Below are 144,179 nucleotides of genomic sequence, written 5' to 3'. Positions count from 1 at the left end.
ATTCAGCCAGTTGGATTCTTAGCCTATCCTATCCCTGAAAAAATAACTGTCAGTGACATCAGCTCATTGTTTGTTGTTATTTTATTAATTTTATTGTTTTTGTTAACAAGTGCAAAATAACAGGAAGTAGAAATTACAGTGTTAATTTTTAATTTTATGTATAATTCATTAAAATGTTCAAATTGTAATGACTTTTATATACTCATTTATGAAAGTAGAACAAACATTGACTTATTGACTTATTGCCAGATCATATTTATGTAGGATAAAAAAATTCTAGATGTCAATTAATAAATAAATACAACTAAAAATCACTTGACCAAATGTGTATATATCAGTACTCCTATTACTCTCTACTACAGACTTTGTTGTAGGGATGAACTAAAAGACTTTCTGTGCAGTACATTTGCATTGCAAGCAATAATACTATGGCAGCAGAGATGCTGTTTTCCTATAGATGTCTTCATGAGAAGACATCCAAGTATTGCCTTATTTTCCTGTTCATAGATAGCTAGAAATTTGCTTTACAAGATTCAGTACTTTAAGAAATGTTAAAAATCATTGCTAAATGATTGGACATTAAAAACATTGCTAAAAACCAGAATGATACTTAACCCCTTATTTCTAGAATGTAAATATATCAATAGCTGGTATTAGAGAAATGTATGCGGATATAACTAAAAGTACATAAACTTGTGAATATATTTACTCTCAGCCTTATAAAAAATGAGCATAGTGGTGTGGTTCCCTATATATATTAGCTAGTATGGAAGCTTCAGGCTATACCTGGAGTTCAGTTCAGAAGAATTTATAAGCTGAAAATTTAGACCTTAGTTCTTTAATTATGCCATTGTTTAAGCATGAATAAGATGCCTAAAAAAATTCATAGAAGAGGGAATGCTCAAGAGTTCACAGTACATAAATGAGGGTCAGGGCTGCTGTGTGCCAGCCTTGTCCTGCCGCTGTGGCTCTCTCCACTTTCATCCATAACACTCATAAACAAAACTTAATCAGTGCTTGCATGTAGAACATGCAGCATCTCTGGATAAGAGTTGCCAGTAACATCCCCTCAGCTAAGTACAATACATTACCAATTATTATTTTTTAAATAATAATAACAAAATGGCTACTCCAGATGCAGTAGAAATCAATTCCTAAAATACTATCTTGGAGAATGTTTAACCTGAAATACAAGGCTCATATAAAATAATTTCATTGCTAGTCAGTGTACGAGATAACACAGTCATTATTAACTACACTGAATAGGAATGTATTTATGTAATTCTTTGTAGTTTCCAACATCTCTTCATTTACATCAACTCTGTCACATCTCTCAGCATCACATATATTATCCCTTAGAACTTACCCATCTGGGCAGCCTAAATCGCCTCCCTTGTTTCCTCAGCTTCTGAAACTGATTCCACAAGCCACAAACGAAAATCCATCTCATAACTTTCCAGGCTCAACTCATATGTACATTTCGAGTGGGGATTTACTTCTGAGGAAATGTATTTTCCTTCCAGGTAGGTGGAAGGCAGCCATCCACCGGACACAGGGCTCACCTAACAAGTTCAGTGGACCCTGGTTAGTACTAGGCACAGGGCCATGAAAGAGCTCTGTCTCTCGAAAGTTAGCCACATGGTTGTAAAGCTAACGACTTTTGCAATGAATCAATCATGCTTGTTTGTCATCTAAATAGTTCCCCCTTTTAGCCTTTACCATAAAGATAGAACAAAAACTTGCACCCAAAATTACATCATCTGTGGCACCCAGAAGGAGGACTCACACCATCTCCTTCCAAGTTGGTCTCAGTCATCTGCATCTGGCGGGACAGCCAAAGATCCCTGTGGAAATGAGTACTTGCTTGTTAAGTGAGTTCTGTCTGTTTGCTTGTTTATTTTCATCCTTACATTAAAGTGAAAGTTGATGACCTATTCCATCCAGTGCCCCTCCTGCTGAATAAAGCATGTCAAATGGAGAAATTAACCAGGACACACCAAATAACCCATCTTTTTCTTTTCTTTTCCCATAATTTCCTTTTTTTCTTTTTTTTTTTTTAAGCCAAGCATGGTAGCAGCTTGGAAGGCTGAGGCAGGAAGATCATAAGTTCAAAGCCAGCCTCAGCAACTTAGTGAGGCCCAAAGCAATTCAGTGAGACCCTGTCTCTAAATAAAACATAAAAGTGGGCTGGGGATATGGCTCAGTGGTTCAATCCCCAGTGCCAATAAATAAACAAATAGCCTGCTTTCCCTTCTAGTTTTTATAATTTGTGCTATTTTATAATAATGGTACCTACATCATAAAGTTTCCCTGAGGATGAAATCATTTAATATACATAAATCACTTAGTACAGTGGCTAGCATGTAGTGAATGCTCAAAAATATTAAGTAATATCATTATAATATTATTATATAGTGATGCTTTAGGAAAGTATACAAACTAGGTAACTTAAAATGACAGAATTTAATTATCTTATATCTAAATCAAGGGGTTGGGAGGACCATGCTTCCTCCTCATCCTCTAGGGAAGCATACTTCCTGTTCTTAGTTTCTGGTAGCCTGCAACATTTCATAGCTTGTAGATGCATCAATCCAAACCTCTGTCTTCTCATGGTGTTCCTGTCTCTGTCTTCACATTGCCCTCTTCTTATAAGAACACTTGTCATATGGGATTAGAGGACCACCTACTCTAGTATGACTTCAGTTAAACTCTAATTGCATCTTTAATTATTCCATTTTCAAATAAGTCACATTCTAAGATACTGGGGTTTAGGTTCAACAGTTCGTTCCTGGGAGTACACAACTAAGTGTACAACAATATTGCACATGCAAACTAACAATCCAAAGCAGAACTTGTCTTTTTGCTATATACAGTCTGACCCTTATCAGCCACTCTCATCTCAGAGGATAGCAGCACCCTCCAATCCAATGCCTGTGTCAGAAATCAAAGTCTCCTCTTTCTATATTTCCTCCTTTGATGCCACCTTCTTCTTATCAATCACCATGTACTTTGGGGACTTCCTTATTCACATCTTTTAGTTCTCATCTCTGCATGTTCATTGAGAATACCTGTTTCTGAACCACTCAGGCTTCTTAACTAATCATCTAGCTGTGCCCTTCTCACATACTCTCCAGAATGCAGTCAGTGATAACACTAAAGATCAAGTCAGTTCACGTCAAGGACCTAATAGCAGTATTTACTAGCTTCTAATGGTCCTCAAGACTAAATACCAAATATATATCCATTTCATCATCTGGAATCTGCTCATCCTTCTAGCTTGCTCTCTCTCCACTGTGTCCACTCCAGTTTTCCAGTTGAAATTTACGACTTGGATTTCCTCTACCATTAGCTCCTTTCTCTCTCTTCCTGGACTTTGCCTAGCTCTTCACTTTTGGTGTCATACTTTTTGCTCTTTCCTTTTTTCTGGCCAATTTTTATGCCTTCCAAGATAAGGTTAGAGATCAGATCCTCACCTGTATGTTCCTTAACTAACCTCCCTTAATCCCCAGCAAGGCTGATCAATGCTTATTCCAGGGCATTAACTGCTTATACTTGGGGAATACAATGATGAACAAGAAAGATGTTTTTCTTTTACTACAAACTTTGGATCCAGAGAGTAAGTTGTTCTATTAAGTAAGCAGTCAAAATACAGTCCAATAATGGCCTTGATAAGGTTGACGAAGGTTCTGTGATCACAGAGAGTCAGGTGTGAATATCTGGAGAGGTGAAGGATGAACTGAATTGTCAAGGTAAAGAGTATCGAGTATCAGGTGCAGAGTTCCATGAAAGGGACACAACATGTTTGGTCACCCCACTGAGAATTCTGCACAACAAAGGGAAAGAGGCAGGTAGAAGAAAGTGAAATAGTTTTAAAGGCATTTAATTTATGTTAAAAAGTTTTTAATTTTCAGAAAAATCAGAAAATATCATTCAATAACAGAATGACTTGTGGATCTATATTTTAGAAATGTCAGTGGGGCAATTAATGTAGAAAATGGATTGAATCAGGACAGTTTTGCAGCAAGGATGCCAGTTACTATTCAGTGAAAGGAAAAGAAGGCCTGGCCTAACACAGTGACAATGTGACAGTGGAGAGGGTGGGCAGCTTGGATGAATAATTAGGAGGTAGAACAAGAAAATTTGGTGATTGTGGTAGGAAAGGCTCAAGACTGATGTTGAGTTTTCTGCATCAGCGGCACTTTGGTGACATTCCCCAAAAGAAAGAAATTTCTACAAAATTTAAATTTGGTATGTGGAAAGAAGAGGTGATGCACTTTTAAATATGAGGTGAGTACCTGTCATGTGTCCAGAAAAGTGTATGCAGAAGAGTGTTTACAGAAGGCAGCTGGTTTGTGAGCCTATTGCTCAAGGAAATTTTGACTGAAGATACTAATATTTCTTGTTATTTGTTCTACCATATAGGTTCCCATCATGAGTTTCATACTAAAAACTACCTAGGGATGGTAAAAAAAAAAAAAAAGAGAGAGAGAGAGAGAGAGAGAGAGAGAGAGAGAAAGAAAACTATGCATGGTCCTCATTCCCAAAACTTCTGATTTAATTAGTCCTGGGTATAATTGTTTTTAAAAATATCTTCTGGGAATCTAATATGGAGCCAGACTTTGAAACAACTACTAGTAAAACAAACAAATACAATAAATTTCAATATCCTTAGTATCAGGATACAATAGTTTGAGACAATCTGGTGCAAAGCTTCTGTAATCATTAATTTTATGTGTTAACTTGACTGGGCTAAAAGATGCCCAGATAGCTGATAAAACATTCTTTCTGTGTGTGTCTGTGAAGATGTTTCTAGAAGAGATGAGCTTCTGAATTGAAATTGATAGTCTGAGTAAATATTATCCTTACCAATGTTTGAGGGCATCATCCAATGCACTACAGGCCTGAATTGGTTGAGAAGAGAAAGGAAAAAGTTTGCTCCCAAAATGAAGGCTCTCTCTTCACCTCAGATTATTTCTTTTTCTAAGAAGAAGATTTTCAGTTTGAATCCATCCCATTTATTGATTCTTAATTTTACTTCTTGCACTTTAGGAGTCTTGTTAAGGAATTCAGGGTCTAATCCAATGTAATGAAGATTTGGGCCTACTTTTTCCTGTATTAGGTACAGGGTCTCTGGTCTAATTCCTAGGTCCTTGATTGACTTTGAGTTGAGTTTTGTGCATGGTGAAATATAGGGGTTTAGTTTCATTTTGCTGCATATGGATAAAATTATGGCATTTGCAGGCAAATGGATGGATTTGGAAAATATCATGCTAAGCAAACTAAGCCAATCCCAAAAACCAAAGACCAAATGTTTTCTCTGATAAGTGGATGTTGATCCATAATGGAGGGGCATGGAAAAAATGGAGAAACTATAATTGGGCAAAGGGGAGGGTGAGGAGAAGAAGGGGTTATGGGGGCAGGAAAGATTGTAGAATGAGATAAACATCATTACCTTAGGTACATGTATGACTGCACATATGGTATGACTCTGTGTACAACCAGAGAAATGAAAAGTTGTGCTGCTTTGTGTACAAGGAATCAAAATGCATTCTGCTATGATATATACGTAATGAGAATAATTGAACTAATTAATTAAACTTTAAAAATAATAATAAATTTAAAAAGAAGGGAGAGGAAGTGTGAATTTGCTCTCTGCTTGAGCTGGGACATCTGCCTTTTCCCACCTTTGGACTTTGGCATTCCTGGTTCTCAGGATTTCTGACTCAGACCAGAATTTATCAGCCCATTCTCAGACCATCCAGCTAGGACAGGCTCATATATCATCAGCTTTCTTGAACCTCTAGCCTGTAATAGTGGAATTTCTCAGCCTCCATAACTATGAGTCAATTTAAACGTTTATGTGTTTTTAAATCTGTACCTGTATATTCCTGTTTATGCAGCCTCATCTCCTACCATTTCACACACCTGTGTATCCTATGTGCTAGTAGTCCTGGTCTTCTGTCTCAAGTAAACCAATGACTCACATACTTCCATTCTTTGCCTTCCCCTGCTGAAATCCTCTTTCTGGCCACTGCTGCTGAATTCCTATTCATGCTTCAAGGTCCAATTCATATGTCACCTCCTCTCTGAGGCCTTACCCTACCCAACCTCTAATCTGGATGCAAAATTAATTTCCCACACTTATCACATCATATCATAATTATTTGATTGCATTTTAACTGGATCATTAGAAAGACAGTATTGTGCATTCTTGGAAATGTCAATGAAAGAAGAAAAAATGAAGAGCATAATTACAGGGTTGTTTTCTTCACTTAAAAAAATAGCAATTTACATTTGCATCGTATTTTCATAGACATTTTATTTAAGCCCACGGCAACCTTGTGGATTAGGTAGGCATGTATTATTTTTCCCAGCAATATTAGTGATTTTAAGTGTTCTCACTGAAAATAAATGTTAAAGATATGGGGTAATGCATATGTTAGTCAGCTTGACTTAGCCATTCCACAATGCTTTAATATTTTTAAATATCATATTATACTCCATAATATATAATTTTAATTTTTCAATTAAAAATAAATACTAATGCAAAATAACTACTTTGATAAATAAATAAATATATAAATAAGAGAAACTCCTTTAAAATTATTCTTTGCTTTACATTTCTAAAATATCAATTTTTTAAAAAGCTTCTTAAGTAGTTTTACTATGCTTATTTTACATTTATTTTTATATAAGTACTTAATAATAAATTATATTTTGATGGTTGGGGTTGTGGCTCAGTGATAGAACGCTTGCTAGCATGTGTGAGACCCTGGGTTCGATCCTCAGCACAACATACATATAAATAAAGATATTGTATCCATCTATAACTAAAAATTCTTTTTAAAAAATTATATTTTGAGTAGACTTTATAAAGGCCTTTGGGGATAAGGGGGGTGGGGAGTACCAGGGATTGAACTCAGGGGCACTCAACCACTGAGCCACATCCCCAGCACTATTTGTATTTTATTTAGAGACAGGGTCTCACCAGTCTACTCTCAACCACCTAACACATCCTCTCTCCTTGAAGTAGAAGCCATCCTCCTATATTCACAATAGCAAGGATCACTCTCGCCCATTTGCTTAGGTATAAAGGGAGCACATGTGGATGATCAAAGGGATGCAAGAGTCAGAAGTGCTACATGGTTTATAAGGGTGACTGCATCCCATGACTACAGGTCATTGACCTCCTTCAGTACAGCCCCCAACACACCACCCTGTCTATAGCTTTTACCTCTTAGCCCCTCCAGATTTGGGCTATATTTAAAGTGTTTATACTAGTTATTACTAGTAAAGTATACAAGTTTCTGTACTAAGACATTGTATTAGTTTTTGTGGTTCCCCTAAATCCCAACCATCTTTCTAAATAGTACATTTATAAAATCTCTTGAAGTGACCCTTGTTTGAGTGTATCATTTGCCATGTGCTAGCCCCTGCCCAAGTTTATACTCAGTTTAAATTTTTAAAAAATTTAAGCTAGAAAGCATGACTTTCCATTTCAAACAGATGTGTGACTTTAATACACCATGAACATTTACTAATCTTTAATTTTATAAATTATGATGACTCTCAGTAACAAGTGGTATTGAGTTGTCACTGGATAATTTTGTGAAATAAAATTTTAGATGATTCATAAAATCCTCTGACTTCTTCATTCTATTGGTATTTATTAAACCCCTAGTCTTGGTTTCAGTGGAACTAAACCTTCAGATCCATTATCCTGTCTGATGTTATCACATAAGCTTTGTAATATTTTAGAAATTTTTTTCTTCTTTCCTTCTTTCTTTCTGTGCTGGGGAGTGAACCCAGGGTTTCTCACAAGCTAAACAAGCAGCTCTACCACTGAGCTTGACCCACAGCCCTTGGATCTTTCTTAACAAATTTAAAAACACTAAATAAAGTATATCAAATGGCACTTTTTAAAAATCGATGCTGTTTCAAAATAACTTCTCTTACCTCATATATGTGACACAAGACCCAAGTAGCAGTATATCATATTGAAAAAAGTTCATTCAGCTTGGCACAATGTTGCATGTCTGTAATCCCTGCAACTCTGAAGGCTGAGGGAGAAGGATCTCAAATTTAGTGGGGGGAACCCCAGTAACTTGCAGTTAGTGAGTATTTGTAGTACTAGGGTACTATTGGGTTCAATTGCTAGTACCAAAAAAAAAAAAATCATTCATTCTTTCACTGATTCATTTGTTCTTTAGTAAATTCTTATTGTGTCATCCACTATGCTAGGAATAAGAAAATACAGCTGTCAATTAAAGTATCTGAACTTCTAGACTGGATTATATTATAAATGATATATATTTTGTCCAAATCTTAAGAATTATCAAAATAATTTCATGACAGAGAAATGCTATTTCTTGTTTAAATGCTATAAATGACAACTTGTCAAGAGGATAATCAAAAGCCTATCAAAGATTAAATAATTGACCTAACAAGTAATTTCTTCAATTTATAGCATCTTTTTCTATATTATATTTTGAGGGCTGAGTGGAAACACATGACATATATGAGTCAATACATGAGAAGTCAGAACTAAGTTAACAAATATAACCAAAACATATAGCTAACGTTTAAGAGTATAGGCTTTGGAATTAGAAGCATTTGATTTCAAATATAGGTTCTCACACTGTTACCATAAACAGAATACTTGGTCAACATCTCAAAGGTGTTTTCCCCTCAGTAAAATGGGAATTCTAATATTCCTCCTTCTAGAATGTTTAGAGTGTTGGCCGAGTTAATGCATATATAATACTTGGCCTGGACACTGAGTGTATTTAAAGTGTTTTACATAAACATGAGCTATTTATTGTTATTGTTATCCTGCATTCTGCAGTTGGTTTACAAGTTCTCACTTGAACTTAAAGAAACTAAACTGATAATTGTTTGCCTTATGGATGTGATTTTTTTATATAGAAAACAATGCAACTATATAAAGACATTGAAAAGGAAGGTTATAGATATTACATTGAAGGTTGACAAAAAAATTATATTTTTAAGTTAAAATAAGCTCTTTGTATTTGCATACTTTTTACAAAATCTTATCTTTAAACTATCTTTTCAGTTAATGTCCCTGTAGTATGCTGTTTCTAAGTCTTTTGGGTATAGACTGAGGAGTAGGATAGCTGTGTCAAAGGGTGGTTCCAGTCCAAGTTTTCTAAGGAATCTCCATGCTGCTTTCCAGATTTGTTGCACCAATTTGAGTCCCACCAGGAATGTAAGAATGTGGCCCCCCCACATCCTCGCCAACACTTATTGTTGCTTGTATTCTTGATAACTGCCATTTTGACTGAAGTGAGACGAAATCTTATAGTAATTTTGATTTTCATTTATCTTAAAAACAGCATACTACAGTGACACAGCCACCTCAATGTTTATAGTAACACAATTCACAATAGCTAAACTATGGAACCACCTAGATGCCCTTCAATGGATAAATGAAAAATAAATTGTGTTATATATACACAAATGCAATATTACTCAGCATTAAGAGAGAATAAAATTATGGCATTTGCAAGTAAATGGATTGAGTCAGAGAATATCATTCTAAGTGAAGTAAGCCAATCCCCAAAAAGCCAAAGGCCAAATGTTTTCTCTGATAAGTGAATGCTAATCCATAATTGGGGAGGGGGACATGGGATGAATGGAGGAAATTTGGGTTGGGCAACAGGGACAGAGAACAGAGGGGAAGGGAGTGGGGTATGGGGTTAGGAAAGATGGTGGAATGAGATGGCCATCATTACCCTAGGTTCATGTATGATTGCACAAATGGTGTGACTCTAACCTCATGTACAGCTAGAGAATTGAAGAATTGTGCTCCATTTGTGTACAATGAATTGAAGTGCATTCTATTATCATGCATAACTAATTAGAATGAGTGAATAAATAAATAAATAAATAAATAAATAAATAAAATTAATGTTTTAACTACCACTCTTAATTTCATTGGAATAGAAAATGGCCATAGTATCATGTACTATACTTTATACTCCCATTACATTCTGTCATCTAATCTACTTCTTTCTTTTCCCAGGCACACAGATGCACTCTATTTTCCAGCCTCTTTTGCCCTTGGTGAAGTCACGGCACTCGATCTTACTTGACTTCTAAGAGCTAGGATGCCAATTCAGGCTTCTTTCCCTATCATCAGCTAAATGCAGATGACAATGTGATCTGAGGAAACAGTAGAGTCACAAGATGGAAGAAACATCAATCACTATGAGAACAAAAGCTAAAGTTAGTCTGAAATACACTTGTTTGTTTTATCCACTCATTAAGCAAATATTTATTGAGAGCCCACCAGATGCCAGACACTTTTCCCAGGGATGTATCAATAAGTAGAATAAGTCCTTACTCCAGAAGCCAGCTGTACAGGCCTCCATAGCCATATTGCCATAAACTCCCATTTCTATCCAAGTGTCCCAGAGCTATTGCTAAGAGTTCCTCAAGCATTGCTTTTCAAACATCTGTGGCCATAACCACTAGTCATAAATTCATTATATATCACAATACAGTGTGCCCTTGTGAAAGTTTTCAGAAATATCTTTAGCCTTAACATGTATGATGGGCACTGGTATTTTCTATTCTGGTCTAGTTCATTCTAAAGTATTGTATTTTATTATATCAGTGGGGATTTTCCCAAGGAAACTGATTTTACTGTCTGCTAATGGATAACAGCTTATGTTTTGAAAAGTACTGTGAAAGAAGTTTACCCTCCTGGGCCTAGGCTCTGGCTTTCCCCTCACGCCCTCATACTTGGCTTGCTGAAGAAGTCCTTCCCTCCTAAGATTCTCTCCCTGCAATGCACAAATTTCTGCTCTAGGTAATTGCCCTAATAATCCCACTCCAATCTTGAAAAGGATAGAGTTTCCCCTTAGCTACTCTTCATGAACACAGATAAGTATTTCATAATTTTACTGAGTACATTGCACACCAGAGTCTCACTTTTCACAAATTTTTACTGAAGTCTTGAGGATAAAGTAAGGAAAGTAAAACTATTAGAACTTATAACTGTACTGAAATATTTAGAATGGAATAATATTAAATGTTGGTCACTTCTATATTAATCATGGGGCAGGGTACATGACTGAGACAAATATGAAATAATAATGGCCACCACATGAAATTGCTGATGTTTAGTGACAGGTATAAAGGGATCTCATTGTGCTATTACTCTATTTTTACTTGTGTTAGAAAGCTAGAGCTATAGCTCAGTCATAGAGTGCTTGTTTTGCATGTGTGAAGTCCTGAGTTTGATCCCTGCACTGCAAAAATAAATTATGTGTGTTAGAAATGACTCATAATAAATGGTGATCAGAGAGCTGAACGAGTGATCAAAGGATTGTGTGATCGGGTTTGAACCCAGGATGCCTACATTTTGCTATGAGAAGAAAGTGTCTCTGGTAGCCACTGGCCCAAGGAGAATGGAAGACATAAGGAACAAATCTGGATCTAACTTACAGTTTAAGGTTAAGCCAAGCATAGATCCATCAACCCATCCCTACCTTCAGACACACACACATACACACACACACACACACACACACACACACACACTCTCACACACACATAAACATAGTTACAGAAATGTAAATATGAAATAAATTAGTATTGATATAGATTACTGAATTTTGAGGATATTTCTTTCATATGCTCCTGGATGCTCCTAATCAACTAATACAGAAATTAGCACTGGAAGGAGGAGTTACCATTATATGTGGTAGTGGCTTTGGCCTTGGGTACCAGACACAGAAAAAGCTGGAAAAACATGATAAGAAAACTCTTAAAGTCACTGAAAACATAGTGACCAATCCTATGTAATGACAATCATCTGATAAAACTGCAGTAAAATGGAAAGCAAAAATAAACTTAATAAATTTATCAAATAGTGTGAGAAGATTTTGAGGCAAGATGTTCAAAGCATGAGCTGACTACTCCTAGATATATATTTAGCAAGGTGATACAAGACACACATAAACTCTTAAAATAATTGGCTGGTTTACAAGGAAAGTTTAAAGAGAAGATAGAGAACCCAGATATTTCAGGGTTGGAAAATAGACTTGTTTCTTATAAGTGCCAGGAAAAATTTAGATATTGACAACTGAGTATGATGTCAGTGCAAAGACCATGTCAAGGGTATGGCTGTGGGCTTATTGATTAAGATATTAGTAGTCTTTAATGTTTTCTAATAGTTGTTTCAACTGGATCTCAGGGATGTGTGAAAGTTCCAGGGGTGGTCCCACCAAAACTCAACTCATCCAATGTACCATTTTAAAGACTAAAGAGATGAGTCTTCAAAAGAATTGTGGGGGTAGTTTTTCACATTTGAATTTGACTAGAATTAAATGTATAGAAAATCAGTGAGATTTTTGAGATAACTCTTGGCAATAACACCACCCATCATGGACCAGATAAAAAGAGATTGAATTAGCTTGAGAAATAAAGTTTTCTGCAAACTGAAAGTAGGAGAAGTCAGTTATTCAGTGACCAAGAGAAGAGACTCCAAAGTCACCTTCTGAAGTGGTTGGGTAAATGAAGGGTGGATTTAGATGCCATAGAGTATAATGAATTGTTTAGAAAGGAGATTTGGAACCTAATCAAGAAATATTCCCTACCCTAGAGGGATCAGGCAACATTAGGCCAGGAGGATTTTAAAATTGTGGACTATAGACTGCTATATGCCTCCATTCTTCTCCTGTTGCACAATTTTATTGCAGCTATTTGTCCCTATCCCTTATTATTTTGAGTTTGCACGTGTTAAGTTGGAGACTAGGTTGTGGAAAACATGTCTTTTTAAAACTCTACACCAAAAACAACTCTATCTCTATGGATGATAAGATTTAGATTCAAGCCTAATAGCATGACTACATAGTGCCAGTCATCAATTTAGAATGAGGTTCTGGAAGTGCAGCTTAGTATATTTTGTTCATGATTCAGGGGCATGCATATATATAAACAAAAGGTGAAAAAAGGGCAGATGTTGTTCAACAAGTATTTGCTTTCTCTCCACTATTCCATGTCCATGGGGAGAGTATGTCTCCATACCATTCGCATTGGACTTAGCCAGGTGACTGTTTGGGCCAATAGACTATTACTTGATATTCAGCAAAAACTGTGTGGCAGAGTTAAGCTGGCCCTCTTGTGCTCCACCTATTAACATGAGAAGACTATGTATACATCAGGTATTTGCTGTTCCTAGGAAGAGACTTGTGAAATAAACTTGAACCCAATCAAGAGCTTTTCAAATGCATCTGAAATCTGCCAAGATCAGTTGAACTCAAGCTACCATGAACATGAGTGAAAAATAATTGCTAATTTTTAAGACATTGTTTTAGGAGGTGACACATTACATGGAATTATTATCCCACACAAATGAAAAATGTGCTACCCTGGCCCTTACCTCCACTTTCAGCACACTGACAGCTAAGTTTCTGACCTTGGAACATCCTGGCTGCATGACTCTTTCATATCCATTCTAAGTAAATGGAGTCTGCTTAATTTAGCATTGGACACAAAAGGCTTTGAGCCTCAACTTTGTCTTTTTCTAATTGTATGCTTTCAAAAATGACATTTCTTTCTTGGCTTTTAGTACTCTTATCTATAAAATAAGGAATCTTACACCCAATTCATAAAAATGTTGTGAGAATTAAATATAATATACACAGTCATTAAAAATAATTATTGTACCTATACTATAAACATTGTTTCATGTGAGGATTTCAGCTGTAAACATATCCAAAGACCAGTTAAGAGACTTATATTAGTTCCCATGAAATCCAGCAAGGAAGGCAGGTTTGAAATCTTGTGCAAAAAAGAGAGAACAAATGGCCAACAAACTTGGATTGGACCGTTTCAGATCATGCCAGTCCCACCAGAGTGACAGCCACGGAGAAAACTCAGAGACAAGGTCAATGGCAGATATATGGGCCCATTTCCCATCGATTCTGTGGCAACACACATAGATATTGTTCAGTCAGACAACAGACTCCTGAAGGGCAAATCCTCAGGAGACTTTGAGCTGCATGATTAAAGAAGAACCAGTTTCTCCAACACTTTGATCAGAAGGGTCTGCTGTTGGATGAAGCAAGCTGAAAGAATGATTCATCACATTAATATTCATAGTTGAGACTGGGATTTAAGCCATGAATTTGACCAATATTGATTGTCTTGAGCAGAGAGCTTCGGTGGGTTCTAAGGAGATTTGCAGGAGGCCTATTCTTTTTCTTAGATGACAGCTTGCAAGGGATTAGTCTTGCACAAGTTATTGCTTACCTCTAGTCCAAGCTTTTGATCCTAAAGGTGACCTCTAAGCATCAAGCCACTCTGTCAGCAACCCACACCATTTCAACCTGAAATGTCTCAGGAGCTGGCCCCTGCTGTTCCTAGCGGTCACATTAGAATTCCAGGTGACCACATCCAGTATATAAATCATGTACCTATGAAGCAGATGGAGGAAGGGCATTTGTGATATTAGTCTCAGATACACACATTGTTCAGGCCATAAAAATTAACAAGGCTAGTATGTAAGCACTGAAATATCAACTAGGACCTATGGCATTACTTCTAAGCCTATCCCAATCATTGGAAAAATTTTGTTTTCCTGAAGTAAGGAAAATTCATACCATATGGCTTGCTCAACTATATTAGTATAGTTAATACTATAAAGTCAATGTCTATAGTCTATCACTGTGGATAGTCTCATTGGTTGGCTTTAGAAGGCATAAATTCTTGTGTGTGTATATGTGTGTGTGTCTCACTGGGGACTGAACTCAGGAGCACTCTACCAATAAGCTGAACTCCCAGCCCTTTTGATTTTTTATTTTGAGACAGGTCACATTAAGTTGCTGGGGCTGGTCTTGAACTTGTAATTTGCAGGTGTAACTTAATGAAATTTTCCAGAAAACTAGGAGAGCAGGAATGTGGAAAATCACAGTAACCAGGCTAAGATGGAGAGACCAAAATATTTCCTGAAATTCACATTAAATTAGTTACATAGCTTCCCTAGTTGCAAACATGAGAATGTTTACTGTTAGTTTGACTTCATAGTTTTCAACCAATTAGGCTACAGTAACAGATTATAAAATATAAGCATTAAATTCCTTTTTTTCTTTCCCCCTTTCCTTCCCTCTCCCTTATTCATTTCTTCCTTCCTATTTATCTTCTTTACCCTTCCTTCATTTCTTCCTTCTTTACTTCCTTACTACCAACTCTTATATTTGCCTGAAACTGAGTCTGACTTGAGTCCCCATTTTGATAACTTGCTCTAGTACAGGATTGAAGTTGTGTATATTCAATGTCCATTCCATTCTTCCCTCTGACTGAGAATAACATCTTGATTTATAGCAATGTGTTTATTTAAAACACATTTCTTAGTCTCTCTTTTAGCTGGGTTTAACCATGTGGTCAAAGAGATATTATGGTAAAACTGTTAGGTAGTTATTCTGGGGAAGGCTCCTTTTAAAGAGGAACTAGAGTGTGCCCTTTTGCTTTTTCCTCTTTCTGCCATCTGTAATGCAGATGAAAATGCTGGACCATGAGCAACCAAACACAAAACTTCTTAGCCTTTTAAAGAATAACCATACTAATTTATTATTCTCCCTCTACCAGCCTAGCCTACCATCTCTGGTCTGTGGTCCTAGCCTTTCTTTGTGTTCCAAAATGTAAGCTTGAACTTCCTCAAGTAAGATTGAACTTCCTCTGGTGATTTGAAGTTTCACCAACACAAGTTAAATCAGCATCCTCATTTCTCTGAGTCTGCCTGGACCCATGGCACTGAACTTAGAATTTATTCAGATAGACTTAGAAATCATACAAATGCATTTCCAATGTCTACTAAATTCAAAATCTTCAGTTTGATACATACAATCTTGCCCCAGTTGAAACCACCATTCTGGAATTTTCTCCTACTTCTATCTTGCAATCACTATTTTTGTTTTGCTCTTCATGTCTATGTTGTTTCTTGCACTCCATTCCATCTTTCTGAGTGTTCAAATGCTCTTGCCTGTGACTTCAAAATATACACAATTAATCCACTAGTCTCTCTAGATTTCACTTAGCATCCCGGTCAAGCTATTGTCACCTAACCTACTGCAATAAGTTAATGAAAGTTCTTACTGCTTCTTTTACCCTCTTAATCTACTCATAACACAGCCACCAGAATGTTCCTTTTTGATTGTAAGGATCATGTCACTCAAACAGCTTTGTATCACCATAAAATATAGCCTGTCCAAAGTTGATGTCTGAGGATTGTACAGTCTCCACCACTGTCTCTGACCTTGTTTCCTTGTGTTCTCCTTTTGTTCACTACAATCCAGCTTACTGATTTCATTGTTATTCTTCAAACCCAAGGAGTTGGACGGTTTCTTCTCTTGGAATTCTCTTCCTTCAGATGTTCACCTGGCTCACACTTCCACTTCAATCAAGTCTTAATAAACATTATTGCTTTGGAGAGTCTGGCATTAGCCATGTCAATTCAAATAGTCCTCTGTCATTATATGCTATCTCAAGCTATTTTATCACAGTGCTCATCATTATTTGAGGGAAGAGAATTTGTCTAAGTTTTATGTTCACCAACCACTGCCTTGAATGAAGTACCAGGATAGCAGGTACTTTGTTTTTTGTTTTGAGAACAACCTCAATCCCACCTTGTGATTATTTTTTTAAGTTTATAGCTAAAGTATTTAATCATAGAAAATTCTCACTTATTATCTCTTTTCTTGTCATATCCCCAATATTCTTTCATTGTTATATCTTGTCAGACATAATATTGACTTTTCTTCATATGTTTAATCCTATCTCTTGAAGGTTTGTTCTAAACAACTTCTTCATAGTTGAGCAGTCTATTTGTCTTTCTCTTCTTTATTTATATGATTTCTACTTGAATCTTTTTTTATATGTGCTCTTTCCTGATTCCTAGCTCCAAGTTCTTTTTCATAATTCTCTATCTTGCTTTTTCAATGATATTCCAACCTATATCTATCTCTGATTTTCTTAAACATATTTATTTTACCATCCTCTCAATGTGTTCTACTGTTTTCCCTATTAGTGTTGTAGTTCTAATTCATTTTGTGCTTTGAAGTTTTCCTTAGACAACTCTTCTTGAGAGAGATTTTATTTTCCTCACTCAGTATACACTCTTACTATTTAGGACCTCAGAATATTCAATTCAGATTAAATCTTATAGGGGGCCTTCTGGACTCTACTATGTCCTAACTGGTAGGATCATTTCCAGACCAACCTGGGTGGCTAATGGCATTATTTGCAAACTGCAAGCAGGGTTTCTTGTTCTCATCTCCTGCCTCATATAGGGTAACACCTGCTAGATCACAAGAGCTGAATTCCCGGAATCTCCTTCCTGACTGGTTAACAAGCTACTTCAGCACTTACTGATAATATTTCCAGTTTTGTTGTTAACACCTGGCTGTTTTCTTTTTTGAAATATTTTATCCATCATTAATTGATGTTTGTAAGGGTGTGCACGTGAGTATCTATTTTTTAATATGTGAATTGTGAATTTATAAGCCACCTGTATTGGGAATTCTTTTGTTTTTTTTAAGGGAAAATCGTGATATGATGCTGATTTAACAATGAGTTTTTGTATATGACACCAAAAGTATAAGCAACAAAATCAAAAACATAGAACTATATCAAATATTAAAATTTCCCAAAAAATAAATTAAAAATCAACAAAGTGGAAAGACAACTTACAGAATGGAGGAAAATATCTGCAAACCATATATCTGACAGGATAGCCCTCCCCCTGTCAAATATTTAAAGAACTTCCTCAACTCAATAACTACTTTGATAAAATCCAATTAAAAAATGAGTAAAGGATTTGAATAGACATTTCTCTCAAAGAAGATAATAAATGTCCAAGAAGTGTATGGAAAGATGCAGTGTTAATCTGCTTTTCATCTTTATCACCAATGCACCTGACATAAGCAACTTAAAGGAGGAAGGTTTTATTTTGGTTCATGGTGTAAGTGAAAACACATCGCCGCCCTCTTTACTTCCAATTGCTTTCCCATTCCACATCTCTTTACATAGCTAAATGGCCCTTCCCTGTTTTGTCATCCTGTTAATTTTTCTATGCTTGGTTCTCAAGTCACTTCTTTCAGAAAGCATTTCTTGTTCTCAGCAGCAGGAAGTAATGACTTCAATGCTGACTTCCTCTCGTCCATTGTTACTCCCATCTTTGAGAAACCTTTCAATATTCTTCCCACAAGTTTTTAGAGTCCTCTGCAGTCACAATATTGTGCTTGATTCTGCAGCTAACAGAAGGTCAGCTCATCCTTTGATGTCTTGTATGTTGTACCTAATTTGTGCACATGACCTTTCCCCCATTGAAGTACAAGCTCTTTGAAGCCAAAAAGTGTGTTTCATTCCTTCTTCCCCCCCCCCCCCGTGGCTTCTTGTGCCACATTAATACTCCCTGCCTTGATACAAATGTAATAACGGAATAACTTCATGAATAAGTTAGATGATATATTCTCAGCCCACTACACTGTAATCTCTTTGAGTACTTACTAAACTTTGTATGTTTTGGGTTCTCAAAGTGTAGAAAAACAGTATGTACGATAGCTATGTTCAAAAAGCAAATGAAAAGGATGATTATGTTGATATGTTGATATCCACTTTATCAACTAAGGAGTGTAGAAAATCATAGCAGTGTAAAAATACTTTTTAAAACCATCTTATAAATATTCCATGCTCAAAATCATGGAATAAAAAGTATATTTCCACCGGTTGCTCTCATTAATCAGAAATGGAAACACTATTCTCCTTTTCTTTTTTATCTGATTTTTAAATTTTGTATGAATTCTGCCAGGATTTTAATCAATCTTTCCCCCCAATAGGCTAAATTATTTCTCTTTAATCTTTTCCTCTATGTAAAATACTCCAAAAAATTATTTGAAGACCATTGCTATTGAAACCAGAGTTTCTCCATAGGCCTGTACAGTTGAGAAAAGACTGTTTTAGTTTCATCAGATAAGCAAGGTAGGGGATGCCTGTCGGCATCTGCTCTGAAGGTCCCAGCTGGCAAAGCACTATGTACTTCTCCAGTACTATGGAGTGAGTGATGAGGGACAAGACATGTTGCAGCTCTCAATGGCAAGCTATGCCCTCCAGTGTCAGACCACATCCAATTTCTTTCTGAGTTCTTGCCTTGCAAATGCAAAGAATGAAATTCACAGACAGCGATGGAAGGCAAGAATATAAGGAGTCAAATTTATTCAAGTGTGAAGAACAGAAAGAGAACTCTTGTAGGGTGAGAGGGGACCCAACAGCAGTCTGCTGCTTGAGCGGGCTACTCTAAGTGCTCACATATTTCTTGGAACAATATTATTGGTCCAAATTTATGCTATTCATATTTTGAAAACGCACTAGTGCTATTGGTATAAATTCATGCTAATCAGTTCTTACAGAGTATCAGTAGTATTGGTTAGCCCTTGAGTCTGGGATTTCCTACAATCACATTGAAGTCTGCCCCTACTTCCATTTTCTAACCTCACACATAAGACAAGGGCAGGCTACTGTGGGCAACAGGTGTACCAACCCTGACTGACCTCTCACCAAGCTGGAGACTCATTCCTACATAGCAGAGTCCACTACAGAGAGGCCCAAGCTCCAGTCCACCCAGCCACAGCTCCACCACTTCTCTTTGGGAATTAGTGAGCTGGCTGCACAGCTATGTGGCTGGGGAGCCATAGCGACTGGGACAAGGGCTTGGATTCACCATTTTCTTTCTTCTAATCAGATTACTCCAATACTGAAGAGGCAAATTTATATATTTCCTCTAAATTCTCACATACCTTACTTTAATATTTCATGCTGCTTCCCTTCAATGCTCTAACCAGGGGGTTAAGTAGACAGATGGATGTTGAATTTTGATAATATTCATTTAAACTTCAAATAAATAGAGTTCTGTTTGAATCAGATTCCTTCAAAGACACTTAGGTAGATTTTATTGTATTACTAGTAATTTTTTTTAAAGAGGGGGGGGGATTTTTTAATATTTATTTTTTAGTTTTCAGTGGACACAACATCTTTATTTTATTTGTATGTGATGCTGAGGATCGAACCCAGCGCCCCGCGCATGCCAGACAAGCGTGTTAATGCTTGAGCCACATCCCCAGCCCTTACTAGTAATTTTTAAAAACTATTTTATATTTTAATGTTCTTGATTTCTTTATACTATCGGCAGATCTCAAAAATCACAAAAATAAGGCATCATAAAACAATCCCCCAAATTTTCAGGTTTCAAAGCTGATTAAATATTTCTCCAAAGATGGGGGTATTATAAGGTGAGGAGAATATGTGGGTTAGATAATTGAATATAGTTATCTTAATCTTTACAACGTGCTGCTTCCAACCTCATTGCCTTTTATTCTTGCAGCTTCACTGACACCAAAGGACTTACCATTTGTTCAGTCAAAATTTAATAAAAGGAGAAAACTGCTATGTTATTTTCCCAAATGTTTACTGTGTGCATTTCTCATTTGCCAATGTTTTGATTGGCAGCTTTATATGACCCTGGATTTTAATTTTATATGAAATTTGATGGGAAGTATATTTTAGAAATCATAATAAAAAATGACTGCAGATCCCTTGTAAGTGTTTTTCTAAGGAAGGTTTTGTTTCCTCAAGTTGTATTTGATAGGTCTGAGTCACAATGAACAAATACATTTGCAGACTGCAAACGCTTTGGCTATTTGTAAAAATAAATAAAGAATTATTAACCCCTTAAGATATTATTTTAGTGGAAATAATTTATAATATTTTAATATTTTTTTTGATAAAATCTCCTGAAAGAACTTTCTCCTTCCACTTCATTCCCTGCTCCTTAGAGATCAATTCGGTGTATGTTGACTAGATGGAGATTAAAGTCATGGGGCAGTGTTCATTAAATAAATGAGTTGTTTTCATTATTGAGCTTTGATTTTCATAGTTCATAATTTCAGTCCCATGTTCTCAAAATCCTTGCTACTCAAAGTGTGGTGCATTTCTCATCACCTTGATACAAATCTGAGGCTCCATCACAAATCCACAGTGCAAGAATATGCATCTTAACAGAAATAGCAGGTAATTCATATGCTTTCAAAATTTTGAAAAGTACTATTCTGGATAAATTTGTTATACATTTTAAGACCATTCCCACACTCTTTTATCAGTTAATTTTAATGCTTCTCATACATCCAACTCAGTACTCAATGCCCTGAGTACTTTATTTGCTTTATTTTTCCAACTCGAGAGATGGGAGTTATCATTAGTGTGGAAGAGAGACATGGTTTGAATACCCCTCAGGGCAGCAATGCTGAGAGATGATGGAACCTTCGGGAGGCAGAGCATAGTGAAAGGTCCTTATGGGCATGAGTTAGTGTTTGTGAAACCCCCTGCTAGTCCTCCTGGTCACTTTTATCAAAAAGAGCAAGCCTGGCCCCTAAGTCTCTCTGCTTCCTGGGGATGTGGCCACTTGCTCTGACACTTACTTCAGCCATTGCCATCCACCTTTCACCATGGACTCTCACCAGAGCTAGACCAATGCAGGCACATGTCCTTGAATCATCACATGTTTGAGCTAAATAAAACTCTTGTCTTTATAAAGTTACTTGCTTTAGGTATATTGTTATAGTGACAAAATGACTAATGTGACAAATGTACTGAAATCCTAGCTAATGTAAAAGTACACTTTTTGTATCGTTGCTTCTTGTTTTAAAACTATTTTGCTTGAATTATTTTCCAAAATATATCACCCATTTCCTATTTTTTGAAAATTAGTGCATGCTGAACTTATTTTAACCTTTTCTTGATAAATACTGGTTGTTAATATAAATCTTGATAATAACACTACTGGAAACACAAATAAGCTTAAAAGTTAGTGAGTTACTCATATCTTAGTAAACCCTATGTCTTTTCACGAACTACTATGTTATTTTAGTTCATGTCTTTCTTAATTTAATTAATTGACTTACTCATTCTTTATAGTAATGCTACGTTATCATCAAGTTTCTGTACTGAGTATGATTCCTTCTTCTCATACTTGTTACTGCTTCTGCTATAGTTTAATTATGCTTTTCACAACTCTGCTATATTGAGATTTTCCTTTTTGTAGTATTTATCTATTTACTTACTTATTTATTGAGGTGGGGTCTCACTGTGTTACCCAGGCTGGACTCCAACTCAACCCCCGCCTCAGCCTCCAAGTAGCTGGGATTACAGGTGCACACCACTGAACCCACAGCTGTGTTCATTTTTGTTTTGTGTTATCTTTTTTTCCCTTTCTTGTTTCTGTTTTATTTTTCCTGTTTCATGATTCTTTTAAATTCCAGTATCTAATCCATTTATAATAAAAATAAATAGTGATACATTTGGGTTTATACTTTTTGTCCATTCCTCCCCCCCCCATGGAGCTATTTTATACTGCTTTTTTTGTTTTATCTTCTTTTGTTTCCTTATTCCCTCCATATCTTATTACTTTAAAATAATTTAGTGCTATTTTAATGGCTTACCCTAGATTATAACACATATCCTTGATTTATTGCAGTCTTGTAACAATCAACAATTTTATTACTTTCCAATAATTCTAAAATGTTAGAATAATTTTCATTTACTTCTCTCAATTTTTGTTATTGTCATACATTTTAATTTTACATATATTTAAAAGTTTCAGGCATGACTATTATTGTATTATTTAGTCAACCAGTATTTACCCTTTTTGTTGCTCTCTGTTTCTTTGTGCAGTTTTACATATTTGCCATACAAGCACCCCAGGTTGGCAGCTATTTTCTTTCAGCCCTTTATGATGTTGGTTCACTGTTCTTTACTGACATCCTTTCTGTTGACAAGTTGGCTGTCCATTTCACTATGGCTGTGTTGAAAGTAGTAGCATTTCTTTTCTCTGGCTGCTCTTAATATTTTCTCTTGTCTTTGGTTTTCAGCTGTTTTACTCTATAAGTTTACATAAGTTTTCCTTGTATTTGACCTGCTTCAGTTTTCAGAATTTATTAAATCTTCGGGTAAATGAATTTTGTCGGTTTTGGAAAATCCTTAACATTGCTTCTTCAAGTAGTACTTCTGTACATTCTTTCTTTACACTCTTTTTGGGATTCCAAGAAAACATGTCTAAAACATTCTTATTTTATTTTGTCCCACATGTCAAGAAGTTGCTTCTGGATAAGTGAGAGTACTCTATAACAGACCTACACTGCCACAAAAAAAAAAAAAAAAACAATAAGGAAAACCTGATACAACTCAAAGATCATTAATGAGCCTTTGAGACACTGAAATTCAGCCAGTATGAAGAAAACAAAACTCACGAGAAATGAGAAGAAATCTGCAGCTACTTTTTTTACCCAGAATTTTCAGTTCCTTGATGAAAATGATAGACTGAGAAATGCATGATCAAAAGTTTCCACCTTTCACATATTTTACAGGTTGAAAAATCAAAGAAAATAATTAATTTGGTTTTTAGGAACATGATCAGTTTTCAAATGCCGTTTTCTTATCTTCCGTGCATCATCATGTGGTACAATAACACTGTTTAAACTTAACTGAGTCTTCATTCGAATCCTGGATCCACTATTAATGAGTATATGACCAACATTACATTAAGTAATCTCTCTGAAAATGTTTATACACATATGAAGTATAATAATAATATTACTATGCATTTTGGGTTGTGTTGATGATTAGTGACAGATGAAATAAATGTGTTTGGTCCAAACTGGCAACTATTCTTAGAGAAGAATGCCTAAGTTATAATTGTTAACCTTTATATGATTGATGAATTAACACCTTGAGCTTTAAAAATAATACAGTTCTTTGTGCTGAATCACAGCACAAAGAATTGAATAAACCTCTGACTAAAATCCTACAGCAATGACTCAGGTGTGAACTTAAACACTGGAGTGATTTAATTCATTCTCTAGATGACTAAACTTGTTAGCTCTCTGGCCTTGTGTGATTCTGTAGGAATGCAAGTTCTTGTCTGCATTTCTCCTTTCCAGATTATGGTCTTCTGCTGTCTCACATTGGAAACCAGAACACAAAGTACCTTATTGGAAAGAGGGTGTTTTTATTTACATAGACTCACATGTTTCATATACTGGCTATAATTTGTAGTGTTTGGAATGTATTTATGCCTTAATGTTTATTAAGCATTTACTATATGCTAGACATTATTTCAATTACCTTACGTATTTTGGGACCCCATAACAATGCTATGAGGTAGGTACTATTCTTATCCTCATTTTGGAAATGAGAAAACTAAGAAATATATTTTAAATAGTTTTACCAACATTTCATAATTGGGAGGTGACTGAGCCAAAATAACAACCCTAATGGTCTAGCTCTTCTTATTCACCATCTAAAATGACTGTCACAACTGCTATTTTCATTGGGAGCATTACCTTAGAGTTTGGGATCCTGGCTGGTTCAAATCATTACTTTTTTAAGGGTAGAGAAAGGAATGTGTATGGGTTTCATTCCAACAGAACCTGAGGAATTTATTGCCTAGCTATGAATATTTAATTTAATTAAAACTTCTTGGGGAAGCCTATGCTGTTATTTAAAAGTTGTATTGCAACTAATCCCAATGTCAGATAAATACATATGCCACGAATATACATAAAAATATCCACTGGAGAGTTTCCCTCATAATCTAATATTTTTAAAATGCTCATAGAATTTCAACTTCACATTTTGTCATCTTCTATTTCTGTTATGAACTGTTTGCCTGAATCTCTTCCTTCCAATGACAAATAAAGAACACGGTTATTATAAGACTGTTGTTCGTTGAAACTGTGCAGTTCTAATTCTCTCACTTATTCTCACTAAATCATCATATTGGTAGGGAGTCTTCCTTTAGCATTGATGTTATGTCCATTGTTTAGCCAACTGAAAAATTTCTGTCATATTGAAAAAAAAAGGATTAATAGTATACTCATTTGTAATATGGGAAACTAAAGATTCTGTGAAATAAAAGCCATATAAAACAACAATTGTGAGATTTTGGCAAGTGTTCTAGATGTGTGAGTAGCATAGATTCTCTTGTCATTCATTACATATTTCCAGTTCCATCATTTTCCACCTTAACCTCCAATGGAACAGTCATCACAGCCCAGGCAAAGCTGACTTGAAATCAAAACTTGCTTGCATTTGCAAGTTTCCCTAGCATATAAAGGTTCAAAAGACAATTGTCACTTATCTGATGACCTTTCCAAAAACCCTTGCTGTTAGATGTGCTATATCCGAACAGTCAGATCTTTTTAAAAAATGTACAAATAAGATCCATGGGCCATTTCTCTCTATCTCCACATTATATTTGTAATATTCTATGCTAACTAAATGTGTTTTTTTCACAAATTCTCTCTTCTGTCACTTGCACATTTGGGCAGCAGCCATTACCATAAGCTGGTTTCAGGAAACTCAAATATGTGAAATGTAAAGAATGAAAAATCTGGCCACCTTTTCTGGGCTCAGGTTTTAAGCACATGAACTTAATCCTGGTGTTCTCTGGGTTCTCCTCCTTCTGCCAGTCACAATTTCTAATTAGCTTTCCCAATGGAGGAAGAAGATGGATTATATTTTAATATCCAGAGACTAAAATTAGTTTATATTTTAGCAAGTTAGCACTTCTTAGCAGTTGATTTACTCTTGAAGCTGCAAAATCTGTGAGCTTGCAATTAATCATACGTTGGTCATTTTCTTTCAAAAATGTTCAGTTTGGCTCTCTGTATCATAATAGGGGAAAACATGTAATTTATGCAGTTTAGAAATTATAGCCTTGTGTTTAACTATGTCATAATATATTTTCTCACCCGCTCATTGTTCTTAACACTATAAAAGAATGTCATTTCACTGGGATTTATTTAAGCAAAACCTTTAAAGTGAGATCCCAGGCAAAACAGTAACCTCTTGGAGTTGTGTTTTATTTTTTTTTCTTTAAATGAGTGCTTTTAGGATTTGTTTTGACCACTCTTGATTTTTGTGGTAACTTTTTAAAATATTTTTTAAACAGAGGAGCACATTCTTGGCTTTCTTCTTGCAATAAGAATGCTTTATCTTCATAAAATTGTCTTTAATATTCTCATGTGCATAACACATGTAAAAGTATTCTGTTAATATGCACAGAAGCCACAAAGCAATTCCCCAATGGCAGTGTGATAATTTAAAGACACTATAAATTCAAAGGAATAGATATCTTTTAATTCACTGAATTTTTAAAAAAACAGACACTTATTTGAAAATCAAAAACAGTACATATTTTAAGCAGTTTCCCCAACTAACCTCTGCCAGAAAATTAACCCAAAAACTGTTTGACATCCCTGAATAGCATCTTATGATGCTGCCAGCATACTGATCGCTCACTGTGCTCTGAAACAAATCAATTAGCCTGCCAATTGTGTTCATTAGAATTCATTCATATCTCTATAAAAAGTTAATTAAAAGTAGGAGTGAGGAGGAAATCATGTCTAACATTCTTATTAAATCCAAATCACTGAAGTAATTTCAAATCTGAATCAACAATTGTCACTGAAACTCTCCTTCCAAAAGGTGTAGTAGACCTGAAAATCAAATAAAGCAGATAGAAACCTAGAACTCTTGGATAAAGAGTCCCAAACTGAGGTACTTGTTCTATCGATATTTTTATTATTTTTAAAGTGTTATTCTATTTTCTTGCTAATTACTCTTGATGGACAAAGATGGGTCTTGTTGGCTAAGCATCTATTCACCTGTGAGCACAGGTGAGTGGTAAAACTAGCACAGCACCTTGTTTCTCAGCCAACTCCGTTTAATGTAGCATCTGAGGATGAATGACAGCACAGAACAACCAGTGGAACACAGCATTCAAAGCCAAATGAAATCATCTTACTATAAGGACCACTGCATGTAGAAACCAGCTGCCAAAACAAGAAACCAGGCGACAAGCTGCAGCTTTCTGATTCCTAACAGAGACTCTATTCCTAACAATATCTAAATGCCTCTGGTAGAGCTGTTAAAAGCAAAAAGTGTTTGAATGTGAAATGTTCAGATTATAACATGAAGCTCTCTCCCAGCCTCTCCATTCCTTCCATTTTGGGGTAAGGTATCTGTTCCTTTTGTTTCCAGAAAACCAAAAGTGAGAGCCCATGTGAGGGGAGAAGAATCTTCCTGACAAGCCACGGAAAGCCTTAGACTAATTTCATATTCAGTTCTTGGCACTGAGGTCTGGGTGGAGGTGGGCAGGTCCACCCTGCCTTTCAGTCTCATTAATCATTTGGCTTTCCCTGGCTGCTCGCAGCATCTTCTGGAGGAACCCTTCTCTTTATTCATTCAGACAACCCTTTGGATTAAACAGAGCCAGCTAAATGTCAAAGCAAATCTGAGTCTTGATGCAGATAATCATTTCAATAATATTTCTCCATTTGTGCCCAAACACCAGGGGAATAAAGCTTTTCTGCTGTCAGGTACTGTAAGACTGCAGTTGGTGTAAATGCTTGACACTGAGCCAGATGGCTTAGCCGTGCCTCAAACATATGTTCAACAAGCAGGCTTGCACACTTTGGAATTTTATTATTTTGAACTGGTGAGGCTTGCATATTTATTTACTTGACCCCCTTTGGTGTCACTTTGGTATTAAAACAATCAGTTATAAAGCTTCTCCAAGCAATAGGGTAGGGCTAGTTTATAGACTACTTGTCAGTTTCATATCACCACCTGCAGTGAAGTATTCCTCATCTCATGGCCTCCTCTTGATAATTTAAAGAAAAAAAGTGGCAAGGTGCATGTGACTGCGGGAAAAGGAAAATGGGAACTGAAGGAGAGAATGCTGGCCTTCCCTAAACATAAAGATGAATGTGCCCTTTTCTAACCAACTCTTTACATGACCTGGGGACAAGTAATTTTCTCATGTATTACCATGTATATTTCACTCAGAAAATCTTGCTGGGGCTTTAAGGAAATCAACCATTAAAATGCACAACTGCATGTACCCTTCAAAATATCACAGGCAAATCTATCTACCACATATATACATATATACACATATATTTATTATATGCAGCATATGTTAATGTATGTATATATTATTAGTTAATGCACATTTGTGCAGTACATACTTGTATACAGCATATAGGTGATTATATGTAATCTAAATATGCATGCATGCATTTATATTCACTGTCACATATATGTATGTTTATGTGTGTGCTAAAAATGGGAACCAGCGCCACTGGCTTTGTCAAGAAGAGTTTGTGATCACTATCACATTTATCATGCTGCTAATATATCCTTCAGAATAAAACTTAAATGGCTTTAGTACTCAGTGGAAAATACGTTTACAGAAAAGGAGAAAAAGTTAATTTCATATTACTTAATATGTTCAAATTAAGTGGTGAAAAAGACCAGAGAACAGCCACCAGAGACTATGAACATTGCAAATATAACAAGCAAGGTTCTGCATATAGTCTCTACTCTTTGAAAATAAATTTCCATGTATAATATCATGATGTCTTAGAAATCTTAATGTTCATCAAGTACAACACTTTCATTTAATAAAAGAAAAATCCAGGCCCAGAGAGATTTTTTGATGCATTCCAAAGCACACAACAAATAAATACACAGCAGAATGGAAAGCTAAGGCACTACCCATCTTTTCCTGTGTGATGTAGGTCTGCTCTTCTACCAAAGTAAACTTTTGGTATACAATGGATATAACAGAAGGGACCTGCTGGAACACACAAACCTGACTGAAATAAAGTTCCCTTCACAGACTTGTTCTCAACATTTTCAGACCCAACATGCTCCATATTAAAATAAATACGCTATAATGCCTCCATTACTATTCTGAACTAAAATTCACAGATAATGAAACTTACCTACCAGATAATTTAAAAACATCACTTATAACATAAAGTATAAGTAAAAGGAAAATAATTTACGGAGTACATGAGTATGCGTGTATTTCAATAGGTTAAGAATTAGAAACAACTCTACTACTTATGTAGTAGTGTTAATGAAATAATTAGATGTCTACCCCTTTAAGGAAAATTGCCATGAACATACAACTAAAAAACAGAGTATATAATCAGATACCATGAAGGATGTTGCTGATGATGGAGAGGATTTTCCAAAATGGTGAGTTAAACCTTACCAGATTACGTGCATTAAAACTTGACTATTTTGATGACTTGAATATTTTTTTACAATGTTGGAAATTTTTGCCTAGATTCAAACTATTCCAATGTACTTTGCTTTAATATGAAATTGAGAGAGACTAGAGATTCAAATATAACAAGACTTTCAACTCCCTGAATAGCTACTTGGAAAAAATTTAAATTTAAATTCAGGACAATTCATATTTAGGGACTGTCCTGTGCGGTACAAGATATCTAACATTTTATCTTCTGTCCAATAAGTTCTACCACTTTTCCTCTAGAAATGCACAGGTAGAACCATTACTGAAAAAATGTTGTATGTGGGCTCTCTTCAACATAGGAATCAAAGCAACCAATATCAAAACCATAAGAAGTTAGTTCTATGTGAAGAATACTTATTCAAAATGAATTTTTAATTTTAATCATTAAATATTTTTGAGTTTTTATTCTTTACACATCTACAGAGAAGAATTTAATTGTAAAGTGATGAGCCTTACAATGTGTCTTTGCAAACAGGTAACAACAAGTTATAAATCTAAAACTAACATGAAATATGGTTGAATTTAAGCTATAGTTCATGTTATATTTAATATTGGTTTAATTATGTTTTATTATAACTCAATACTTCAAAACAACATTAAGATATTTTGCAAAAGCAAGATGTTCCTCTTATATAGATATAGGTATTAACTAAATTCTATTTACTCGTAACACTAAGTTTATATGAGGTTTTTGTGCTGGCCTAGGGAAACAGTACAACTACCTTTGAAAATGAAAGATAAAACCTGAACAGTTGCATCTTTATGTTGGCATTTGGTCAGTCACCATCAGCTTCAATAATCCTACATCTTCTAAATTCTTAATTACCAATATATTGAGAATTTCTCTTATGTGTGGTCAATTTCTACAAGAGGCTTTTAATTATATTAATTCATCTCTGTCAGCAAACTGTCTTGTAATTCTTTAGAGAATCTCTCAGAATATATGTAATTCTGATACATCACAACCAATAATAATGTTATTTGTTCATTTAAATTTCCAGATTGTCTTTCAGTTTAAGTTCCTTTGTGTGTGAAGCACAAAGGAACTGAAACTCTTATTCTTTTTTTCTGCCTCTTATTCTTTTATCTATTCTACATTTACAAGAACTCCACCATGTCCAATAGAGAAATAAGCACAACTGAAAAACAAGAGTCCATTTCTTTATCATTATGATTCTGTACTGAAATATATCAGACATTTTTCTTCTTTGGAAGGTACTTCATGTCACTTGGCCAGTTCAAAGACTTCAGAACACAATGGAAAACTCCAAGACATTAGAGCATTCACAGCATAGCATTACACCAGTGCTTAGGCAAGCCACTTTCTAACCTTTGGATTAGATCGTTCATACCACCATTGATATATGGTAGGAACAAATTTCTGGAAATATCTTTCATTTCATATAGTAACAAAGAATAAATAACTCTTTTTTCTGAGGTTATCTGCCAATAATATGTTTAATTTGACAAATAAGACTTGTTTATCTCAATCAAAATACCTGGCTTAATGTAAGCACAACCTCTTTGTGATGGAAGAAAGGAAGAATTCAACTTAATAGACTTTGTTGCTGGGGTAGCAGTAGTTTAATAATAGTTGCATTAATAAATATGCCAGATTTGCAGATGGGTAGAAAAGGATTATTTTAAAAGAAGGGAAAGGAAAATGACAGAGATAAATATCCAGTCTATTATTTCCTAACCACAATCCCCTCCTTCCCACCTACAACCAAGTTGTCAAAACGAACAGCCACACCCAAATTGCTGAGAAAAAAAAATAGAAAAAAAAACTATGAACTCTCAGAATTCATATAGATAAATAGCTGTTACCAGGTCGGTCCAGGGCATGATGTAAGAATCCCAGGGGTAAACTGAATGTCCAGAGAGAACCTGTAGGTGAGACCTCAGAGGCTAGGTACTGATGCAGACCCTTAGAGCAGTGCTTCTCATAGATGTGCTCATTTGGAGATCTGGTAAAAATACAGATCTGGTTCAGCAAGTCTGTGGTACAGCTGAGATTCTGCTTTTCTAACAAGCTCCCAGGTGATGCTAACTCTGCTGATCTGTGGACCGTGCTGTAGGTAGCAATACTTTAAAGAGCCTTGGGTACACAAGATCTTTCTTTAAAATTGGTAAACTGATGGAGGAAATGTAACTCTGTGAAGTACATGCAAAGAGAAACTCAAGAAAGAAATACCAGTAACCACAAAGAAACAGAGACCTTATAAAGTTAACATCACACATCAAGAACAAAGTGCAACAGGTAAAGAAAAAGTCATCTTCCTCCTGCCTAGATGGCAAAACAAAAACCACTGAGCAGTTTGATGCAGGGAATAAATATACAAATGCAACAACACAGAGTATGATGAAAGATGAAAACAGGAACACAGAATGCCTTTGTCTTGTGTTTTATAAAACTGACCTTAAAAAATCCAAAGGAATGTAATGTTAGAAAAGAAGATAAGTAATATGTGCATGATAAGTGTGGAAAAAAGCCAACAAATAAACAAATAAAAAAAGAGTTTATACTGGAGGCCTTAATATCTAATAGATTTTATTAATCCCTAGAGAGGAATCATTGCCAGGTGAATTAAAAATATCCTCATAATGCTAAATATACTAGCTTTACAGATTTCTAAGATAATGACCTAACAGTCAATATAAATAAATATTTTGTTTATCTTCAAATGATAATTTTCAAAGATCTAAGTTTAAGGGATCCTTTAATAAATGCTAGAACAGAATATCCAAACAAGAGTGTACCCAACTAATTAAGGCATTTGTCAATACACAAACTATACCAAGATTTTTGAGGGATAATTTTCAAACCAAGCTTATTCATTATTCAGATTACAGAAGAGTGCACTGTTTCTATTTAAGATTTTCCTTATAGAAGGATGTCATACCAAATAATAATGGTTTAAGTAGGACTGAGATCTTGGGCATAGTTAGATACTACAAAAATTTTATTAAAATTTTCACACTGAAGACAAGTAATGAACTCTAAATGCCCCTAAAATTTTATTCATATCTTACAGAATTAGGATATGGATTCTTTAAAGTGGTAAGAAATGATTAATATTAATTTTAGGTCTACATTTTATCAAACACTGTTGTACAAAACTATTTCTAAATGAGGCAATAACATGGATAATGATAGATACATACTTTTTATGATTTATCAGCACTGATTTTGCTTTTTTAATTCTTATTTTAATATAGAAAGGCATCTCTTTTAGTCTTTGATGAATAGTGTCTTTTAACTTAAAAATATTTGACTTGAAAAATGTATATTTAGCACTTATATTGGATATTAATTTGTGATACATAAAATTATAGCACTTAACATTTATAATCAAAAACCTTATAATATGCATTTTTTCTTTAGATAGCTGCAACTTATTCAATCAGTTGGCAACTCTTGCACATACATGTTGTCTACCTATATAATTCTCAAGGGAGAATAAGATAAGTGGAAAAAAATTAAATAAAAGATCAGGGAATTCTTTCTGAGACTGAGATAAGCTGTCCCCACCCTCCAAGTGGGATGGGCCCTTCTCATTAACTCTTCCTGGCTCTAGGCAAATTATAAAATTACTTATCTTCATTATTAGATCACCTTTTCAGTTTAGTTTTCTAACTACTTTTATTGATGTTTGGAACCTATTTTTGTCTTCATTGATCATGTTTTCCTCCCATATCTTTTCTTCATTTTAACATCATTAATCCCCCACCCCACAAACACCTCTTATTTCTTTACCTATAATTCCAAATACATATTCAGTAAGTGCAATGCATCTAATTTTATTTGAACTAGCAGGACCCATGAACTTTGCTCAATGATAATTGCTCACTAAATGGTTAAACAGTAATTATCTGTAGCCTTCCAAGGTTTGCATTTGTTTTTTACTAGCCTTACTAACACCAGTCTCATAGTATTTTAAAAGCAAGAACTCATGGTTCTAGAAAAAAACAAAACAAAAAAAAACAAAAAAACCCTTTAAATCCTTCAGCCTTGACTCCCAAATCTTGTTATCATATGTAAAACATTATAGGAATCACAAGATAGATATATATGCATGTGTACATATAATACATTTTATTATTATATATATTATGGGGTATGTGTGTATACTTATTTATATAAAACCATGGTACATATATATAATATATAATAACCATAGTATATACAATTATATAATACCATAGTATGTGTTTATATATGTATATGTGTGTGTGTGTGTGTGTACACATATATATGGTAAAATATAAGTTTCTGAGATGTTAGAGACTACTGAAATATTTTATCCTAAAATAGCGTGTAGGTAAAATTGCAGAAAATACATCTCAAAACATTACATTTCAAAATCAAATAACCAAAGCTTCAGATTCCAAGATGTGTATTTCAAACACTTTGAGTCGTTATCAAGGATGTGATAGGCAAGAAGGATGGACAGTTCGGGGTGTCGTCTTTGGGAAAGAATCCTAAAAGAAGGTTGATATCTACTGGGGATATTGTCCTTCACTTCCGATACTCTTTTATGGATGTTTTCATCAGCTTTCTGTCAAGGTAACAAGCTTCTGAGAAAATCAACTCATAAAGACATAAGGTTTTGGTTCATGTTTTGGAAGTTACAGTCCATAATTGGTTGGCCCTTTTGCTTCCAGGCCTGTGGAGTGGCAACTCATCATCATACTAGCACATTTCAGGATAAAACCCACTCATGTAATGACCAGAAAACAAAGGAAAGGAAAAGGAAAGTAACCAGGGTCCCACTTGCCCCTCTTAGGGCATGTTCCCGGTGATCTATAGACCTCCCACTAGGCCTGATGGAAGTGTTCCACCACCTCCCCATAGTGCATGTAGGTGGGGGACCCCTGCCTCCAATACATTAACATTTGAGGGATGCCTAAGATCCAAACTACAGCCAGGGTATTGACATTTTTCTGTGACTAAAAATGAAAAAAAAATTTCAGTTGCAGGAAATAGTTATGATTTAAAAGAAGCAGTAATATCACAAGGAAATTCATAGTCCTGAAAAACTTGTTTACCTTTCCATTATCTGACTTTTCCAGAGGTACATGGTTTATGTAATATATAACTTTCTAAAATATATTGTTGCCATTTTACCTAAAGGGTTATCATCCCTCAAGATAATTTTTAAAATTTGATTCAATTGACAAACAACTGGCATTGTAAAGTTCCAAATTAATGGTATGCTCTTCCAATTGAATTATGAACATTAATATAACAATTTGCTCTTTTTTTAAGTGTATGTAAATGAAACTAATGTTTTTGAGACTCTCTCTCTTTCTCTCTCAAGAGAAAGCCAGCTTCTAATTAGGATTACAAATGAATATGCTGTATCACAACATTTCCCAGCAGATCATTGCGTGTTCTTTGTTCCCTCTTGTTCCTCTTATCAATTTATTCCCCTTACTCTATCAATGTGCCTTTCTCAATTTATCTGTAATCCACCCACTCTCACTCCCTATCCTCCACCTAGACCACTGCATTATTTCCTATGAGCTTCCAGTGGTAAATCCCTTTCCAAAGTTCTTTATAGTTAACTTCATCTTATAGCCACTTAATCCTATCTTTAGGATAAAGCTCAAATCTCTTATCCTAGTACTAAAGGACTAACATAGTCCACATGCTTCCAATTTACATTCTGGTATTTATTTTATTTGTTCTTGCTATATTCAATATCCCTTAAATATAACATAGGTATCCATGCCTTTATGGGTTAATAGTTTAGTTCATGGTGTGTGTGTGTGTGTGTTTAGAATTCTTTTTCTTAATAATTTGTTCTTTTGAAGTAATAAAATATTATTTTTTTGGTACTTCTATATTATTTATCTCCTTTTATGTCCTGTGCTTTCTTAATCTTATATAGGCCTATGGTATTTATTACTATAAGGCCATTCACTTGTGTCTTTTTGTCTGGAATTATTAATTATTTTACACTGAAAGTTTTTCTTCAACTAACAAAATTAGCTTGAAAACAAAGGTACTGTACCATACCTACCTTCATAAGACCTTACCTTGTTAAATACATAATAGCTTCTCAAATATATATATATATATATATATATAATATATATATATATATATATATATGAATTATTAGGCAATAATGACAGAGTAAAAGTCTTTGATAGAACTATATCAATTATACATAGATTTTTTTTGCAAAATTATAATATCAAGCATATATTTTATATCAAATTATATTTTTAAATGTTCCATGAAACATATGTTGAAGTGAGTGGTGCTTTGGCAATATGTGTAAAAGCCTACTGAATCATACATTTTAAAATTGAGATATTTGAATATTATCATTTTAATATACCTATAATTTATTTATGAGAGAAATCAGATAGGAGATAAAACTTTTATAAATCAAAGAAAATTAGACACCAAATTTATGGTATAAATATTTTGGATATTATAATAATAAGTAAAAGCTATAATAAGTAATTTATAATAAGTTAAAGAGAATTGTTTAAACCAGGATATAGCAACAGAAACTAAGTAATAATAATGTTTATGAACTTGTAACACTGTTGAACTTGTAGTGTTTTCATAAATATAACAAGGTAATGTTCTATATTTGAACAGAGACTTTCATATTCTTCATAGAAAATAACTATTCACAAATATAACCTGACTCAGTAAATACTACCTTTGTGTGTATGTGTGTGGTACTGGGGATTGAACACAGAAGTGAGCTACCAGTGAGTCACACACATCCCAGCCCTTTTTATTTTCTTTTGAGACAGGGTTGTACTAGGTTGCTGGGCTGGCTTTGAATTTGGGATCCTCCTGCCTCAGCCAACCAAGTGGATGGGAACACAAGCATGTACCACCCACATCAAAACCATTTACGGTTTTCTTGCTATTTTCTCCTTGCTCTTTCTTTTCTGCTTGCTGTTTTCAATCTTTATTATTTTACGTAAAATGTTTATTTAAAATAGTCACCATATGAAATTGACTCTAATATCTAATTAATATATGGTACAGAAATCATCAATTTATTTAATTAATATATGGTACATAAATCATCAATTTATCTAATTAATATATGGTACATAAATCATCAATTTAAATAGTAAAGGATTTTGACCCTATTCTTTTATTTCTGGCCTCTTATTCCTAAAAGATGTGTGTGATGGGGCTAGGGTTGTGGCTCAGTGGTAGAATGCATGAGGTATTGTGTTCGCTCCTCAGCACCACATAAATGTAAAATAAAGATACTGTGTCCACCTAAAACTTAAGAATAAATATTTTTTTAAATATACATTGATATGTAAGGATCAACTCATAATTTTTGCTTTGAGAAAAGTTACTCCCTTAGTAACTAGTTGGAGTTGAGGATGATTTAACTTCTTATACATTTAAGGCTTACCTAAAACCTCCAACTGGAATATCAAGGTAAATATGAATGGGTTGATTATTCCTGATATCTGCTATGGAGTGCAGAACATGAGAAGTTAAATTCACATAACAATAGTCACAATGACTTAAATGAAGAAGTGGCAGCATGATGTGGTGGACATGCCCTGACTGGGAATTAAAGAACAGTTTTTGTTTACCATTCTAGATGACCTAGGACAGTCTCTGAGACCTAGAACTTTATATTTGAAATTACCAATATATGACAAATATGAAATTACAGAGACAGGGCCCTACCTGAAGAAAAATTATCAAGAGCTATTTCAAGTCTCTTGAAAAATCCCTCACCTAATCGGGTATGGTGGAGCAAGCCTGTAATCCCAGCAACTCAGGAGACTAAGGCAGGAGGATCACAAATTCAAGGTCAGCCTCAGCAATTTAACAAGGTCCCAAGAAACTTAGTAAGTCTCTATCTCAAAGTAAGTAAATAAAAGGTTTGGGGATATCACTCAGTGGTCAAACACTCCTGGGGTCGATTCCCAGTAACCATCCCCACAACAAAAAGAAAAGAAAAAGAAAAAAAGAAATCCCTTACCCATTTTGAAGGTGTGAATGAGTTGAGAGTATACTTTGAAGGAGTCTCTCTTTGACCAGAGATGTTGCCAAACTGAATTCTGCTGTGGATGGGCTAGGGGTAGGGGGCAAGGTGCTTACTCCTGTATTTCTTCTCTCTTCTCTCTCTCTCTCTCTCTCTCTCTCTCTCTCTCTCTCTCTGTGTGTGTGTGTGTGTGTGTGTGTGTGTGTGTGTGTGTGTGTTTAGGTCTGTGAATTAAACACAGGAACTATACCCTTAGCCTTTTTTATTTTTTTAATTTTGAAACAGAGATTTGTTAATTGTTGAGATTGGTCTCAAACTTGTGATCCTCCTGTCTTAGCCTTCCACATCACTGGGATTATAAACCTGCACGACCATGCCTGGATACCGATTACTTTTTATCTAGAAAACAAAGGGGGCTTCAATGGAAACATTCAGTGACCTTAATGGGGTCTTCAACATCTTGGGACACAGCAAGCTGATTTCTAATACATCTTGAGGAATTTTGAGGAAAGAAGCTGTACTAATGGCCTAAAATGGTAGATCAGTGATTAAAAGGAGGCAATTCTGGATACAAGAGTTAATCCATGACAAGTACAGATTGTGTACTTCTCATTCACTGAACCAAAAAAGATTAGGAGCTAACGCAAGCCACTTCACATTGTGCTCATGAGTACCACTCAGAACTTTGTGGAGAGGCTCAGGAAAGACTAGGGCTTGAAAAAGTGGAGGCTGCAGCCCAATTGGAAGGCTTCACCAGAGGAGCCCCGAGGAGCCCACAGGAGTCCTCAGCCCCTAACCCTATCCAAAATAATCCTCCACTGAAGTAATGGAAGAGATGGCCACAATCAAATTGAGAATATTCTATGAGTTGGAGGGAACACAGAGCTTGTCATTGCCTAGGAATGGCTACAAAAATCACCAAGTCTCCCAACTATTCATTCTGTAGCAGAAGAAAAACTTGCCCTATAGTAAACAGTTTGAATTGAAAATGGGAAAGAAAAAAATAAAATGAATTTTTATTATGTTCTCCCGTAGTGCCAGCCCAACACCAAATGCATATTACTTAATTTTTCTCTCTTTGCTTTCTCTTATAAAAATTAAGTGTGTAGAAGCTGCTTTCAGAATTAAATATTTTATGTATCAGAAATCTGTCTTTTTAGGAGGAGGTGAGAAGGGAGGAAGAGGTATAAAATCTCATTCCATAAAACTAGCTCAATCTTGATAGCAAAACTTGATTATTATGGTTTAGATGTGGTGTCCCCTGAAAGCTCACATGTGAGGCAATGCAAGAAAGTTTGGAAGACAGATGACTAGGGTATAGCCTTAGCCCACTTAATCCCTGATGGGATTAACTGAAGTCATAGGGTATGGCTGGAGGGGATGGGAAATGGGGTGTGGCTATTGGGTATATATTTTGTGGCTGGAAAGTGGAGTCTCTCTCTCTGTTTCTTGATCACCATGATGTGAACTGCTTCCCTCCACCACACTCTCCCACCATGATGTTCAGCCTAACCTTGAGCCTGAAGAATGGAACCAGCCTTCTCTAGCCTAAGACCTCTGAAACCCTGAGCCCTCAAATAAACTCTTCCTTCTCTATAATTGTTCTTATCAGGTCCTTTAGTCACAGCAGCGAAAAAAGTGACTAAAATACTGGTCCATGAAGACTTGTGCATCCACACAACTGAAGGTTACCAATCAAACATTTAAAATGGCAAGCATAAATATCCTAAGTAAAATAACAGTAAATTGAATCCAGAAGTGTATTAAAAATAATAAATAGTGACTAAATTTTATTTTATGTGTAAAAATAGATCAATAAACACAGAACTGCTGATAAAATTTATCCTATAATCATCTTAGCTACTACACAAATTTTATTCAATCAATAAATATTTCTGATTTTAAGGCAAGTAAATAATCTAGGTGAAAAAACTGTCTTTTTAGAACAATAGAAACAATCTTAAATCTGCAGACAATATCATGCCTATGGATAAGAACTGAGTGAATCAGGAAGAGAGATTTTCCCATTATGAACTTAATTATCTACTTTGTTCTGGAAGTTCTAGATGATGCAATAAGAAAATAATGTATTAGATATAAACAGAAAAAAATTATTTATTTTAATGATTCTTTTATCTCTAATGAATGGCATAATTAAAAGGGTCTTCCTATTTAATATTATTAAGATATTGATTTGAATGTATCTTCAATTTATTTCAAAGGTAGTAGTGATCTATTTTTTTCCAAATATCTACTAATTAGAGCAAGTCATTAAATAATCATTTCCATCTGACTAATTCAAAATTACCTTATCATATATAGAATGTTACATACATATTCTTGAATCAGTTTCTACACTCTGTATTTCCTTCTAAATAATCTGTTTCTCAATAGAGTCAGCATCACCCTGTGTTAGTTATAATAATTTTGTAGTTTGAGAAGAAGATATCTCACCTTTATGAGCTCTCCTCCTACTTGACTATGTTGAAGATTCTTGAAGTTTTTGCACTTTATAAATTGTAATCAGAGACTATTTGCTCTATTTATTGTCATTAAAGTTACTCAGATAGTCCTGTTTATGTTTGGATATTTATTGAAGATATATAAATATTCCATGACACTTAAAAAAGAATTTTCCTTAAGATACAAATTTAATCAGCATTATTAATGATCTAATTTTCTATTTTCTCATTTATTTTTAAATATCTCAGTTTTTCATTTTACTTTAAATAGTGTCTCTTTTATATGTGTGTAGTTTTTTTTTTTTCACATTACAACTCAAGGGTATAAGAAATTTAGCTTTATTCTTTCCTAACTGAAACTAATGTTGCTTTCAAGTCCCCATTTCCCCTGAGTCTAAAAACTTGCCAATTTATGGGAATGTGTGCTCCTCCAGTTAAACTCAGGCTTTCTGGAATTAGTACTCAGAAAATCATTTCTCTCTCCATCTCCATGGTTTTTTTCCCTTCAGTTCTCCTTCCTGAGGAATCTAAGCTCTTAGGGACTTACATATTCCATTCTAGTAGCCGGACATCAGAATTTTGCCATTCTGTTTTCATGTCCACCACTGAGCTTGATTAGGTCTTTCTGTCAACACTGGCTCCCAGGCTAAAAGTCAGTCTCTGGCTCACAGTTCTCTCTCTCTCTCTCTCTCTCTCTCTCTCTCTCTCAATCACATGTACTCACTTTAATGTGGAAGCATAAAAAGTTGGTCTCATATAACATAAGACCAGAATAGTGGTTAGCAGAGCCTGGTAAGGATGTCAGGGAGAGAGATGGTGAAAGTATGTGCAGTTGAGTAAGAGTAATAACTTCTTTTTATTTATTTATTTCTTTGATAATAGAACTGGTTTTTTTTCATTTTTAAAATTTATTTGTTCTAATTAACTTATAAAATCTCTAAGCATCAAATCTAAACCACTTGTTCTAATTAACTTGTAAAATCTCTTAAGCATGTAAATCTAAACCAGTCCCAAGCAGTATGGAGAACTGGGAACCTTTGGAGATTCTATAAATCTTGCCCAAGCCTATTTATGTAGACTTTTACTCAGACACTACTATTGAGCTCTGATGTGGCAGTGGGCCAACAATTCGAGTCTCCCAGAAAACCCTCCTGAACAATTGCAGAGTTCTATCTACAAGGAGTGGCAACCAGTATTTGTTCTTTAGAGCTCCCAGGTGACTCAGCTATTGCCTCATTTCCTCTCAGTCTTCTCTTCCCATTTAGTAATTGAGTCCTTAACAACATTCAGATAGAAAAAAATAATTCTAAAATCATCACATATTTATCTCAATGGTTTATGAAATAAACTATGATCTTAGTTGTCCAGCCTTTTGCACTTAGTACTCAAAGTTGTATTTTAAGTAACAACTCGCTCTTTCTAGAAAAGCCCAGCCAAAGCAAATTCCAGGTCTGAGTTTCAACAATATCATCTCTTCTAATGATTTATAGTCTACCCAGCCATTTTACTATTTATAATAAGGGGGTAATTTTGTAATATATTTTAAAATCTGGTATGCTTTCTTGTTTACACCAAAAACTTAATTCTACATTGTTAAGCTTCAAATATAATTTAAACTGCTATGAATAAAAACAAGAGAAAAAAAATCCTGCAATTCTGACTTCTCCTAGTAGTTTCTCCAGAAATATCCTCCAAGATATATATTCTCTAAATTTACTAACTTAAATTTTATTTCTGCATTTACTAAATGTATTTGCTCTACTTGATTCCTTCTTTTCTAATATAGCTTCCTCAAATGAATACAAACAAATAGCCAAGGAAGAATTACGGGTGTTACAAAACACACAAAGGAAAAAAATGTTTGTTTTAACAGCTTCAAGTTTAAATCTTTTATATATTTTATGTTGCTGTTATTACATACCCACAAACATACACAAACAATTATAGCTATTGCATCTTTTGATTTTTCAGAGCATGTTTTATGACAAATTTGTTTACTCTCTTTGACCCATTTATTGTTTTCAATCACATATGTATATACACACACATACATATACATATATATGCTGTACTAGCTTTATTGCCTTCTATTTGATTCTATTTGTCTGACATACCGTTATCTTTAATTTTTAGTCTGTGTCATTTTGTGCTAGGTATTTCTCTTACATATAAGTGTTTGTTTCTGGATAGAAAATTGAATCTCATTTATCGTGTCAAATTCTACATTCTTAAATTGAAATTCTTTATTAGAAAGTACTTCCTTGATAATTTTCTTGCTTTCTACATATTGGCAAATCAGTTTTGTTTTATTTGCCTTTTTTCTTTGGAGATTTAAAAAATACAAACTTAATTCATTTAGATATTATCTTTGTAATTTTTAACATATTTATATATCTAATAATATAAAGTTTTGTTATAAAGTACTTTGAGCATCTACCACATATAAAGTACCAAGTTGTAGTAAGCTATTGAACATGGCATTTGCTTATACTGTATGTAAATGTGCCAGTGCACATTTGAGACTAGTATGCTAAGCATATTGCTTCTGCTAATTACAGTGTCATTTCTCCTAACAGTTCATGTTTTTGCATCAGAGAGGCAAAAGCCCACAATCCCGGAGGGTCACAGTCATATTCTTCTAAGGCTTTCTCCTAGACCAGGGTAGAGATGAATCAGAGTTTTGTTATCTCTATTTCCATGTAAAGGATGCATTTCAAATTTTTTTTCCAAAACAAAAACAAAGTTTTACATTGCAAGTTTTGACTGGCAAAGAAATCTGTGGTCTCATTTAGATCTATTATTATGACCATTATCAAAGTGCATTTCTTTCCATTGACCTGTGCTCCTGGAGCCAAAGCTCTGCTGTGAGCATAACCCAATCCAATGTCAGCCACTTCCCTTTGAAAAGACCCGTCACTTAGTGTCAATTGTAGGAATTTTTGTCGATTTCCAAAGTCATTTCATATTTGCTTTGCATTACATCATTTTGCTCATGTCTGAAGCAACTGAAGATGTACCTGAAAATTTATTAGGCAAGACAGTTCCCTTCCCAAGTACAGATAAGCCTGAAAGACAAAGCTGAAAAACAGTTGATGTTTTTAGGAACAACTAAAAGATCTAAACTAAAATGGCACAAAATTTTAAGGCTAAAATTTAACTTGGTATCACTACCATTGACATTAAAAATAATGTGAGCTGGAATTGCCTGAGCTTCAAATCTTTACCTTCCAAACTATTTTTTTAAATCTTAGATCTAAACTTTGTATGTCTTCAAATAGTTGTATTTTGTTTTCAATGATTAACTTTGCTGCCCTGCACACAACAGACTAAATTGGCTTGCCATTCTAATGGCAGAGAGTTTACATCATATTATGGACTTTCTTGTCACTCTCTGTGGAAGAAGTGTGGTCCCTGTAAAGTGCTATCTCTATCATCTGAGCAGACATCTTACTTGACATCATGATTTAACCAGCCAAAATGACATTCAGCTTATTTCCCAACATTAATTCTCTGCTGAAAATAAATATGCACTCAAAATAGAAGGACCCAAAATGATCTAACATATTTAAAATTCTTCAGTCTCTATAATTTAAGATTTTCTTCTCAAGTACACTTGTTTTTCTCTAAAGTAGAACCATTGAAAATTTAGTGTACCATATTGAGTTCAGTATATAAGGATTAATACTCAATATATGGAGAATATATGAAGGAATAGGTCTTTTACGACATTTCTTTTTATGAGTGAGAAGGGACCTAATAAATTACTTTATTAAATCTCTTCTCACAAGTGAAGATAAATGTCATCAAGGGCTTAAGGTCTCATGCATTACATATAATGTACAGTTCTGTCTATCTTCTATATTTCTATATTTTGTCAAAATCGTCCAATGAGTTTTACTTCATCATCAAACACTTTTTTCTTTAGAACAGAAAAAATGAAATAATGTATTGAGAAGAAAATGTCTGGTTTCATTTAGGTTCTTGCTCAACTTGGTATATCTGCTCTTGGGTTATTCTGTTGTTACACTTCCTGCAATTTCTCATCTCCAAGATGAAAGAAGTCACAGCATTCACTTTTTACACTGGTAGAAATTTAGAGATATTTTATATCCTTTCTTAATTGCTCATTTCTCATTTTCTTTGCCTCACATAATATTGCTTGAATAAACTTGAACTGTCTCCTATAGTATTTAAGTATTCTTCATCAAATACCCAATTATATATATTACACACAAAAATACTATCCTGTAATCTTGTTACCCTCATGCCACACAGTACACTAAACTCTAAATCCTGTAGGTTGTGTGTTTTCATTACCATTCCTATTTTTTCTGCTTGTTAATACTTTAGCTGAATCTTCATAGCCTTTTACCTTGACAACTTTTATCATCTATTAAAGCAATGGATTTCAAACTTTTTTCCTATCACCATGAAGAAATATATTTACATTATGACTTACTACAGATATACATAATTAAAATCAAATATATATTGGTGAAATAAAAATTTCAAAAACAACTTTTAAAGGGTCATACACACTGACACTTTCTATTCTATTCCATTATTAAAGGCAAATTGATGTTACAACCTCACTAATGCATTGCTACCTATGATTTGAAAAACAATGCCTCTTTCCAGGCATGGATCTGGCTAATGAATTTTTCCAACTGGCAGCAAAAGCTTTCATGTCTTATCTATCTAAATGCATAACTTCTCCAAGACAGCTCAATACTGCACCATGCAGACAAGGTTCTTCCTGATTATGCTTCCAGCCCACATATTTTGCTCCTCCAACTCACAGGCTGAAACCATTGCCTTGTATATCTACACAGTACTTCTGCTTGGAAAACTACCTTACTAAACTCTTCATATTCTATATCCCTCATTACTCTGCTCACACACTCCTCTGCCCTTTCTTAAAACTTTCCCTTCTCAAATCCAAACGGTCACTCTTCCTTGGTGCCACCATTATTCGTGCAAATACCCGCTTTGAACCACTAACTAAAGAGACACAGAATTCACTCCTCAAAGTTACCCCACTTTCCTTGAACAACCACTCAAGTATGGATTTATTATAAAAGATAGATTACTGCTGTCTAGTTCAATTTCATCACCTTTCCTATTTCTTCCTATGTTTGTTTTAAATTTTTGTGATTTTCTTCCTTGGACAGATTATTATAAGATTCCCCAAACCTAGGGGCAAATGTTACACTTTCATTCATGAAGCAGTAAATGACTTGAGACTAGCATTCCAAGACAAACAACAAGATGATTAGAAAACAAAATTCATGAAGTAACTCTCTTCAATCACTGGACATCAGGAAGCACAATGGAGAGATCAGTGAGGTAAGGCTGTGGTCTACTTGTCTTTCTGCCATAGTGCAATAAAAGTCAGGCTCACAGTGTTGAGGGGACAGACATAGGAATTTATGGAGGATAGGGGATCTAGCGTTTGAAAAGAAGGAAATTAAAGAAGAAGGAGAAAGATTTCTAGAAATCTATTTAAGGACAGATCCTCTGATCTGCATATGCACCAGGTGAAACTCCGAGGCCATGTAAAGATTAGCTGTAAGGGAGTCACTAGCAGAAAACTTCCCAAAGTTTACACAGGGATGGCAAACATCAAGTTTTTGTTCTTTTTTTTTTTTTTCTTGTTTGTTTGTTTTTAATCTGCTGAATATCTGAAATATTCACTAGAGAATTCAGGAGGGTCACACCTCAGAAGCAAAGTTAAACTAATTCTAGAGTAAAGGATATTTTAGACTTGATCTAGTAAAGTTTAAAATCAAAAATGCCTTGACAAAATCATGCCAATCAGAAAGTAACTTAATTCTAGGTAAAAAAATAGAATCAAAAATTTTAAAATAAACATCCAAAATATGCAGCAATATATTATTTATAATACTTTAAATACAATAAAATGGTACCATGTTGCTATAATACAAATATTACCAAACAAAGAAGTAGCATAATTTAAACCATAATTAAGAGAAAAAGCAATTAACAAAAATAGAGGTAGAAATAGCACAGGTGATAAAATTATCAGGGAAGCCTTATGATGTAAAGGGAAACATAAACAGATAAATACAGAAAGAGAAGTGGTTTTTTAAAGAATAAATGGAATTTCTAGAGCTGAAAAATACACTTGAAATAAAAAGTTAGAGACTAGCACACTAATTCCTTCAGAAGAATCAGAACCAGTGAAATATATTCAAGACAAAATACAGAGAGAAAAAAGATTGAAAAAACATTTTGGACCTAAGTCACCTGTCGAACAATATTAGGAGATCTAATATGGGATGTATATATTTAGAGTCAAAGAAGGAAGGAAAATAAAGAAAAGGCCAAAATTCAGGGAAAATTGATAGCCCAAATATTTCAAATTAGATGAAATTTATTAACAGAGATTCAAAGAAAGCTAAACGAAGAATATTATAATTAAATTGTTGTATACCAATGATGAAAATAAAAACTTTAAAGAAATAAGAAAACAAATGATTTTCTACATAAAGGAAAACAAATACAAGAATGACTGCAAACTTCTCATCAGGAAAAGCACACACCAAAGCCAAGAAATTATGCATTAAAGTGTTGAAAGAAAAAAAAAAGCCAATACAATTCCATGTTGAGTACATCTCAGTAGATTAAATAAATACTTTGAAGATAGGCAAAAGCTGAAGGAGTTCACATACAACAAACTAGCATTAAGAAGTGCTAAATGTTAAAAAGCATTACTTAAAGAAAATGGTGACAAAAGAGCACCCAAAATAATAAATATGTCGATAAATTAAAAACATTCTTTTCTCTCTTTAAAATTTTTAAAAACTACAATTGACTAAAGAAAAATTAAAACAACAAACTGCAGTTTTTATGCAGAAAGAAAAATATATGATAAAAATAGCACTGAGTTAGAAGGGAAAAATAACATTATGTTACTGTAATTCCCTGTCATAGGTGAAGTGTACAATATTCAAAACATCATGTATAACTTTCATAAGTGAAGTGTATAATATTTAAAATATCATGTATAACTATTTTCAGTAATGGTTGGCAAATGATGGCCCACAGGCTAAATTTTTCCTATGTTCTGATTTTGTAAGATTCACAAACTAAGAGTTATTTTCATATTTTTTTAAAGTTGCTTTAAGAGAGAATAAATGATGGATAATCATGTGCTCCATAAAGCCAAACTTAATTTAATATTGGTCCAACTTCTTAGCTACATGGTGATATATTAAAGATACATATTGAAAACTCTGCAGAATTTACTAGGAGGTATAACCCAAAAGCTAACAATGGATATAAAAATGAGTGAAGGAAAGAGGAAAAAATTAACAAAGTTAAGATGTAAAAATAGAGGATAGATTTGAGCTCAAGAATATAATAGCAAGAGGATAGATTTGAGCTCAAGAATATCAATAATCACATTAAATATGAATGATCTAAACACTCCAATTAAAAGGCATAGATTGTCATTGCAAGATCCTATTATGATTTGGGTACCAAAAAAACAAAAACAAACAAACAAAAGAACTATTTGAAATTTACAGACACAAATATGCTAAAAGTAAAAGTATAGAAAAATATATTATAAAAATATTAATCAGAACAAAGCAATATGGATAGTTTTTTAAGGTAGTCTATAAATTGATTTTTAAGAGAATATTGCATGAGATAAACAGGGGCATTATCATTTCATGATGACAAAACAGCAAATATGAAGAAGATTTAAAAATCCTAAATGTGTATATACTTTAAAAGAGAATTTTTAAATACATTAAGAAAAACCTTTAAAAAAACTACAAAAAGAAACAGACAAAAACTAAACTTGGCATTAAGAAAGAAAATATACTTCAAAACATTGGTGAAAGATGTAAAGACAATTATTAGAGTAGGTGTTTGAAGGACTAATGAACACATGAAAAGATCCTCAGCATCATTAGACATTAGGGAACTGCAAATTACAATTCACCTAAGTATCATTATATTCTGATTAAAATGGTTAAAATTTAAATGACTATTTCAAGTGTTAGCAAAAATATGGAGCAACTGGAACTCTCATGTAGTATTGGTAAGAAGGCAAAATGGCACAATCACTTTGGAAGTCATTTTGGCAGTTTCTTTTAAAATTAAACTTACATTTATCATAAGGCAGTAGTTTGACTCCTAAGTATTTATTCTTAACAGAAATGAAACATATGTCTACATAAAGACTGATAAAAAATATTCACAGCAGCTTTATTCAGTATAGTCTAGATCTAGAAACAATCCAAGTGTCTATCCACAGTTTATAAGTGGATACATAAACTATGTGATGGCCTTACAGTGAAATGTACTCAGCAATAGAATGGAATCAACTACTGAAACACAACAACATGATGCTGAGCAAAAGAGGTCAGGCACAAGAGTTCACATGGTGCAACTCCACAAAATACTAGCACAGGCAAATTAACTTATAGAGTCAGAACACAGAACAGAGGTTTCTGAGGCCAGAGGTACTGTAAAACTTTTTGAGGTGATGGAAATATATCATGATTGTAGTGTGGTTACATAATGTATATATTTATCAAAATTCATCTGTCTTGAACATTTAAAATAAGTGCACTTAATTGTATGTAAGTTACCTCAATAAATTTGGATTTTAAGGCATTTAATGGTAATACATTTATATTCCAGCCACCCATTTCCTAATACCCCCTCGAAAACAGTAGCCATATATTCTTACATTCTCAACTACTAATACAGTACCTGGTAGGCAGCATGCATACAATAAATATATAATGCATAAAAATTTTTAAAAATTTGAATAAAAAAGTGAATGACACTGAATATAGTCAGATATCATATAAACCATTTAAAATTAGCAGTTTTGGAGGCATTATGGAATGACTCCTTTTTTGAATGATCTTCTAAGAAGCTACCATGACATAATTCCTGAAAATCCATTATTAGAATTATATAACTTTGGATAAGAGGCATTGCTTTCCTAGATTTAATACAGACACTTATGCAGGAGATGAAATATTAAGTCTCTAATGCCAAATAAAATCTGCATGTTAAATATACTAATATTTTCAGTAAGCAGTTGTTAGAATAGAAAAAAGGTCTTAGGTTATTGTGTTTGTAAGAGAGAAAAACAGAATTCTGTGAATGGTTTTATTGGTAAAGAGCTTTAACCTGGGTAGGGGGCCAGGAGTAACTTGAAGTCCACAAAGGGGTAATCTGCATTTGAATAGTCAAAGTCAGTGATGTGTTGAAATTAAAAGAAATAGTGCAAAAGAGAAAAGGGGAAAATACTGGAAACACCTTTTGATCCTTGTCCTTTCTTTATCTTTTCTTTCTTTCTTTTTTTTTCTTTTATTCTTCTTTTTTTTTAATTTAACTTTTCCTTCCATAGCACAAGCTATAGACTGAGTCACTCTGTCTCTTGGAACATTCCAGGAGATGATTCTCTGGGATAGTGGCCAATATAAGAACCATCTGTTTGGGTAACCAGAATGTAATGCTTCTCAAACTATTAACTTTCCTTTCCCCCCAAATCCCACTTCTAAACTGACACATACTGTTGTGACACCTCCACGTGGTTCAGCTAAACAGACAATAAATTTTACATGAAGTTAATTGGCACTAGGCAAGTGAAATAAGCCTTGCGTTTTGGAAAACATTTCTTTTCTTCCAGAATGCCTATATCCAGTGGGAATCAATGTACATGGAACATATAATCTACTTAAAACTATGGATAGTATGGTTAAAAATGTGCATTAAATCACATTTCATGTTCTTTCTCCCAGGAAATAAGAAAAATTGCAATCTGCAGCAATCTTGCAGTTAGTCAGAATCCTGGGCCCATTCTAGAAAATTAACTGTGGATCCTTATTGGGCAAAGATCATGAAAAGCCCTTGCACAGTGCTTTTACATTCTTCTCTTGCTCTGCCTTGGTCATGTGAGACACTGATCTAGATGGTGGAGGGTCTATTGGCTTGGGGTTTGGGTGATTGCAGAGAAGATACCCGTCTCTAGCCAGTTCCTTGGCAGAAGAGAGTTAGAAACAACTTTTGGTGTGCAAATTCATTGTGATTTGACTTACTTTAGCCTATAGTAACTGATACAGCTATTCAATATTTTATTCAAAATGAGTACTATGTTTTCCTTTTATAAAAAATCCACATTCTAAGCATAAAAAAAGTCTTTTGACTTAAAGCAGATAATGGAAGTTGTCTTCAATGTCCTTCCCTCCCACTGACTCATTTAAATACTATTTCTTTCATGTTTTTAAACTTTTCAATGTATTCCTACTTATTTTCAACATTATAGATAATTTTCAAAAGCTTGGCAGAGTCTAACAGAATTTGAGGTGCAAAATCAACTTAATTGACAAATAGGAAGTATGCTAATAAAAATACAATACAGTTTGTTTATATATTAATTACATAAAAATATATTTAGGATTTAGCACAGTATATGGAAAGTGATAGATACACATAATTCAACTATTTTTTACCTTTCCAAATCTTTATTTTTGAGCTATTTTTATATCATAATTCTACATAAAATATTTTTAAAATATTAAATACAAACAAATGAGACTTCTCAAGAGAATTAGCTAACCAAAAGAACATACATTTTTCCTGAAATATAATATTTTTATTCTATAAAGCAGAATTTGTTATATTTCTCCTAAAGAGGGCAAAAAAATAAATATTTTAGATTTCTTGGGGCACATATAATACCTCTCACATATTCTTATTTTTTGTTGTATATAAGAAAACACTGTAAATATATAGAAGCTATTCTTAGCACCCATCATGCAAAAACAGACCATGAGTTATAATTGTCCCACAGGATATAGTTTATAAAGAGTTTACTTCATTAGAAAACCAATGTATAGCCTGTGAATTTGAACAGAGAAATTCAATTTTCAAATCAACTTAGTATTTGTGTTTTTTGTTTTAAAAGAAATGTGCTATGAGAGTGTTCATATAAGTATTGCTTGAGAATGGTATGGAACATTATGAATTTTAACATTATGAATTTTAAATCTGAAGCAACCTTGTTTGCCAATCATTCCACTGTAAGTGTTGGTCAATCATATATCTCTACTATTCCTGTCCTTAGCTATAGGATCTGGTAGTAAACATAGAGGGTGAAATACAGGGTCGTATGTCCCTGTAGACTAAGGTAGAGTTATGGGATTCCCCATTACCTTTCCAAATGGCATATTTACCATGCTGTTTTATCACATGCCTTATAATATTAAATTATCCTTTACCCTGAAATGAGCTCTGTACGTTTTCTTCTTTTCTGTTGACCATAAAGGGCTTCAAAGGGTAATTATGTTAGACAAAACCCTTGGTATTAAGCAGAGACTGACTCTAACTTGAAAAAAATGGGCCGTATTAGCAACATACAGGATAATTCATAGTTTTGAAGAAAAACTAAACAACAGAAGAAAGAAGAGGGAGAAAGCCATGGAGTTCATAGCCAGGGAACTGTTATTAGATATTAACATTCTGACCACCTTCTGTCTAGTTGTTCTCTACTACCATCTCTGGGCCCAGAAGAGAATATGATTGATCTAGACTGTGTCACTCCTTGGGTCCTTTACTGAAGACAGTAAGAAAGAAAGAAGTCTTTTCCCCTAAGGAGAAAAAAAATTTTTGAAACAATAACTATAAAAATTTACAAAAACAGATGAATAGGAGAAAAGTTATTCCCAAAAGATTGTAATAGCTATTTTATTCTATTTATCTAAGTATAAAATGAGATCTAGTAATTGCATTTAAGAAGCTAGATAGGATTCTTTCTTGCCCTAATTTCTCCTTGAAAAATCTGAAAGGGTTGATAATGATTATTTTTGTAAAGTAAAGGAGAAGTAAATTAACCTGGAAAAGAGCAATTTTGTTTATAATCTACACAGGTACACACTTGAAAACTGTTAGGATTAGTTGGGATTCCTATAGATTCCGGGCCTCATGACCATAAATAAGTCAGTTCCAGAGACTGGAAATGAATCATTAGTTTCTGCCCAATTTTGTTTTTCTTTTCTTTTTCCTTTTGTCTTGTTTTATATTGTTTTGTTTTGTTTTTGTCTTTTATATACCTCAGCATGAATAATACTGGTAGGCATTAAAATCAAAGAGGTCTTTCATTTCATCCAACTGCTTCCATTCAACATTCACTAATAAATCTTTATTTCCATGTGAAGCTATTCTTTGCCTAACGATTACCTCCGCTCCTTTAGTTACTCTAGTTCATAGTTACTCCTGAATGATCACATTCTAGGATGGATGCATTTAATATATTTATTTGGTAAGTACTTTGTGGATTAATTTTCCCTAAAGTCCTAGAAATGTCCAAGTTTCCAATTATTTTGTTTATCTAAGCCACTTTCTGATCTGTATGTTCCTTTATGGAAACATCTTATGATTTTTAGACTTCAAGAGAGACTATGTTTCAAGGTAAGGAATTATATTAGATTAACTATAATGTGGATGTCAGTAAGTGTTTGGCTAATTAGATTTTATTAATTAATAATCTCTGAATTAGATTTTACCCCTCTTGTGTGCTATAATGTTAAGATATTTATCTGTTGAAATTTAGTGTATCTGGGGAAGACTAAATATCCCATAACAGTGGAGAATAAAATAAGGATCTCTCTGAATCTCTGTGAAGAGAACCTTACCTCGCATACCCCAAGGTATGCTGAAGTTCCTCTAGGGGGACTTCAAAGAATCATTTAATCTAATATATGATTGCTTATCTTTTGAGTACCATGAAACTCTTGTAGATCCTTCTGGATGTGAAAGATAGTCCATTACCCATGGGCTTGACTCATGAGGAAGAATAAAATAAAGATGGAGTTTTCCAAGAAATGTAATTTTTTAGCCAAACCATCTTGCTATTTCTCCAAGGGATATTCCTGCCTGGTATAATTTGGAATTCCTGATGATTTTTATCAACTTTAAGAACATCTAAATTTGAACAACTCAATGTATTCAAAACAAGTCTGCTACCATCCAGTGACTTCCATGGTGAGAAAATTATAATTACTATTGTGGTAATAATAGAAAAATTTAATGGAATGCTTAATATAGTATGTACTATGGAAGAATTATAGGTGAGAAAAATGAGTCATTTAAGACCTGCTTCTTATAAGAAACTTTGTTCAGCTGAATCGCTCATTTGCACTGGGTCTCCTGGTATATATGAGAGTCCTCCCTGACTAGCATACCTGAACAGAGCCATGACAAAACCCAGGAAGGCCTTGGAATTCCTTTCTCTGAAACATCTGAACCCTGAAGGCACCTTTGTCTGCATCCAGAATCACTCTTCTTTTACCCATCTGAGTACACACAGCATCCTCTATCAAAGTCTTCACAATCTCACACATGACAATAGAAGTGATATTCAAGACATAGATTACAGTACCACTGAGGAAAAAGTGATTTAGATGTTTGTTCCTTCAAAAGCTTTCTCTTTGCCACTTAAAAGTGGCTGAAGCAGCCAGACCTGATGGTGCATGCCTAAAATCCCAGCAATTCGAGGAGTCTGAGGCAGGAGGATTGCAAGTTTGAAGCCAGTCTCAGCAACTTAGTGAAGCCCTAAGTTACTTAGTGAGAAATAAAAATAAATAGGGCTCAGGGTGTGATTCAGTGGTTAAATTCTTCTGTGTTCAATCCCGGGTACAAATACAAACAACAACAACAAAAAAAAAAAAACAAAAAAAACACTTAAGACTGGAGCAGTTAAGATTTGTGGTTACACTTGTCCATGCTATTGTTTAAATTCTTTTCCCAGATTGGAAAACAAAAATGCATAGTCTAATTGTGGCTCTAACCATAACTGCTGTCTATAGGAACTGGGGTTGAGTAATGGAGAAGGTAGAGCTGATTCTTGGTTGCAATGACTTTTCAAAAAGAATAGACATCTGAATAAAAGGGAGGATGAAGTTTTCTTAAATGTAGACACTCAGAGTAGGATGTGCAATAGTAATTAAGAAAGACAGAAAAAATGAATTGAGATCTGGTGTCCCATACTTCTTGGTGCCAAAGGAAGCAGAGTAGGCATCTTTATGGGGTTGTCCAAGAATATATGTGTGGTTTTAAGTTGCTTCTAGGGCAGTGAAGCTACTTAGATAATTAAAAGTGCTTGTCATGATTGATTGAAGACCTTACTTTTGCCAAATTTGCTTGAGAATTACTTTCATTCTTACAAGTTAGCTCCTACTAATCCCCAAAACGAGAACATGAACTTTGCCCAGGAAAGAGCAAAAACTATCACTTTCTCTTTAACTACAGCGGTTGCTTATGTTTCCTAAGAGATTTTCTTTTTTATTAGCTACACATGACATTACAATGATCTTGGCAATTCATACATTTGAGTCAATTGGGGCATAATTTCTCATTTTTCTGAATGTACAGATTGCAGAATCACAACATGGAACACAGTATATCAAGATAAGATAGCAATACAGGGCATCTCATTGGTATCCAAGATGGATATGTAAACCACCTCTAATGATATTCCACAAATATTCTTTCTGAATAACTGTAATTAAGGTCCTTCTTTCTAACCCACAGAGAAGCATAATAAAAACTGTGTTTTTAACATGAGAAATGTCTTATCAGATATTCTCTTCTTGGTATAAGATGTTTCCATGCAGGATTTTGTACCCCATACCTCAAATTCGGAAACAGATGTTTTTATGTGATTTTCGCAATGTAATTTTCCTAAGGAAAAATCCTATGTTTGATTCAAATAAAAGCAGCATTTTATTATCTCTTCAACATTATACAAACAAGTTTCTATTAATGTCACAGGTATCTTTAATCCAGGTACCATCTAAAACCTCACAAATGTAGAGGTTTGTTTTGTTATGAAGAAAATAAATGTGTATGATTCAATTCCTTCTTTCAGTTGTATTAAATATCCTCGGAGAATGTGACATAGGCTATAAATTACCACCTGGAGCCTTTAGGAGCCCCAACTTTCAATAAAGCCTAAAAATCAAAAGGTAAACAGAATAGTGATGGAAGTATCTTTAGGGTCATCATATTCTTAAATCAGTCTGTTAAAAAAAAAAAAAGCCTTTAGAGCAGACAGTTTTAAGTGTTTTAATACCATAAGATAGAATTTAAGTTTCTGACATGCTGTGAAGTTCTTCCTTCTGGCTAGCATAAACCCTTCTTGCTGCAGCTTTAGCTCACCTCCTACAGTTTGATCCTCTGCAATCAGGAAGAACAGCTGGTCTCTGTCATCCTTACAATAACCATTCATATTCCCAGTGTTATGTCAGCCATGGGTTTCTTCTCCTCTAGGCTTAAAGCCCAGTCCTTTAACTTTTCCTCAGAGGTCCCATTTTTCAGCCATTTCGTCATTTTGTTGATTGGCTCTGGACTCACTCCAAATTCCATATCTTGTCGGTTGTGCTTCTCTCGAACTGGAGCAGGTCTTGATGATAGAACACCCTGCCACTGCCAAATATTCTGAAAGCTTTGCTTCCTGTTCTTATGGGTCAGCTTCTGAGAGAAAAATAAAGATCAAAAGCCACATGCTCATAAAACCCTGGGGTGCCACTCAATCCCCCGCTGCAACCCCACCGTTTGCCCTCACCCTACATAAATGAATGTGATAGGATGTAATTTTTTAAAACAGGAAATCATAAAATGAGATAAGTCAAGGTTGCAGAGACATGCTACCTTCCCTTTCAGTGTCTCTCATTCTCATGCCTCTGATCTAGTCAGGGTCTCTCTCTCTCTCTCTCACATGCCTCTGCTTTGGGAGCATCTCCCTGCCCCCAGGAAACTGTTCCTGAAGCTCCAAGAGCTCTCCAGATAGATTTCTTCATTTTTCCCTCTTCCTTCTGTTGTCCACCACAAGAGCTATGGCTCCCTTCAGCACAAATAAAAACTATTCAGCTCAAATTATTTATAATAAGAGAGGGATGCCCATATTGTTCAGTTTTACAGGCTTGTGAACTTTATATAAATGTTTTCATATTTAGTATACGCATTTTTATGCAACTTGCTATTTCCAATTATAGCAGGCTCATGAATCATATCTATGTTAATGCAGGTACCTAAGGTTCATTTATTTTCCCTTCTGTTTAGTGTTGCAACATATATGTTGTTGAGTCTACCTGTAAATGGACAATTAGATTATTTCCAGATTTTTAAAAATTTTTAAACAAAGCTGTTGTGAAAACCTTTATACATGTTTCCATGTATAAATTCCTCTAGGGTAAATCCCTGAGAATGAAGTTAAGTATGTATATTTTCAACCTTAATAAATGTTACATAGTTTTCCAAAGTGGTTATAACAATTTACATTTCTACCACATGTGTGTATGTTTTATTTGGGGTTTGATATTTTGTCTGATATATTGCATAGATCTTCAAATGACTTATCTTTTTATTTTCTCTGTTTTCTTTGGTTAACAAAAGTTCCTAATTCAATGAAGTGTGTTTTTTTTTTCACTTACTTTATTTACTCCCATGAGACCAAGTTGTTATAAAGAGAGCAAATACGGACTCTGAATTTCTCTGGTGTCATGTTTTGCTAAACAAGACTGATCTCTTCCTCCCATGCAGGCTCCCACCATGATGCTGTCTGCCATGTTGTGAGGTATCCAGAAGGTACCAGAGGATAAATCAATGGAGTTTTCTGATCTTGGTCTCTCAACCATGACCTAAATAAACCTAATTTCTATACATGTTACCCATCCTTGGTTATCTTATCATAGTTACAGAAAATGAAAAAAGACATATATCCATATATAGATTATATTTTGGACTTCTATTCTGTTCCTCTAATAGGTCATAGAGCCAAAATATCAATGGAACAAAATTCTTGATCACTGAAGCTAGATTACAATAAATATTGAAATTGGTAGATTAAATGCTCAATTTAATTCTTCATTTTCAAAACTGTTTGTCTATTGTAGATTCTTTGAAGATCCAGTGTTTACAATCAACATGTTAATTTCTATCAAAAGTCTTTTTTCTGGATTTTCATTATGATTGCATTGAGATTATAGGACAATTGGAAAAAATTATTTTTAAATAAGATTAACTTACAAGACTATGGCAGAAGGTCAAGCCCAGTGGCCCAGAACCACACACATCGGCCTGTGTAGGACTCAGGCTCACAGGAGGCCCAGTTCACACCTCTTCCAGTGGGGCAGACACCTGCTACTGCCTAGCCTCTGGTACAGGATCGGCCCTTCCAACCAGCAGACTACTACAGGAGCTGAGATCCAGTCCAGACCACCCACACCAGCCTGCATGGGATCCAGGCTCTCAGTTGGCCCCTTTCAGCCCTCCCCTAGTGGGGCAGCCATCCCCCAGAACCTAGCCTCTGGCTCAGGACCACCCCTTCCAACCAGCAGACTGCCCCGGGAGGTCAAGCCCAGTGGCCCAGATCCACTCACTCAACTTATGCAGGACCCATATCCAGGATGCAGTAGCATACATTAAGGGACACCAGCAGGGTCTAGAAGCCCAACATCAAGGGGAGGTATAGACAATCTTCATGGGCACTACAAGAATATAGGGAAGAAAAACTGTAATATCTTAGATCCACACTGCAAGAAAGGAAGGCACATAGACAACATGAAAAAACAAGGGAGGAAAGTACCCCAAACAAACCAGGACACTCTAATAAAGAACTCTTGGACAGTGAAGTTGATTAAATGTCAGAGAAGGAGTTCAGAAGGTTCATAATTAAAAGATCCGTGAATTAAAGAATGACCTAAATGAGCAAATACAGGCAAAAATTGATCACTCCAACAATGAGATAAGAGAGCAAGTACAGGTAGCAAAAGATTACTTCAAGAGAGATAGAGACCCTGAAAAAAAAATCAGAAATCCTTGAAATGAAGGATACAATAAATCAAATTAAAAACTCAGTAAAAAGCATAACAAAAGACTAGATCACTTGGAAGAAAGAACATCAGATAATGAAAACAAAGTATACAATCAGGAAAATAAAGTTGGTCACACAGTGAAGATAGTTAGAAACCATGAAAAGAACATCCAAGAATTATGGGACAGCATCACAAAACCAAATCTAAGAGTTATTGGGATAGAGGAAGGCACAGAGTTTCAAATCAAAGGAATACACAATCTCTTACATGAGATAATATCAGAAAAATTCCCAAGCATGAACAAGAAATTGGAAAACCAAATACAAGAGGCTTATAATACACCAAATGTACAGAATTACAATAGATCTACACCAAGGCACATTATAATGAAAATGCCTAGCATACAGAATAAAGATAGAATCTTAAAAGCCACGAGAGAGGAATCAGATCACATATGGGGAAGACCAATTCTTATCTCAGCAGATTTTTCAACCTAGACCTTCAAAGCCAGGAGATCATGGAACAACATATACCAAGCCCTGAAAGAAAATAGATACCAACCAAGAGTCTTACATCCAGCAAAACTAAGCTTTGGATTTGATGATAAAATAAAAAAACTTCAAGATAAACAAAAGTTAAAATAATTTACAACCAGAAAGCCTGCACTACAGAACATCCTCTGCAAAATATTCCAAGAAGAGGAAATAAAAAACAATGATGAAAATCAGCAGAGGGAGGGATTCTACTAAAGGAAAATCTAATCAAAGGAGAAACCAAGTAACATTAAATACCAAAAATAAACAAAAATGACTGGGAATACAAATCACATCTCAATAATAACCCTGAATGTTAATGACCTAAACTCACCAACCAAAAGACATAGACTAGCAGATTGGATTAAAAAAACCTCAATAATATGCTTCCTCCAAGGGATTCATCTCATAGAAAAAGACACACACAAATTGAAGGTGAAGGGTTGGGGAAAACCATACCACTCACATGGACTGCGGAAGCAAGCAGGGGTTTCCATCCTCATATCAAATGAAGTAGACTTAAACTAAAGTCAATCAAAAAGGATAAAAAAAAGGATAAAGAAGGACACTACATACCACTCAAGGGAACCATACACCAACAAGACTTGACAATTATAAGTATATATGTTGTAAACTTCCAGAACTAATAAATGAATTTAGGAAAGTAGCAGGATATAAAATTAACAGCCATAAATCAAAGACGTTTCTGTATATCAGTGACAAATCTTCAGAAAGGGAAATGAGGAAAACTACCCCATTTACAATAGCCTCAAAAAAAGAAAAATAAAATATTTGGGAATCAACTTAATGAAAGAAGTGAAAGATCTATATAATGAAAAATAAGAACCCTAAAGGAAGAAGTCAAAGAAGACCTTAGAAGATGGAAAGATCTACCTTGCTCTTGGATAGGCAGGATTAATATTATCAAAATGACCATACTTCCAAAAGCACTATACAAATTTAATGCAATTTTAATCTAAATCCCAATGGCATTCCTCATAGAAATAGAAAAAGAAATCATGAAATTCATCTGGAAAAATAAGAGACCTAGAAGAGCTAAAGCAATTCTTAGCAGGAAGAGTGAAGCAGGTGGCATCACTATACTAGACCTTGAACTATACTACAGAGCAATTGTAACAAAAACAGCAGGTATTGGCACCAAAACAGACTGGTAGACTAATGGTACAGAATAGAAGACACAGAGACTAACCCACAAAACTACAATTATCTTATATTAGACAAAGTCGCCAAAAACATGCATTGGAGAAAAGGTGCTGGGTCAACTGGAAATCCATATGCAACAAAATGAAATTAAACCCCTATATCTCGCCATGCACAAAACTCAACTAAAACTAGGTTAAGGACTTAGGAATAAAATCAGAGATCCTGTATCTAATAGAAGAAAAAGTAGACCCTAATCTCCATCTTGTGAGATTAGGCCCCAGCTTCCTTAATAAGACTCCTGTGGCAAAGAATAAAAATCAAGAATCAATAAATGGGATGGACTCAAACTAAAAAGTTTCTTCTCAGCAAAGGAAACAATCTGTGAGGTGAATAGAGAGCCTACAACTTGGGAGCAGATCTTTACCTCTCACACATCAGATAGAGCACTAATCCCTAGGATACATAAAGAACTCAAAAAGCTAAGCACCAGAAAAACAAATAGTCCAATCAATAAATGGGCCAAGGACCTGAAAAGATACTTTTCAGAAGAGCATATACAATCAATAAACAAATATATGAAAAAATGTTCATCATCACTAGCAATTAGAGAAATGGAAATTAAAACCACTCTAAGATTTCATCTCACTCCAGTCAGAATGGCAGCTATTATGAAGACAAATAACAAGTGTTGGCAAGGATGTGAGGGAAAAGGTACGCTCATACACTACCGGTGGGACTGCAAATTTGTGCAGCCAATATGAAAAGCAGCATGGAGATTCCTTGGAAAATTGAGGATGGAACCACCATTTGACTCAGCTATCCTTCTTCTCGGTCTATATCTAAAGGACTTAAAAATAGCATATCAGAGGGACACAGCTACATCAATGTTTATAGCAGTACCATTCACAATAGCTAAACTATGGAACCAACCTAGACGCTCTTCAATAGATGAATGGATAAAAAAAATTGTGTCATATATACACAATGGAATATTACTCAGTAATAAAAGAGAATAAAATCATGGCATTTGGAGGTAAACAGAAGAGTTAGAGAAGATAATGCTAAGTGAAGATAGCCAATCCCAAAAAAACAAATGCCTTTATTTTTTTATTTTATTTTATTTTATTTTTTATATAAAGAGGCTGATCCATAGTGGAACAGGGAGGGGGAACATGGGAGGAATACACAAATTCTAGATAGGACAGAGGGGTGGGAGGGGAAGGAAGGGGACATGGGGTTATAAATGATGATGGAATGTGATGATCGTTATTATTCAAAGTACATGTATGAAGACACGAATTGGTGTGATTATACTTTGTATATAACCAGAGATATGGAAAATTGTGCTGTATATATGTAATAGGAATTGTAATGCATTCCGCTGTCATATATAAATTTTAAAAATGCAAAAAAAATGATTAGCTTACAATCTGAATCATGCCATAGTTAGTTATTTAAGACTTTTGTTTCTTTTAGGAATGTTATTTATTTTCAGAGCACAGATATTACAAAAATATGTTACACTTATTCCTAAATGTATCATGTCTTTTGCTATTATAAATAATATTTTTAGAATATTACTTTCTAATTATTAACTCAGTTACATGTAAAAACAATTGATATTTGTACCTTGGCCTTTACACAGAGCAAGTACTAGAGACAAGGTAACTATGTCTAGAAAGAGATCCAGAGATTTTCCTTAGGATACCATCGCTTCTCTTGTTAAATAAAAACTTGTGGGCTGGCATTGTGGCTCAGCAGTAGAGTGCTCACCTAGCACGTGCGAAGCTTGGGTTCAATCATCAGCACCACATAAAAATAAATAAAATAAAGGTATTATGTCCAACTACAACTAAAAAATAAATATTTTAATAAATAAATACCTGTGATTGCTTAGGGTAAAACTTCATATGGCCAGTCAGTGATCTAGCCAGTAGTGAGAAAGTGGATTAATGTAAAATATTGAGTTTTTATTTGGGGATTTTTTAAATTTTTGGATTATCTACAGGTAAATTTACTGCCTGCCAAAAAGATAGTTCAATATTATTTAAAGACAGACAACAGAATCAAAACATTCAACAATTTGACACTGACAATGTGCAGCATCTAACCAAAAATTTTTGAACACAGTAAGAAAATGTTACCTATAATTAGAAGGAAAAAATTCCGAAGAAAAGGAAAAATCAGAAATGTGATAGAATTAGCACATAAGACTATGAAAATGCAAAAAAGATATTTTAAATCATATTTTTAATTTAAAATACAACCAAGTAGAAATTCTTAAATGAAGATAAAATTCATCACATAACAATAGAAAGTTTGTTAAATACTGAATTTTTTTATTTGTTGATTTTTAAATTTGATTCATTTCTATACTTCTATTGGGATTTCCTACTTTTACTCTTATTATATTCATATTTTTTGAACTTAAGTATATTAATACTATTCATATTGATACTTGGCTACTATTTTTTTCATTTCTATATTCATGGTATGATTCTTTTGGTTTGCCACACTTCCCAATTCTCAGGTCTAATAATTTTTTATTGGGTGTTGGACATCATGACTAATACATTGTTGAATATCATTGACTTTTATATCCTTATTAATACCTTGTTGTGCTTTGTTTCAGTGGAACATTAATATTTAATATTATGACAGTTCAATACATTTTGAGTTGTTTTTAAGGTTTGTTAGACCAAGTCCAGAATAGTCTTTTCTCTAGGTATGGAATAAACCTTGTTATTACACAGGAATTTTCTGGAATCTCCACTGAATGCTCATATATTCAATAATGTACTGTACTCTGCCAATATCACAGACTCCGTCCTGATGAACCTTTCTTCGAAATTATTCTTTCTTTTGTAGCTGTTCTTTGACTTATTTTATAGAGTCTTCCCCTGTTTATGTATGATCATCACAGTACTATGCCAAAAATTCAACAAACCCTTATCCAGTTTTTTTTTTTCGTTTCTTCTTGCACAGCTTTCTTCCCTCTGGTGTTCTGTCCCGAGCTGCCTAAACAGTGATCTCCGCCTACTCAGCTTCATGAGACTCACATGCTCTACTTGAGTTTTCCATCCTTGCATCACAGACTAGAAAATGCCTCCAGGACTACAGTGGGTACACCCATGATATTCTATGTGCTTATTGACCTTTCCTAGAGGATTGTAGTCCTATGCTGATTTGTTTCCAACATATGAAAATGGTTATTATACATATATATTTCAAACTTTATGGCTGTTTATAATAGGAAGCCTAGTCTCTTACAAATTACATGACTAGATTCACAAATTTCTCTAATATTTAGGCTAGAGTGATTTCTCATTTGCACATAGTTTCTCTGTCATTTGCTATCTATTAAATTTGAAAGGTACTTGGACTTGAATGGGCAGTTTTCCCTCCAGTTAGAATTCTTTTTTTCCGAATGAGCCTTGTTGTAGAGAAATAAGAAAGCAGAAAATAGAAAAAGCAAAGTTATTATTTTTATTTGGTAAAGGTAAATTTATTTACAACTCTCTGTGCAACTTTATTTGCCCCTGTTGGTCCACAGGTATTAAAACGAAGCAAAGTAGGATAGTAGCCATCAATTTGCGATTCTTGCTTGAGCCCATACTCTTTCCCCCACTTGGAAGAAAAACTACCATTCAATGGAGAAGCTAGAAGATGAGAAGGAGATATCCTTGTACATCCTTTCTCTTTTAGTCCTGCCTTTATATCTGTGGATTGCATTTGATTCCATCACTTCACAGTATTCTGATGATTTTAGTTCTCAACCCTTAAATTTAGGGAATATAAATTGGTTCTTTTATTAATTCTCAACTTCGTCCTGAAAGGAAGCTTTGTAATATCCAATAACCTCTTTACTCATTTTAAACTATACCTGTTAGAAATTTTTTTTAAAAGCTTCTTAGTTCATTCCCACACCTCAGCCCTGATTTCTATATTGTCCACCAAGTATTTTCAGCTCCCTATCCCCTAAAACCATGGAGGAATTATACTTTCTTTAAACTGTTTCTTTGGATTTTAGGGTTGTTGTTTTTTTTTTTCTTTTTCATGTAATTTGCTTTGACAAATGAACTGAACAAAAAATGGAATGGTAATTTCCAGGCAGAAGATTTAAGAGTCATTGCACCATTCAACATGTGCTTTTCCTTTCTTTGGTTTTTGTTGAAGCATCTGTTGTGATTTATCTGCCTTAGTCATTGAGCAGAGCCCCTTGTCCTGTTCAGGGCTCTCAAGTGTTACTAATATTAACCAGCTTCCCTAGAGGCAACTTTTTCCCTTTGCTTGGATTCTTGTTAAAGATGAGTCTTAGGTATGATTTGATGTTCAAGCTTCATTCTGGCAGTGCTTTCACAAGAAGAGTAGCAGGAGTAGGCCAAGAGCATGGGCCATAGATAGTGAAGGATCAGATGACCCATGACCAGGAGGATCTTGGTCTAGTGACAATTCTCAGAGTTTGGGGAATATCTCCCCATGTTTTTAAATTTATTTTTTCTATTATTATTGGTTCTTTTTAGTTACACATGACAATTGTCTTCTGATTTCTTACTCCTATATTCTGCCAAGATCTGTTATAGGATGTTTCTTTAATAAAGGGAGTTTAAGCTATACTTAAGAGGTTAAGCTTTAAGATTCATGAAAGTTGTATTTGTGCTGAAGTAGTCTAATCTCCAGGGCAACAAGTGCTTTTAGGTCTCATTATCATAAAGACTCAATAATCACTTGGCCTTGCTTGGAAAACCCCGGGCCAGGCTACAAGGTTTGATCATATTGCTAAATGATACATAGTACAGCCTCCTCAAGTTTGAGTGTGTCCCCATAGCTATTATTACCCTTATGTCTCTTACAGTGCACCTTCCACCTACATCACCACTAGTTCTATATACAAAACTGTGATGCTTTGTAATGTGATTGAGAAATAAACCATGTTAAGTCATTGAAAATTTAGGGTTGTTTAGTAGAGCAGAAGAACCAAAACTTTCTAGGTTAATACACCAACCCCCATTTTCTGGTCAGTGAAAATTTTGATCGTTTAAAGTGCAGATTTAAAAATGTGTTCTTAATGAATTCTTGCTGAAAGTCCAATGTACGTGTCAATATATGTATACTGGCATACTTGGGAGATCTTTGTGGATATGGTTTCAGCTCATTGCAATAAAGTGAATAACATAACAAGGCAAGTTACACAAGGTTTTTGATTTCCTACTTCATATAAAAGTTATGTTTACACTATATTTAACTCGAACAACATTACTTCTAAAACATAATGTACATTCTTTAATTTAAAAATTAACACTTTATTGTTAAAAATTGCAAGAATTATCTGAGCTATTGGAAAATGGCACCAATAGACTTGCCATTTGTCAGAGTTGACACAAGCCTTCAGTTTGTTAAAATACAACATGTGTAAGGAGAAATAAAATGAAATGCAATAAACAAATTATTCCTATATACTATTATATTCATATATTATTAACGAATTCTTTTATTATATACACACAAAATGACACTCAGTAAATGCCAACACAAAACAAGACAAAGGAGAAATATAGCACTTTCTAAAAATATTCCACATGAATCATTAATTTTGAGAAGAGATGATTATCTACTTGGACATCCTAGATGACCAGATTTGCATTTTAAAGTATTAAACCTTCTATCAGGATGACCTTAGGCAACCCAAAGGTTAATCATCAAAAGCCCATATTCAGAGGGCCTGATGGCTGTCATTAGTATAAGATACTGTAGGTCATCTAAGAAAAAAATTAACTTGCAAACTGAGATAATAAAAATTTGACCCAAATGGGGGAAGAAAACTTCATACTCAGAACCAAGACCCTAAAGAAAAAGTAATTTAGGGTTGACTCCTGGTACCTTCTTACTTTTAATATGGTCAGTTCTTTTTTTAGTACAATATATCAAATAAGTATGTCATCACAAAATTGAAAGTTCTTAAATGCTTGTAGTTCAATTGCATGAGATGATTTAAGAGAAAAATCAATAATCTTTGTTGGACAATCAGGAGGAAAAGAAGTCCATCTTTAATAGGACACAGAATATTATATTAGCAAATAACATGGGGGCTATTACAGATACTTACTTTCAAATTAGGCGCTACTATTTATGAACTTTGTGACTCTGGATCAATTACTTAACTTCTCTGAGTCAGCTTTCTCACCTCTAAATGGGATAAGTGTTCACCTGACAGTAGCATTGCATTGATTCAATATAATAAAGCATCTAAAGGGCTTAGGCTAGAGTGTATAGTTATATCCTTTCATTTTAATAAAAAAATAGATATTAGTGTTAGTATTTTCATTCTAGGTCTTTTATTCCTTTCTAAATATATTTTTTTAAATTCAAGGAATTATTTTACCCATTTCTCCAACTCCTTAATTTGGTCAATCCAGTTTACTTTGTACTCATATCCATGTACCTCTATTCATAGAGTCCTAAGATATTACTAAATTTTATATATATATCTTTCTAACCACTTCACTATATAAATAAGGAAAGTTGGTCATCCTCAAATAGATATATCTCATATTTTTTTTACAAATTATTTATGTAAATTAATACCTCTACTTATCACAGATGCAATTGCCTAGCAAATGATTTTTTTAAACAAATACTTCATATGTATCAATACTTTACAAACATAAAGAAGATAACTTTAATACAAGAGGATCGGAAATGGGCTGGGGTTGTGGCTCAGTGGTAGAGCGCTTGCCTAGCATATGTGAGGCACTGTGTTCTATTCTCAGCACTGCATTCTATTCTCAGCACTACATATAAATAAATGAATAAAATAAAGGTCTATCAATATCTAAAAAAATTTAAAAAGAGGATCAGAAAGAAGTCTTTATTTGCTTACTTATTTTATAATGTGTTTTGTATGAGCATATACCTTTGGGCATATTCATGGGTAGATTTTACTGTAAATCTTCCCTTTTTTCTCACATGCTATTTCTAGATTTTCATATGTAGATAAAAGAATAATTAGTAGTTCATAGAGTATTTTTGAGTATAACAAATTGTCTGCAGCAAAGACCTCAAAAATCCTTTTCTAAAACACATTACTATGAAAAGACATCTATAGGTCATATAGACATCTATATATGTAGTATATACATATTCTAAAGACAGTTAAGGAGAGAGAGCTTAACAGAACTCATAGCCACTGGACTTTCTCTAAAGGGTGAGTAGATTTTAGTCTAAGGACTACTGAAAAGAAAGAACTTAACTAGCTATTATTCACCTATCATGCATCAATTGTAGGCGAGCTCTCCTTTCCTCAACCTAAACCTCACAAGTTCTATTGTGCCTTATTGTTTTCTGCATTTTCAAATATTAGATATGATATTCAGAATCCAAATAAAGTAATAAGATCTAAGTAGCAGTTTATTTCAATCAATATTCATAAAAATCTTTTCTGTGCCAGGCACTATACTGATGCCAGGGATATAAGGTGAATAGTGCATGATTTTGCCCTTGATAAATTTGTGATCCAGAGGCTGAATTTGACAGCTGTATAAAAAACAGTTGAAAGTGCAGATGTAATAAATGCTCTCACAGTGGTATGTGCCCGGAGCTCTAGGAGCATGGAGGAAGGTGCATAGCTCAATCTGAGGCCCATTGATGCCTTCTGAACAAGAGGAAGCCTGCACTGTAGCCCCAGAATCACTGCGTGCTAGCTAGGTACAGAAGGGAAAGAACATGACAGAACAACCCTCTCTGGTTGAGCCATGTCAATGGGTGAAGGGTGGTGTAAAACAGCAAGATGCAGAAAACTGTGGATAATGAGAGACATTGAATTATTATACCCAGGGTTAAAAACATGAAAGCATGCTTAGAAGGTATGGTAAAAGTGCTCACCTGACCTTTGGAACAATTATAAAATTGAAGCTGTCCGGCTCCTGGCTGTGGAGTGATGTCCAGGGATTAGTTTGGCCAATAGGTTGTGGATAGGGAGCCATATGGATCAAAACATAGAAGAACCTCTGTGTTATTTGCCATTGTTCAGGAATATTTCATGGTGTTTGTGAATATGTGTGCTTGAGTGGAATGTCCAGTGAGAACAGAGAAGAAAAATGCCAAATCTTCACAAAGAGAGAAATCAGAAGACCACTGAGAAATAATATTTCGTTGTGTAAAACAAAACTTTGTGCTTTTTATTACTATTGAGTAACCCAGTCTATTATTCTAAAAGGTATTAGTAAGGGTTAATTTTTGTGTCTTAAAAGAGAAGATTAGTTTCTGATTTAAAGATTGGTGAGATAGTTTAATAAATAAGAAAAATTTCAAGTGTAAAATATACCCAAATTAGTTTGGAAAGATAAGCAGAAGTGGAAATGGTGAAATGTGTAGACTTTGAAGTACCTGTGTGTTGTTCTTGTGTATGTGTTTAGCCCATATTTGGGTACATAAGCAGAAGCACAATGAATTTTCAGGGCTAGAAATAGAGAGGTTTGGATATTCCCATTACGAATGATGGTTAAAATTGTGAAAATGAATAAATCATCCAAAGGAAGTTGTGAAGCAATTATCTATTAAATTTAGGCTAAGCAAATAATCCAAATGTCCCAGATCAATTTCATCATCTGTATTATCCCAATTTTGCTAAACATACTGAAAAAAAAATACTGAAAATTTCCATCTTTATAATTTGCAGTAAATTATATCCCTTTAGCTTAAAATGAAGAATGAGACTGAAATATAAGGTGTCTTTCTGCATTAGTACAGTGCAAGTGTTTTTGTTTCCTACTTCTTAGTTTATTTCCAAACCAAGTACATATTTCACATGAGTTCGTATTTCTTTGATATTCTTCCATCTCTTTACAAGTCGGCTACCCTGACTTTATTAATGATCAATGCCATCTATTTAACAACAACAACAACAACAAATGTGCACTTTTGTGTGGATAAAAATTTCAGAAACTATATTCTTTTTTATAGGTCGTCACCAGAAGGGCCAAGGAAGTGGCTCAGTGTATACACAATAAATTACAATGTATCATAATAAAATTCTCGTTGTGTCCCATATTAATATAAAAAGATTATCAGTGTATATTTTTAAACGGAAAATGTAAAGGGTATTTAGTACTTCTTTTCTCATCCCTGCCTTTCACTAACATACTCTTTGAATCTTTTCACAAATTCTGTATATTATGCCTTGAAATATATCCCAAATCTGACCACTTCTCCAAGACTTACTATCTTGGTTCCAGGTCCAAATGCTCTTCACCTGCATTACTACAGTCCTTTCTTACTATTATCTCTGCTTCCAGGCTGATCAGAAGCACAGCTAAGCTCCCCACTATGGTCTCAGTGTGTTCTCCAAGGGTTCATGTGCTAGAGGCTTGATCCCTAACGTGATGATATTGGGAATGCGGTGGACCTTTAAAAGGAGGAGCATAAAAGGGGTTCTTAGGTCACTGGGGGCTCTGTTGTCAGAATGGATGAAGGTAGTTCTTATGGGATGCCCCAGTTAGTTCTTGCAAGAGGCAGAAGTTGCAAAATCCTGAGCCTGACTCCTGGCTAGCCTTTCTGGCTTCTGTTTGGCAGTGGAAACATTTCCTCCTGTACATACTTCTGCCCCCATAAAGCCATGAGGCCTTCACCAGAGCTCAGGGGTCCAGTAGCCAAGCCCTTGAAGCTTCAGAGCTATTACCTAAATTAAACTATATAAAGAATTAAATATGGAATTAAAGCAATAATGAAATACGAATTATACTAATTTAAAAAATGGGCTAATGCACAGTCGTTGCTCCATTTTATATGAAAATATAAAATGCTTTGAGAACACTTTCACAACCTTTAATAATAAATGACAGAAATTGCAATTTGATATTTTAAAAAAGCAAATTAAATGACTTCAGCAAAGTTTATACAAGCCCAATTGGCAATAATAATGATAAAATAATAAGATACAAACTCAGTTGCATTAGAAGAAGAATACAAACCAGTTTAAACATAAACATTAAAAAATTAAAAGATAAATACATACAACTGTTATTTATCTGCTAACATACTATCAGTTTAATCTTAAATTCAGGCTCAACAAAGCATTTACAGCTAAACCTATTCACTAAACATCTATCTCATTTTTTTTTTAGAGAGAGAGAGAGAGAGAGAATTTTTAATATTTATTTTTTAGTTTTCAGTAGACACAACATCTTTATTTTATTTTTATGTGGTGCTGAGGATCTGAACCCAGCACCCCGCGTATGCCAGGTGAGCATGCTACTGCTTGAGCCACATCCCCAGGCCCCTCGATTTTAATCTGTTGCATCTGGAACAGGAATATATTTATTTCACTAGTGGCTTAATAAATAGATAATACACCTAATTTTGCATTCTGCAATGAACATTTGAAGGTTATTTACTTTTATGCACAGATTTAGGTGGCCCTGGCTGTTGCTGGCACTCACTCTGGATTACAAAATGTTTGAGGACAATTGGAGCCATAACCTTGGAAGCTGTAAGTTTGCTGACAGAACTCAGCAGAGTAGCCTAAGAAGCAGTCCAGTTGCATTGCTTATGCTTTGCACTCATTACTCAGCTTTCCATTCAGTAATCAAAAATACTTCAACACCAAGTCACATAATGCTTGCAAATAATTAAACTAAAAATCAGACTTTTGCTCTGTAATCTGGTTCTACATTTTGTAAGACAATCGGTTCCCCAAAATATTTGACTTTTCTTACTACATAGAAACAAAGATGGAGAAATAAGAATACTGGGTAACACCTCCCCCTTTCATGGTATTTACTAAGTTTTATTCCTTTGAAACTAAATAATAAATTTCACAAGTAATATCAGTAGCTATTTTTTAAGTTATCCACATTTGTACTTTAACCCTCACAATATCCTTATGGGATTAGTTATTTTTGTTGCTATTTTAAAATGAAAATTTGCTTCTTAGAAAAGTTAACTCATCATATCATTTGTAGATGAGAAAAGATAAAGTTTATGTGACCATAATGCTCTGGTTTCTCTCCACCACCTTTATCCTTTAGGGTATTTGACGATCTCATTCCCACCGGGTTAATCCAAGTCCCCTCCCCCTCCCCACACACACATACACATACACCATCTCTACTATCTATACAATCCATTTCAACTTTTCCCAAGGACCTATGGCATCTGAGTTTATGAAAGGAATTAATTCATTCCCCTGCATAGAAAGGACTGGTTTAGGGAAATCTGCCCCTTTCCTATTGGAAGAGCCTGAGGAAAGTCTGATTTCAATGACCTTTAGGAAAGCACAACTCTTCAAGCCAAAAGGCCCTGACCCAAAAGCTAACTTGCCAAGTGCACTCCCTGACGCTCTCCTGACCCATAGCCATCAGTTTTACAAGAAGCCCACTCTCTTTTAATATCCTCCCTGGACACCATCTGACACTCACATTCCTGTTGCACAGAGACTAGTACTGGCCAAGCAGAAAAAAAAAGTGTGCAGAGGGATTAAAAAGTACCCCGTTCATCGCCTGAAAGTTTGTAAAGAAAGTACTGAACACAGACTTCCCATAGTATCAAAAGGAAAATTTATGCATCGCCTTTGAGTTCAACTTCTCCATTAAAGCTTTTTCCCTATAATCTAGGGAGTTCTTATCTTGGTGACTTATGATGTTATGGAGGGGCTCATGCATGGAAAATGTCAATAGAAATAGTAACTCTGGAAGGGAAGGGCCTCCTAATTAGTCCCCATTTAGATTTTATGATGGCTTTGAGATCTGCTCATCCTGACAGTGCGCACTGTGGTTACATATTGTTCTAGCCTGAGGGAACCATAGGAGAATCCAGATTTATTGTACCTATCATACCAGCATATTTCATTTGCCATTATGAGCAGCCATCTCGCAATGATGCAGGAGTATTTATTACAGATTAAATTGTAGGACCTGGATGGTTTAGTGAGGTTCTTGAGGTATCATTTATGTCATTAACTGGCTCATTATCAGATCTGCAAATCTCCATTCTTTTCTGAGCCTTCTGTTTGAGCAGAGAGGCTTCCAGGCTGGAGCAGCTTTCGGGCTGTATTTTTGTGGTGGCAGGCGTGAAGTTTGAACACAGACAAAGCAAACCGCCTGCCTCACTCTGGTGTTGTTTTACCTGATTTCCCTGGAAGGTCGTGGAAAATCCATAGTTAGTGCTGTTTGCTGCGGTGTGGGGGGTGGGGTTGGGAGGGGTGTCAGTGCAGGAAGGGTCTGTCAATTCGGCAGCTCAAATCTGACCAGGTGCTGGTGTGCATGGTGGAGCGTGGGTGGGGGGTGACTTTGGAGCTGCAGGATTCTGGGGATTTATTTTCAGAGGTGGCTAACGCTAATTAGGTTAGGAGTGCCTGGCTGCCTTCTAAAGATGCAGCCTCCAGTTTTTCTTCTCTGATAAATAAACCTACATTTGAAAACTAGGAAGGGAGAAAAGGAGAGTGTGTGAAATTTAATTGTGGTTATTTAAGAAGTTAGCTGCTCTTCTGCGCTGATAATCTGTGGTGAGAGGGTTCAGTTTTCATGTCTTGGTGCCTCTGGGGCTGCGTTTTAATTCTACCTGGGAAGCTGAGCAAAGAAGATTCACTGATGGCTGATTATTTTATATTTATATATATGTGTGTGTGTATATATACATATATATGTATTATATATATGTATGTGTATATATACATGTATATATTTTTTTAAGATAGCAGAATATTCTTGCCTAAAACAAGCTAGTGAGCATTTTCAGGAAGGAATACTCAGACCACAATGTTTACCCCCTACCTCTCTGCTCTGGTATAGATCTTCTATTTGCATTTATTGTTTGATTCAAAGTGGGAGATTCTTTGTTGTTGGTATTTGCCCTATTTACTCTCCTATATTGCTTTTTCATAAAACCCAGGCAATGGCATTTAAGTTGCTGTGTTCTTTGGTATTAAAATACTCTCCGAACAGGCACAGAAGTGCCTATAGAAATGCTGAACTCAAATTCATAGATTATCTGAGGAAGAAATGCCTTGTGATTTAATTGTTGAGCATAATTAATTCAGTGCATAGACAATAGTTGCTGGAAAAGGCACATTTCCACAAAGGAAAATTACAGATAGAAGCTTTTATGTATTCTTTAAAGAGGATTTGATATTACATTAAATATACAACTGTATTTGAGAAAACAGTAGAGTTGACCATTAATATTCACACAGATTAATCTTTATAATATAGTTTCTTCTTTAAGTCTATAACACCACATAAAATATTTTCACTATTGACTAATAACTGAGCAGAAAATACACAAATGGTTTCACATCTGCAGTATCCCTCTAGGTCTAAAAGGAAACATTCAAAATGCCCTGGTTGGAATAAAATGAATATTAGTGACTGTATGGTAGGCATTTCTTGCCATATACTGAATTTGCCCTCATTTAGCACAGGAGCAGTACCCGATTTCCTGGACAGATGCTGAGCAGCCATTCCTTTTAATCAGTTATATCAGAGGGGGCTGCAGAAAGCTTCTCGTTTTTACTTGTTGCTTGCAAGTGAGAGTTAATGAAGCAATGTAGAAAGGTCAGAAGGAATCATTTTTACTTTTTGCCACTAAGCAGGATAATTTAAAGACTTGATAACAATGCTACCACCTCTATGTTGTAGCAAGAATAAACTGCCCAGCTCTGAAGAGAACCTGTCACTTTTACTAAGTGAGATCTGGTAATAAGGATTATATAATTTCCAGTTTTCCTTCTTGGTATTCATTGTCTCCCCCAAATATTGTTTTGAGACATAAAGAGATTTTAGGACAAATAACGTCCACTAATTATTTGTCACCCATCTGTAACATGTAAAACAAAATGAGTTTGATTCTAAGAGGTTTTTGTTGGTTTTGCTTCGTTTTTTTCCCCTAAGGTTTAAATAAATTTCAGTTATTTCTCATTTGTCTCTAATAAGAATTATAATATGAAGGGGAGGGTTGATAAATAAAAAATACATTTAGGCCTTAGTTCCTCACACCTACCTCTCCCAACCAAATCTTTAAACTAAGAAATGGCACTAAGAAATGGCACTTGTAAGCAGAATTTACGGGGTGTTTGCAAAATTTCTATTATGTTCTTCTGATATCCTTAAGAATTCTTTTTTTTTTGTCTCAGTCAACCCTTTAATAATGGCTAAGTATTGAAACTGGAATAAAGAGTTGATCTGAGAATTGCCCTTAAAATAACATAACCATATTTTAGAATCATTTTCCCTAAACATTTAATTATTATTTTATATGAAAGCTAATTTTAAAAATTGTTTAAGGGAAACATCCATAAGCACAACTGCTTGTAATGCTATTTATATAGTCCCTTGATAAGGATGTTAAGCAGATTATAATTATGTACCTGTATGTATATATGCACGTATATGTGCAACCCTGTACCTGAGTGGCTGGTCAATTAAGCAGAACTTTGCATTAAATGAGTCATCTCTTGTACTTGCTGTGTACTATAGACACTCTTGAATAAATAAAATCTGTGCTTCTATAAATAGGCTCCTTGAAATAAGAGCTTCTATTTGAGGTTTCTTTGTAATGCTCCTCTCACCAATCTTAGTGCTTGGTCTTTTGCATTATAGTCTTAATATTGAGCTTGCTCATTAATCTCCGTCCTTTTTTAGGTTGGTCTAGGCTGTTCTTGTAGCTGTAGTACTCACTGGGTTGCCGTAGGAACAAGAGATCTGAGTAAATATGCTTATGGAGAAGAAATGACTACTAATTAAATGTGAATAGCATTTATAAATTGCCTCGCTCTCACAAACTGCAGAACATAATATGCTTTGATGTATTTCATTAGTAAAAGGCACCTATATTTTTTAAATATATGCTAGTAGAAAAACCCAAATTTTAATGCACAAATGATCTTTACATGGTTTCATTTTTTTTTTCTGCAGACTATCAATCCTGTAATTTAATGCAGATATCCTTTTACTGCATTTACATGGCAGAAGAAGACATTTGGTTGGCCTGTGAAAGTGCTGGAAACCTTTCCTATTCCCTTACCAAACTGTAATTCCTTTTTATTGTTTGGAGTATAGCATTTCTATTACATTTTAAACAAAAAGACACTGGCTCATAATGTCCACTTGAAATCTAGATAGGTAATATTTTCACATCACACCGAGTGTTGCTGTTGCCTATAAAATCAGGAATTTGGTGTGAAACTACAAAGCCAGCTTTCAGTCACCAGGCAGCTTTAGTTTTGTTCGGTTGAATGCTGGAAAGCACCTCTCACCCTTACCAAGACATTAAGTCTCTAACTTCATTATCATTCTGCTTGTCACAGCAGATGACCTCATCAGGTTTCCCTCCGTGATTTTGCAATTCAGAAGTACAATCATCCTCTCGAACATTTTGTCATTTCATTTGGGGAGCAGAGTGTTTGGGATTGACTTATTTCCAAACAATTGATAAAGAACTGGTCCACAGCACTCAGGCAAAAGATGATTATTGCAAGCTCTATCTACAATTCCAGGACAGGCAAGCCATTAAGTTAAATGGGCCGTGGGCACAGTTATGTTAACTTCTAGGTTAACTGAGAGAACTATTGCAGTTTGATTATTGTTTTCTAAAGATCTTTCTTCTCAGAAAGACCTCCCAAATCACTGGCTGCCAGAATATCCAGAAAAATAAATAAATAAATAAATAAATAAATAAATAAATAAATAAATAAATTTATGTTTTTTTTTAAATGGTGTGATATGCATATATTTTATCAAAACAAAACAAACCAAAAAAAAGTGTGCGGGCTCACATTCCCGCTTTCTCAAAATCAGAGCAAATGGTCCTCGGTTATGAAAATCTGGAGTGAGAGTTGACTGTAGAAATTATTCCTGGGTCTCATGTCTGACCATGAGCAGTCTACTCAACCACTAACTAGTTGGCTACTCGCTATGTGGGTGTAACTAGGTGACATTTTCTTTTTATTACATTTTGTCAAAGAATTTGTTGCCCAATTATGTTAAAGGCAGTAGTTTACTTTCTGGATTGGAGTCATTTCCTGAAGTAGCTAAACTCTAACTTTTCATGTCTGTTCTAAAAGAATAAAAAAGAGTAGGATGGTGCTTAACAATTAAGAGGTATTGGATCTATGCTATTTATGATGAATATGCTTCCTGTATAGTATTTTGCAAGGATTTAATTTTAAAGTCTCATGGATTTAATAATGTCTGATGAATAACATTAAATTATGGGCATTGTGTAGCCCTTGAATAAATACATGTTGAATTTAATTGAAAAATAAACTTAAAATTATTAATCTTTGAATAAAATTTGAATCTCACCATTCTTAATTACATTTATCCTTATAAACACTATATGAAAATGTCTTCTAAATTACAATTACATTGTTAGTGTTTTAATGAATCAGTAAGACTTTAAGGTGATTCTGTTCACCTACTAAATCATAGTTGTTTTTGTTTTTTAAATGTGAAAGAACATCATAAAAATCTACCAATTAGAGTCTCAATATTTCTTTCAACCCCTGTATCTGCTAATATTTTATTCTGGTCTGATGTTCAAATTCTTTGCAATTTTATTTGAGATTAATAGCAAACAATTTAATAGATAATAATAGTTTATATTATTTAATGATAATATTATATATAATTTTCATTGAGCATTTGCTATGCCAAGAACTATGCACAATGTTTTATGTATGTTATATTTTTTAATAAATCTCATGAAAGAGCACCACTACTTCCTCATTTTTAGACAAAGATGAAATTCAGAGAGATTAACTAATCTACGTAAAGTATAAGTGATACAATCAGGATCCAAATATTAGACAACCAAATTCCAGAATTTCAATGGGTAGCTCTTTTTCACACTTCTCATTTCATCTTAGCTTTCTCTTGTGATATTTTACTGCAAGAACCGACTCCTCAACATCATCTATGCTTTATATTCCCGTTACACTCTTCCTTTGGCTGTGTGTCTACATGGTGTGCATAAATTTCTTTTTCCTTTGACTGCTATGAATATAGATCTTGGAAAACGGTGGTACCCTTGCAAATCCTTGCAGAGTATCATGTAATTAAACCCTCATTCTGCTTTATAACCAACATTTCATTTGCATGTCTTAAACAAACTAAAAGCCTTGTGATTTTAGTGTCAGTTTGCATTCACCTAGAATTTGCATCTTCTTTTAAAGATGATAAAGATATCTTCCTTGACAGTATTTCAGGAGATAAAAATATTAATGTAAAGGTTGTGTTTGTCCCAAAAGATTGATTTTTATATTAAAAATAAAGTAAAACATTGATTCTTAAACCTATACGAGGATTAAATTATTGATTTGGATTAAGAACAAACATCAACAGTTCCATAATTTTATTGCTTCTGAGGTTCCATTTCTCACTTAGAAAATCAAGTTAATCTCTTAGAAATGCCTTATGCAGGGTCCCTTCACATTTACAGAAGTCAAAGCTTATGATACTTGGGGAGTTGTAGTGACTCTTATCTCTAAGCACCACAAAGTACCATACGTAGATTGTGCTGTTGCTAGCCTTCATTGCCTGATTATCCCAGCCTCTCATCAGAAGAATAACATTTCAAGGTTGGACTGTAGCCAATTCAACTGTAGCTAACTCAAGACACTACACCAGAGAAGTAATTTTAGAGTACATTTATGTTCTAAAATAGTTTAGAGTTTTGCTGTTCAATATCTTCTACTTTTAAAATTTATCTGAAAGACAATAAATATTTGAGTCAGAAAGCCAAGATGCATTTACTGACTACCTCTTCTCCGTGGAGATACAACTGGACAGAGGAGCCAATGAGGGGACAAAGACTAGGTTATCAAATGGGCTGGCTTCACGGCATTCCCGCCATGGTAACACGTCCTCTTCATATCCATTCATTTCATTCTTAAAAGTAGATTTTTAAGCCCATATTGTTTACCATTAATCCTCTTTTGAGAATCATGTGACATAATATGAAATTTGGGGGGGATGTGAATCAATATATAGTTAAATATGACTCATAAGTGATTTTATCATCCTCACAGGAGTTAATCCCTACTACTTCTTTTCTTGATACTCAAAGCATGTCCCTATTGATGAAGGGTAAGTTCTGAATGCAGTATTCTTCCTTTATGGAGGCATGACTACACATTCCAGTTTTGTACAGCTTTAAGTTTTCACTTCTTAGTTTATATGGTTTCAATAAACCAATTATAAATATTTAAGGGTGAGTTAACAAATTACTATCTAAACAAACTATATAAACTTGGCATAATATTATCTGAGTTTGTGATAATTTTAGGAAATAATTAATAGAATGCATTTATAATAATAACTAATAGAATATGCCTATTAAATGTATAATAAATGACTATATAAAGAATATACATTGTCTAATCACAACAACCTCATGACTATAATTATTTCCTTCCTGCAAATCTGATTTGAACTCACAACTGATTTTAGAGCCTCTGTTCTTTTTAAATTTATTTTTAATTTTTGTTCTTTTCAGTCATACATGACAGTACAGTATAATTTGACTTGTTTATACAAATTCAGAGTACATCTTATTCTAATTAGGATCCCAGTCTTGTGCTTATACATGATGTAGAGATTCATTGTGGTGTATTTATGTATGTACATAGGAAAGTTATGTCAGAATCATTCTACTGTCTTTTCTATTCCTGCACCCCCTCCATTCCCTTCATTCCCTTTTGTCCAATCTACTGTTCTTCACCATAATTCATATTGTCGTTGTCTCGGGGAATGAGGTAGTTGTTTTTTTTTTTAACAAATCATGTCTTTCTTGTCTTTAGTAGTAAGAATTTTTGAAGATTATGTACTCACCTAAGTTATGCTTAGATGCTAGAAATCCTAGTCTAAATGAGCCTTCTGAAACATTTTCCAAAGTATATCATTTTCAAAAGACTCATTAATTTGTATTCTTACTCTAGTTTTGTGTCCAAGTCATAATAAAATTTATTTTTTTAAATTTGAAGGAGTAAATTTTCACCATTGTAAAAACCAAAGGTACATGAAAAAAGTAAAGATTTTGTTTTATTTTCAAGTATATTTAAATTTTATGTTCTACTTTCTAAATAAAATCACAAAAACATTTTTAAATGCTTTGAATGCTGTATCATTAAAATGTATCTTTAATTACAAAAGATAAAATATAGGAAATGACAAAGAATCACCAGGTTTTCAGTTCCAAAATGTAAAGTTATAGGGCTGTGGCTGTGGCGCAGCAGTAGAGCACTCATCTCACATGTGTGAGGCCCTGGGTTGGATCCACAGCACCACATAAATAAAATAAAGGTATTATTTTAAAAAAAAATGTAAAGTTACTTCAAAATATCAAAGAAAAAGATGTTTTGGTTTATACTTCAATGCTTATATTTCATAAATTGGGATACTGAAGCTCAGATCAAATATCCCCACCCGAATCCTATTCCACTCAATCACAATATATAACTCCATGCTCCTTTCTGCTTGTATTTATACTAATTACCAAGACCAATTAAAAAGTTGACAATTAAAACAGTAAGAATATATGTTACATCAACCCCAATATATAATATTACCCAAGAAGTTGTATACTAAAATTATGTATACCTCATTCATTTATCATTAGCCCTGTGTCTCCATAGATTCTGCATCCATAGCTTTATCCAAACTTTGATCAAAAACATTCAGAAAAAGTGTATCTATATTGAATATGTATAGATGTTTGTCATTATTAAATATTTATATAATTTAGAGGTGATTTTCAATATACAAGAGGATGTATTAGGTTAAATGGAAACACTAACACCATTCTATATAAAGGAATTGAGCATCTTAACATCAATTGGGGTCTAGGAAATAGTGCACCACACAGATATTGAGGGGCAACTATATTTCTCTTTTAGAACATAGCTCTTTTTGCCTGACTAATAAGCAGCTAGATGTTCAACACATTCAATAATATACTAATCCTAGAAACAAGTTTCCCTATAACATCTACCCAACACAAGAACTTCCCAATATGAGATGTTTGAATAAACATTTAATTTAACAGTAAAATTTGAAAACAAGTATGTTTCATTTTAAAAGAAAAATACAATCAAATGTATGTATGTCTATAACAGTTTGTGTCAAACAAGTAATTTGAATTTATAATTCTTGACATTTTAAAAAATGCTTTTTTAATGCAATGCTTCCCATTATCTTTAAGTACTTTGAAATTTAATTCATTGTACATTTACTGAAAGACTACTCTGTTTCAGGTTCTGACTACACAAAGCTGTGGAGCATTTTCACAGTCTTTAGTGCGTTCACAGAAAAATAAGATGCAACCCTAATACTGTGAGGGCCATCAGTACAATTATGGTGACAAAGGCAGAAAGGAGCTTCCTGTCTGCCTGGTAGATTCAGAAACAAGGGGCAGAGGAGAGCTGTTTCAGATTAAATCATAACTGAGTAAAGGTAAGGACTTGTGAAAATGCCTGGTGGGTCTGAGAAGGAGAAGAGTCCACAGAGGCAGGAATATGGGTACAAAGAGGAGGGAATCAAGGAACTGAAGCTTGAATTAGTAGAGACAGATTTTGCAAATACTCCCTCATTAGGGAGTTTAGATTTGACCCCAGAAGCAATGAGTCACCACAAAATGTTTCTAATTGTAGAAGAATTTGATTTTACCTTTTTTTCACAAAAATAATAGCACCCACACTCTGGAAAATGGATATATAACAATAGATTTTTTTAAAAAAAATAAGTAAAGGGTATCCAAATAATTAAATTTATTTTAAAATTTTAAAATATTTTTCAAAAAGGTCAGGGTGCTTCCCATTTTCTGAGCCACCAAGACTGACTGCAGATTTTAAGAACTCTTCAGCTGTCTTTCCCTCTGTGAGCTGAAATCGTACCTCCAGAATTGTCTTGCTCTTTTCCCTTAACATTTTTTTTTATGCAGATATAGGAATGTGTCTATCATCAGACAAAATTCCTTATTTATTTTCTTCCAACTCCCTTTTGGACCAACTATAGTGAATGCTTGCTGGTTGCCTTCCCAGCACGAATTCCCTCTATTTCCCTGGCCAAGACATTTTATTTTTCAGTAAGGAATGTATGGATACATGAGCAAGACTTAATAAAACAATGTATTCTATCCCCCTGTCCAAATCACTGGCTTAGAAGTAAGAAGCATGGTCCAAGTTGGTTCAATCAGACTGAACTTTCGATTTTTTTCAGAAAATACTTGGGCAAAAACATTTTATCTTTCTTTGCTGAAGTAAATCAAGAAAGCACCTAGAGTTGAAAGTATCTCACAGCCAATGTAATGGCAAGGAAGGAACTTGCTGATAATGGAGCCCAGGAGAGAAGAGATGGATAGAAGAAGAGAAATCAAAAACCAACCAAATGGCGAATCCAGAATTACATAACAGAGACTTTCTGGCCTTTTCAGTCACTTGAGACAAATCTTCCTTGTTATTAGATTACACTGACTTAAGTGTTCTGTATTTATGACTAAAAATGTCTTAGCTGTTACCAACCTATCAGTACTCTTTAATTACAATATTTTTGTGCTATTTCCTTCTATTCTTAATTTTTTTTTACTTCTTTGTATGCCCAAAATGTTTTATATATTTAAGAATTGTCATACCAAAGTATGTCAATCATTTTCACATTTCCATCATTAATAATGGTCTTGAAATTGTATAAAATTGAATACATACTTTAAATTTTTATCAGTTTTGCTTACTTTCTCTAAACCAGAGTGAAGCTATACTTTTTGAGTGAAGATTGAGAAAATTTAAATATAAGTTTGTGGAAAGACTCATACAACAGCTATGTTCTTAAATTTTCTTTTAGAAATTTTAGAATAAGCCATAGCTGATTTTGGAAGAAGTGATTATTTTTTTTTGCAGGGAAGGGTGGGTACTAGGGATTGAACTCAGGGGAAATTGACTACTGAACCACATCCCCAACCATATCTTGTATTTTATTTAGAGACAAGGTCTCACTGAGTTGCTTAGAATCCTCGAAGTTGCTGAGGCTGGCTTTGAACTCGAGATCATTCTATCTCAGCCTCCCAGCACTGGGATTACGGGCGTGAACCACCATGCCTGGCAAGGAAGTGATTCTTAATGCTAAGTAGACAACTGCATTTAGGTGCCTAATAATTTCATAAATTTTTTTTCAACACAGTACTTGGGTGGAGACTCAGGTAGGCCTGAAAACTTCCTGGCAATCTTAGAGCTGCACAAGGGAAGGAACCAAGGGTATGTAACTAAATGGTATCATAAGTAGAGATAAAATGTTAACATGTATATAGAAGACAAGTGCCATGAAGGCATTTTCCCTTAACCAAGTAGGAAATGGAGGTCCTAGGTTTCATTAGACAAATTTTTCATTATATAGTTAGACCATAACTATTTGTAGTAAGTAGAACCCTCAAAAGACAGCAAGGAGAGCTATGACCCATTTATAATAACTTTAGGTTTAACACATTATTGTTAAAATTCAGGGTAATTTATGTGTTTTTTTTTCCTCTAGAAACTTGCAACTTTAATATTGGTCTTAAATATGAATATGATAGGAGGACCTTGCTAAATGCAGATCCTGATTCTGTTCCATTCACCCGACGTAAGGAAATTCTAACAAATTCCCAGGTGAGGCCGATCCTACCCACCACAAACTGAGAAGCATAAATATGCCAATCCTTACAAAATTAAGAAAAATCTCTTTAATTTACATAGTATTTTCAACATCCTTTTTTTTAAGAGTCAAGGAATTTTATTCTGGGAGGTGTCTGATAATTTCACAATAATCACTTCATTATACATATGCAAAAACTAAAGTCTTGGTGAAGAAAGCTCTGGTCAATCCCCTCATCCCTTGACCAGCCAGGTCTCCAGGGAGGTTAATCTAGTTAGTCATTCAGAGCCTGAGACAGGAGCTGAGCCTCTCCTCTCCTTACTTGTGTGTTAATGTACTCCAAAGGCCAGCATTCCTCAACTACCCCCTCTTCTTCCTGCTATGGGCACTCACTCACCCACCTACTCCATTTGTTCAGTCACGTGCGCCAGGTAGAGGGGCTGCCTACAGACCTGCTCACTCCTCCTTTTGCTAATAGGGCAGCACAGTGCTTGTATGTGGACAGAAGGGAATAGGAAAAACCCCTTTTTTAGCTCCAGACTCTAGGGATTGATTCTGTATTCCTGTTCATCACAGGGTCAGGAGAACACCCTGAATGCAGTACTGCTCCCTAGCAGTACAGTATGGGATAGACAGTGTTCCTTGACTTGTGAGGTGAGCCTTGGTAATAGGAACTCTCACTGAGAAAGATGTAAAAGAACACATCCTCCCATCAGTAGATAAATGGATTTTAAAAAATGTGGTAACTTACACAGTGGAGTTTTACTCAGCCAGAAAGAAGAAATTATGGCGTTTGCCAATAAATGAATGAAACTGGAGAACATCATGCGAAGTGGTATAAGCCAGACTCAGAAAAATCAAGGGTCCAGTGTTTTATATGCTGATACTGGAGAAAACTAAGAGGGAAAGGAGAGGGAGAATGCATATCATAAAGATATAGGGAAGATCAATGGAAGGAGACGGAAAGGCAGTGAGGAGGGACTGGAGAGGGGAGAAAATGCATAACAAATTTAACAATATGTGCACGTGTAAATATACCACAGTGAATTCCACTTTTATGTATATTTTCATAAAGCACCAATCAGAAATAAATAAATGAGTGAAAGAAAGCCAGTAGATTCAAGGAAACCTGGGGGAGGAAGGAGAGAGGGAAGAGGAGGACACAGGGACTGAAATGGAATAAATAAAATTCCATTTGTGTATGATTTTGTCAAAATTGACCCAACTATTATATATAATTATAATGTGCTAGTAAAAGAAGAAAATAAAAGAATGTGTTTTCTGTGCTAGCAAAATACCCAAAATGTATGAGATCCCCACTAAAAGTATTTATCAAGTGGGTGATTACTTAACTTTTGAAATTTATACAGTGTATACATAATGCATTTAATATACAAAAACTCTGTTTTTGTTTTTGTTTTCGACTAGATTATTAAGTTGCTACAAATAATCTAATTTTTTTTTTAGCACACCATTCTTTTCTGCTTCTCGTCACTAATTTTTAGTCATGATGACTCCAGCAATGAATTATACTATATAGAGTAGCAACCATTGACAAAGTGACACTTCAGAGCTGGGCACAGTGGCACATGCTGGTAATGTCAGCAACTTGAGAGACTAGGCAAGAGGATCTCAAGTTTGAGGCTAGTCTCAACAACTTAGCAAGACCCTAAGCAACTGTCTCAAAATAAAAAATAAGAAAGGCTGGGGATGTGGCTCAATTGTAAAGCACCCCAGGATTTAATCCCTGATACCAAAAAAAAAAAAAAGAAACAATTTCAAATTTTTCATAGGAAACTGTGAACTTCCATGCTGTCTTTATATTGTCATCCAATGTGGAGGACTCTCTTTTTTCTTTTTTGTTCAGGTGAAACGTTCTCTAGGCTCATAGCAGCCAGTTCTCCTGACTCTTAAATCGTGTATTGTAAGGGAAGTTGGCAGAGGAAACCTGGTATTGCTCTTGCTCCAATATGACACCACAGAACACTGATGCGTTTGTTACAGTCCATGATTCCAAAGGCATGTGTAAGTGCTAAGTCTAGTGGCTCATTCAGTCTTTACTTGACAGACCCACCATGTTTGAGCCAATTGTTTAAATCCTTCATCAGGAAACAGGTGCCTTGCTCTACTTCCAGGAGACCACATTTTGCCTTTCCTCTCACCTCCCTGGCTACTTTTTAATTTCTTCTGTCAGTTTTCCCTCATGTCTTGTCCAATCTATAAGCTTTGAAAGCCTTCAAAACTCAGTCCTTAGATCTAACCTCTTCTTAATCTATTACTCATTTTCAAGGGTGAAATTCATCACATCTCTTGGTTTTAATGGCAATTTTGTAAACACTAGTTTCAAATATGTATCTCCAGTCCACACCTCTCTCACCTGAATACGAATTCATTCATTGAAACTCTATCTCAACATCTCAAGATATCTTATGCTTAAATGTGTCCAATTCCTCTTCACCTCTCCCTTCGGTTTTGCCTCTCTTGCAATCTCTCCCTATGTAGGAAAATAGTGACCCTGTTCTTCAAGTTACTCGGGGTCCCATCCTGGGAGTCATCTTTAGCATCTTGTATTGTCTTACACCCTGTTGCAACTGGTCATCAATGTTTTCAGCTCTACCTTTGTGGTATATCACTATCCAACTATTTCTTACTTAATTTATGACAAATAGCAAATCACTACTGTCTCTGACTTAGATTTGGTAAATAACCTCTTCAAAAATGACCCTCCTTCTGCTTTTTTCTCCTATTCGCTTGCTCTTGATCTCCAAAAGCACCTCTGCCTAAATTTTTTTAAAAATCTCCAAACGAACCAAACAAAAATGGGTCTGAAAGGCAGTCGCTGAACTCCCAGGGTTGCTTAGACCACATTTTCTACTTTTTCCCTCGGACTGCCAGCATACCCCCTCCTCATTTTCCTTGAACATGCCAGCTGCACTAAAACCTCAAGGCCTGGAGTTCTCTGCCTGGACATAAACCCTGCCCCTCACTTCCCTTATGTATTTTCTTGTGTGTCCCCATCCTAATTAAGCCTTCCCTGATATTCCTATTAAAATTCCAATGCTCCTTCTAAGGCATTCCCTAATTTAGTTTCCAGCCTTATTGTCTCCATAGCACAAATAGCATCATACTTAGTTCACGTGTATTTGCTTATGGTCTATCTCCACCCACTAGAGTGTAGATCCTATGACAGTACAAATGTGTTTACTTCATTCATGGCTGTGTCTACCTTAGTTATATACTCCATAAATATTATCAGTGAATGAATGAGTGAATAAAACCATATGTAAATTTAAAATACATAATAATGAAAAATTTTTAAAGAAATCATCTCAATCTGCCCCTTTTACTTATTCTTCCTATTGCAGATTCCTCAAAGAGGTAATAACAGTTGAGCAATAACTAATATCCCTGGATTTTTCGATAGACATTATGGTTTTGCATTTTCTGTGTTCTGCTTATTCTCTAGACAAGAAAACTCCACTCGTATGCTATACTTACATTTCAGTTGAGAGCAGCTCCTTGCTTCTTTCCTCATTCTCTTTTTAAATTTCTTTTTCTTCTTTTCATTTGTCCTTGTTTCTTTCCTTACATGTAGTCATGATTGGCTGTGACCTTTTTTCTTCAGGTGTAATGTACATTAATTTGTTTCCATTCAGCTCCACCTTTGGGAGATTTCATCTCATACATGACCATCCCACAATTTTCCTATCTCTATGTCATCTCTCAAATTACAGCAATGGAACATGGCATGAGTAAGCTCAAGAGTATCCAACTTTACATTTATTTTATGTAACTCATTTTTTTTTTTCAATACTGAGGTTTGGACCCTGGTCCTCATGCATGCTTAGGCAAATGCTCTAGCATGTAAATTAAACTGAGTGATGATTAATGGTCCTGATAATCAAGATATCTGTGTTTCTGAATTATATTTTCAAGCATCTTCAACCAAGAGAATGAAGCATAGTAGAAAGCTTTATACCTGTTATGGGTTAATGGTTTCATTTTAATTTTCTCAAGGTAAAATAAAAATACTCTGTAAAAAAATCTCATTAAGTACCAAAGGCCTCAGTAGGTCCATTCCAGTTCTGGAAAAGAATCTAAATTGTACTGTGAGATAGATACCCATTTGTTGCTTGTTTCTGGCAGTTTTAAGAAAGACTTCCTTATTAGAAAGTGTTGTGGGTCACTAAAATAGAGTTGACTTGACCTTCAATTAAATAATCATTCTTAAATTTATGCAAAAAGTGCCTATGGGCTCTCCCTGTTCCACATTCATTGCCTAAGTATACAATTAACAGGCATGTACAATTAACAGAATGAAAACAGTGATAATCCACTGCAGTGCACCCCATAATATCTAACAGTACTCTAACCCACCTCTTATTAGAGCTCAGATCTAATATTTACATTTTCATTATTTACTTAAGGGTTTATGTAATTCACTGGTTAATAACTTAGAAAGTTGTCTTCAAATTTATTCTCCCTAAAAGATGATCACAAAAGGAAAGAACAGCATTGTTAAGGCCAGTTAATTGTCATATCAAATTAAAATATTTATTAAAATTATATAATATAAATTCAAGAGCAAATAATTAGAATAAGAAGTATTTTTTCTTGAAATGAAGGGGAAACACACTTTTCCTACTCTCTTCTAAGGTCATTACTGATACATGGAATCAGTATGTGTAATTACAATATCATGAATACTTAAATTTCTCTCACGCTGAGAAAGCCATGATAAGATTACAGCTAGCACACAGATTTTTCGACATGACCTTTCAACTGGAAATCTAAAACCATCTCGCCTAAGAATGATCTGTTTGTTACATTATACTGTACCTGACAAAAAGAAAAATCAGAGAATATCTGAGATCTGAAAATTTGCATTTTATATAAAAATAATCACAAGGACACTTGAAGCTTAGAGGTAATACATTCATGATCCAGTAAACCAAAGCTATTATTTCTATTATGAATTTTGTTCTTTCCCTGTTGTGCATTTTTCTAGATTATGTTCCTTCAGGTTTTTCCAAAATATGTATAATCTTAAAAAAGAATGTGTGAGCATATTAAGGGACAAGCATTGGATGCAGCATTGGACACAGTAATTCTAGTAAATTTAATTTTCTTCAGTTCAGGTTATCATATGTAAAGGATTATATAGAATAACTTTGTAAATTCTATATAATACCAAAATAGACTTTTTGTCTTAAGTAAGTGCATATGACCAACTTACATGCCCATTAAAATAAGATAAAATAGAACTAAAAGTTTGTATTAAGCACTTTATTATTTGTTTATATATCACACTTTTAAATTGGATTGCACTCTGTCTTGAATGTATCTGATCCTCATCCCCAAAATAGCAGCTAGCTTAGGGAACATAGTAGGTACAAAGATGAGGTGGTTCTTTGTCCCTTGTGAGCACTCCTTCCTGCTTGTCATGTGAATTGGCTCACACCTCGCTTGCTTTGGTTCTTTTTATATTGTCCTTCTGTGAGCGAAGGTGACAAAAAGACCATTGGACAATGGAGAGTAATGGCAAAGTCATAATTAAAATAGGCAGAACCCCAGCCCTGCACCAGTGTCCTGCAGGCTTGATACCAAACAGATGTCAACTTTTTACTTGCCATTTTGCAGCCATGGCTCAAAAAGTCTATAGAGTGACCAGGAAAGCTAGGGCAAAGAGTTCATTGGGGAGCTTAGGATGGTTACATTGCCTTCTGTCACTGCCTTCAATACAGAAGTAATTTTAATAATCTGCATGGTCAGGCCAGTATAGACTGTCAGCTGACCTGTAGAAATTTATCCATTCCCATGACTTCAATTACACATTGCACATGTGATCAGCAAATCCACAATGCTACACTTTAATTCACTTCCATCTGAAAATCTACACTTCAAACAGTCTGTCACATAAAGAAAAAAATAATAGATTATAAATACCTCATACTCAATAAATAAAATATTCAGTGGGTTCCCTTCCGTCAGTAAACATCATCTCTCCATTGCTATCTCTTTCCTTGTAAGGGGTTAATCACTCATGTTAGCTCCAGCATAGAAATGTCCTGATCACCATCCTGTCTTATTGATTCTTCTCAGTAATGACCCTGTTGGTTCACTCACCCTCTTCCTCTTTGCTACCACCAAGGCTGGTTGAGGCAGTCTGGTGTTTCTTGAGTACATCATTGTAATAGTCCCACCTTGCTTTTCTTCTGCCAGACTCCCATTTCTCATCCATTGATATGCATCACTTTGACTAGAATTCCTTTCCTGCACAACAACTCGAAGATTCTGCATGAATCGAAACTCAATTTAAATTTCATACCTCAAACTTACAGAATTTACTGATCTTTCCAGCCTTGTTTTATACCCACATACATCCTATTCTTTTCATCAGTTCCTACTCCCTGAAATAAATTCATATTTTCCGCCTTTTTCTTTCCTCATATGATTCCCTCTTTCCAGAAAGTTCTCTCTCCTCTCCCTTCTCTGACAAGCTCCAACTTATTCCTTGGGGCTCAATTCCCCCCAAGAAACTGTTCTTCATTCTTTCAGATGAGAACAATCATTTTCTAGCAAGTATCATCCACTGTTCTTTGTATTGTCTTTGTAATCATATTCTGCTTTGTTTTACTATTATTTTGGCTTATAGATCTCAAGTTTCTTGATATCTGGAACTCAATATAACTCCCAGTAGTGTCTCACATGATATTTGACCAGAGTATATGCTTAATAAATATGTGTGGAGTTTATTTGTACTCCCCCAATCAAGACATGGGTCTTGGGTTAATATTTTTAACTCGGGCATTAAACAGTCTCTTTCTCCTGGATCCATTTCTCCAGGGTGTCACGATGTCAGCCACTAGTGAGTACACACTCTCTGATCAGTTGAGAAGAAATCCTACTTAAGTATTGCCAAATATCTCAGACCAACTCAAATACTCCATAAAAGTGCTTTGCTTAATAGGTAAGACTACAAAAGAAAATTTGTAGTCTACGCTATTAGACAACAAAATAACAGAAAGCTAAGAAATATTACTTATGGATTCTGTCTTGTACGTAGATCTCCCATTCATAGTTGTTATGGCCTATACTCACTATGTAAGCTGAACTGAAATCCTGCAGTCTGCCTTCATAGTATGGAAAGTTAGCCAGTGGAATCCAGTTGTTTCTGTAAAAAACAAAGCATTTCAAGATGCACTTTGAACTCAATTCAACACACATTTATTGTGCAGATACACTGGTGCTAACACTGTGGGGGGCAAATAAGGTTACCTGAAGGTGTGCTATGATCCCTGAACAAGAACAACTCAAGACCAGAGCACATAAGAAACCTCTTTCTGAACACATTTCAAGAAATTTCATTTGAATGAAGTTTGACTTGGAAAGTCTTATGGAACTAAATTAAGCTTTTCCTGTTTATTGGTAAATTTATGTTTTTAAGCATTTCTTGAAAGCTCACTATATGCTAGGTAGAGTGGAATTGAGAGCAAAGCTTAGCAAGATAGGGTCACCGTCCATAGGAACTTATCAGGACTCTAAATACTTCCAAATCTTATTTCCATAAAAATAAATGTATCAATTGTATATTTGGTATACAGTATAGTGAGAATGACTCACAGAAGGCTGGCTGCCCATGAAATTGAAGTTATATCTTATAGTCTAATAGAAACTTATTAATGTCCAGTGTATAAATTCTTCAATACCTACTGTTTTATAAAAATGGAATCCAAAATTCTGTGCATTTTACATAAAGGTAATTTTCCAAAATGTCTCTTCCCTTTCTATTTATTTAATATGAGACTTACACTTGAATCTCCTAAATAATTTTTTACCATCAATAATGAAATATTCACCTTAATTTTTTCCATATCAACAAATACATTAATTATAAAAATAAAAAATGTTAACAACTGTAATGAAGAGTTAGTGAAAGCAACAAACTATCGCAATACCATACATCATTAGCATGTTTGGATTATTTTAGGATCAATGAAACTTGATTAAAATTTCCTTCAGAATTTCCAATCCAGATGACTCAAACATATTTGAAGCCCATGGTAAATATTTCACTATAAAATAAAGAATTATACCAAATTGCATTTCTCTAATTAAATTCCTTGCTGTATTCAGATGTGTATACAATGCAATTTGTATAGAATGTTAAGTAACAGTTAATTTCGGGGTGGGGGGGCGCTATTGTTGTAAAAGTATGTTATCTTTTATATATATCACAGCATTAGTTATTATCAGCTTCACACACAGCATTTTGCCTTTGATTTACGCAAACAACTGTAAATGTTTTATATATTTGTGAGGAAGTGAATGATATTAGACCATCAATCCATGGGGACTGCAAATCAGGAAAAAAAAAAAAAGGCTATTACATTTCAGAAGCTGTTAAATCAGTTGTGCCCCCTGGCTGATTTTGTCAGCTATATTTGCTGTGGGTAAAACCGTTGATGCCTGGAATACTGGAGCGGCCCTGAGAGTGTTGGAGAGTAAATAGCAGCAGAGTTGTAAACTACACCACACATCTCACACTTACCGCATAAGCCCAGCTTACACTTTCCTCTGAATAAATCCAGCAGCTTTAAAAAGAGCAAGAGAGAGAAATAAAGAAAAGGGGAGGGGAAAACAAGGCAAAACTCGGCCCATGCCTTCTGTCACTGCCTCCAGCTTCAGCCCCTCAGCAGCCTGCCAACAGGACACTGTTCTGCCAGTTGTAAATTTTAATTGGCCATCTGGGGAAAGCACAGACCACTGACTAGAGATTAATCAGCAAATTAACCCAGGCATAATACACATTTCCCAGTGGACCTGAAGCTGCTCTAGGCTGGGGCAGAGCAGCCTGGGATGCTGGAGAACTTGTGTAGAATCTGTTATTGCTTACTGCATGCAGTAGAACATCTTCTTAGAGTCCTGAAATTCCCTTTTGTGTGACCTTGTTAGTGCCCCTGATTTGTATGGCAGTTGCAAAGAGCGCTTTTTTTTTTTTTTTTTTTTTGTAAAGTGCTAAACACAGATGGCACAGGTACTGTGATTGCTGGGAAAAGTGTTGATGAATCAGTGAAAGTGACAACTTTTCTCTAGTGGGCTATTCACTTGGTTTGCTAAAGTACCTACAGCAAGAAACAATAGTATACCTGGAATTTTACCAGCTGGGTGAATCACTGGAGGATTGCATTTATTTAGCTAGTTTCTTGTGCTACACAGAATGCCTTTGCTTAGTCTCTGTACTGGAAAGGAAGATTGGTAAATAATAAAGCCTCCCTTTCTGAGTCTAACTTAGAGAAAATAAATGAAGCCCAATGTCCATTTATATAGAAAGTGTGGCCTCGGCTATTTCAACAAAAATAGTCTAATAATCATCTCAGGTAGCTGAGATGGAGAAAGAGGAAAAACACTAGAGGAAGAACATATTAAGAAAATAAATCCCTAAAAAAGTAAAGTGAAACTCTGGTAGGAGTTGAGGAGATTTTGATATAATGTATAGTGGAAAGACTTTAGGTGGCTGTTGGAATAATTCAAGATTGTCTACATCATTCTAAGTAAGGGTCTTTGGGATACAGAATAGCATGAAGCCACAGAAGTGGTAGTATAATGTCTAAATAAAGGACATACGAAATGAACTAGCTTAAAGTACCCAAATGTGATGATGTAGCCAGGACAGACCAGGGAAGAAAAGAGATTTTCCATCTTGTTGACAGTTGCATTTCCAAATGTGGAGAGCTACCTAGAACAGTACCTACCATATAGTAGGTACTCAACAGATTTTAATGAAAGAAGGCATATCAACTTTAATAATATTATAAACTCCTATCTTTCCTGTCCTGACTCAAAGCACCCTAAGGCACCATTTCATTGGCTATGAATATGTATAATATATATGACCTTGGCCAAAACATACATGAGTTGGTTCAATTGGATTCTTCTCCTAGGAATTTATAAATAGGACATTGAGATACTATCTTAATTAGCAGTGAAACTTTTAGCATAAAGGCTTTATTTGATACAGAAAAGGTCAAACTGGAAACTACAATGATGAGGGCAATGTATAAGCCGACGAAGCCAGCATGTTGGAAGAGCTGGGACACAAGAAAACATCGAGGCTGGCAGTCCCTAGGCATGGCAAGCAGGCTTTCTACGCATTCCATCTTACCTGAAGCCTACCTCTACTTTTTTCCTGACTTGATACTAAGAGATTTGAGCAAGCTTACATGACATTCTGATTGTTGCAACCAAAAGATCCTTGACCAGAACAACCATAAATGGTAATAGCACCATCATAAACCAATGGCCTGAGAAGACAAATAAAATTAGTAACCTCCTCTCCACCCCTTGCTACTAATAGTACACAGAATTTAGGGACTCTGAAGCATGCTGGCCATTTTCAGGAATACAAGTAATGGTGTATTATTTTATACAGCTCTGCTCTGACCCACCACTAAATCACCCAGACCCATTTCACCCGCCTCTGGCAAAATAGATAGACTCTTCATTCACAACCAGGTATGGATTTCTTTCTGTTTTATTACATTATTGCAAGCAATGCTGCCTGCCAAACCTCATGCCCTTAAACTGAAATGGCTTCTGAGCGAGCAGTGGATAATCTGTGACAGTAAATCAGTCAATATGCACGGCCCTGAGACCACAGCAGGGAAATGGATGTCTGTGGCTTCAGGTGGGGACATAGGTCCTCAAATACCCAGTTCAGCTCCAAATAACACCTTCTGAGAAGCTTTTATTTAAATAGTATATTAAATCACCCAGCACTTTATTATGAGGTTTATGTAGGGTATAAAGACACAAAAAGAGAGTAGAGAACAGTTCTGGATTAAACACTGAATGCAAAAAAATTGTAAGAGCAAATTATTTAGTCACTTTAACATTTCTAATATTCCATATAAACTTTTGAAGACTGGAAATGTCTGACCTCTGCTCTCTGTGTCTGACTTGAATGCTTTGGCTGTGTATACTGCATCCAGGAAATAATGCCTAACCCAACAGTTACCGGAGAGTGGTCAGTATTTTCAGCGTGCACTGGTGGATGGATTTCTTTATCTCCTCTGGGAGGGATATGATCCAAAGGTTAGAACAGGCTCAAATAAATTCAGTTCAGTATGTGTGGTCTCTTCTGAATTATTTCAAAGCCTTACTGTCTAAATTCAACTCTGTTCTCCCACCTCTGGCTTTCATAGTCCCCACCCCCCTTCTCTCTCTTTCTTTCTCTCTCTCTCTCTCTCTCTCTCTCTCTCTCTCTCTCTCTCTCTCTCTCTCTCTCTTTAGATTCATATACAGAATAATATCATCATCATCATCATCATAATATAATAATTTTCCATGTCTTTCCATGTACCATATATCTTAAAGAAATAGAGAAGAAAGAGGTACATGATATAGTCCCTTTTCCAATTATTTTAAAAATACTTGTTATCTTATATTTACAGTATTTTATGACTAAAAATAAAAGAGTTTTCCTGGACTGATTTAACACAATGTTGCTAAATTATAGAAATTAAGGAAGGCGAGACTTGTAGTAATGAGGTAAATTATGGAAGATGAAGTCACAACAGTACCTATTACACAGTGAAAATGTGAAGTATACTTATGTATTGGATTTGCTAAACTGGCACACACCCATATGCCCAGCTACTCAGGAGGCTGAGGCAGGAGGATCACAAATTCTAGGCCAGCCTGTGCAACTCAGTGAAAACCTGTCTCAAAATTTAACAAAAATAAAAATAAAAACAAGGGCTGGGGTTGTGGCTCAGCAATAAAGCACTAGCCTAGTACCTACAAGGTCCTGGGTTCAATCCTAAGCACCACATAAAAAAATTAATAAATTAATTTTTTAAAAAATAAAATAAAAAACAAAAGCAAAAAAGGGTTGAGCATGTAGCTCTGTGACAGAGTGACCCTGGATTCAATGCTCAGCAACACAAAAAAATAAAAATAAAAATAAACATAACCTCTGGTTGCACCTTTCTTTTCTTTTCTTTTCTATTTCCCACCACCTGTATCCTATTACCTAGCCACCCAGGCCTTTTCTTTTTCTGAAATACATCATGGCTTTCTATGGCCATCTCTTGCACATACTCTACTCCCTAATGTGCTCCTGATCTCTTCCTTTTCTTCTTTACCTAAAAAACAAAACAAACAAACAAAAAACACTCCTGTTCAAGATCACAGTCACCTGTTGTTTTGTTTTGGCAAGTGTTTGCTGACTTCTTTAAAGGGAGTTGCTTGCTTTATTCCCATAGACTTCAGCAGCACTTTGCCATTCCAATGCTCTAATTCTGACAATATAAAATATTGAAATTCATCTGTCTATATATGTTCACCCAACTAGTAAGAGATTGCCTTGAAAATTAAACTCTACACACAGCATACTTTATCATTTGTTATTAAGTAGACAATCATGACATCATGTTGAATGAGGAAACTAATAAATTCTTGGCAAGAGTAGTAACATTAGAGACATGGGCAAAGAACTTACGTTGTCGGAATGAATTTCAGGACTAAGTTTTACCTTGACAGCAAAGGAAGTTGCAGGTATATCAGGTATAATTAAGGATGATCTTGATTTTCAAAACTTTTATGATTTATCAATTTTAGGCTAAATAATGTACATGAAATTACATGTACATTGCAACCAAAAGATCCTTGACCAGAACATCCATAAATGGTAATAGCACCATCATAAACCAATGGTCTGAGAAGACAAATAAATTAGCAACCTAATTGTTCAGCATTTAAGGCCTGGACTCAGTCCACAGCAGTGAAAAAAAGAAAAAAAGATTAAATTAAATCCAGACTTATCTTATAACCAAGAAATTCCATTATTAGGTATATACCTGAGAGAACTGAAAATGTATACAAATAAAATGTACATGAACGTTCATAACAGCATTATTCAATAATAGCAAGCAAGGGAAATAGCCTAAATGTCCACAAAATTATGAAAATGAGGAAAAGCAAAGTGTGGTATAAGTGCCATCATGATGAACTTATCTTACATAACTTACCTTACATAACTTCAATTTTTTACCAATTTCATTGGGAATAACATATATACAATTAAAAATACTGATTTAGGTGCCCAATTTGATGAGCTTTGCTAACTCATATCTGCATCACAATATAGAACATCACTATCACTCCCAAAATTTTCCTCATACCTCTTTGCAGTCAGTCAACCCCCAACCCAACTACCTCAGGAAACCACTGTTCTTAGTTTTATAAATATAGCTAGTTTTGCTTATTTTAGAACTTGATATAATGGAGTCATATATGGCCACTTTTTGGGGTCTGGCCAGTATATTTGTTGATTATGTATTTCCACAAGCAACATAGGTCTCCAATTTTATTTTGCTCTGATGTTATTGTCTGATTTTGGTCAGGGTAATACTAACCTTGATGAATGAATTGGGAAATGTCTTCTCTTCTGCTTTTGAAACAGTATGTGAAAGTTAGTGTTCATTGAACGAATTAATTAGTTGAATGATTTAGTAGAAATAATTGGTGAATTTCTGAACTTAGACTTCCCTTTCTGGGAAGTTTTTAGAATATTAATTCAATCTCTACTTGATAGAGGTCAATGCAAATATTCTCTCTCAAATTTCATTTTCTAGGATTATGTCCATTTCATTTGGTGGATTGGTTATGCTGTGTGGAGCTCTTTCAATTTATTCTACTTGGAGTTTCTTGCATTTATTTATTTATTTATTTATTTTGGCAATTTGTACATCGAAGTTTTCATCAAAATTAGGAAATTGGGGGCTATTATGCCCCAATATTTGTTCTGCCTCTGTCCTTTTCTCCTCTTTCAGGACTCCCATTATACATATGTTGGTCTGTTTGGGTCTGTATGTGTTGAAGCTCTACTAAATATTCTCCCTTTTTTCCTTTTGTGTTCCTCAAACTAAAAAATTTCAATTGATTTTTATGATAAGTTTACTGACTCTTCTGATTTTTTCAAATCTGCTGTTGTGCCCACTGTAGTGAACTTTTTATTTTATTTATTGTGCTTTTAAACTCCAAAATTTATTTTTTTCTTTTGTGTTCTTATTGATATTCTCTATTTGGTGAGAAATAATTTTTTATTTTAAAATAAATAATCACTTTAAAGATAATTGCCTTTAGTTTTTAAAATATATTTCAAATAGCTCATTTTAATTTGATTTTATTCAATATTTTTATCTATGTTCTTCAAATCAAATCATTCCTAATGATGTCCTTAGGTTTAATGGCTTATCTTTCATCTATATTCTGCTATTAAGCTTATCCAAATAATATTTATTTTAGACATTACACTTGTCAACTATAGCATTTCTACTTGTTTCATTTTTATTATTTTAATTTCTCTTCTGACTCTTTATTTGTATAATTATAAAGATATTGTTTCCTTGAAAATTGTTTGTATATACTTTCCTTTAGTTCTTTGTCTGCTAATCCAAAGTCTGAAGCATGTCTAGGTTAGGTTATTTTGCTTGCTCTTTTTTTTCTTTCTTTCTTTGGACAATTTGTAGATACACATACACACACACATACATACACATATTTGAAACTTTTTAATTTTATACTGGACACTAGTGGTGATATATTGTTTAGATTAGATTTAATTGTCTTCATCTGAAGAGTTAATTTTCGTCACCATAGGAAGGTCAAGGTCAAGGTTACCTCACTCTTGCACAGACTTGTCCTAATGTTTTGTTAAGGTAAGTCCAGTCCATAAGGAGCTCAAATTGCTTCCCAAGTCTCCTAAGTCTATAATACTTGATTTCTAAATTCTCTCTCAATATGTATTCTGTGACAGCTTGTTTTCTGCCTTTGTTGGGGTGGGAGAGTATTCTTAATCCTAAAGTGAGACCTTTTGGCATCTTAGAAGGATAATCCACAACATTAGTAGATGTCATAGACATGCTGTCCTTCTTGGGAGACCAGACTTCCATCACTGTGTTTTACACAAATTGATTTTTCATGGTCCTCTGATACTTGCTTTATCTAGAGTAAAAGATTAAAATGAAGAAGGGTAATATAAGGAGAATTGATATTAATCCATCACCTGTTTTTCAAAAATAATGTTCACAAAGAATGAATTGGTTTTATAATAGGAGCTTACATATACAAAACCTAAAGGAACAAGACTCTCAGTAGTAATCAATAATGTGGTTAGTTTGTTTTTAAAAAAAAAATCCTGAAATCTTAGACTTTGTTGATACACATACTATTCATATTATGGAAGGTGAGGACCACCATGCATGACATCAGTAGGGAGAGTGTGACTACAAGGTTGGGTGATTTACTGAACTTTATACTGAAGAACAGCATCAAGGAATTGCCCGATATTCAAAATAAATTAACTAAGATATGTTCTAGAATTTTTTCAAGGGAAGAATAACTGAAAGACCTATATATTTTAGTTTATAGAAAAGAAAAACTAGGAGTGAGTGGGGTAAGATATCTGACTTCATGTGTCCAAAAAAGGTCATGAGAAAATGAAAGTGTATAAGTCATTCTGCTTCAAAGGACATGGGAAGAACTAATAGGGGAACAGCAGACAAATTATAGCTAAAGGCTTCTTTAATTAGGATTTTACATTGGTAATAAAGTAATTTTCAACAATGATTTAAAAGAAAGTAGCAAATGAAGGAGAGATATATTAAGATCTTATCTAGTCATATGGTAAAATGAAAGTCAATTTGTGTACCAAGGAGGATTTGAGAGATTTGAGGAAGGAAAGAAATGTAGAAAATAGAGTTAGCTTGACTTTCCCAGGGATGTACTAGAGGTGTGCATGTCTATAGCTCACTGAAGTCACCCTATTGGACCCTACATAAAACCAAATATATGCATGCAATGATGAACCCATGCCAAGGGATTATATCAGTGATCATAAACCACAGGCTGACACTGGGTGACCAGAAAGGACAACTGGCACAGGAACAAAATGAACATTTGGACCCTAATACTTGTATAGACCTCAACAGTTGGGTATGATTACTGATTCCTTTTTCTTGTGAATTTTATAGCCTTCAGGAATAAGAAGGATACAACTTTACAATCTTGATCTTCTAGGCGGGGAACTCATAACAGTCCTCCCAATACAATTAAATATAGGCTTTTCAAGATGGCTAGCGATGTTAGAAACTCTAATACCGAAAAGGACATGTGACCTTGTTGTCAGGACTCTTGTTCTTCAAGGTTGATTTTCTCCTTCGGAATGACTAACCACTAGTACAGAGGGTCAACGGGTTTGGCTCCACTGAGTCCAATCATGTGAACCATGGACACGTGAGTTTTCTCTGTATACCCTGTAGTGTAATTAATAGTCCAGAAGGTTTAGTCAACAATTTCTAAAAACCATGTTCAGAGAATTGGAAGAACAAGGTATACTGTAGGGAGCAGTGACTGAACCATAGGTTCTGAACTCTGTCCTGTGGCAGAGTTGACACTCTTCTGGAGAATTCTGTGCACCAAAGGGATGGTCCAATTGCTATGGTGCTGCTCTGTTTAATAAGTGGTTCTGTGCTACAGAGCTATTTAGCTCTTGACCTTGAGTTCCAGATGCCCACTGTTCAGGAATAGAAAGTTATGGGTGCAAGCTGTTAGTCATAATTGGGTTGTTCATACTCATGACCTTTGATCTACTTGCTTTGAAAAAAACTTTCCCACAATAACCCTTTTAATAATAAAACTTTTATAATAAATGTGCTGAGGGGCTGGGATGTGGCTCAAGCGGTAGCGCGCTCGCCTAGCATGCGTGCGGCCCGGGTTCGATCCTCAGCAGCACCACATACCAACAAAGATGTTGTGTCCGCCGAGAACTAAGAAAAAATAAATAAATGTTAAAATTCTCTCTCTCTCTCTCTGTCCCCCTCTCTCACTCTCTCTTAAAAAAAAAATAAAAAAAATAAAAAAAAAGAAGAAAAACCTCTCTATATAAAAAATAAAAAAATAAATGTGCTGAGCTTTCTCATGGTCATTCAAGCTTCACCAGTCATGTATTAATCTGTCTTTCCTTCATCACCTCATCCCCTGGGCTGGTTATCTCCCTAGAATAAACTGTCATGCACGTTGCAACAGTATATAACTATAGTAATTTTATTTTTAATTACTTAAAGGATATTTTAAAAGTCTAAAGAGTAATAATTCAATTAACTTGTTAACACATTTCCAGAATCTACTATTACCTTTTGCAGAATCCCTCTTGAATTCAAGCACACTAGTAGGGTTCTAATCTTAGCTCTGCCACTTACCAACTACAAGCTATAAATTACATAACCCTGCAAAGAGACATAACAACATCCTCATCTATAAAATTAAGACAATAAGAGTACCTATTCTACAGGGTCATTACATGAATTAAATGAGTTAATGTAAAGACAGTACTTAGAGCAGCACTTCAAACATAACACGACTGTAAATCTAATAGTGACGTTGACGTCAGTATTCCAAATAGTAAAATTACTACTATTCAGAAATACTTCTTCAATGCCCTGATTTTCACTGGAGCTGGAGTCATTCTTTCTCTTTAATATCTAGATAAGTCTCCCTGAACTATGATCTCCTTCAGTGGAATGCCTCGGTATTTCTTAAGATGTCTGTAAAGTCCAAGTGTCCTTTACTCTTATTCATTCACATGTTCATATATGGCTGTTTGGAAATATTTGCCTCATAAATACCAAAGAGAGAGAGAGAGAAAGTGCTAGAATATATCTCCTAAACTTCATGTCTTTGTATGAGTAACAGGCTTTCCAAAGTGTTTGTGGAGAAAAAAGGAATTTACATTATAGAAATGCAAACTAGAGTTGGGGTGTAGCCCAGGGAAGACCACTTGCCAATCATTCAGTGAGACCCTGGGTTCAATTCTAACATCTTGAACAGACAATTCTACTATAAACACAAATGATGAAACTCACAAATGTTTTTAAAGCATCTTGGACTTCTTTGTTATGTTACTCAGACGGTCTCAAACCTTACTTTCTTTTCTCCTTTCTCGTAAACACAACCAACAATTGTAACAGCAAAAAGAATATTAAAAAAATTCCTCCCATATGTTAATGAAGCTAAAATTGGTTCTATTCAGCTAAATACCCACCAACTGAGCTCCTGGGGGTACAAAGATGAAGCCGAAATGATATTTTTTTTTTTTTTTTTTTTTTTTACAGGCTGGTGAAGCTCTTCACTGGGGCCTCCTCTCAGACTGGGCAGAGGAGCGGCTTTGGTTTCCAGGTCACACATACAGTGGATTTCTCCATTTTCTCTAAGAGAAATAATGATGAAAGAAACGGTTTCTAACTGCATCTGAACTTCAACCCAAACTGACAGAAGTTTTCCACACCCATATAATCTCTCTGAGATAGTTGTTTAGGGAGGTGGGGGGGGGGGGTAGAAGAAAAATCTTGGCTAGAGTACAAGAAGGGGAGAGGAGTAATAATATGCTCCTTTACCCCAAGCCCACAAACATGGGCTCCCACCACAAGTTCTGTATTTCTAATTAGGCAAAATTTAAGTAACTAATGGGACCCAATAGGGCAAGGTCTTCAATCAGGTCCTCAGGGAGGGAAACAAGGAACAGCTCAGTGTATGAGACTCACCCAGACACTCTACTTTAAGGAGTGTTACTTTCTTTTTCACTTCCATTTTCAGTAAGTTTACTCTGTTCCTATTATCTCTGCATTCATTGCTCAAGAAACTGGACCTGAACTGGACACCCCATCAGTATCATGTCTATCATGTTGCTCCATCCCATACTAAAATTTGATATTTTTAAAATGCCAACAAATATATCTATGCAAAGTTAGACACCATCAAGGGTTTTAGTGTTTCACTGGTGGCTGTAGCATTAAAATTATGGTTCTGAACATGGTGCACTCAAGAGGTCTAGCCACATACTGGTATGTTCTGAAAACTATCCCAGAGACCAGAAGATCTAGGTCAGTTCCCTCAGCATCTCAGAGGCCTTATTAAGTGGTCACTCCTCTGGGGCCTCTGTGTATTATCTGGACCCACATTTTTCAATTCTCCACATAAACACAAAGGAAAGCTTAGATCTGTTAGAGAAAAACAGTTTGTAAAGTAGGGCAGGCATATGTTTTAGAATCAAAACTGAGTTATAGTCCAATATCTAACTTTTAGCAGATAAAAAGGTAACTAATAATTCTCTTGCCACGCTGTTATGAGAATTAATAGAAATAACATACATGGAAGTTTTAATGACTTGTCAGTTTTATAAGTTTGGGAATTAGAAATGATAAATTGCTGAAGTATTTAAGACAGGAACAGGACTGGACAAACTAAAAAGAAATCTTAGGGCTGGAGACACGGCTCAGTAGTAGAGCACTTGTCCAGCATCATGAGGCCCTAGGTTCCATCCTCAACACTGCAAAACAACAACAAAAAAAGAAAAAGAAAGAAAAGAAAAAGAAATCTGACTTTTCAAATGAAACCATTTTAAAAAAGCATCATCCATAAAAATCATAGGTTATAGGAAAATATATTATAATTTTAATTACACTGCCTTCAATGTCAATTAAAATTATATCCTTGTTTATATTGCTTCTTTATTATACAGCAAAGTACATCATTAGCTGTTCTGAGAATGGCAATTAGTCCACTCTGTACTTTAAATTAATACATTCCCTCATTGATGGGGCTCAGTTATGACTTGTCAAAAAAAAGTGAAATGATTATTCCCGGTTTGCAAATGGACATGTTGCTGTACAGAGAAAGGATAAGCATTTTTCAATTTTGCCACAATATGATTCATTATATTATTACTAATTATTATTAATTAATTAATTATTATTATTACTAAATCTCCTCCATTTATATTGAAATTCTAGTGGAGATCTAATTAAAGCCAGAGTTATTTTTATTTTTCTTCATAGGATAGACAGGGTTGAATAGATATTAACTCCTTCCATTATAGAGAAAACTAAACACTTGTATGGGATAAGAATCTTGGCTTGAAAAGTAAGTCTATCTGCAATGAATTCACAACAAAATAAAGTTCTGAACAACCAGAGGCTATATCCCTACTATTAGTGCCCAGTAGGTGAGCTCATCTCTCCTACTGACTCTATCTTCATTTTCACTGACAAACTGATGATCCCCACCCAGAACTAGGCAGAGAATGAGGACCATCAAAACAAATGACAAAGAATTTCTGAGGTCTGTTCTCTAAACTGGAGAACCCCAGCTTTATTGTAGTGAGAATACAGAATTCCAGAAATTAACCCTTTGGACCATTCTACCACATAATTCCATTGATGATCTTCCTTTTTGCACTGTTACTACAGTCACTCACTTATCTCTTTCATTATCTCCACAAATTTTCCTCTGTCCCTTAGGACTTGTCTTTGTTACCCCATTTATTTAAAAATATATCTTCAGTATTGTCACACATTTCTTTATCTTTGTTCTACCACTATATAAGTCAGGGCTCATTGAGGAGTAGAACTTACACCAATTATTATAATAGAAAAAAAATTAAACAAAATTGTTAGCTATTAGAAAATTTAAAAAGGCAAAAGAGAGACACTTTTGCTGATAAATTTTGATTGGGGAAACACAGGAAGAGGGTTAGAGATTAGAATCATTAACTGGAGGGACTGGAGGAGAATCTTGGAGCTGGGACTCAGACCTCTAAGGAGGGAACACTACTCAGCTAGGACTATGGGGAAGAGCTTGAGGAGAAATCTCTCAGAGCTAAGACTTAGCCTCTAAGATTGAAGCACAGACTCACTGCTGCTGGGTTTTCTAAGAAGAATGTGATGAGGCTGGTTTTAATCGCATGGAAAAAAACTGCAAATTACAACCAGTGGTTATTTCTGGAAATAGTTGTCACTGTCAGTGTAAGGAACTCCCCAGACTGGAACTGGGAGAACACAGCAAGTCCCTTTTTACCCCCAGCCTTCTACACTTCTGTAGTGCATCTTATTGGCAAAGCATAATGGAGAGCAACTGATAAAGTACAAGTGACCCTCAGCATTTTAGTTGGCTTTTTCGCTACTGTACTGTGACTAAAAACCTGAGAAGAACAATTTTAAGGAGGAAAACTTTATTTGAGGACTCAAAGATTCAGAGTTCCCAGTCCATTGACAGCTGACTCCATGTCTTGGAGCCTGAGAGGAGGCAGAACATGATGGTGCAAGTGTGTGGCAGAGGAATGCAGCTGGGGACATGACATCAGGAAGCAGAGAAAGAATAAGCTCAGCTCACAAAATATGAACCTCAAAGTCAGGCCCCCAGGGATCCACCTCCTCCAGCCCCACACACTACCTGCCGACAGTGACCTCCCAATTAATCTCTATCAAGGGATTAACGCACTGATTAGATTAAAACTCTCGTAACCCAATCATTTCATCTCTGAACTTTCTCACTTTGTCACACCCATGAGGTTTTGGGGGACAACTCACATCTAAATGAAAACACTCAGTATCAATAAACCTAGAGTACAGCGGCGCAGGTTTGAAGCTAAGAGACAACTTAATTACCACAACAGTCCAGAATTTGTTTCTCTGTGTCCATCAGTCCTTCTCTACACAAACCTGACTTCAATATAATGATAGGAAACACTTTCTTCTTCAATTCCCATAAATCCTTTGTATATTCAAAGACACTCTCAGCCCATTTCAATACAACTAGATACAATGTCCTAAACAGTTTTTTCATCTCTGAAACGTCACCATGGAATTCACCTGAGCTGAGAAGGAGCTATCAATAGCTTTGTTTCTATGTTCCAGCAATCATCACATGATCAATAACATCCCTAAAGATTCTTAACCCAGAGTAGTCTCTGTCATTGAAATGCTACCCACATAACACCAGTGGTCTTTTCTTCCTCCTATGCCTACTTCCTTTGAGAACAAAAAACCTGTATGTTGAGCGAGAAAAAAAGCAATTTTCTGCAGAGGTTAATTTCTGTATGCTTACCATCACAAGTGGTGTAGATAGATATAAAACCTCATTTGTATTTAAATGCAAGAGACTTCATTAGTGTTTGATGTAGCAAATTTGGTACAAATCCTTATTGATATATTGGCTGACTTATGCTGTCATTCTGGTAATAGCTTTATTTTGACATAAAAGAATTTATAAGGGATAAAAGACAATGCAAGTTCTCCAGAATGTCCTTCAAAATTCAGAAGATTGTGATAGGTTTCTACTCACTGCATAAAAAGAAAGCATGTTGAGAGCCCCCAAATATTTAAATATTCAAATCAGCTGTGTAAGTAGCATACTTTAACCAGTGCTCATGTAGGGAAAAAAAAAAAGTGATTACACCAACACTAATCCCTTTCCATAGGAGTGTTTTACTTTGGAGATTTAATTCTAATATCTAAAGAGAAGTAAGCCTTCCATTTTTGTCTTGCTCTAAGAATTTTGTCTAAAACTTAAAATTGTTGACCTATAAGTTCTTTCCACTGAATATTATCATATTCTGCTATGGACTTGGAAGATCTGGGTCCTTATGTAAAGAGTCTCAATGACATATAAGTACTATGTGGAGTCTCAATAAACACTGCAGATTTAAAGCCAATAAACTTTGCCACATGTATGGAGGAGGTATATTCCATGATTTCGTGATTGTAAAGATTTATGAATATGCAAGTGTGATGTTAACATACTATCATGATATTGAAGAAAAAAAGACTTGCAAGTGTCTTTAAAATTTTATAAATATCTTTTTATCCTTTCTTATTATTTAATTTTTTAAAAAATCTATCAAATAGTTGAGTTGTGATTTTCTCCTTATTTTTAAGAGAATTTTAAATTTAGACATAAAAACTTAGTTCAGAATAAGACACCTACTTTATTCAAATTGTCTTTTTAATTTATTTGATTTTATTTACTTTTATTAAATAATGATAACCCAAAATGAACCCCAAGTGTTTGTGCACTTAAACACCTTCCATGAGATCACAAGATGACAGATTTAAAGAATGATTTGGGAAAGAGAAACAGAAAAACCAAAGCCAGTGAGCCTTTCTATCAGAAATATGCAACTTTATGTTCTCATCCATAAGTATTCCTCCGGTATATAATAAGAAACAAAATGATCTAAAGCAATAAATTGTGATATGTAAACTTTTATAAATAAAATAATCCATATTTGAGAAATATTAGAAAAAGTTAACTATTCATTCTACTTTTTAAAATATTTTGAAGTAAAAATTATTTTTTAAAAAAACTACTCATCCAAACATCTGCTACTTTAGCTGATCAGCAACTGAATAAAATAGAAAAGACATTTAAAAAGGGAAAATAACTCCAACTTTGCCCAGTAACTCCATAAAAACAATAACAAAAATATACCCTTAGTCTCTCTTAAAACCTTTCATGTATATAATTTTAAAAACAAGGAAATAAATATATCTAAAATTATAAGTGAAGGAAATGGAGAAAAAGAAAGAGATAAAATACCAACAAGAATAACCTGGTCAGTTTCAATGAGTGGATCTGAATAAAACTGCAAAACAAAACTAGAACAAACTATAAAATTTCTTGCACCAAGTAAACAAACTGAAACTAAAAATTCATCTTTGTACACTTTAAACCAAATATGCAGCTAGAAAATTCATGCAATCTAGAATGAAGAGTATACATGCTATGAATTAGAACAATTTAAACCTGACTTAATGTTTCATTCTATTTATGCTTTCATTTAATTTTAGGAAGAAAGTAATTAATCAAGCAACATAACCAGCTATTTGAAATCACCTAAATAATATGGTTGGTGAAGAGTAGGGATTATTATTATTATTTTTTTTGACATCACATCTCCAGGTCTTTTGTTTTGTTTTGTTTTTGAGATAGGGTTCAGATTAGTTGCTTAGGGCCTCAGTAAGTTGCTGAAGCTGGCTTTGAAATTGCAATCCTCCTGCCTCAGCCTACAAATTGTGGGATTACAGACATGTGTCAAGGTGCCTGGAAGATTTTTCAATTTTTTTTTTAGACTTTTTCAATTTTTTGTAAAATTATTTTGTCATTTAAGAGACATTGTATTAAAGAAAATAGCTTCTAAGAGTTCTATTCATCTGACCCATTTTAACTTTTGCTTAGAATAAATTCAATATAAAATAGAAAAGAAATCCAAAAGAGCACACACTGGTGAAGATGACATTTAATTGTGCAACTACTTTACACTACCTTTAAAAGTCTTCTTGGGATGAAGTGGTTAGTAGTGTAGTCTCCCATACCATATTGTGCAGATTCAAATCCCAACTTGACCACATATTAATTTTTTGTGTGATACAGATGTCACCTACTTTCTATGTGCCTTCCTACCTTCCTCTGTAAAACAGTGATGATATTGTTGTCTACTTCTAAAGGATTGCATGTGGATTAAATGAGTTATTATATGTAAATATATGTCAAACACTTAAAACAGCAGCATATATATGTGTATTATTAGACATTTAGAGGAACAATAATATTTGTGAACAACATCATATGATTTATCAATGAATTATTCAATAAATCTACAAGTACTTAAAGAGCACCCACAACATGTTCAAGGTTTACAGTAAATTCAACGTGGAGAAGGACCATTTAAGAACCTGGGAACAGGGCTTTTTGGGTTAGCTAGTACAGCAAATATGACTGGAAGAAAATATTAACAACAGGAATTCAAATTCAAAGAAAATGTTTGAAGCTAATATTGAAGTGATATGAAAATTAAAGTGACATTACCTAAAAAACATACTTTGGGAGGCTGGGGATGTGGTTCAAGTGGTAGCACGCTCACCTGGCATGCGTGCGGCCCAGGTTCATCCTCAGCACCACATACAAACAAAGATGTTGTGTCCACCAAAAACTAAAATAAATATTTAAAGACAATTCTCTCTCTCTCTCTCTCTCTCTCTCTCTCTCTCTCTCTCTCTCTCTCTCTCTCTCTCTCTCTCTCTCTCTCTCTTTAAAAAAAAAAAAAGAAAAAAAAACATAATTTGGCCATTAAAAGATCATGCTTTACAATGGTAACCTAATTCTCATTGACTCCAGCATGACAAATGTTTAGCTATTCTCATAACACTGGATGCACAGACCCCTACTGATTTCCTGTAGAGCCCCAATAAGCACTTTTTCCCCTCTAAAGAAATCCAGCTTTGAATTTGCAATGCCCTACTTAAGGTTCGGTTTCTATTTCCATTATAAACTTTACTATTCTACCTCATAACTTGTCACCTTTAATTTGCATCAAAACAAAATTTTAGCATATACTTGTAAGGTTCAATGTAAATTATTATTTTAGAAAACTATTGTCTGAAATAAGTAAATTGAGGAGTCTCTAGTCTTGATATCCTTTGAAGAATTACAAATAAAATAGCCACTCCTCCTTCCTGACCTACAGTGTGACAATATAGTAGAGGCATTCATTGACTACAAATCTTTAATACAAGCAGAAGGTATTTTACTAGAGATTCTCAAATATTTGGATTTAAAAATCCTTGAGAATGGGAAATTAATTTTTTGAAATGTATATTTGAGTAAATATAATAAAATTGCCTTTTTGTCACTGTGACTAACATACCTGACAGCTAGAACTTGGAAAGGAAAGCTAATTTTTGGCTCATAATTTCAGAGATTCAATCCATGGTTGGTCATTTCCCTTACTTTGAACCTGAGATGAGGCAGAGCATCATGGTAGAAGAGCATGATGCAGAAAAACAGCTCAGCTTCCAGCAGCCAGGAAGGAGAGAGAGAAGAGGGGAAAGGAGAGAGAGAGAGAGAAAAGCCAGTGATAAGATAAAATCCCCCAAAGGCACACCCCTGGTAACTTAATTCCTCCAGCCATGCCCCACCAGCCTGAAGTTGCCACCCAGTCGTCCATTCAAATTATTAAACTCATGAAATAAATTAATCCTCTCATTTGGTTATAGTTCTCATAATCTAAATATTTCTCCTCTGAACATTCCTGCATCAACTCAAACTTTTGGGGGAACATTAAAGATTCAACCCATAACACATACTCAGGTACTAAGTGTGTACATGTGCAAAAAAAAGAGTAATCTGCTAAGATTGTACTGCTAAATAAAGGAGGATCAACTACAGAAATATAGTTCTGTGTAATTGAAAGTCCTTTTTTTAATTACCAGGAAACACTAACCTTTTAGACACAAAACATCTCCATAGGTACACTGCATGCTTATGTGATGTAGAGATTCAGAATGTGGTACTGAGAATATAGTTCAGTAGTAAAGAACTTACCTAACAGATACAAAACCCTCAGTTAAATCCCCAGTTGAGCAAAAAGAAAAAATAGACGAAGAAAAGTTAGTATTTGAAGCATCTGGTCTCACCTGGTGTGAGCTAAAATCTCACATACATCAGTTACTAGCTGTTTAATATTAGAAAAGTACTGAAAATGTGGCACATAGTAGGTACTAAATAAATGGTAGCTGTTCTTGTGTTCAGAATGTATGAATTTGAGTAGGAGGTCATTACAAGGAGAGAGAGTGTTTTAATGAGCTTTTCTGCTTCTGTGACCAAAAGACCTGACAAGACCAATTTTCGAGGAGGAAAACTTTATTTGGGTCTCATGGTTTCAGAGGTCTCAGTCCATAGATAGCCAACTGCATTGCTCTGTGCCTGAAGTGTGGCAGAATATCATGGCAGAAGAGTGTGGTGGCGGAAAGTAGCTCAGGACATGGTCATCAGGAAGCAGAGAGAGATCAAGCTTAGCTCAAAATATATATCCCAAAGGCACATCCCCAATGATCTACCTCCTTCAGCTACACCCTACATGCCTAGAGCTACCACTCAGTTAATCCATTTCAGGGGATTAATGATATGATTAGATTAAGCCAATCATTGTACTTCTAAACTTTCTTACATTGTCTCACAGATGAGCTTTGAGGGGATGCTTCATATCTAAACCATAAAAGAGAGTGATAGGAGATTGTGTCAGTGAGATGGGGTGGAGACTGTAAAGATCTTGTAGGTCTTGAGGGCCACTTGGCCTTTACTCGATGTGCTACAAAAATCTAACAAGAGAAACTTAGGTTCTCATGATTGCTTGGCTTCTGGGAGGAAATAAGCACCAGGCGGCAAAAGCAGGAGTAAGAATCGAGGAAGTCTAGAATGATGTCATTTCATTATAGAATAACAGAATTTATCAATAAACTGGACTTCAATGAAGAAAAAGATTACCAAAAACATGATTATAATGTTCCTGAGCAACTCAAAGAACAAGATTAAGTGACTTTGGTAATTTCACTTATTTTGATTAAAAAAAATTTTTTTTATTGGTTGTTCAAAACATTACAAAGCTCATGACATATCATCTTCCATACATTTGATTCAAGTGGGTTATGAACTCCCATATTTTACCCCAAATACAAGTTGCAGAATCACATCAGTTACACATCCACATTTTTACATAATGCCATATTAATGACTGTTGTATTCTGCTACCTTTCCTATCCCCTACCATCCCCCCTCCCCTTCCCTCTCATCTTCCCTCTCTACCCCATCTGCTGTTGTTTAATTCTCTCCCTTGTTTTTTTTCCCCTTTCCCCTCACAAACTCTTATATGTAATTTTGTGTAACAATGAGGGTCTCCTTCCATTTCCATACAGTTTCCCTTCTCTCTCTTTCTCTCCCTGCACTCATCTCTGTTTAATGTTAATCTTTTCCTCATGCTCTTCTTCCCTGTTCTGATCTTAGTTGCTCTCTTTATATCAAAGAAGACATTTGGCATTTGTTTTTTAAGGATTGGCTAGCTTCACTTAGCATAATCTGCTCTAATGCCATCCATTTCCCTGCAAAATCCATGATTTTGTCGTTTTTTAGTGCTGCATTTTTGCCCACTCGTAAAGATGCTAAGAATTAAAGATCACCAAAGGAATCTCCTAGACAAAGGATACCCAACAAATTTTCTGGTGTTCCAATATCAGAAGCTAACTATTGTGTTAGTATAAGCACTGATGATTTGGTAAGTAACTCAAAAATTGATCAGCCTCTAGAACCACAGTGACCATTATGAAGCACACCAGGGTCTACTACACAAGTAACAAAGCCATTGAACCATCTCGACTCAAAGTTATAAGCATAAAATCATGCTGAAGTTCCCTTTCCTTATACTAAAATATTCTAGAGAGAGCTCATAATTTTCTTGTCCTGACCCATGCATTTAAAATTTAGTCTATGCCAGTCTAAAATTCACGTCTCACAACTGAGTCAATTCTTGCACTCTTCACGTTGCCAGCAGGACTCCAGATAAGTGTGTGATTGTATGCACCACCAGAAGTTCACCAAGTAGCTCAGGCACTATCAAGACAACTGGAGGCTGTCTGTTCCTAATGGTCTCTCAGCCAAAGGGACATTTCTATATTCTTGAGTCACTCCTCTCTGCACTGGCCCTTCTCTCCAGTCCTTTTGTCTCTTGTCACACAGCGTATATCAGCAAGTCCATGGACCAAGCAGATGTCTGGTACAGGCACTGAGAAGTTAGCCTGGCTGGGATCTTGTTCTCTAGGTTGAGGATTCTCTGGGATCCTCCTCAGCTCACAGCTTGGAATTATGGAAACTGCTGCATTCTTGATGACCCAGATCACTCCTTACCTCTTCCCTGATTCTATCGTTTACTTACTCGGCAATAGTCTGGAATATTGTTGGGGTGCTGGGTGTTGGATAGAAATATCAAAATAAGACCACATTCCTCTTAATACTAAATCCTGAGGGAGTGGCTTGCCTGTACTGTTAGTTCTCTCCAGACATGGGATACGTAAGATCTCCTTGTCCATCACATCTCTCAGGCCCAAGTTAGTAATTCAAGGCAACCAGAAAAATTCCACTCAGACCAGCTACACATATTTAATTCTGAAACTTTTCCAAATGGTGCTATTGAAACAAATCTTCTCCAACAGTGAGTGGGCAACTAACTGATTTAGTTAGAGCCACTGCAGGAGGTGATTCATTGAGAGCAATGCTGAAATCCACAGACTATACACCTTCTTTGATCATATGCTCACACCCACATAACACTGCCATCACCAGTACCCTCAAACAATTAGCATTCACAGATATGATAAAATGGGCTGTTCTGTTCTTCTCAAAATTAGTATACTACAGTCCAAAGAAGAGAATCAAAATTAGAAGAGGTTTAAAAAAAAAAGTTTGCAAATTGGTGAATTCTTGACTTTGCTTTCTGGGGAAAACATGGTTACTAATGATCAGAATTATAAAAGGGCTCCTCTGGTTGGCAGGCAGCCAGGAGCAGAGAGCTTCAAGGAGTACAATTAGATGTGTACTTAAGATCTGTTTCTAATGACTTTGTTCCTTTCTACATTGATAAGCATATTAGGCTTTGAAAGTAGTTCCCTATCAGGGTGCTTTCTTTCTGTCTTTTTTCTCTTCTTTTCTTAGCAGGGCCTCATACATACCAAGCAAGTGCTCTACCACTGAGATATAACCCCAAGCCTCTAATTGTTCTTAATTCTGATTGGTTACCTTTGCTATAATTCTTATTGGTTCATTCTTCATTGACTGACATTAGCAGATTCTTACGTAAATAAGGCATCAGTATTAATTGATTAGATATCTTGTTAGGAAATAAAATTCCAAAATGCTGAGACTGAAGTGGTTGGTCCTTTTCCCCACTTCAATAGCATAATCATGTGTTATCTTGAGTAAGTTAAGAAACGAGTTCTTTCATTTTGTTTACTTTGAGCTGACAGCAATGCTTCCTAGAAATGATGGGCCCCCAAGTAGCCATTATTTAACATGACACATATGAACTGGTAAACAATCACACATGCCAAATACATCTTTCCTACAATATGTGTCTTCGAAAAAGTCTGATCATGTATCTAAAATAATTATATTTTGTTCAGTAATCAAACTCAATCAAATGAATTCTGTGTGAACTACTTTTATTCCCACGATGAGAAATGTGTGTCATATCCTCTGTAAATTTGCATATTTTTCCATAAACCTAAAACCAATCAATTTTGAAGAGTTATGATAATATAAAGAATCTGAGGCAATTACAGTCTTTTAAACAAGGATTCTAAATGCATTCCACTGCTGGTATTCATGTAGTAAAATAGTCAAAACTTCTTTAACCCTTTTCATGACATCTCAATTACACTGTAATGATTGAGACTCTGTACATATCTTAGGATTAATGACTGGCTGGGAAAGTGGATGGCCTGAGGTGAAGCCAAGGGCCATTAATTCCCTCTGGTCATTAATCCCCCAGGAAATGCCTCAAGCCTAGTTTGATATTAGCATTACAGGCTGCAAATATATTGTTGGAGTTCCTGATTGGTTATAAAATAGTTTATTAAGATGTCATGTTTTAATTTTTGCCCTGTAATACACAACAAATTTTCATTTCTGGTTTTCCATGCCACAGTGTCCATTACAACAACATAATACAAATAGTTTCCTTGGTCATATCAGGCATTTTCTTGAGACTGTCAAAACACATTAAAATTGTTTTCAATAATGAAATCTGAATAGCTGTTTGTCCTCATGACTTTGTTTACTGGTGAAAATTTTGGCCTCGTCAGTGGGTGGTATTTTATTTAGGTATATATACAGAGTGTTCTATTCATTCTCACATAAATTCACAAAAAGTGAATTTAACTGGCACCTAATGCATATAAATTTGCCCTTCATCTCCAAATAGAACATACACAGTTTCAGCTTCTGTTGCAAAATCATCAAACCTTGGTCAGAGAAATAACATTTATAAGAATTGACTGAAATTTGTATGGTCTAGACACTAAGCTTTATCTTTAAATTAATGGGCCACCTTTTTAAGAAGTTTGAAATATAATTTCTTTTCTGAATTGTGCTTGGTAGTTACATCTCTATTACATGTGAAGTTTGTTTACAAAAAAAAATCTAATGGAACTTGTTTTTTATTGTTGTTGTCTGTTTTTCCACAAATGTGTTAGATGTTGCTTGTCATATCACAGTGTCCTCTTATGGAACAGGAAAGAATTTCTTTGAAATAGCTGGAATTTTTAAATTAAGAACTATTTGGGGGCTGGAGTAGTGGCTCCGTGGTAGAGTGCTTGCCTGGCATGTGTGAGGGCCTGAGTTTGATCCCCAGCACCACATACAAATAAAATAAAAAATACATTGACAGCTAAAATAAAATGAAAGAAAGAAAGAAACTGATGCTCAGGTAAGTTGATTATTTTTTTAAAAAAAGAAATATTTCATCTTAGCTTTCCATCTTATAGAATATGAAATATGAAAATGATCTTATTTTATTTGTTTGGCTGCTGGGAAGCTCAAAGTCGAATTTACAAACCAGTGCTGACAGAGTTAGCAGAGCAGGTTTGTTGAGCACAATCTTAACTCTGCCTTTGTTTTCCTGTCTTCTTTCCCTAATGTATCTTCCTCACGTACTCACTATCAAGTTCAAAATAGGTACCTTATCAGTTCCTGCTAATTCTGTTTAGAATGAGGTACAATGTAATTAACTAGTTAATTTATGAATTAGCTTTATTGTGCAACATGCTTTTCCCTCTTCTCCAGTCCAAATGTCACTTCTAGTCACCCCTCACATCTGACCGTGTCCCCTTGTTACGTGGCTTTAGCTTGCTTACCTGCTTTGAACTTTCAGAAAAAAATGATGTGAATCACCAGTCCCAAAAACTTAAAATCAGGACTCTCAGGTTTCTTTCTCAATCATTTACCAACACTATTATGTAAGTATTCTTGTTACCTACTCAAAATTTCACTTAACCTCTGGAAGGCAGTTTTAAAATGAACAGTTACTTTCATTTTTTCAAATAATTTTCTGTTAATGAAGGTTTTCTAAGAAGATCTACCTTACTTGGTAAAATCCCAAAGGCCTTAGTCTCCTTGATAATATACAAAATGTCAAGTATAAATAGTTGTTTATTAAGTTCTACCTTTATTACAATTTCAATGGAAAGTGACTCAATGAAACAAAAACTTTAGTGAAAGAAGTTAGGTAGGAGATTTACTAGATCTCTGCCAACACAATGACCACTTTTGAGAAGTAATATGCAGAATCAGACTTGGGAAGGGGACATAACTCTGTAAAGGGTGAGAAGGAATATCTGTCCATCTGTCTACCTATCTGCTTATCTTTCACTAGATATTTGACAATTGCCATGAAATCTTCGAATCAATTGTGGGTCCATACAGGATCTGCAATGTGGGCTTATTGATCTGGGCTGGGAAATGACAACACAAGGTCCTTATTCTGTCCTCAGATCAATGTGTGTGTGTTTCTGAAGCACATGGTATATGCTGTGTCTGTCTGGCAGAAACGTTTGTGCTTAAAATACAGCCTGACAGTTCCTTGCCATCTTGCAAAACAGTGTGGCTTATTTAGAACAAATCTGTTATGACTGACCACAGAAAGATGCATGTGTGTTTCTGAGCCTCTCCTATGAATAGGCAAAAGGACCATCTGCGCACGTGGCATTTACACATCTTTGAGCAAAGTTAGCATTCCGCCTCCCAGTAAAATCCATCTCTCCGGACTCTGGGTTTGTGATGCTTCCTGCAGAATGGAGGAGGAAAACAAATGCACTTCAGTAAAACAGAAGTATCTTTTTTTTTTCATCTGTCATAGCCACAGTTTGATAGTATCTGTATTTCATTTTCACTTCAGAATATCACAAGAGAGGGAAATGGCAGGAAGCAAGTTGCTTCCACATGGTTGTGAAAGGGAGTTGTTATATTTGGTTGCTCTCTGTGGCACATCTCTGTGAAATTGAAAAAATACATATCTAGCTACCATCCTGGTAGTAGGGAAAAATAATGTTCTTATCTTTTCTTAAGAAGTCTTAATTTCTGTAATATGGAATGATAATAACAACATCATCCCCTCGTCTACCTATATTAAAAGATCTATTTGACTTATACTTCAGACAAAAGGTTTATCTGATAAGTTTATCTTCAAACATGTATTTCATCAATCATTTTCTAATTGAAAACTATTAAACTCCAAACAAAAATTAATATTAAGGAACTTAAAGTGTTTTGCTTGAATATGGAGTAAAATGACGTTTTAAAAGAAAATTCATCAGAAGTTATTCAGTGAAAAAAAATATTGACCACCACTAAAAATGATAGGTTTTTTGTTGTTATTGTTGTTGTTTTTTTTTTTTTTTACTCAGGAGATTTTTTTTATGTCCTGTTTCTAAAATGGCTTTCATAAAATGTGGTTTATTATTTTAACTGTCCTTGAAGAAAACATGTCTTTCATTTTTGAATAATGAATTAATCTAGAAATGAGTCAATCTTGAGTAAGTATGACTAAGAAGGGTGGTAAATGGGGAACTAACCTTGTTATCTTGGTTAAAGAAGATACACGACTCTAAAACCAGGAGACTGATCTCAAATGTCCTTTCAACTCTGAAATTCTATATGACATGCCCTTTCTGAGATTATGTTTTACAACATGTAAATTAAGAGGGCAACTCCAAAAGAAGAGTGCCAAAATGCTTTGGAACCATGACAACATTATTAAAGTTCATGAAGAGCTTCATGGAATGCCATTTTGAAAGACAATCATGTGTGGTCACATATTGTCAGTCTCTTCATTTGCTAGTCAGCCACATGTTTGACTTCAGTGTCTGTATCTTCCTTCTATCCAGTGAAATATTGAATGGGCTAAATTATTGCTAAGTCTTACATCTTTTAATTCCAAAAAAACTCCCCTGTCTCTCCCTTTCTCCTCTTTGTCTCTATAGTCCCTGCAATGATCTGATTAAAGATTTAAGGGACCTGACAGTAAATACTTTCAGCTTCATGGGCCACAGAGGCAAATTCAAATATAGGAGGAAAACAAATGCAGGTATTTATATAACAAGGAAATAGCTCTTGTCTGCTGCTCTATTTGCCTAAGGTGAATATTCTAGGCAGTGGGGGTGCTTTGCAGTCAGTTTTTTTCTAAAGAACACCTTCCTGGAGCAGGTATTCACTAGACCAATAGGGATGGGTCCAGCAGGCAGTGGAGTAGGTGACTGCCATTATCAGTTTTACTATCCACCCCAATGACACCCAGATCCAGTGTGACCATTTTAAGTTGGACAGCTACCCAGAGGTAAGGCAATTCACTGAACTGAGATTCTATAATTGTTGTAATAGGAGAGTCCCCGCTTTGTCAATGGCAACCAGCACTGACCCTGGGCAGTGGCCAGGTGCGACCAGAATGGCAGTTGCCTAGTATGCAGGTAAATGGCCAAGGCACTTTGCCCCCAGTGCTCCCACTGGCTTTAGTCCCCACCGCTCTTGGTACTAACTCACCAAACTAGTTAGTGCCTTCAGACTATAAAAGCAGACAGCAGGTCAGATTGGGTCCCCCCATGATTTCCAAACTCTGTCTAGAACGTTGGCACTTCCCCACAATCCCCATTGTTCTAAATGCCAGGAAGAAGTCATCTCTCTAAGAAATTGTTTCCCATGACAAGAAGATAATTGGCCTAAAAGGCTTTCACAATTACCCTCAGGAACCTTATTGGGCACAGTTGTTATTCCTTACCATAAATTATTTTTAGTCCTGTCCCAAATCCTTCTGGTGTTCTTCCTCAGTTCAGCAGAAAACAAACAGGACTCAATTCCTGTCACAATTAAAAGTATCTTTGTGGGTTTTAGGTGGTTATGCATTCCTTCCCTAGAAGCCAAATGGCACTGTGGTATAGGGCAGGGGCATACTATAACCTGGGGGCCAAAACAAGATCCCCCTTCTCATTTTTGTATGTGCCACAATCTGAGAATGACTTTTACATTTTTAAATGGTTGAGGAAAGAAAATAAAACTATTTTGTGACACATGAAAATTATATGAAATTCAAATTTCAGTGTCCATAAATAAAGTTTTATTGGCACACAGCCATCTCACTCATTTGCATATCGTCTATGGCTGCTTTGCGACAAACTGCAAAGTTGAGTAATTGTGACAGAGACCGTATGGCCTGAAAAGCCTAAAATATTTACTATCTGGGCCTTTACTCAAAAAAAAGACAAAATTGCTGACCTCTTGTTTAGAGTATGGACCCTAAAATCAGACACAGTTTTTAATAGTTTTATCCTTTTAGATAATTTACTTACCTTCTTGCATCCATTACTTCATCTACAAAACAAGGATAAAATAGCATCCACTTCAAAGACTGAAGTAAATAATAAATATATTCATCTATGTAAGCAACTTGCACATAGGAACTGGCACATAGCAAGCACTTAATAAATGTAAGCTACTTTTATTATGTTTTTATGAAATTGGATTTTCTTTGTACAAAATACATAATAACGAAATCAGTGTAGTCTTTCCACCTGTAATAGACCATCTGAGGACAAAAATTTTGAATTTTCACAAGCAGTGCTTTGATATTTTATACAGTAATAAGAAATGCTTACTTGGTGTTATAGATTATATACAAGGACATGGAGACTCAATGACTCCTAGAAGTTATCAGTCTACTGAGCAAACAAAGCATCACACACAGGAAACAGAGCAGCATTAAAAATATCACTTTCACCAACAAAAATTAGGAAACACAATTTTTTCTATTTCAGTACCAATTCTAGACACTGAATTTTCTTAAACATATGTATTGAGTCTCATATTAGTACTGAGATACAATGCATCTTTAGGAACTGCTATTCTTTCCCTTATCAACATGCTTGCCACCTATAACCTAATGTTCATTAGTCCCATCCTGGGATAGAATAATGACTGAGTGATGAATTGTAAATTAGGGTTTTTTTTTTCTTTTCACTGACATCAGTGATTATAAATAGACTTGAAATTTACAAAGTCATTCTACATGGAAAACGTTGTTAGTACATAAGTTGTGAAACTCTTAATCAGGGAGTCTTGTTTTGAATTTGAAGTTGACAAACACAGACTTTCCCATTAAGAGAAACTTGACCATTTCATGAGTTTAACAACTATTCATTGCACCTCTCCAGTTACAGAGACAGTCAACATGCCCAAAGAACTGCCCTCTTGGGGTGCCTGTGGGGTGTGAATAAACTCTAATTCATCTGCCTCAAACTTTCCTTCTTCCAGTCCCCCTGCCAAGAATTTCAGACTAATCTTTCCATTTTCATCAAACCATGTTCCCATTCAAAAACTTTCTCATTGTGCACAAGATGAAATGCAAAGTCCTTATCATGGCATCTAGAATCTTCTATGATCTGTTTCTTGCTTTCTCTTGTTATTGCATTATCATCCTTTCCTTCAGTCAAGTTTACCTATTACATCTTTGTTTTTCCACCTTTGAGTCAAAACAAGATTATTTCAAAAAGAAATGGAAATTGGCTAGTATCCACAGAAAACTCAGTTTTAAATTCCACCTATTTTGCAAAGCAAAAATGGGATTTTATTCTTTCCTTTAGATGATTTTTCCCATCTCCAGCATGATGCTTGAATCTTCAGCTATGGTATGACAAGACTAAACTTAGTCAAATACTTCACACTTAAGTTCCAGAGCTGTTTCTGATACACAAACACACACTCAACATTTTAAAGCATCTTTTTCTTCCCTTGCATCATTTAATATTCATAGTTAAAATGGGCCATTTATTGTTATGTTCCAAAGTCTCATTGTGTTACAGAGATTAAATTTTTTAAATTTTTTTTAATTTTTATTTTTTAGTTCTAGGCGGACATAATATCTTTTATGTTATTTTTTTATGTGATGCTGAGGATCGAACCCAGTGCCTCACGTATGCTAGGTGAGCACACTACCACTTGAGCCACATCCCCAGCCCACAGAGATTAAATTTATCAAAGTCCTTCAACAGTAAAATTCTGCCAAAATAGAAGCTTTGTTAAGGACAAGGACTGTGACTGTGTGACTATCTCACCAAATCTATATCTCAAGTAGAAAGTAATCAATCAATAATTTTTATTAAATTAAGGTATCCTACCTTCTTTGTAGAGGCATATAGACTTCTCCCTCATTTTTTTCTTTATTCAAATATTAATTTAATGCTTAATTTGCATCAAGTAGATATTGTGCTAATCTATAATAAATAAAAATACAAACTTTTCAAAATTTATTTTAGCACAATATTTTTTATAATAGTAGTAGGAGCACAAACATTTCCTGTTCTATTTTTTCAATAGAATTTTATTTTAATCTTCAACATAAGATCAAACATATCCCTCTGCACAATTTTTTAAAATACATTAATTACTTCACCTGCAACACTCTAAACATTTAGAGGTCAGGGTTCAATTCCTTTATTTTTTAATTGTCTATGATTGTTAGTCAGGACTTTGTATGTAGTCAAAGCTAAGTAAAAGTTTGTCTTGGTCAACTGAACAATTTAGGAAATAAAAAAATCATTAACACATGTGTAGTTCTTACATAATAGTTGCCTAGTATCACTTGGCAGACTTCACACTTTATGGTAATAAACACAACTTCAACTTATATTTATTATTTGAGTTTTCCATTTTGTTGTTATTTTACTTAAAAAGTGAGAACCCTGCCTTTCAAATCCTGGATTTTTATCCATGGAGGAACCATTGCTCACACTGTTCAACATGAAAATTCTCTGTTCCTGCAGCCCCAAGTTAAACTTTATTGAAGCTAATTTCAGAGAGGAGTGTTCACAGCTCACTCCTCACCATTTTGGTTACAGCTTATCTTTTTTCTAATTCATTCACCATGCAATGATTTATAGAACAGACCTTAACTCCGTCATATTGATCTGCCTCTTGTGGTTATTATGATGAAGTCAAATTTTACTGCATTTTCAAGATTAAGATTCTGTGTAGCCCTATCAAGTTTCCAACTAATACTTTCACTGGCGTTTGATTCAGTGCAATTTTCTTTTTTTACAGCAATGGTCTTACATGTTTAAAAGAGAAAGAGAATGTCTAGGGAGTGACATTTTAAGTAAATGAAGGCCCTTATTAGAAATAAAAACAATCATGTCACTAAGTTGATACAGGGGTGGCACTTCTGAATGTGATCATAATTCATTTCTTAAAAAGAATGACTTTATGTTAGTGTGTCCTGGCATTTACAAAAGGTAAGTGGTAGATATTAATTTGCATATAAACAAAAAATTAACACAGAACTAAGCTTTTTTTCATTGTTAGTTTATTTTAATGAACTCTATTAAACTTTTAATTTGGAAAAGCATCTCTCTAAATCATCAGCCTCTGCATCAGATGCCTACATTGGCTAGCTGTCCGACAAGAGTTCTCTTTACACTATGCTAAAGGGTAAAGATTATTACAGGAGGATTTTTCCTATTTTCCAAGTATTTACTTAAAGATATATTTATATATCATTTTTTTTCAGTCTCAAAGACTTGCCCCTCCTCCTATCTAATGTTATCCCTTCCTTAATTTCATTTCTTCATTCAGTTTCTTCCCCTTCAATTTTCCCATCTCTGCCTTGCTTTTAAGCTCTCCTTGTCCAATGAATTCCCCTATTTTAGCATACAAATTTACATATAGATATCAAAATATACAATAAAGTCTCTCTTACTCATTCCTAGACAAGTCCTATTTCTTATTTTCACTGCTATATTCTGAAATAAACTGATCCAGCTGTCCTCATTTTAATTTTTTAAAATTTTTAATATTTTTTATTGGTTGTTCAAAACATTACAAAGCTCTTGACATATCATATTTCATACATTAGATTCAAGTTGGTTATGAACTACCAATTTTACCCCAAATACAGATTGCAGAATCACATCGGTTACACATCCACATTTTTACATGATGCCCTATTAGTAACTGTTGTATTCTGCTACCTTTCCTATCCTCTACTATCCCCCTTCCCCTCCCCTCCCATAGTTTTTAATATTTTTAAATATTTGTTTTTTAGTTGTAGGTGGACACAATGACTTTTATTTTATTTTTATGTGGTGCCGAGGATCGAACCCAGCACCTCACAAGTGCTAGGCAAGCACTCTACTGCTGAGCCACAACTCCAGTCCTGTCCTCATTTTTCCATACCTACTACCCTCTTAATTCTGTATACTCTCACCTTTTATTGTGCTCCTTAAACTGTACTCTCGAAGACTTCATGGTCTTAGTGATCTCAAATTAATCAGACTCAAGTCTTTTATGGGACTTCATCACCCTCCTTCTTTCTGAATTTCTGAAAGATTTGATTACAACCAGTAGCTCCTTCTGAAAATACTTTAGAATTTTTTATCCTTTCATTAGATTCTTTTGCTGTTAACATTCACTAGAAATAAGGTACCTTCTTGCTTATTGTTCTCAACTATTTTAACATGTCTTTATTATGTATACCCTATCAATTTGCATGTCTTTATTATATGCATACTTCACATCATAAAAAAAGGTGAACTTTAAAAAAATTCTTCCTCTTTTTCATTGATCAAACCAGAAAAGAGTTTAATGGAGTTTGTGTCTTTTTTGGCCTTGAGAGAAATGGGGTATAAAGGAACTCTGAAGTCTCTGACTCACAAAGGGATCAGGAGAAGAGCAGATGGAACAGAATCTGACCTGAAGGAAGCTGAAGAATGACAAACTAGGTGGGGATGAAGTGGCTCAGTCTGTTTCCAGGTAGCGCCTGCCTCCCTGCCTGCTGCACCTCATGCAGACAAGATGAAGTCAGTTAGGGAGGAGAGCATCTATGACAGATGTTGTGGCTGCCAGAATTCAATGGCAGCATCATATTAAAGGAAGCAATTCTGTATAGTTCAGTTGGTAGAACCCATGCACAAGGTCCTGGGTTCAATTCCCAGCACAATATAGATAGATAGATAGATAGATAGATAGATAGATAGATAGATAGATAGATAGATAGACAGACAAGACAAGACAAGACAGACAGACATAGACTCCTCAAACTAACAACTTAGTCCCTTTCTAATCTTCTGACCCCAAATGAGTTCAGGATTCTTTTAAGACTGCATAGAAGAGGGACAGTCTGGGAATACTCAATAATATCTGGGGTTGAGTTTTCTGCCAGCCAGAACAAGACAGGTAAGAAATCATTTAGGGAGATAAATATGTTTAATCTTAGGGCAACAATAATATTCCAAATTTATATTATTTGCTTTGACTTCGCTCCTGAATTTCAATTCTGATTGCAGAATCTACATTTTTCTCTCGAATTCTGCATTATGACCTCAAAATCAATTTATCTTATGGTGGGGTCAAATTTTAGGTTATAAATAACAGTGCAAAGAACAAGCCTAGAACCATGTCTTTCTCTTAATTTCCATAAGATAAATTCCCAAATGTGGGCTCACTGTGTCAAGATCAGAGTTGAAGGTGGACAAGAATTCAATAGAGGACTTCCAGAGAAAAGATGAATTGTTTATTGTATGTTGAAAACTAAAACGAATACTGAAGAAGCCTTTAGGACAGAAATCTATGTTGCTCTTTTTTTTCTGCTTCTATGCTTAGACTCTCAGAAATATAAACCAATTTTTTAATGCTATACACCTTTCCAAATTTTAATGTGGTTTCCTCACTCCAGGTTTCCTCACTTGTTGATGCTCTCTGGGGAAGAAAATTGTTCTGTGCAATGTAAAATGTTTAATAGCAGCCCTTGTGTCTACCTACTAGATGCCAGAAGGAAAATTTCCCTTCCTCATTGCAACAATCCAGAATCTCTCCAGACCATGCAAAGGTACCCTGGGAGTTGAGCCACTATTGCACATCACGTTACAAGTGTTTTTTCTGACACTAAAGATATGATGGCATAGTTATTTTATTTAGTCTCTTTTAACATATGACATTTTCATGCAACATGAAAATCTCAGTCATAAAACTTGAAGTATTACTCTGATATAACATCTCTTCATATCCTGAAACCTCATTAGAAACCTTTATTGTAACCCTAATCTTATCTTTCACTGAGCCTCTCCTCATCAAAGGTGAAATAACTCCTATGTATATATTGGAGGATTAAAATATTTCTTGCTCATTACTTACACATGCACAAAAATTATATGATATAACCTTTTCAGAATATCCTGGCTTACAGAATTGTCACTCTGTCACACCTCTCTTTCTTCCTTTTTAATCTCTCTGCATCATAATTCCCTATCACATGCTATCAGATTATTGAAAAATGCCTGATTTTGTTAGGTATTCTGGGTAGCAAATGCAAGTTGTGGACTTTAGTCATTGACTTAATGGTCTTGAAATAAGCTGACTCTTTGCCATGATGGAGAGTTAGCAGGAAAGATCCATGGAGTATATGAGCTAAGACATAGATCATAGCAGAGAAGATAGATGGCTAGAAAATTTCCCCAATGGTTTAGAAGGTAGGTTTTAGAATAAATCCCAGAATAGGAACAGTAGAAAATACTGCTGATAATTTAAATTCTGACTCTAAAATGGCCAGTTTCTTTCTTTTATTTTCCCTGAAGATAAAAGTCAAAGCTATGTGGGAAAAACTGAAAATAACCCAGATGAATAAGGTATAAGGGGTCCCGGACTTTTCAAGTTCTACTGAAGATTTTTCCCAACTCCATGAAGCCTGAGCCTTGACTTGACTTGCCTCAAATGGGCAGTGTAAAAATCACCATGATTATCATTAAAGTAAGAGAAGCACCTAGAAAGAAGTCAACCCATAGATAGAGAAGTTTAAATGCTAACCAGCTTTGTGGAATTTGAGATGAATGACTATTTTCAGATTGCATTTCAGCCATTTATATTAAAATGTTGTATCAGTGCAAAATAACAGAGTTGCTGTAAGCTGTACCACCTAGCTGTTTCTTTCCTGAGATAATCTGGTAAGAGGCAACCTGCCACCTTAAAGAATATTGGTGGGGAAAAAAAAAGGAATATTAGTGGATATGAAAAGAAAAGACTACCAACACAAACAAGAACACACACACCCACACACACACACACACACACACACACACACACTCATTATTGCAGACGAAATGTAGGTTGATGTAAAAGTCAGGGTAAATGTATTGGATCACACCGTGGAAGATTAATAATTATAAAGGTCTTAAAAGTTCATTTTGATTGTTGGCAAAAATAATGGCAGAAGTACAGTATTATCAGCAAAATTTTCAACAAGAACTTCTCATGCACCAGGACCTGACTTTGCTCCTCTTGGAGTCCCTAAGCACCTATAACAAGATCATGAATTGGAGAGGTATTTCACACCCATTTATTATATTAAATACCATTAATCTTTCTCAAATAGATAACCAATAAGGTTTTTCAAATTAATACTGATTCTTACAGCTCTCCCTTCTTGCGGGACAGTTCATCTATCTCTCTACCTGCTTAATCTCAGCATGAATTAAATCTTTCTCTCAAATCAGTGTGTGGTTTTTTTTTTCCTCAGATGCCTGTAATTCTATGACAAATTCATTTACTCAATCAACCAGAAACAAATTCTCAGTTGACTGTAATTTTTCGTAGTCAGACATGTTTGTCTTGTTTATTCCTCCTCTCAAATCACTTGCAGATCTCTCCCTGGTGGTCTTTTTCAACCACAGCACACCAAACAATGATGTGGTATAAGAGAGATTTGTAGGCTTGGCCTCTAGTCCCTAGCAGTGAGCCCTAGAGAACTAACTCTTGGGGTATTTGGTGGCTTTTGAAAAGTAAAGGTGCTGCATCAGATCCATGTTTTATAAATAGCAGGTCACAACCTGTTTGGAAAATCTCAAAATAAATATAATGTGTTCCCACTAGCTTTTTCTAAAATTTAAAAGAAATAGAGCCAAAAATGTCAAATATCATCATAAATAGCAAAGATAAATATTGTTTTGTTAAACTTTTTTATAGGAGAAAAGGTCTCTGTGTGTGTGTGTGTGTGTGTGTGTGTGTGTGTGTGTGTCTAAAACTCATTTCTTACCATGACTTGTAGTTTTAAAAAGCCACTGCATAGATGATCTTCAGGTTTTTCTCCTTATAAATTATATGATTTAATCCAAGCCTTTACAATTTCATGCATAAATGATTTCCATAGTCATCATACAAGTACTGCATGCTGACCAAATGCACAATTGGAACTCTGTTTCCATAGTCTTATAACTCTTTTGCCTGCCCAGAATCTCTTGCACTCCCAATCTATCATGGACATCATTTTTAGGCTGATCTTCAGAGCAATACTTCCAATTCCCTGACTCAAAACCAAAATTACACACATTTGGACAAACTGCCCGTGTTTTACTTTACAATAAAAATATTCTCTCCAGACTTGGTAGACCCTATTTTTGTAACCTAATCATTCTCCTCTGTCTTATATGATCTCATTATTACAATTCTATGCTTCTGCTTATCAAATCTTTCATCTTTTTCAAATTATTGCCCCCAAAATCTTTACATTTTCCTTGCTTAGAACACTTTGCCTCCTATTTCCATGGATTATAAGGTTATTTTTCTAGAAAAACTCAAAACTCATTCTTCATAAAAAAACAAATCTTGGTAATATTTTGATCAGGATTATTTTTATTTTGATAATGCTTAAGTTAATTTATATAAAACTGAAAGCTTTAACATTGAATATTCTTATATATAAACAATGTGTCTTTATAGCTATTGAAGCCCTCTTCTATGTCCTTAGATAATGTTTTAAAATTAGATGTTAAACCACTATATTTTAAGATATTAATTTATTAATATTTCCAGTATTTGGAAATGACTTTATTAACTGTAATGGTGAATTAGTACCACTAGGTTGGGAAGGAGTCCTTTTAATTCATTAAACCTAACAGTAAAGTTAAAGGTTAAGAAAAATCTGAAATGAAAACAATTAATTGGAACAATTTATAAATACATTTTAAAATTATAACCTTGGATGTAGAATCTGGAGAATTAGGACTCATTTTTTTTCTACTACTTGCTAGTGCTAAAAAAAAAAAACTAGAAGACTGAAAAATGATAAAAAAAAAATACGAATAACTAGATTTTCCTGATACTGTTACTGACATGCTCTTCCTCAGAAGTCTTATTATCTGTACAGAAAGAAAATTTCATTTTCTTTCTGTACATTTTCAATATGTATTAGACCCGTTTGCCTCGTTGGCTGTGCCCCTGAATCACTGCAACTTTGAAGTTGAGCTTTTCTGATACATAAAAATCAGGTTGTGTGTTCCTTAGGTATCAAGACACCCACAGGGAAACAGGGAGAAATGATGATTTAGCCAATCCTCACCTAGCTCAGAAGAAGTTTAAAAAGGAAATAAAGAGAAAGGGGAGATAAAAAATAAAGAACTGAAGCTAGTTAAATGGCTTTGCAGAGCCTTAACTCTGTTTGGTATGAAAGTAAGACTACTTATAAAAACAAACAAACAAATAAACAAAAAACAACAAAAAAGGTTTTGTCATTATCACTGCAGTCCACATGTGAGAGGATCATCTTGGAGGACTTTCCAACTTTTGTATCTTATGGTTGTAAAATCCATTATCATCTTATTGCATAAAAATAACATATAAATGTTATAGACCATAAAGCTTGAAGTGTGGTTGTAAATTATATAAGCATATCTTTACATATACATATTCATGTTGTGATGCATTCAAATGATGAAAAATATTCTTTGCTCCATCGCTGCAGTGAGATTCTTTTCCAAAATATGTTCTGGAGACATCGGCATTGTCTCTTTCCTTTGCAAATGACTAATGTGAGAAGGAAACTTTGGAAATTACATTGCGATGTAATCATCCATATTGTGTATTGTGGATAAAATTGATTAGAATAATATTGAAATTCCCCCAAGGGACTCTACAATTATAAGTCAAGTCTCAAATGGAAAAGGTTTTTTGAAAAGTTGGCAGATGTCTTAATGAAAATGAAACATTACAGTAATATATTAGGGCAATTTGTTCATTATTGACAAGCAAATCAGTAAACTATATAAATTACAGGATTAGACAGGCAGAATTACTTTTCTTTCAGTGAATGGTTAATCAAATATTATTTTTAAATGTTCATTTGTTTAAGTTTTTGATGTGCATATCAGTAGAGAAATGATTGCCCTTAGATTTGCAAGTTGACTTTCTATGCAGAAAATCCAAATATTTGAATTTGTATCAATTAGCAACCAAATTCAACCTCAAGACTGAAATCTATTGTTTGGAGTCAACAGTATGATATATAAAAGCACCAAGATTCTTTATTTTCATTAGTAAGCCTATTTACTTGGCATTTCTGTTCCCCCTTTTTCCTGTTTTTGTTTTTAAACAGCCTTTCATGAAAGACCAGCATTGAAATAAATCCTCGAGGAGCAGATAGAGCTATTTACGAGTGAAGTAATTATACATCACCATTCCACGATGCTGGGGGTTTGTACATGATTTAAAAGTTTGTTTCTGCATTTGTTTCCAAGGACTTGACCAAGCATAGAAGCTCCTTATATACCAGCAACTAGGGCAAATTTATTCTAATAGATTTTTACTCTAAGTACAAGAATCTTTCTGTTTCATATTGCACATGAATATTAAATAAACTACCTGCTGGCAACTACACAATATTTTAGTCTCTAATTTTAAAAGTACACTGTATTTTAATACCTATTTTTAAAGAGATATCAATTTTTATGGAGCAGTACATGAGTTGTTGATGGATAAATCACCCAAGCATGGTTAAAGAGAGCCTAATCTCCAGCTGGTACCAGATCCATTTAATTGTATCTTCTGACCTCACCTCACCTGAGCCTGCATTAAAATCATAATACAGTTCAAGTGTAAAAATGATATACTGTTTGTTCGCCCTGTTTATAGAGGGGCAAACATACAGTTAAATTCATATGTTTAAAATTAGTGTAGTCATTTGAAAAGGTTGAGTTAGATCAAACTGCCTCTCAGCGTTTTCTCTGCCCTTTTTCTATTTAAATGACTAGGCCTCTATAGCTGGGTGAGAGAGGCTGTTAAGAAAGTTGTGGCTGTTTTTTCTGGCACCCAGAAGATACCTCCCGTCCATCCAGCAGAGAGGCTCTCAAGCATCATTTCATAATAGAACAGTGCATTTTTAAAATGTGTTCATCTGGCAATAGGACAGGAACTTCTAGGTATTCGAAATCCTTTATGAACATGGTAATATTTTGGAATGGCCTAAGCAGCAGGCTTTGACTCTACCTCCATTTGACTGAAATGTTGTCCTTACATTCTGTGACAGTTTAATTTCCATAAATCACAGTATTTATGCTTTTTTAAGAACCGAGATGACTTTTGTTTGTTTTGTTTTGTTTGTTTGTTTTGAAGCCCTGATTCAGCCAGAACATGTATTAATCTTATACTGTTTCCCAAAGCTGAATTAAGAAAACCGAAAATGGCATTGCTTTTGGATTCTGATTTGAAGAAATGATTAGCTAATACTCATTATGACTGACTTCCATTGAGAGCTTCCCTGTGCCAGACAGGCTTGGTACTGCATCCCTACAATGTGCCAAGCACAGGAGTGTGTAGGTTCCCCAGGAGTAAGGATCTTGTCTCTTTATTCACTTTTAAATCTCTATCACCGAAAGGAGTTCCTGGAAGGAAGCATATTTCCAGTTAGTAAGCACAGAATGAATTAATGAATGTATTGATGAATATTTTCTAGAGTCTATACAACTATTCTACAAAATAGCAAAGATGTAACTCCCTAATTTACAAGTGAGGAGCCTATCTATTTTATGACAGAGCCAGAATTTGGAACCAGAATCAGAACTGGTCTGATTTTGAAGTCCATGCTACTATGATAATAGCCTAGCCACAGTGCATAATAATCAAGCCTTTCAGGAATATAGATGTAGGTATATGAAATGGAATTTATTAGGGGAATTTATTCACATGATCATGGAATCTGAGCCTTCCCATGACAGGCATCTATAAGCTAAAGAATCAAAGAAATCAATAGCTTGGTTCTGTCCAAGTCTGAAGTCTGCAAGCCTCAGAACCAGAGGAGCTAATGGTGTAACCCTTAGTTCAAGTAAAGAGAAACCAGGGTGCCACTCATGCCATCCCTAGAGTCCAAAAGGAGAAAGTTTTGATGTCTAAGGACAGGAGAAGATTGGTGTCCCAGTTCCAAAAGAGAGAATTCCCCTTCTTTTTGATCTATTCAGTACTTCAGCCAATTGAATGGAACTCACCCACATTGAATAAGGGCAGATCTTTCTTACTTAGACTGCTGACTCAAATGCCAATCCCTTCCAGAAATACCCTCAGAGGCACACCCATAATAATATTTTACTAGCTATCTGACTTTCCAGTCCAGTTGACACTTAAAATTAATCATCAAAAGATTGTCACTTGTCATATTGGCACTTACATGCATCTCCCTAAACCAAACTTAATTTTCAAACAGATAACAAACTCATAGTTCTGCCTAAAACAATACAACAGTCTTGGGTACAATCAAAAAATGCACTGATACTTATTCTTCTGCTGATAGCCCATAATTAAATATTATAATGTAAAATTACACTCAAATACTTTTATAAATATCTTGTGTTACATGATAAAGTAGTAAAGAAAGTAAAATGAAGGTATTTATTTATTATTTGTATGTGTTCACATACACATTCTTAACAAAATAGGGAGAATACACATCAATTTTACAATCCATGTTTCTGCAACTAGTCCTATAGACATAGCTGGTATTTATATCCATATGGTATTGCCCATTCTTTATTCCCTTTGACTTCAACAACAAGCAGTTCAGCTGGCCACAATTCTTTATCTGGCAGGGTTACCTATACCTTTATTTCTGAAGGTATCTGGGACTTTTGATGTCCTGCCTGGCTTGGGTTGTTATAGTTGTCTGTTACTTTCATCACAGGACATGGTACTACTAAGAGACACCTGAGTGATGCCCTGTATTCCAGACTTACTCTTTGTGACCTCTGTTGTGAAGTTGTGGTCCATTTTCCCCTGGATAGTCTGGAACACTCATACGAGGAACTCCCTTCATAGCCTGTTGACTCAGGCATGAGGCTGCTAAGTGGCTGGATAGCAGTCTTAATTTTCAGTTCAATGGAATGGCTCTTGTGTCTCTTGGTAGAAGCATTCTTCCCTTTGGGATTTAGACCTATAGGTTAGTAGAACATGAAGTCATTAAAACAGGAAGAAAAAAATTACTAATGGGTCCTATCGAGTGTGCCTAACAACGTGAGAGGACAAAATAATCTATTTCTACCATTTTTTTTCCTTTTTTTTTTTTCAGTAAAAGGAAAAAGAAGTTCTATTGCTTTGCTAGCAAAGGAGAAACACAGGTGACTCCTATCCTAGAGGCTGTGCTTCTGCCCATCAGCAGGAACAGGAGGCTTTAAATGAAGTGATTCAAAGGTTTCATTCCATGTGTTCTCTGTTGTTATTGTAATTCACTTGTTAATCTGGGAGATGGTCATTTCTGAGCTCTTCTGATACCATCCCCAAAGTCTGGATTACTTCATCCCTATGGTGAGTGTGTACTCAAGGACAAATAAATCTGCCTAGGATGGAGAAGAAAGGTAATACAGTTTCCACTAAGATTAGGGATGGAGAGAGATTATGGAGGAGAAGCAAGACAGGAAGAAAAACAAATATGTCCATATTAAAAATAAGTTGCAATTGGGCTGGGAATGTGGCTCAAGAGGTAGCGCGCTCGCCTGGCATGCACGGAGTGCTGGGTTCAATTCTCAGCACCACATAAAAAATAAAATAAAGATGTTGTGTCCACTGAAAACTAAAAAATAAATATTAAAAAAATTCTCTCCCCCCCTCTCTCTTTAAAAAGAAAAAATAAGTTGCAGTGTTAGAGCAGCAAGGGTTATATTCAAAGCATAAAGTACACCACTGTTATACTTCCCCACTGTCAATTTTTTAAATTTTTTTTAACTTTTGTTTTGTTTATTGATTTTTATGTGGTGCTGAGAATCAAACCCAGCATTTCACACGTGAGAGGCAAGTGTTCTACTTCTGAGCCATAACTCCAGACCCTCAACTGTCAATTTCTACATTCCATCTCTATGGAAAAATGGGCAATGACATCTCCAAGCTTCTTGCTGCTAAAAGAGGGCAAAGGAGGGGGAAGTAACCCAAAATCCTTGTTCTCTATCAGGTGAGGCCTGGACAGTCAAGGATATTCAGCGTTAGAGCATTCCAGAGGTCCACAGTTACAGACAGCAGGTGACTGGACAAGGCATATATAGGGCAGGTACCATGCTAAGCCAACAATAAACAAGACAGAAAATCATTACTTTTTTGTAAACAATTAGTGCAAAAGCAATTAGTATTTCAGCCATTCTCTAAAAACCATGGAGAGAGTAATTCATAATCTTATTTTTTGTAAACAATTAGCACAAAAGCAATTAGTATTTTAGCCATTCTCTGAAAACCATGGAGAGAGTAATTCATAATCTTATCAGTGAAAAATAGATCCAGTTTATCAATGTATGAGGTTAGGAAGATATGCAGGTCAATGAGATCAGGTTCAGATTAGCTCAAGACAATTGTGTGATTCTAGAGTCCTTTATGATCATCATTATTAGGCATTCCCACACAAGAACCCTTCCTTTATAGCCTCCAGCTTTACTTATTTTGGTAGGCTGACACAGTGTACATCTTAAGTTACATTAAAAAAAAAATTGCTTTCCCTTTTAAATGTTCAGGTAGGACTGTGCTTAGGCTATATTCCCCTGCTAAGTGTTAAAGACCAAGTTGGTCAAAACTGACCTTGTTCCTATCTACTCATACTACAATGCATTTTTTTTTCTTAGAACCTGCTTAGGGAAAGTCAGAATCAATTGCTAGTTAATTTGTCACATATTAATCCTCTGATGTGAGTTCTGTCTTCCAAGCACTCTAGCCTTTATCCCTTTCTCCAAGGTTACTGCAAGAACATCTTATCTGGTCTTTCATCTCTGGACTGCTTGCTGCCAGTGTCCCCGCAGTCCTGCCTGTTATATTTTACAATGTAGACCTGATGCTAACAGCCCCTTCATCAATAGCTATCTGTAGCTTCATAACTTTTAGGATAAAATTCATACTTGTAAACTTTATCTTAAAATATGCCTTATAATCTTTCTACTCCCTATATCTCTCACATCCTAATACTCCTTTCTAAAATGCATCATTCCATCAGCCTTACTGAAATTCTTATGGATCCCCAAATGAATTCTCTTTCTCTAGCATCTAGGACTTTTCCCTCTACCGGCAAGTCTCCCTCCTGAATACCCACACATACACAGGCTGACACACACCTTTTATGTCCTACTCATTCTTCAAAATTCATTCCAAGAGCTACTCCCTCTCTGACTATAACTCTTCTGACTAATGGCCTTGACTTTTGCTTTAACCACACCCTTGAATACAGCTGGCACCTAACACTATATACTTAAATAAGTGTTTGCCTGTCTATCTCCTGTTGTATGGTATATTTAATGAAAATAATACCAGGTCTTCTTATATGACTGCATATTCCCAGTCCTGGTAGGGTCCAAGGACCCTTAGAGAAATTGAAAAATTGTTTGATGAAGCTGTGGGTATAGCTTAGATAAACACTTGTGTGTGAGAGGCCTAGGTTTAATCCCTAAAGTAGCAAAAAAAAAAAAATCAATGAATGAATATGAAAGTGGGGAAGAAATATAAGCAAGGAAAGAAAGAGGAAATAAGGGAGGAAAAGAAAGAGATGGAGATAGAAAAGGAAAAAAAATGGGATTAAGGATCCCCAAGTGGTTGTTTCAGATAGCTTGTAACTTCATTCTTTGGCAAACCATATGATACAGGGTAAAGAACTCTGGACAAGGACTACCTCCTTGTGCAATTCTGAGTAAATCTGTATACCCTTATTTGTAAAACAAGTCTCCCACCGTACTTTCCAGTATAAAGTTCTTTTCAGTACAAACTTTCCAGTTTAAAGTTCTTTTCAGTATGGTTTAGATAAGAGGTGTCCTCCAAAAGTTCATGTGTGAGACAATGCAAGGAAGTTTAGAGGTGAGAGGATTGGGTTATGAGAGCCTTCACCTAATCCATGCATTCATCTGCTAACAGGATTATCAGGGTGGTAATTATAGTCGGGGAGGGAGCTGAAGAAGGTAGGTTATTAGGAGTGTGCTTTGGGGATATGTATCTTGTCCCTGGTGAGCAGAGCAGTATTTCTCTGCTTCCTATTTATCATATCCTGAGCTGCTTCCCTCCTCCATACCCTTCAGCCCCTCACCTCAGGTGCAGAGCAATGGAGTTGGCCATCATCAATGGACTGAGACTTCTGAAACTGTCAGCACCAAATAAACTTCTAAAATTGTACTTGTCGGGTATTTTCGTCATAAGACTGTAAAAGCTGACTAAAATACCACCTCAGATGTCAAAAGAAATCAAAGAGAAAAATGCCTTATAATTAATAGGAGATCATATTTTTCCTTTATTAACTTGTAATATTTATGATTATTCAGAGAACCCTGGCCTCACAGAACAGTCACCACCTATTTTTTGTAGTTCATCAAGGTGGTATGTAGTAATCTGCACACTCACTAATTATGAGTCAAATAATCTATGTAGTTTGAGCAGTGTTGAGTATTTACGTGAAATAATACTCTAGTCTTCAATCCTTTGGCTGAATCAGTTTAATGGTTTTCAACTTTTATCCAGTGATCTTTTTCAAACAAAATTTGCTGATAGAAAACATATAAAACTAGTAAATATTTACCTATTGTTAGGGTCTGTAAACAAGTCAAGATGGCACCTGGCATTTTGCCAGAGGGAGTGGTTTGTGAAGTAATGCCAGAGAGCCATTAAGTGTGGAGATTCCTGATTGCTTGACTGCTGTATCTAGTTTATGTTAATTAAGATAAGCTGTGTGGAATGTATATATACCCCTCCTGTCCTACAATAAACGGCTCCTACTCCTGCTGTATCAATCTACACAAGTTGCTCGTCACTCCCCGGTTATTTTGCTGTAGCCGGACTGCGGCAACCTATAAAATCCATCAAAATGGTACTGCTTGATTGATTGAGAGGAGGAGGGATTCTTTGTTGCTGAACAGCCACCCTTTCAATGCTATCACTGAGACTCTTCTATTGTGATAATCAAAACTCCATGCATCACAGTTGAAAAGGATGATGTCTAACCCAACATCCTCCAAAGAAACAATAGGAGATCCAAGATTGTCAGTAATTTTCATAGTATCTTGGAAAATTAAGGTTAGTGCTGAAATCATAATCCAGGACACTCCTTTTCACACCAGTACCTGTGCTGTGACACTGGGTATATTATTGGGGATAACATGTGTTTACTAAACAGTTACAGGATTTTTAGAACCTTCATGAAGAGTCCTGTTCACTTTATCTTCTTCCCATCTTCTAATCAAGCAACACTCCATCACTGTCACTCTATGAATGACTACATAGTTGTGTTCTTTTTACAGTGATTGCTAGTCTTGTGTCTTATGTATTTTGGTCTTGTATAGTAGGTTTTTATTTTCAAGGAATTTTATGAGTAATTAATTATCACCACAAATACCTATATTATGTCTCAGAAATAATTGCAGTCCTTATTACATTTGTGGCCATAAGCAAGGCCTTACAAAGGGATCTCTGGAACACCAGAAATAGACTGTTAGTGAAATAGGGGTTCTGTGATAAAGGTTACCTTTTTTTCATTGTTTTTAAATAAAAAGCTCAAAGAAACTGACCAGAGGTGAATAACTTCATGTCCAGCAAGGGAAAGAGGTAGTCCGATGTCTTTTTTAAAGTGCTTAGGTCTTTCCAGACACATTTCAACCTTATCTTTTCTTAGAACATTTTATAAAAGGAAGACCAGAAGAATAGAGGAAGGGTCCCTGGGGAATGAAACTGACCAAATTATATCGTTCTATTGTGTGTATGCATGAATTTGTAAAAATGAATCCCATTATTATGAATAATCATAATGTACCAACACATTTTTTAAAAAGTTCTTGAAAACATTATTTGATCAGATTAACTTCACTGTATTTTCAGATTCTTTCTCACTGATTAGGGAAATCTAAAAATGTAAAGTAAAACAAGATAAATAATATCTACTACATATGTTCATAATACAAGAAGATGAAGATTGTAACATAAACATTAAATAAAGGTAAATTATGGAGAAATTGGAAAAATTCCCCAAATAATATAGTTAATCTTTATATTTGTCACATTAGTTAAGCTTAAGAATTAGCAATAGCTTCTGGAAGGTCTTAATAGTGTTTGAAATGATAGGATCAGATCATGCCAAACCCATTTTGTGGAAGCTGGGAGACCTGTGACCGTGAACTAATAATGACAATAGGTAACATCTGAGTGCACACCATGAACAAGCAGAGTTAGAGTGCTTTCCCATCTTGAACCCATTAATCTTCAAAAAAAAATCTGTGATTTAAGTATTGTTACAAATCTAATTTTAAGAAAGAGAAATCTGAAGCTCAAAGAGTCTATGTAACTCCCCCCACATTGCATGATAATGGAGTACTTGGAGGAAAGTATTCAGCTGCCAGGGCCAACAGTCTTAACCACTGCATTATATTATTTCTCTCTATTGCTGACATTGATTAGCATCCCCACATAAAGGTGGCAGGTTGATAAAAACTCTGAGAAACTCCATCTTCTAAAACACAACTCTCCTGTTTGAGTGGCCCACAGACATCACATGAAAATAAACATAGGGCAGTAATGATCCAACATCAGTAGCCTAACCACCAAAATGTACATAGAGATCTGAGCCCTTAGCCTGAGTACTTGATAAATTGATTTCAGTCTTGAGGTTTGGTGTTCTACTACTTGACTTTTCTTTCCTATCGAAAATTCTAAGAGGACAATGATAATGTCTTATTCATTGTTCTAATCTCTGTTTCACTAGGGGCCATGCCTTACAGATATTAGGGAAATTATCCTGTCTCATCCTCCTCTCCCCAATTCTCTCAATAGAGTCAGGCACTTTTACATTCCTTGGGCAGCCAGTGTGCTGGTAAGTGCATAACCTGCTCTTTGGAGGAATATTTTTAATCCTTACAATGTAGCATTTGTCAGTCTCCTTGGTGTAAAGGCTATTACCTCCGCCAGTAACTACTAATTAACAAAATGACATTGAACACAGAGTTAGGAAGATGGCTAGTTGCCAGTATGATGACTCCAGCACATCACTGTTGGATACTCAAAAAAAAAAAAAAAAATGTTAAGTCTCACTAAAGAGAGTCCATAAAGGATGAGTCAGGGAAAATACAAGTTGTCCCTGACTTTAGGGTGTCTGCTGATGAACATTCCCAATTCACACCAAGGCTTATCTAGCTGCTGTTTTTCTTACCCTTTCAAAGCACCTGTGCAGACCCCCCATCAGAGCATTAATATCTCTCTCTCTCTCTCTCTCTCTCTCTCTCTCTCTCTCTCTCTCTCTCTCTCTCTTCACTTGCCTAGCTCCCACAGTGGACTATAAACTTTTTGAGGACAGACATGGTTTTATAAGTCTAGCCCAGAGTGTACAATTTTGTTGTTGTTGAATAGATAGATAAACACTTGTAAAACACTATTTCAGCACAGGAGACTCTATTTCTATATTTACAACCAGAGGTCATGAGTTTCTAACTCCATTTTGGCCCTAATGCAGAATTTGCCTGCCTTGTTGATTTATAGTTAATCCATAACATTACCCTTTAACATAGTTATTTGTAGTTGGTGATTAAGTTCTGTGGACTTGTGATTAAGGAGTAATTAATTTTCCATACTTAACAACACTAATGAAATTTCACGTGAAATGAAAAGTAACTACAGAATTAGCATTTGCATCTACTTAACAGCTTGTCTTCATTATATAACAAATAGAAAGTGCTTCAAGTCCATCCTAGCCAAAGGCTTGAGAATGGGGTATAAAGAGATAGATTTTTAAAAAGGCAGCCAGGCAGGCAAATAAGCAGAGAAGACTAACTTAAATCAGTATAAAAGCATTTACAGATAGGCTCTCAGTTTTATTGTAGATATACTGGATATTAGGGAAAAACGAATAATTAATCCTGAAATTTTCACATAAGCAATACTATTTAAATGAAGACATGAAGGTAGATGTTATAGAAGAGAATATATAAAGGGCTTGAATAAATGCATTAGGCAGCAGAGATAGTGAAAGTTTTAGTAGTTTTGAATTGGGTTTTTGAACAAAGGGGCAGGGGAGTACTCAGTTTCTATGAAGTTTTAAAAATATTTACCAAGTGTAAGAATTGCCTGGAGTAAAAAGGTTTATCTCCTTCTTTTTACTGCTACTACACTTTTCAAAGACTAAGTGCAAGTCCTTGTCATTCTTCTCTTCTGGAAAAAGAGAGAGAGAGGAGAGAGAGAGAGAGAGAGAGAGAGAGAGAGAGAGAGAGAGAGAGAGAGAGAGAGAGAGAATGATAAGTTTGGAGGGCGTAACAGGGAATAAGGAAAGAAAGTTAAGGAAGAAGCATTGCTAGCAAAGCACATATGTTCAGGAAGAAAACTAACTAGAATCCAAACTTCTCTATGGTATCTTGCACATTTAGGGGGGAAAAAAAGAACTCATGTTGATTTTTTTTTTTTTACAATTACCCCCATTTTCTCCTTAGCATGTATAATTATGTAAAGGCCATTATTATTTTTATTTTCTATTTCCATAAAATATTACTTACAAAAACACACTGATCTTTAACTACAGATACTAGCTAAGCAGATTTAGTTTCTTCAGGTAATAAAATCCTAGTAAATAAATGTGTGCTTTTTATTAAGAAAAAAAAGTGGGATGGGGCCTCTGATTTAAATAAAGACAGGTTTTATAACTTTAACAATAGATGTTCTCCTCACTTAAGAATATTTTGGACAAGAAGGGATTTTTTTTTTTTTTTTGTATGAAAGCATCAGTTTCAGTTCAGTATTCTCTAAGCATTGTTTTTTAAGCATTGAGAAGGTAGTGGTCTGAAACTACAAACACTGAGATTTAATGAACACTCCTGAAATCAAATTCAGAAGAAAACATACATTTTTTTCCTCTAGTTGGTGACTGCTACATTTGAGAGGTGGCTGTGCCTGTGTGAACATGTTTCTTGATAATTGTATTATCTGTGTAGTTGGATAAATAAAATATGGAAAATATATGTAACTCTTATTTTGGATGATATTACCTATATTATTTAGAATTTTTGGAGATTGTATCTTTGTTTACTGAGTTTTCCAGGTATTAAGTATATGTGATTTTGACTACTAAAATGCTTTTCTTTAATATTTAGATTAACCTAAAATCTTACAATTATTGTTTTCTTGAGCAGAGTAGATTTAATACAAGTGAAACTTCATTGGATTCACCATCAGTATCATTGAAGTTACCATACATAGATGTGCCTCAAGGCCAACTTAGTAACCTTGAGACTTATGACTCTACACTAAAAAGAATTTCCTAAAATACTGCCTATCTTGCGTTGTTTACTAATTGTATTGCTATAATTAAGTCAGTCAATAGTAATAGTGCCTTAATTATTCTCTAATAAAGCCTGAAATTGAGCCATAATGTTTATCAAAATGGTGCACATTAAAATGCAAAGCAGATTTTCAGTTTAAAAATACTAATAGGGCTGGAGCTGTAGCTCAGTGGCTTGCCTAACATTTGTGAGGCACTGGGTTCGAACCTCAACACCACATAAAAATAAACAAATAAAATAAAGACATTCTGTCCATCTGCAACTATAAAATTTAAAATAATAATAATAAATAAATAAAAAATACTAATAGTATATTTCTGTACTAGATTTGGATTCATTTATAGTTTCTTGGTTATAATTACAATAAACAAGGTATTTGCAATACTCACATTTGAAAAAAAATGGGATAGCAAATCATGGAGAATCTCCAAATATATTAGAAATTAAAGTTCTATATGAAATTATGACTCAAAGAGAAAGAGTGACTCAAGGCTCACTGGTGATGCTATTTGTCCCTTTTGTCAACTAACATGGTTATAAGACAGGAAAATACTTCTTAGAGACTGTACTTTAATCTGAAAAAAAAAAAATGATCCATCCCATGTGCTCAGAACCACACTAGCGCCACACACACACACACACACACACACACACACACACACACTTGTTTCTTGAGCCTTTACGGATAAGGAACAGTGCTCTAGCCATGTTTTTTTGTTTGTTTTTGTTTAAAATAATGACTTCTCTTGAAGGTTGATCCAGGGTTCCTTCTGAATCACGCTACATGAAGCAACAGAGGTAAAATCAAGACATGTTCTGAGGACAAGCTCCTGGCCCTTCTCTTCTTTCAACTGCAGTTTCTCAAAAGAGAAAGATAAAAATTTACCATGTACAATTTTTCATAACTCTGTTTATATATAAGGTATGTGGACACCAAATTCATATATTGTCATGTGTGTAAAAAATAAATAAATAAATAAATAAATGAAATTTACCATGTACAAGATCTCTTTTAGGCCATAGAAAATTGAATGTGATTATTATTTTTATTCCCTTTCTTTGTCTGAAACTCAATTTGTGCCAGAAATATTAATATAAAGTTATTTAAGGATGGACTGATTCTAGGCCTTCTAAGAAGGAAAGGGGGATATTAACAATAAAAGTGTGTAACAAGCAGTCTACAATTATCCTTGACAAAAGGGTACAGAGTCACCCTACACACTGTGAACCAAAGCTCATGCCCTCACTGACTAGGCTGAGCATGTGTTCAGTAAGGTCACCAGGCATTTGTGATTCAAAAATATCAGAATTAAATGTGTCAGTGATGTGGGAGAAGAATAAAAACTGAAACAGTGATATTTGATAACTAATTATATAGCATTGTTTGGTACATTAAAAATTTATTATTATATGGGCTGGGGATGTGGCTCAAGCGGTAATGTGCTTGCCTGGCATGCCCAGGGCACTGGGTTCGATCCTCAGCACCACATAAAAATAAAATAAAGATGTTGTGTCCACTGAAAACTGAAAAATAAATATTAAAAATTCTCTCTCTCTTCTCTCTCTTTAAAAAAATCTATTATTTATTCACTTATATTTATGTTATCCTATCTGATGAGATTATAAAAAAAAAATAGGAACCCAAGAAAAAGTTCCTATTTGATACACTCTTAAAGGAAACATCCTCAAAAAGTTATCTCTGTCCCTAACAACGGATAAATTACATATGTTCCTTCTCTTTGCCATGCCTGTAAATTTCACCTCAGGTTAAAATTTAAGTTTGTATATCAAAGAATCATTAAATATATCCATTTGATTAACAAACACTCAGAGTTTAAGAACTCCTTATTAGAAATTAGAATGATATTGGGTTATTCTTAGAACTGTCTGACTGACTTGAATATAAATATTCAAATTCTCAGCCTGGACAATGATTCTACTCAAGCTGGGATTCTTCAGGGAAGAGAGCAGTTTTTGACTGAAATCTACTCCAGGTATAGAATGGGGATGCTTTTGTGCCACCAGTTTACTGACTTCGGCCTGTTAGACAAAGTCCTCACATGATAGCTTGGCCTTCAAGGGCTTCCCTATGAACCTGCTTCTCAAGCTCTATATCAAACCATCCCCAATTAAACTAAATTCATTGTCCTCTGAAAAAAAACAAAATCTTACTTTCCAAAAAATTGGAAAAGACTGTAAGACTGAGATCTGTAAGCAGGACATTTGATGGAATGATCTCCAGGAAGCACCAGAAAGAAAGCAATGAAGCGGGGTTAGGTATAGGGAGAAGTTGAAGCATGATGTGGTTGCAACAGAGAACTCATCCCAAACCACTGGCAGCTCAGTAGCTGGGCTGGCATACAGAGTTGTCTGAATTGAATCCAGGGGGTTAGCCTTTCATATTAACCAGTGTTCAGGCACAGGTTACAATGCTGTGTTGGGTGATACAAATTCCCTGTGGAGATCAAGTTCCTGGACAAGAACTCAGCTATGAATTTTAGCAGCCAACTCTCCTGGCAACCAAGGAAGTCAGTGCCTGGCTCCTGAAGTAGGAATATTGGGAACACAACAGCATTCACTGTACCCCTCTTACCTGAAAAAACAATTTTGATCTTCCTTTTTCTTCCTCCTATAGGATACTAATGATCTTGGTTTTGATTTTATTTTATTGGTTTTTCTTAGTTATACCTGACAGTAGAATCAATTTTGATAAAATTATAAAAGCAGTGGATATATCTTATTCTAATTAGGACCCCATTCTTGTAGGTGGGCACAATGGTGGGTTTCAGTTAGTTATTTTCATGTCTGTTTATAGTAAAATTATGTTATATTTATTCTACTGTCTTTATGGCAAAGGTGAAGTGCCAGCTGTTAATCCTTTTCTGGTTCTGTCAAATAGGGCTAGAGAAAGTTTCCACTCTTCTGAATTCCTTTGCCACATCAGAAGAACTCAGCAAAGAGCTGATCCCAAGTACAGTAGAAGCAGGGTTTGCTGAGAAAAACTCAGCAAATCAGTCCATCCTATTTATTGATTCTTGGTTTTAATTCTTGCACTATAGGAATCTTATTGAAGAAGCTGGGGCCTAATCCCACATGATGAAGTTTAGGGTCTACTTTTTCTTCTACTAGATGCAGAGTCTCTGGTTTAATTCCTAGGTCCTTGATCTGTTTTGAGTTAAGTTTTGTGCATGGTGATGTTTTTCTCAGCAAAAAGAAACAATCCATGAGGTGAACAGAGAGCCTATATCCTGGGAGCAAATATTTACCTCTCACACATCAGATAAAGCACTAGTCTCTAGGGTATATAAAGAAATCAAAAAGTTAAGCACTGAAAAAACAAATAACCCCATCAACAAATGGGCCAAGGACCTAAACAGACACTTCTCAGAAGAGGATATACAATCAATCAACAAATATATGAAAAAATGCTCATCATCTCTAGCAATCAGAGAAATATAAATCAAAACTACTCTAAGATATCATCTCACTGCAGTCAGAATGGCAGCTATTACAAAGACAAACAACAATAAGTGTTGGCGAGGATGTGGGGAAAAAGGTACAATCATACATTGCTGATAGGACTGCAAATTGGTACAGCCAATTTGGAAAGCAGTATGGAGATTTCTTAGAAATCTGGGAATGGAACCACCATTTGACCTAGCTATCTCTCTCCTTGGACTATATCCAAAGGACTTAAAAACAGCATACTACAGGGACACAGCCACATCAATGTTTATAGCAGCACAATTCAAAACAGCTAAACTGTGGGACCAACCTAGATGTGCTTCAGTGGATGAATGGATTTTAAAAAGTGAGATTATATATATATATATATATATATATATATATATATATATATATATATATATACACACACACACACACACACACACACATACATACATACATACATACACAATGGGATTTTACTCAGAAATAAAAGAGAATAAAATCATGACATTTGCAGGTAAATGGATGGCATTGGAGAAGATAATGCTAAGTGAAGTTAGCCAATCCCCAAACAACAAATGCCAAATGTTTTCTCTGATATAAGGAGGCTGACTCATAGTAGGGTAGGAAGAGGAACATGGGAAGAATAGATAAATTCTAGATAGGGAAGAGGGGAGGGAGGGAAAGGAAGGAGGCAGGGGATTAGCAAGGATGGTGGAATGTGATGGACAACATTATCCAAAGTACATGTATGAAGACACCAATTGAGTGTCAACCTACTTTATCTACAAACAGAGATATGAAAAATTGTGGTATATATGTGTAATAAGAATTGTAATGCAAAAAAAAGTACATGTATAAAAAAAAGAATACAGGCAATAATAAATACTGGCAAGGATATGGTGAAAAAAGGTACACTCATTCATTGCTGGTAGAGTGTAAATTGGTGCAACCACTATGGAAAGCAGTATGGAGATTCCTCAGAAAATTGGGAATCAAACTACCATTTGACCCAGCTATTCCACTCCTTGGTTTACACCCACAGGACTCAAAATCAGCATGCTATAGTGATGCAGCCACATCAATGTTTATAGCAGCTCAATTAACAAGACTATGGAACCAACCTAGGTGTCCCTCAATAGATAAATGGATAAAGAAACTGTGGTATATATACTCAATGGAATATCACTCAGCTTTAAAGAAGAGTAAAATTATGGCATTTGCCAGTAAATGGTTGGAGTTGGAGAATATCATGTTAAGAGAAATAAGCCAATCCCACAAAACCTAAGGCCAAATGTTTTCTCTAATAAGTGAATGCTAATTCACAATAAGGTGGGGGTGGGTAGAGGAACTACTGAAGAATAGCATTACCTTATATTAGGTAGAGGGAAATGATGGGAGGGGAGGGAATGTGGGGATAGGAAAGATAGTAGAATGAAACAGACATTATTACTGTATGTATATATGTGACTACATGACCAATATAATTCTGCAACATGTACACTCAGAAAAATGAGAAATTATATCCCATCTATGTATGATATATTAAAGTGCATAAATGCCTTCTACTGTCATGTATAACTAATTAAAACAAATCAAAAAAATAAAAAAACACAAAATAAAAATAATGGTCTTGAGAGTGTTCTCACATGGTTGGGTAAATTTCCTCGTCTTTACATCACTTTAAAGGAAAAGTTTAAAGAGACATGTTCAAGAACGGTTTTTTGGTTACTTGAAATTGAAGTAGTGCCATTCTGGATCTGAAGCAGCACTGAGTGATATAATTTAGGGAGCATGTCTGGTCTCCAACTGTTCTGCAAACTTTACACAGTTCTTGCACTCTAAGTAAAAAGATGATGATGGCATTCAAAAGGCTATAATCTCATGGAAGACACTGGTGGCCAGTAAAGAAGTGAAGTTTCCAAGGATTAGTCTTCAAGAGTTTTACATTGGAACTTTTCCTGTAAATAGAAAACATAAATGGACAATTCGTAAGCACAGTTGAGCAATTCTCTGGGACTTTCATGTGTTGCTTTTATCTTCCACTGGAAAGATGGCTGGTTTGATGGCCTGATACGTGGAGTAGTGGGTGGGGAGTAGAATTGCCCAGCTACTAAAATTCATGCATGGATTTTAGTGTAAGCTAATTTGGAAACTTCAGATGTATCTAAAAGTTATCATTTAATGCCTTAGAGACTTTAACTGTTCCTCTGTGTATCTTCACTCCCCAACTAGCTTATAATTCCCTGTAGGTAGGGGCCATGTCTTTCCTTCACAAATATTTAATGCTTAATCCATAGATTAATAGCTGTGGGTCTCTTAAGGTCTTTGAAGGATGTTATTTATTATTTATCCAATTCTCATTTGCAGAACTAAGCTTAGAAACAAAGTGGTGTTTTCTCAATTAGTTACCACCCCATGATTGGTGACTTTCCCTGCTAGCTTTTTTTTCTTTTATTGAGTCCCATTACCACTGTCATCTTCTAAATATCTCATGTTCCTGTCTTGACTTCTTACCAACACTAACCATTACATCACTTTGGTGTTGACCCATTCTACCACTAAAACCTACATGACATGGGGTTTCATTGAGTTCTCAAATGCTGGTGACACAAATTTAATAGGTTTGAAACACAGACAAGAA

The sequence above is a fragment of the Ictidomys tridecemlineatus genome, chromosome 7, assembly GCF_052094955.1.
Source record: "Ictidomys tridecemlineatus isolate mIctTri1 chromosome 7, mIctTri1.hap1, whole genome shotgun sequence".
In the NCBI taxonomy this organism is placed as follows: Eukaryota; Metazoa; Chordata; class Mammalia; order Rodentia; family Sciuridae; genus Ictidomys; species Ictidomys tridecemlineatus.
The sequence above is the reverse complement of the archived record's forward strand: the minus strand, read 5'-3'. Positions refer to the sequence as shown.